This window comes from Amphiprion ocellaris, chromosome 19 (assembly GCF_022539595.1).
Source record: "Amphiprion ocellaris isolate individual 3 ecotype Okinawa chromosome 19, ASM2253959v1, whole genome shotgun sequence".
Lineage (NCBI taxonomy): Eukaryota > Metazoa > Chordata > Actinopteri > Pomacentridae > Amphiprion > Amphiprion ocellaris.
In genome coordinates, this window is record NC_072784.1 from 3,937,216 (window position 1) to 4,081,394 (window position 144,179).

The window sequence follows — 144,179 nt, forward strand, 5'->3', positions numbered from 1 at the left end:
ATACAGTCTCTTGTCAGTTGTCGATGTCATTTTCAGCCCAAAGACACTCACTGGTCCTGTTAAACCATATTATAAAGCACTGGTCATGGGAATAAATAATTTTAGCTTCAAGTGTCTACATCATGTACCTAGTTTGAATTAAACTGGAGACTTGTTCAGAAAAATTTACGATTTTATGATTGACCAAAAATAACTTCCATAGTTTGTGATTGCTGTAATAATATATTACTTTACTATAAATGAAGATGCTCATAAGGCCAGAAAAAACTGTAGTCATAACATGTTTTAAATCCAATGCCTCACATGATAAGTTTTGCCTTCAAGAATGAAGTTATGAAGAGTCGATACAAAATAAAATCACAGAAAAGGTCCAGTTTGAAATTCACACTTCTCTCCTTTCATAGTAATACAGTAAAATGTGATGGAGAAAATGAAAAACAAAGACACTTTTGTCATCAAGTGTTATAAATATTTGAAAATACTCTTAAAATATTGAAACTGTGTTTTTTTTTATAAGATAAAAATCTACTGAAATGAAATAAATCAGTTGTTCTTGATGCTGTAGTTCTTGTGTGACATTAGTATTAGCAACCAAGTAACCAAGTCAGCCGAGGTAAATCTAAAGATTTGTAAGTGAAACTAAGTTGTGAAGTGGATGGAGTGACTTTCACAATAAGTGTTTAAATGTTCAATACTTTAGAGTTACATTCTACCAAGAGATTTTTTTTAAAGGCGGTATGACAGTTTGGCCTTGGTAAGATGTAGTGTTCAGGGTGTTAATGAGGGATTTTAACTATTTCTATACTTATTTTTTACATGTTTAAATAAAGCACAACGCCAAAAAGTCATCATAACTCTTAAAAATGACTAAACAAGCTTCTGTAGTCATTCCAAATGGTCCTGGTAGTCTCTATGTTCTGTTCTGTTCTGTTCTGTTCTGTTCTGAGAGCATTCTCATACTCTAAACAGCTGCTGTAGTAGCTCTCTAGTCAGCTGCACGTTGTGGCTTAAACCATCACTAAGAAAGAGGCTAGATAATGTTTATTTTTTATATTTTAGAAAACCTGATTCATCATAATTAGCCGTCTTCACTTGTTTGTGTCATCTCCAGCCAAACTGTTCATTGAACAAGACATAGATGATGAATTTTAATGTTTAATGTGCCAGTTTATCCCAACACTAACACACACACTAAGCTGACACCTTTACGTCTCAGTGTATAAGAACATATGTTTGGATAAAATATTATAAAAAAAACCATTTTCCAGAATAATGCAATCAATTCATCACCACCACGACTGCCAGCTACGTATAGTCTGGACTCCAGCGTGGAAGCAGCTCTGATGGAGTAACAACAGAATGTGTAGATTAGAGGCAGGGTTTTTTGGCAGGACACTTGTTTTGGATTGTATTAGAGTTGTGAAGGTGTGTCTGATGATAACCTGGGAAAAAAAATGAAAAAAGGGACATAAAAGAAATATCCAGCCAAGTGATAGAGGCGCTGTTCAGATAAATATTTGCCCTGGAATTGCTTTGCTCGGCATGAAAGAAAAATGGTGTGTGAAGAGTTAAAAGCAGAGTGTTCGGGTAAACACAGGAGAGTAAAGCCAGCCTTTTCAATGAGATATTGTGAGACGCAGGATGAAGAGAGGACTATAGGACATGAGTGGAGAAGGGGAAACACTGAGGCCCATTTGTTACCTGTGTGGGTAAATGAGAGCCTCTTTTAGCCTCGTTAAACATGATGCACTGCCATTGGCACGCTGCTGATTAAAATCTGCCCTTCGGAGTTCGGGGAGTGGCTAGTTGGAGTTGCTCTCAAAGCCAATGGGCAGAAAGGTCACGGCTGGGTGACCCCCTGTAGCCAGGCTTTATTTATTTAGCCTTTTAACATCGTCGGCCGCTGGGACGCAGCGAGCAGCCGAGATCTTCATCCACAATGATGCACCGTCAGCTTCCAGCACATGATCCTCCCGCTGAAGGATCAATACTGCACCAGAGCTCTGGTTTAAGTTCTCCTACGGATTGTATTTGATGTGATTCTGCAGATGTAAACATGTTTGATACAAAAAGGAATATTATACTTGTGGTGTTTTTCACTCTTGAGCCAGCTGGAGCTCTATTCTCTGACCCATGGCAGGTACATTTGGTTAGCGTGAGAGCTGTGAAAACATAAAAAAAAACATCAATGGTTGACAGTAAAATGGTGATCTGGGTTGACGTGATGTGAACTCAAGACCTGGTGAATCCAACACAAATGTCTACAGGGTCTGCAAATGTGTCCACCCAAAAATCTGAGTCATTTGCTCCACACGTAGCTGAACAACTCGTGAAAAGTTTGAAATATTTAAAGCTGCACTAATTAATATTTGCTGACTGTTTGTCTCAAAGTACGTTCAAGTCTTTCTGTTTGTTTCTGTAGTTTTTTATTTTGGTCCAGACTAAATGAGGGAGTTAGAAGCAGAGTGGTCTAACCCACAAAAACTCCAAACTGAGTTTTATGTAATTTCTGTAATATTTTATGGTCTACAATATAATGGCAAAGTGGTCTAACCCACATCCAAATATAGTGTTACAATGATGGTTGGAATATTAGACCATTCTTGAAAACACAAAACTTTCAACCCATTTTTCTCAAAAACTACAGAAAGTGGGTTAGACCAGTCTGCTTCCAAACCCTTCAAATGTCAGAAATGTCTCAACAACTACTGCAAGCCAGTTTTAGACATAAAGCTTTATTGGAGTCCTCCATTACTAAACTCACATTATTTGTTTTTTTGATTGCTGCGAGAATGAAATGCACTATACACTGTGCTGGATGAAGTTTCCTACATAGTCCAGGATTACCTCTGCTGCTGGAACTGAAATGTCAGTTAAAAATATAAATCTTTAAGAAAATATGAATTCTATTCAAAATTACAAGCATTCTCAAGGAAACCCAGCTCAAGTCAACGACCATCTAAAGCCTAAAACCTGCCGATTGATTTGAAAGACATGTATCTGAGCCAGAAAGTGTGAAAACTGACTTTTCAATGGTCCTTGAACTCATCATGTGATGTGCTGTTCCATTAGAAAGATGACCAAATCTAAGTTTAAAATTGTGCTATTTCTTTTTCAAAATCCTTCCACAAAAGACAATTCAGAGTTCTCTCTATTTCTAGTCATGGTTGTTCTTTTTCCGTAGAGGTGCAGGACTTTAAATTACAGTGAAAAATGATCCCACAATGAGTAAAAATGTGCCCCCTATAGGGTTACACTATTGCATATCTCTGTATTCCACACAAATAAGAACAAGAATAGCACTAACAGAGCGCAGTATTCTGCCAAGGCTGCTCAGTCATTGTATGATTTTCAACAGCTGAAATGTGGCAGAAAACACGCACAATAGAATGTGACCATTTAATATAGATGCACCCACAAACAAAATGACCTTGCACTGAACACAGGCATGTGCTATGCATGTGTACATTATGTACGGATACCAAATTGTGTGACCTAAATATGTAGCGGGTAGCGGGAATTGATGGGACTCAGAAACACCCCCACAATATAATCAATTGTTCCGACAGATAAGTTCCGAAAAGTCCGCAACGGTCAATTTGTAGTAGGATCGCAATCATGTGATCGTCAGCAGGCAGCTGACGTAGTGTTCACTTGTTGTCATAGTTACAGTAACGCCGTGCCCCATCTCACAATGATACAGAAATATTGAACGAATCCGTGGATCCAGACTATAACCTGCATCACTGCTAAAATCTAATCACTTGGTCCTTGTCTCATTTCAGACCTTCCCTGAAAATTTCATCCAAATCCATTAGTCTGTTTTTGAGTAATGTAGCGAACAGACAGACAAATGTACGCCGATTGTCACATAACTCGGCCGTTTCTTGGCGGAGTAGTAACTCCTAAAAATATGAGTAATTTTAATGACCTGACTCAACTATTTAAAATAAACGTAAGCAAAGTATTCCCTAACAGTTTGAGGGTGCCTCTACTGTCCAATATCAAGTTCAAACTGAGTTTTTCTGAGCATTTCCTGAGAATTTAGGTGTATGGTCTGTTTGCCATCGTCATAAAGGAGTCTTAGTTACTTGACTGAGATTCAACTTCTCAACTAAGAAGACAGTAAGAAGGTAAAGCTCGTCCTGCTCTGTTGTTCATTTCATCAGGTGTAGAGGCTTCTCAGCTCACGAGACCTGGTTCAAGGTTGGAACGTGACTTTCTCCAGCTATCTAGATTCCCATTTCATGCAATACGTGGATCACTGCATGGGAGTTGTGGCCTCTCAGCAATGACATGGACAGAACTGTTTGTGCTGCGGACACAGAGCGGGACAGGAAGGTGTGAACGTCAGCTGTGTTTGGGTTAAACGGTGTTGCTTTGACATCGTGGACTTAAAAAAAAATGCTTTTGTTTCTCATAATTCAAGAGCTAAATGAATCCACAGCAAAAAAAAAAAAAAAAAAAAAAATCCAGTGTGAGATTTTACTCGAGCAAAAGATGCTGCATGCCTTCCTGCTCAATTCCGCTTTACTATTCAGATTAGTTTGATTTTGCTGCCAGCTCACAATATTTTTAAAATGTGTAAACTGGTCGTAGTCCAGAACTGACCTGCATACAGAAAAGAACAAGATGTCCAACTCTGTCTGTACAAAATTACCAGGGCTCACATCCTGCATATTCTTAAGTTTAATTTTCGTTGAAGCTTCTACTCTATTATCTTTTTGTGTTTTTAAAAAAAAATGTATTTGTGATGCATCACAAACAAGCAGAAAACAAGTTTCCCTGAAAACATAACTGAGAATACAGTGAAGTTGATGCTGGGTTGAGACATCACGTGCAACATGCTGCTGTATGAAAATAAATATGGAGACAACCAATGTTCCCTGTAATTTTTCGAGTCTGAGTGTGAGAGCAAACACACAAACTCCGCTGAGCGTCCCTTGGACCACTGTGAGCAACATCAGACGTGTGCACTGTGGTCACACCAGCATCACATCCATTCAAGTTACATGGGTTCATTAAAAGAATCAAATTTACAGCATTTACATTTCTGTTAAAACACTTTGTCAACAGGAGCCAGTTGAAGGCTGCAGTGATTTTAGTGACACTACAATGTATAAGAGTGAAGTTATTGAATATTTGTCTCTCTTTACTGTTGCAGTGGTTTTGCAAATTGCAGACGGACCCCTGTTCACTCCATAGACACCAATGTTATTCCTGTAGCTTGAAAGACAGCTACTTTTGATAAAACTGGGCTTGTAGCACATTGTCTGCCTTGCAACAATGGGGAAAGAGGCACCGTTTATGTTTTGACAACCTATATCTAATGAGTTATTGATGCTGGAAGTCCGAATCTGTGAATATCTTTCCAACTTTACTGAACTTGGGGCCACTACCACCTAAGGAGTGATATATTTAATTTTGAAAAAAGCATTTAGCCATACTTAAAGCTTTAAGTGCTTTATTACACAAAACTAAAAATTTTGTATTGTTTTATTATCACAGGTTCTGTCTGAAAAGAGGTGGCATCATTTTAAACAGTGAAATCAAACTAATAAAATGTAATGACCAACCAGTGAGCAATACTGGATTCTGCAAAAACATAAACAACTTTTTTAAAAAATCTAAATCTTAACACAGTTAATGTATTAACTTATTTTTGTGTGTATGCATGTATTTATTGATTTATTTAGTACTGTTAACATATCAGAGTTCTGAGTGAATTTTTCTTAAGATAGGCAAAGGCCATTTATTGATTACATAAAGGCTATTAAATGTTTATTAAAAACTAAAAAGCATTAAAAAAAAAACTTAGGCATTTATTGAGTCACTAAAATACTGCAGAGTACAGACCACATCAGCATGATTATAAGCATCCTCTGGTAAATGAACAACCAGATACTGATGTCTCTCACCATATGGACTTCAGGAGATGACTGGGGGATGATAAACTGTGACCTACTGGTTGGGTTCTCTCTGTTCTCATGTTTCTTACATGTTTGTCCCCTGACAGCCAGGTCCTAATGTTTTTTGAGCAACACACCATACTATGACGTTTTTACAATGATGGTTCTACTATGGAACCAGTTTGACATGTTCAGGTGTTCTTTGTGTGAAAACTCAGAGATTTCAGGTATCAGAAGGTGGTTTTCAACTTTCTTTGTTAACTTTCTGCTTCAACTTTAAACTAAATTTCCTTCACTAAGCCAGCCCTCTGGACTTCCAGGAAGCTGTGTTCCTATTGGCTGTCCAGGTGGCTGCTTGGTGTTATCAGGAACACCTGAGCAGCTCAGTGTCTTCCTGCTTTATTTAGCTGCAGACAAACATTTCCTCTGTTTCTCTTCACCACAGAACCGGGTTTGGCTTCGTTGCTATAGTTTGTTCTTTAGGCGTTGGCTTCCAGCTTCCAGCAGTAAAATCGTCTTTAATGTGTTTCTTGGTGTGTTTTAGGGCTTTGTACTGGATAGTTGTCTTGGTAAATGTGGTTCTTTAGCCACAGTTAGCACATGCTGCTAATGTGTGCAGTGATTAGTGGATTTGCTGCAGCTGAGTTGTGTCTTTATCTTGGCTGTAGTGAGTCTTCAGAGGTTTTTGGTCAGACACATTCTGTATTCTTGTTTGAGAACCAGCGTTGGTTGTCCAGAAGGTAAGAGTTCCTGTCCTGATTCTCTGTTCTCAGAGGTTCTCTGGTAGGCTGCAGGAGACTTTAGCGTTTGGGTTGTGCTAGTTAGGTTTTTGTATGGTTTCATTTGGACGACTATCTTGAGGCCCCTCCATGTGGTTTAGTGAGGTTTTCTGGAACAGTTCTACAAAGCAACCTGCAGCAGAAGAGACTTTGAGAGTTTTTAGGAAGTTCTGGAGACCAGACTTTAGAGCAGCAGAAACATTTATCAGCAGTTTGAGCAGGAGAAGGTGAGCTTCAGAGTAGAAATGAGAAGGAAACCTTCTTGACCCGTGTGGTGAGGTCCTGTACCAAGAGTTTGAGCAGGTTGTGAAGTCTGTAGTTCTTTGGTCTGAAAGCACAAGAAGAGTCGACTCATTAAAGGAGAAAACAGGAGATATTGTTGGTTCTTCTGTCACTCTGCAGTTTCCTTAGACTGAATATCAAGTTTATATTTTAAATGATTTACCATGTGAGCCCAAGAAGACTTCAATAAACTCCCTCCATCCCCTGGACACAACATATTTTATTACCATGCTGAATCTTTTTTGTTTGTTTGTTTTTGAGTTTTAATCATAGTTTTAGCATAGTTTATTCTCTTTGCTTGTTTAGTTTTTTCATCTGTGTGAAAGGTGCTAAACAAATAAAGCTGAATTGATAAACTGAATAATTGACTCATGATTGTGACAACAGAAGTATTTTCATTGTGATTTAAGGGTTTATTTCATTTTTAAGGTTGGGGTTAAAATCTTGACAGAAAAAAATATTAAGCAAATAAACTACAGTAAAAAAGCAATTAAATCAAAGGAAAAAAACATTTAATAAAACTTTTAAAAAGAAAATTAAACATTAAATACAATTAAATTATATTAGACAAAATATTTAATTAGATAATTAAATGGAAGATACAAAGCATGTAATTATGAAATTAAACAAAAACTTAAACAAAAATATTAAACATTAAAGATGAAATATTTTAGATAATTAAACATTTAAAAAATGCAATTAAACAAGAATATTACACATTTAGAAAAATACAAAACATTCAATTAGATTATTAAACCTTTAAAAGTCAAAACATTTAATTAAAAAATTAAATGTTTAATTAGAAAACTAATCTTCAAGACAATAAAACTTTAAAAAGGAATTAAACAGAAAATATAATGAAGCATTAAAAAAGAAAATTGAACATTAAAAGGTGGTAAAACATTTAAAAATAAAAACCTTAAAGATTTAATCGAAAAATTAAACATTGGGAAAGAAAAGGAAATTTTTCAAACAAGCCGATAAAACATTTGAAAAACACAACAATTAAACATTAAAAAGACAAAACATTTCAAAATCAGATCAGACATTAGAACAGAATAAAAGGTGAGAAAAGAGCAAAACTAAACATTTAAGAAGAATCAAACTAAAGACAAAACATTTGAAAAGATACCAGTTAGACTTTAGAAGTTCAAATTAAACAGAAGAGACAATAAAATGATCAAAAGAGCAAAAACTGATAAAGGCCTTAAAGTGTTTTCTAGTTTGAAATGAAAACATCAAGTTGTTTCTTCAAACATTTCCTCTTTCTATGTTCTTGGTTTGATCGTGGACAGATTTACTAAGAACTCATTTCAGAAAACTGCTTTCCAGATAAAGTCTAATAGTAGTTGAAGGCATCGATCAAACTAATGTTACCAGATCTCCACAAACTTTACTCTTCAGTGAAGAGAATCAAAGTTTGTTGAGGATTTCTAAAAAACCCACAGGTGAAGGTCTGAGAAGAACTCGGATGGATGGTCTAACTATGAAATCAAGACTCATGGTCACAAGTTTTAAGGCTTCTGTTAACCATAAAGTTCAAACTAACAGAGAAGTACTGAGAAACTTTTAAAACTTCACGCCTCAGACTGTCTGAAGGTTCAAACTAACAGAGAACTACTCAGGAACTTTTAAGATTTCAGTCCTCAGAGTGTCTAAAGGTTCAAACTAACAGAGAACTACTCAGGAATTTTTAAGATTTCAGTCCTCAGACTGTCTGAAGGTTCAAACTAACAGAGAAGTACTGAGAAACTTTCAAAACTTCAGCCCTGAGACTGTCTGAAGGTTCAAACTAACAGAGAACTACTCAGGAACTTAGAAGATATCAGTCCTTGGACTGTCTGAAAGTTCAATCTAACAGAGAACTACTGTGGGACTTAGAAAATTTCAGCCCTCAGACTGTGTGAAAGCTCAGGTCCTGAGGACTCGGGAGGTGTGGAGGCTTTGGAAAGTCTTGGAACTGAGGGTTCCACCCTCCAGCACAAAGGCTGAAGCCCAACCTCCTGAGAAAAACGGTCGAGTCGAGACTCGAGTTAAAAAAAAACTCGAAAATGATAAAAAAATAGATGATAAATGCGCAAAAAAAAGAAGAATTAGTATCTGAGCGAGTAGCTCAGGAGGTAAGAAGACGGACTACCAACTGGAAGGTCGCAGGTTCAAGACCTGCCACCGGCAATGTTCTTTCTTTGTCTTTGTCAGGATTTTGATGAAAATTTAAGAAGGGTCTGGTCTTGAACCAGCGACCTGCAGCTCCATAGGCAAATCCTTAACTCACTGAGCTACAGATCAGATAAAAAGAAATAAATTCGTCGTCCCTTTGGCATCGTAGTTTCTGAAGTGACCACATGGGTGGAGCCAAGGCGGAGTCTGGGTGGAGTCAGGGTGGAGAGTAGGCGGGGAGGTGGGTGGCGGCCTCCCCCCTCTACTCCCCCACCTCCCCCCACCACCCACCACACCTTCCCCCGCCCGACGAGTTCTTCGAGTCTCCACGAGTTCTTCGAGTCTCCACAGGTTTTCCCGAGTTTCTGGAGTTTCCACCAGGTCGGAGGCAGAACAAGTTGTCATGAAGAGGTGTTGAAGTCGGCCAGGATGGCCTGACTTTTTACAGCGACTCGAAGGAAGACCACTAGAAGAGCAGGTCTTTGACCACCATCCATAAAATCCATGGAGTTGACGCCAGAGAAATGAAGGGGGGTCAACTTTTATCAACCTCCATCCAGATGTTCAACTCGATATCTTTACTTTGACATTTTTAGCACCACAAACCTTTAGTATCACACTTTATTATCCTTCATTAGGACTTTCATGGAATCCACCAGCAGATTTAGTTTTTGTTGAGAAACTTTATTCTTGTCGTCATGGGACTGCAGTATTTAAAACTCTTCCTTCTATTTGACCTCATGTTTATTAGTTTTAGTGGAGAAAGTTTGAATTGTCAATTAGTCTCTTAAAAACTAAAAAATAAATTGGATTGGTCAAGAGGTTTAAATTTCTTACTTTGTCATATTTTAAATATGACAAAAAAAATATAATAATAAAGCATCTTGAGACAATTTGACCTGTAATTGGCATTATATAAATAAAACTGTATTAAAATTGTATGTATCTTGTAATGTTGGAGTAATTCAGCCATGTATGTTAGAAAACACAATTTCTTTGCCCATTAATCTGTCGTTTTCTCCAGTAATTTATTTCTTGTTTTGGTTTATAAAATGTCAAACCCAAATATATTCAGTTTACGGTCATACCAAAAAAAACAAAAAGATTTACATTCATGATGCAGGAATCAGGCAGTTTTTCACTTTTTGTCTTAGTTTAGTCAGAAAGATAGTTGATAATGTGTGAATTGTTGCAGCTTGTGAGCCGTAGAAGGTTTTAATCTTTAGGGCCGAGTGTCAAAAAACATTTAGAAACCAACATAAACAAAACACTTAAAGATTTGAACATCATTTGCATGACAATGTCAAATTAAAGGACATTTATTTCCAACGTAAATGTGTGAAATTCATCCTCTGGAGCTTTCTCTTCACATCGTCTTCCACCTGGACTGGTTTGGTCGGGAGCATGTGCAACAAACATTTGAAAAACTGCACTTTAACATCAATGAATGACACTGAAGTTTAATCTCTACATAAATGAGACTGAGTCTGGATGTGCTGCTCTGTCATTAACTCCTAAGTTTAGGGAAAGTTAAAACAAAAGAGGACAGTTCAGATCAGACTTAAGAATGAGCTTATTTTGAACAAACATCTCAGACTTTCTGAGCTTCAGCACCTCTAGCAAGATATTTTAACAACAAGCAACTCAAGAGATCCAGAAGTTGGAGAGAGTTAGCTTTAGCTGAGCCAAAGAACATGTGGGATGCTAACCTAGCAAACATTTCAGACTTTTCTCTGTGAATTCTGAGAAATAATTTCCTATTTAATGACAGAGCTACATATCTTAACTCAGTCTCATTAAAACAGACTCTAATTCAGTGTCATCCATCCATATTAAAGTGCAGTTACCCAAAATGTTTGTTGCATGAGCTCCAACAAAACCTGTCGAGGGAGAAGGCCACTTTGACAAACAGAAAGTGGAAGATTCCAAGCAGATTTATAGAAGGGGGAACCGGACTGTACTAAGTGTGGTCGAGTATAGAGGGGTGTTTTGTGGGTTTTTAAGGCTGATAATGATTATTAGTGAGACATTTGGGGTATATTCATTTGGATATTCATTTGCAGTAAATGAAAGTATTTAAAATCTTGGAGTTAAACTTAGAATAACACAAACTCTAACAGAAAACTTTGTTGATACGTTTTTGTTTTGTTTACAGATGTTAAGTTAAAGGAGTTTTATTCGTGACGTATAACCAATCAAATCACTCTAGAAGACAGAGCGACCACAAGTAGATAAAGGTTCAGAGCCAAAGTAGCGCCATTTGTAAATGTATTTATTACCATAAATCAGTAAAAAATAAAATACTGATAATCAGTAAATCAGTCAGCCCACAATTACTACAATTCTACAATGTATGTCTCTTTGCTTTGACTTGTTATTTGTACAATATACGATGTATATGATGGCGTTTTTTCATCCCAAAGGCTATACTATGATGTTTTCTAAGAGACATACGATGCTACTCTGTTTGTTCTGGCTCTGGGCCACTGCACTCCTCCTCTGTTGTTTTCTGGATTGTACTCAGCTGCATGACTTCGTCCACCAGGCCTCCGTTGACTCGTCCCGTCTGCCGTCTCTGGAGCTGAAGCTGGATTGGAACAGACCAAAGTACAGTCCAATCACGATGCCAGCTGCCTCTCAAAAGGCTCCTTCATCTGGCAGGTGGCAGCACTTCTTCTGAAGGGAAGCTGAGCTGGCCCAGCAGAACTTTGGAGATGTGTTCCAGTGGTTGGTGGATGTGTGGGGAGATAGAGAGGGACCTTTGAATTGTTCAGAAAGGAAAACAGGAAACCCATTGGTAGTTTTAGTTTAGGGTGCTACTGCGGTGTGTTTTTGGGTTTTAAGAGGTGAACAGGAAGAGGTTTTTTTCGTATTGATTATCTTTTACTTTGTTCCTGGTTGGAATGCCCATCAATGTCAACATGAAGTTCACTTTTAGTTCTGTTTATTTATTTTTATTTTACTAACACCCATTTGCTTTTAACCCCCTCACATGTTGTGTTGTTGTAAACTTACTCTTTCAAATAAATACTCCTCTAACCCTCTGGAAACCAGCGTTTGGACTGTTTTTGTGTTGCTCCTCACCTACTTCAGACAGCCAGGACAAAACAACGTTTTGTGGACTAAAGGCTTTTCTATGACGTTTTTAGAGCCACATGCTATACTATGGTGTTTGTTGGGCGACACGCTATACTATAGGCTTTTTTAATTGACATATTACTGTGATGTTTTTTTTGTTTTTGTTTTTTTAGCAACATATAAGAATTCGAACAGTTTTAAAAGTTACTATACTTTTACTTGGGCAATGAAATTATTATTCTATGGCATTTTTTAGATGACATATTATACTCTGATGTTTTCTTGAATTATTTACTATTTTGACAATATACTGCACTATGACATTTTTTGAACCACATATCATACATGACAATTTTAGGCAACATCCTATCACTTTGCGCTTTTTGAACCACATAATAATCTATGTTTTGTTTTTTTTTCTTGCCGACATGCTGTACTATGAACTACAGGCCATACTATGTTATTCTTGAGTAAAGCATACTATACTTTGACGTTTTCTGAACTACATCCCATACTATGGTGTTATACACAGAGTGCTTTGGTTACATGTTGATTTATGATCTAGATTTTTTTCTGTTTTGTTTTTTGACAGAATTACCACAGACCTGACCATGAACACCGTTGACACTCACCTGAGGGAGACGTTGCCTAAGATCTCAAGGCTGCTTGGTTGTGGTCTTTCTGGCATGTACTCTTCCAAGATGAGCTGGGAAGTTTAACACTGATGGAATGACACCAGGTCTAAGCCGACAAACTTCCAATTCCTCTTCAACCCATAGTCTCTGGGAAACCTACATGGAGTAAGAAAAGTAGACAGAGAAGTAAGTAAGTCTGTACACAACATATTAAAAAGAAATCATGCTAATAAATTAAGTACAAAGAACCGAATTCGCCAATATAGTGGAGACCAGAGCTATTTAATTTGATAAGTATAACCTTGTTTAGTAACATTTCAATTATTTGAGAGCAGTCCTAAAGGATTGCCTGTAATCCCAATCATAAAATGGGTTTGGAGGAAGAACATAGATGGTAATCTGGATATACATGAGTTAGGCTTTATAACTACTATTGGTAGTATTGGTGGTAGTAATAGTAATGGGACTACTACTAGTAGTGGTGGTAGTATATTACTGCTGCTGATAGTGGCACTGCTACTACAACTTGTAATACTATTGCAAATGCTGATACTACTTCTACGACTCTAACAGCTGTTTATACTACTACTGCTGCTTGTACTTTTAGTATTACTACTACTGCTTGTACAACTATACTACAGCTACTATTAATCGTCTGGTATTTGGTTGTCAAGCTGCTAGCTCGCCTTAGCATTTTGCTAGTGGCTAACTAGTTAGCTCTCATAGACTGGAAGCTCTCAACAAGATTTAATAATGAAAAAAGAGCCAAAAACTATTCTTACCTATGAAAAGTCATTCCAAGTTTCCTTGTCGCAATCGTACGACGTAGTGTGTAACTGTATGCAGCACAGTGAGCCGGCATACTTGTTGTTTCCGTTTTCACGCCGTCTACATCAACAGAATGCACTGAAACTTTGCTCCCACTAGCTTAGCCTCGCTGTAGCACGCAGCTCAAAGGGGCGTGTCTTATCTACTCATTCATATCTATGACAACAGCGGTGGCTGCACATCAGGACGTCTGTCAATGATGTTGATTAGCTGCGTAAATACCAATATATACAGTCTATGGTAAATACGTATGTGAATCGCATCATTGGCTGCAGCAGCCAGTCACCGGTCACTCACTGACTCACATTGAAAAATAGCACAGAATGAAATGTTAAGTGTTTATTTTATTTACAGTTTAGGTTGGATTTTTTTTTTTTTTGTGCGCAGCGCAGATTTTCTGTGCGCGGAGACCGTGTCAGCAGTGCACAATTGCGCACGCGCGCAGCTTAGAGGGAACAGTGCTTCCAACTGCAACATCTGATGTGTTTTCTTTGCCTGTCCACCCTCCTCCAGATTTTTAACTTCTCCATTGTGTGTGTGTGTGTGTGTGTGTGTGTGTGTGTGTGTGTGTGTGTGTGTGTGGGCTGTGTGCAGTGCTTGGATGCTGCTCTCTGCCTCCTCCACATATCCAGTGAGTTATGTAAGAACACTAAAGAGTAGCCCATATGGTACTGAAAGAGTATTTATAAATGCGTCTCTGTTAATGCAAACGCAGCTCACTACCCCGGAGCCGTGCTAACGTTAACGCTTGATGTATAAATGCTTTGTTTCAGAGCGTTCGGCTGCACCACCTCACCCCTCTTTCTGCGTTTCTCTCTCCTGGTGTTGTTAGACGGGAACAGCGGCTTTGAGACGGGATTCAATAAATGTCCAGGGAAGGAAACCGTAGATTCATGAGCCACTTAGCCGTATCTATTGCACTCAAAGAGAGTCCTGTCCTCTGCCTGGGAGTGTGTGTTCAGGGTTGTGTGCTTGTTGCCAGTATTCCAGTTTCTCTGGTGAAGTCTGTGCACGCATTCACACACAGCTGCATCATCACACAATTAACAAACAAGCAAAAAATTCAAGAAAAAAAATGCAACAACCTGCAGGAAAAAGATCATTTCCCCCTCTGAATGTAATACTCTCACAACTACATGAGATTTATCTGACTACATGTTGGGATCTAACTAACAAGGGATCTAAATAAAGGGGAAAGTACAGCTTAGCACTTAATTATCAGGCATCAAAACACTTCTACATGCTGAAACCGTCTTTATTTAAGGCTTGAAATTCACTTGATTAAACTGAAGTTGAAGTAGGGAGGGCTGTGTGAAGCTTCTACAAAAACACACTGCCCTCAAGTGGCTGGTCACAAAGCACACACTTCAAAAAGAGCCTTCAGAGAATTGTTATCGAGAGCAGTTCAGATTATTAAAGAAAATCCAGATTTTTTATTGTGTAAACATGTCCATATATTGATTTTTATATGCTCAAAGACACACAATGAGCAAAATCAGCAGCCAACACAATGACTGAGCTGAACCTTGAAACTACAGCGTACAGGTGACAGTCTCAATAAGACAGACTCAGAATTCTGGGGTTTCATGGTAACAAACCCCAAAAATGAAGCCTATGTCAACTACTTTCTTCCACAGAGTCTGTTTTTTTTTATTCCAGCATGCATGGCTGAATTACTCCAGTACTATAACTTGCCTCAGAGTAGTTTTACAGTGTTTGAGGAGAATCGTAGGCGAGCTGGTGTGCTCGAGCTACAGTAAGGAGGGAGGGATGGATGGCAAGATTTCATAGATCTATATATTCTACAGGAAGCAACCGAGGGGAGTTACATTTTAAGGCAGGGGTGTCAAATTTGTTTTAGTTCAGGGGCCACATATAGTCCACTTTGATCTCAAGTGTGCCGGACCATAAAATCAGAGCATAATAACCAATAAACAACCACAACTCCAAATTTTCTCCTTTTGTTATAATTTGTTATTTTCCATATAAAAAGAAAACAAAACAATTTTTGAATCAGCTCATTTTATTATTGTTTAGCTAATTAGAAGGTTATTAACCGAAACACAAAATGAAAAAAATGAGACAGAAAATGAAAAAACAAGACACAAAATGGCAAAACTGATACACAAAATGACAAAACTGATACACAAAATGACAAAATCAAGACACGAAACGACAAAATCGAGACACAAAATGACAAAAACGAGACACGAAACGACAAAATCGAGACACAATATGACAAAACCGAGACACAAAATGACAAAAACAAGACATGAAACGTCAAAACGGATACACAAAACGACAAAACTGATACACAAAATGACAAAACCGAGACACAAAATGACAAAAACGAGACACAAAATGACAAACAAACGAGACACGAAATGACAAAATCGAGACACAAAATGACAAAAACGAGACACAAAATGATAAAATCAAGACACCAAATGACAAAAACGAGACACAAAATGACAAAAAATTAGACACACAAAACGTGGAGCAGGTCATGTGATCTGGAATTAACACACTTCCTTGAGAGGTGTTTTTGTAATGGGGAAAATAGTTGAAAGTGATTTCTAGGACACAGATACAATTTGTAATTTTCCATATAGAATTTGATATATTGCCAAAAAAGAAATATCTGTCATGATTATCTCAACTTAATAAAAAGAACACAATCAAAAAAATTTCTGAATAAGCTCATTTTATTATTGTTTAGCTAATTAGAAGGTGGTTGTTAAATTGGGGTGGTTATGTAGTTGACATTTTAGTGATATCCAGTCATTTTTTATTAATAAGTGACTGTTTTCATAATAAATAATTATGGAATTTGTAAAGACATGATCATAATGAACATAAAAAACTTTAAAAAAAATTTTTTAATAAAAATGTATGCAGGATATATCCCATGGACTTCCAAAGTCCCTCAATTATATATTGACCTGGACAATTTTGGACAAGTTTTGAGTCATTTTGGGCAATTTCCTTGTCATTTTCAACAAGTTTTATGTCAGCTTGGATCTTTTCTCATCATTTTGGATAATTTTTGTGTCTTTGGGATAATTTTCAAGTCATTTAGGACAAATTTCATGTCATTCTGGACTAATTTTCAGTAATTATTGATCATTTTCAAGTCATTCTGTATGGGACAATATATAATTGCAGGATTTTTTGTAACATAGTTGACATTTCAGTGATATCCAGTCATTTTTTTTATTAATGTGATTGTTTCCATAATAAATAATTATGGGATTTCTAAAGACATGATCAGAATGAACATAAAGAAATTTGTTTTTTTTTTTTACATTTAATAAAAATGTATACAAGATATATCCCATGGACTTCAAAAGTCCCTCAGTTATATATTAACCAATCTACGATTTTTTTAAACGAGCATTTGAACGCATCTATGCACCGCCCTCTTTCGGTGTTCTGGCCTCTGATTGGTCGAGCCGCACGTCCGTCAAGCCCGACCATCGCAGCCAGAGTGAGGAGAACAGGTTGAAAGTGCTTCTGGAGGCTCGTACAATCATATACTGTTGGTTGCAGATTGTAACCGGACCTAACACGCAAGCTGGTAAGGAGTTCTTTGTTCTTTGTTTCATTTGGTATAATTTATTGCGTTTTTTTCCCTGCTAGCCGCACGGAAATATTTGCTTTCCGACGCATGAGAAATCAATTCGCGCAGTCAGGAGCTTTGCTGTGGTGAGATTATTTCCAGCTATCGCGTTAGTACTTGTGTGTGAACGTTGGCTAGCATACCGCTATCTGCCAAACATCTCGTTATAACGGCGTTATTCTTTAGATTTTATCAGTCAGACTGTGGTTATAGAACAGTTATTACAAGCACAGTTTCAGGACACGGTTTAACGTTTTTACACACTCGGTATCGGGTAATAAATCGCACTATAAGCGGCGAAATCCAGTTAGCTTAGCCGCATGAGGAAGCTAATGTGACTGTTGGTAGGATTTCTAGCATCTTTTAGAGGCTCGGTGTGGCTGATTTAAGGATAATGACCTCCTAAAACAACACTGAACGTTAAAATACATGCAGAATTTAATAATCTACGCAGATAGTGTGATTCGCACTCATTCTGGTTGCACATGGTTGCACATGGTAGTCCAGCCTTTTTGTTTGCTCTGTTATTGTTCTACTCCTATCAGCTGCACTCAGTGAAAGCTTTTCCTACCACAGACACAGTAAGATGCAGGATTTATATGCTCATATAAACACAGATACACTCATAGATTATTACAGAGAGATGCAATGTAACTACAACTCATCAGCATAATAACCAATAAATAACTACAACTGCAAATGTTTCCTTTGTTTTAGTGCAAAAAATCCAGTTTGAAAATGTTCACATTTAAGGAATTATCTTTTTACAAAACACTATGAACAAGCTGATATTTCTTAAGAAAAATAAATTCAATTTCAACAACATTATGCCTCAGTTTATCATTTCCACATTACAACTTCCAGATCACAGAGTGTCTACAAAGGAACACAACATTTAGTCACAGCTATCTGGAAATGAATGATAGAGTATTTTACAAAAATCAAATCAAAATGACAAAAGTATGACAAAAAACACAGGACAAAATATTACAAAAATGAGACACAAAATGACAAAAGCGAGAAACAAAATGACAAAAAAGACAAAAAATTAGAAAAAAGTTACAAAGTGACAAAAAGTAGACAAAAACGAGAAGAAATTACACAAATGACACAAACGAGACAAAAAATGCCAAAAAAGAAACAAAGCGACAAAAAATAGACAACACAAGTGAGACAAAAAACCCAGAAAACGACACAAATTAGAAACAAAACGGCAAAAACATGAGGCAAGCAACAAAAGTCAGACAAATAACAACAAAAAGACAAAATATTACAAAAATGAGACACAAAACGAGAAAAGCGAGAAGCAAAAAATGAGACAACACGAACAAAACAAAGAGACAAAAGGTTACAAAGTAACAAAAATACATGTGTATATATATGTGTATATAAAAAATAGAAAATTACATAAAAATATCTGCAACAGTGGGTTTTACAGGGTTAATTTGTCTTACTTTAACATCAGTGTGAAATGCGTCACCTGTGCTGTGAATATTGCACGTGCACACACGATATACGGTGCAGTCCTATTTATAAACCCATATTTCTTGTTTTAAATCAAGGAATTAAAGCTGCATTCGTGTGTCACATGATGGTGCTTTTATTTAGTCATTTAGTCTGAAAATGACGTCTTGAAGAGTTTAACCAAAATGTGTTTCCGGTTCCTCTTCTCCTTGACTTGTGACGGTTGACACGCTGATTTTTAAAGGAAGTAACCGCCGTTCCCTCCCTCACAGGAAGGGCTCAGTGCAGCGTGGGTGCCCAGGGATCCACTGCCTGAGTGTGGGGAGAGTAGCAGCCGAGACCCCAAAGACATGAACCACACTAAGGGTGGCCTGGTCATCTTCACCGCCAACTCGCATCCTTCGAGCCGCGAGCTGGGCAAGAGGATTGCAGAGTGAGTACGGCGAGCGTTTGCTGACGTTTGTGTACACAAGCGTGGAGAGCAGTAATACAGGCGGTTGTTTTAGAGTAAACAGTCGATGCGAGAGCTTGAGGAACAGGTCTGTCACCTCCATCATGTCAGACGTCAAGAAACAGCTTTAAAACTCTTCAGTGCATTTGTTCAGATGTTTTTCATTCAGGCTTTCTCACTGCTACATTTGGATGTGCTTTCTGTTTAAATTGCTGTGCTATTTGCAGTTTGGTGTTTACAATGCGACTAACCACTCCACTGCATGCATTCATGACACACAAAAAAAAGACACTTTACAAAAATATTCCCATTCTGAGTGACTATAGAGAATACTCCCCTAGTTAAAAGTCATAATCCTCCAGAATAAGCTGACAGAATTGAATCCACTGAATATTCACGTTGCTCCCAGGAGGTAGAGGCATTCTGTTTTTCTTTATTTGATCTTTCATCAAAAATAACAGCGTTGTTTGTGTGAGCTGACTATCGAAGCCTAAATCCGCTTTTTTTTTTAACATAATGTTTCTTTTCTTGCTCAAATAATTTTCCATGAATCTGCAGTAGAGTGCAGTAAGTTGCCTTGATAAATATACAACTTTTTGGAATGCAAATAAATTAAGTCTATGAAGGGAAATTATTTTAAAAGATTACTGCAACGAACACTGAAACAGCATAACTCCAGTTTAGGCAAATCATTTGAAGGGTGACCTTAAATTCTGATCTTGTTACGCTTCCTAAACATCTGGAACAACTAAGAAGAGCACAATAAGCAAAATATGCCTCTTTCCTGAGCCTCTGCAGAATATTTAATTAGAATTATGCATGTACAGTGGTAGCAGCTGTATATCTGACACAAATACTGCATTTGATGTCCTTTATTTTTTCTTAGTTTTCCATCAGTCACATTTAACCCTGCAACTGGGCAACATTGCGCTCCATATTTTGACTTTTTTTTAAGCACCAAGAGTCAAAAAATCAACTAAAAGCCAGTACTTTATCTCTCCTCTCCTTTGTAAAATATACCAAATCTAGTTTTCTAGCTTCAGGACGTTGCTCATATTTCATTATCTCGAGAAACAAACACTTACGAACTGCAAACCCTGCTTGAATTGCAACCCTGGTTTACACAAGGACATGGGAGTCTATGCATGTTTATAGAAGAAATAAAGGATTTGGCTTGGTGTATCACACTAAATTCCAGGTGTGCGTGACTAAATAAGACACAGTGCGTTAATACACGTCTAAACTAGTAGTTTATTTTTGTATCATTTTTCCTCTTTTCACTTTCACGTCAAACTTAATCTCTGTAACTTGTAGTAATAACAGTTTTTTCCCCATTATGCCAACTGTCTTCGTCATTTTCTGTTTCTCAGGCGGTTGGGGGTGGAACTTGGCAAGGTGCAGGTGTACCAGGAAGCTAACAGAGGTAAGATGACTTCTTAAAATATGTGGTGTCAGTTAACACATTGTACAAGATAAGTAAAGTTGGTCCAGCTTTAAAGACTAATCCTGCTAGTGTGCTACAGCTGATAAGCAACAGAAGTGGTGCAGAACCAAAGAAGTTTCATCCCGGGCTTCAGAGATAGCATACATACTTTTTTATTTTGGGTATAGATGGCAGGAAGATCAACATTCAGGACAAGTTAGAAGTTTTGCAGAGACAAAACTGATTTAAGAAACAACAGAAATGTATTTAATTTTTGTTGTGAATTGATCTGTCGATTATTTGGTCAATTAATCTATTTGTTATTTGGTGTATTGATGTCAGAAAATGGTGAAAAATGTTGATCAATTTTACCCAAAGCCCAAGATGACATCCACAAACCCAAAGGTATATTCAGTTTGCTGTCATACAAGAGGAAAGGCACCAGAAAATATTCAAATTTAAGAGGCTATATATATAGCAATATATCAGGCACTAAATTTGCATGATAAACATACAACTAGTTATATAAAACGCAACTGGGAGAAGGAACTTAACACGGAAATTATAGATGATGATTGGCTGAATATGTGGAGGATTCACCACATATCCACTAGCTCACGGATATGGAGGGAGTTCTCCTGGAAAACTGTCTTCTTTATTACACCAAAGATCAAAAATAAACAGTTAAATCGAGATCAGAAATGTTGGCGAGAGTGTGGAGAACTTGTAGGTCACTCACATGTTTTTTGGAAATGTCAGAAAATAACAGATAATGGGTCATAAGATCCCTCTGAGCTGCAGTGTGCTTTATCTTTGTAGTTTCTCTGAAGAGAGTGTGATGGGAAATAACAGATATTTAGTCAAAATTCTGCTAGTGGCATGGAAAAAAAGCCATAATGAGAAACTGGGAGAAAAATTACTGAGGAAATCTAAAACAACAAAAGTCAGACAAAAAAAGATGAAAAACAAGACAAAATATTACAAAAGTGAGAAATAAAATGACAAAAATGAGACAAAACGACAAAAATGAGACACAAAGCAACGAAAACGAGACAAATGACAAAAGTCAGACAATAGAAGACAAAAAACAACAAAAACAAGGCAAAATACTAAAAAAATGAGACAAAACGCTGAAAATGAGACACAAAACGACGAAAATGAGACACAAAACAACAAAAACATGGCACAAAATGACAAAACCACAAAAATTAGACACAGAACAACAAAAACATGAGGCAAACAACAGAAGTCAGACAATAAAAGACAACAACAAAAACAAGACAAAATATTATAAAAATGAGACTAAAAACGACAAAAATGAGATACAAAATGACAAAAGAACAATGAACAATCTAGTATTTTACTTTGTGATCAAAACAACTTGTCATGATCTAGAAATTATTTGAAATGTATAGTTTTACTAATTTACAACCTGCAGTTAATGTCTTCTCTGTAATTTTTCCACTTTGAGGGCCGGATTGGACCCTCTGGGAGGCCGGTTTTGGCCCGCAGGCCGCATGTTTGACACCCCTCATTTAGGGCTCAGCTTTTAGTAAAATATCCTTCATGATTTCTTCTAACTTGGGGATTCTAAGTGTTTTATTGGGAACATTTTAATGTGAGGTTTTATTTATTAAGTCTGATTGTCAGTTGTCGTTTGCTACATGAGGCAGGTGGTTGTTTGACAAGAGTAGACGGTATTCAGTGTGGGAGATTACAAGTGTTAAGCAAGGTTCAAGGACAGGCGAGAACAACAGTGAATGGAAAGAAATGGAGCGCTAGCAGACAAAGATGTTTATTTCACACGTCTATATTCAGGCGGTTACAGTTTGAGTTGTTCGTCTGTGGCTCAGCTTCTATGATTTTAGGTCGATGGCAGCAGCGTCTGTGTTCCTTCTGTATTTTTTCTGGACATGGGCTCTGCTTAGAAAGCATTTTGTTTTCTAATCTCTCTACTGTGGGAGGCACATTTTTGGAATGCTGGTATCTACGATTTCACACAGTGGGGGGGAGGGGTAATGAAGCTGACAGGCTTTGTTATGAGATACGAGTGTGTAGTTGCGCCCGCTGGATGTGTGTTTATGCGCTCCCTCTTCTCACATCCTGTTTTGTTTCCATAGAAACGCGGGTACAGATCCAGGAGTCGGTGCGAGGCAAAGATGTCTTTGTCATCCAGACAGTGTCCAAGTAAGAGAGAACTCACATTATTAAGTTTTAGTAGAGTTTTCCCTCGACACGCTCGCTCATATCACGTTTGTCTAATACCGCCGTCCTCCACTCTTCTTCTCCGTGTTTTGTCTTCATCAGGGATGTGAACACCACCATCATGGAGATGCTGATCATGGTGTATGCGTGCAGGACATCCTGTGCTAGAAGCATCACAGGCGTCCTCCCATACTTCCCCTACAGCAAGCAGTGTAAGATGAGGAAGAGGGGCTCCATCGTCTCCAAGCTGATCGCCTCCATGATGTGTAAAGCTGGTAAGTGGGTGTCAGCTGCCCAGGAAGAGGATAGAGGAGAAAGAAGTTGCTGATAATGTTTAACAACTGAGCATCTGACATACACTACTGTGTAAAAGTTTGGGGTAACTTAGAAATGTCCTTATTTTTGAAAGAAAGGGTTTTTTTTCAATGAGCGTTAAATGAATCAGAAATCCAGTGTAGACATTGTTAATGTGGTAAATGACTATTCTCGCTGGAAACGGCTGATTTTTAATGGAATACAGGAGGTCCTCGACCTACGCTGTTAAGTCGGAACTGGTTACGTGGAACTAGTTGATGAATACGTCGTCATGCGGTGCTATAAGATGGCTTTATTTCCATTCTCCGGTTGTACACCACCTTGGATTGTGCTACAATGACAAACTTTTTTCCCTTCATTGTGGCTCCCAAGTGTAAGTCAGACTCTTCTGATGCTTCAAAGAAAAGGAAAGCCGTCTCCATGAAGGTGAAATTAGGTAGAATAAAACGCTCAGAACAGGGCGAAACACCAACGAACATGGGTCAAGTTGTAAAAACAGGTCAACATATTGTAGCGACTCTCTGTGATGAATGAGTGACACTTTATCTGGTTCTATGGTGGTTTATTGAACCTTCACACAGGCTACTGTTGGCCATAGACAACGGCAGAATAACTAGAAAACCTGATAACTCCAGAATTAGCCTCCGCTCTCAGCTCTCTCTACTGCTGACTCTCAGCCAATCAGAGGTGAGCTAGTTAAATATGGCACATTCACTGACATTAGGTAAATCTGGAACTGAACAATAAACATGAAACCTCAACATCAACAACAATATCAGTCCGTTACAATATTCTGTTTTCTTCTTGTAAAATGATTCATACATGCATGAAAGTCGTTGGTACTCATGACTTTTCACAGAATTGATCGATATCATGATGCATGTAACGGCTTTGGAGTTCTGACTTAAGGCAAAAATCGACTTATGTCGATCCCTAGGAACGGAACTCTGATGTAAGTCGAGGACCCGCTGTATCTCCATAGGGGTACAGAGGAACATTTCCAGCAACCATCATTCCTGTGTTCTAATGCTACATTGTGTTAGCTAATGGTGCTGAAAGGCTAATTGATGATTAGAAACCCCTTATAAAAGTGTGAATAAGAGTCTCAGTTTTCATGGAAAACATGAAACTGCCTGGGTGACCCCAAACTTTTGAACGGTAGTGTACATACAGAGCAATATGTAAAATAGGTGTTTTCACAGCTAACATGAGTGTGTTTGTGTAGGCCTCACCCACCTCATCACGATGGACCTCCATCAGAAAGAGATTCAAGGCTTCTTCAACATCCCAGTGGACAATCTGAGGGCTTCGCCTTTTCTGCTGCAATACATACAGGAAGAGGTAAAAGATGAACACATACAACACATGTACATGATGTCCAGTTTGCTTTTCTTCCAACCTTTTTCCCTGCACCTCTACAAATCATTAAGTTGACTGTTTGTTCATCAGACACATGCAGTTCATGATGATAACAGTGGAAGTTCAGCACTTGAGCTTCTTCATCTATCTTCAGGGAACCTTTCTACCTGATTATTGTTCCTCACTACTTCATACTAAATACCACCTTTGTTGAAATTCAGATCAACTAAGATTCACAGAAAATGGCTAAAAAGCACAAACTCCCTGCCAGTGTTCCTAAAATGAGATTTTTTTTCCCCCCGCCATGAATCATTTCAAACCTTTTGTGTTTGACCAAAAGTAAACACAGACATCAGTAGAGTGGAACGGCCATTTTGCTGCCTGCATTAGAGGTTTCCTCCTGGGGATACTTGACTTTAAAGTCTTACAAAACATTGAATACAGTTTCCCAAAAAAGACCATAAAAACTATTTTAAAAGTCACCCAGAAACCATGTATGGTGCTGCAGGAAAATGCTTAGGGTGGGTTTTTTTGTGTGGCTTTTAGCATCAGACCTGGAGTGAGCTGCATCATTGGTGCCACAGTAGGAAGCTCATTGTCTCATAACGGACATGAACCACTAATTCTAACTAATTTAACCAATAAACTTGAGTTAATATCGGTCTTAAATATAAACCTAATGGCTACATACTTCCCATCACACCTTATCCTCTCTTTGCATGTCTTTTTTACCATTTGCTCCCTCTTCTTCTGCTGGTTTAATGGCACCAACTGTTTATATTTAGACACCCTAAAATATTCAACTGACTGCATTTTTATGTATTTTTTTTAACCTTTATTTTACCAGGAAGTTCCTTGAGATTAAAAATCTCTTTTCCGATTGAGACCTGGCCAAGACAGCACACCATATCAGAGAATGTAAAATGTTCACAGTATTTAAAAACAATTCATATATATATATATATATATATATATATATATATATATATATATATATATATATATATATATATATATATATATATATATATATATATATGTAGCCAAAGCCAAAAACCACAGCCGATGTCTGCAACAAAAAGATAGCAGCCAACAGCGCCAATGCCACTAATCTAAGCAAAAGAGACACAAGATGAACAGAAAAAGACGTTAATTCATTAAAAGTCCAAGAATTTCCCCATTCAGAAAAGATCCGCTAACATTAGCCTGAAGTCTGACACCATCCAGGAATACGACACTGAATGTACTGAACACGCTTTCCACCGAGAATAATACATATTGTAGTAAAGTTCTGGAGTTGGTTTCAACGACATGCTAACATTTTTAGAAGAAAACACTGTATTCCATTTACTTAACCTGGAGAGATCAGAAGCTGAACAACATCCCAAACTAAGATATGATTTGATGGTTGTTCAGGTGAGGGATTTAGCAAATGGTCAGTTATTTCATTTACACTTTTGTTGAACCTTCAGATCCCTGACTACAGAAATGCTGTGATTGTTGCCAAATCTCCAGCTTCTGCCAAAAGGTAGGATCTCTTCACTCACTGTATTTATGAAATGACTTCACTGAGCCGCTGAGCTGTAACTCATTATGGTCTAAGTAATGTGTTAATTATAAACCCAAGTTGTTGCTTTGGAGCATAGTTAGTTGTTCTGAACTTCCACTACCAGCGTTTTCCTCTGTGTCTGGGTGTTCAGGGCTCAGTCGTTTGCTGAGCGGTTACGTCTGGGTATAGCAGTGATCCACGGTGAAGCTCAGGACGCAGAGTCAGACCAGGTAGACGGTCGACATTCCCCTCCCACCGTCAAGACCACTGGAGCCATTCACCCCAGCATGGAGATACCATGTAATGCACACACACCAAGAAAGTGTTGCATGTACACTGATTTTTAAACAGCGTTGTTGAGGTGTTGCTTCTGAATAATATTAGTTTAAACACAGCAGGTCTCCCTCCGTCTGTCTGTTTGTGTTTCCAGTGTTGATCCCTAAAGAGAAGCCTCCCATCACGGTGGTTGGAGACGTAGGAGGACGCATCGCCATCATAGTGGTGAGTGAACAGAACGTAACTTTCAGCATGCAGCTCTTCATCTAAGCTAGTTGTGTTGCCTTGTGTAGAATAGAATAGAATAGAATATCCTTTTTTAGTCCCACAAGGGGAAATCTGCAATGTCACAGCAGCAAAGTGACAGTTACAAAAATCAAGGGCACATCTAGAAATTAAACACATAAGATATACACACTATAAATAAGACAAACTGAAGAACACAAGGATACTAACAGCACAGATTTAAGAATATTTACACAATGAATTCCACTTTGGTTTATTGCACATAACAGTTAGCTAATTGTCATTAAGTGTGTGTGGTCTGTTGGGAGCTGATTATAGAGTCTGACACCAGCAGGAAGGAAGGACCTGCAGTAACACTCCTTCACACACCTGGAGTGATCAGTCTGTCACTAAAGGAGCTGTCCAGTGTCCATGGAGTGGGAGACGACTTGTTTTTTTTACACACATTATTGATGACAAACATCGTCAGCATGAACCTCAGTTTTCTGTTTATTGACAAGACACCGAGTTTGTCAACATGCAGGCGCCACATGCACACAACAAACTGAGCGAGGAACAGGAGAGAAACGCTGAAAAAGAAATGCAACATCAGTCGTTCAGAAATATTTTATGTTTAGAAACGATGTTGACCCAGAACAGCTGCTCTGCCAGCGCCGCCTTATTCCTCACCACTACATGAGGCAGCATGACTTGATCCTGTGGAGGTGGAGGGAGACAGGAGGATGATGACAAAGCTGTTGTCTGTCATAGAGGACACCTCCCACCCCCTACAGGAAACAGTAGCAGCACTAGACAGCTCCTTCAGTGACAGACAGCTTCACCCACGGTTCTAAAGGACAGATACTGCAGATCCTTCCTTCCTGCTGCAGTCAGACTGTTTAATGAAGCTCCAGTAGTTCAGTTCACCCACAAACTAACTGCAATGACAATGTAAATAAGGACACTATGTGCATTTTTTTTCTGGAAACATTTATATTTCTTCTGTTAGGAGAAAGTACTTATTTATATCTGTGCATTGTGTGCTGCTGTTTTTCTTTTTACGGTTTCTACTGGTGTAACACTGAAAATTTCCCCGCTGCAGGATCAATAAAGGTTTTATCTATCTGTACAACACAAAACTCTTCATGATGTGCCATCTAAACAAAAAAACTTTCAGATTCCTTTGCCAGCGTTACTGTATGAGTAAGGGTGGTTTTTTCAACTTATTAATAAAATGTGTAATTTTTTGATTCAGGTGCACTTTTCTACCAAAATCACCACAATCATTCTGGAATCTTTAGTTCTTTCCAAATAGTTCTTCAAGTAATTTAGTGAAAATTCCTGCATTTTTTCTTACTACAGTACATAATGCAGAAAAACTAAATCTCACAATGTCAGTTTAAACTCCTAAAAGCTCAGTGATCAGTCGAGGGGCATTCAGTAACTCTCCATAAGCTGTCTGCGGTCGCTGGTTCCCACTAGAGGGCGCCATACTACTCTACCAGGCTGACAGCATGTCTTAAACTGGTCTGTTTGTCCTGCAGGACGACATCATCGATGACGTCGACAGTTTTGTGGCGGCAGCAGAGACGCTGAAGGAACGAGGAGCCTACAAGATCTTTGTCATGGCGACACACGGCATCCTGTCCTCCGAGGCCCCCCGGTTCATCGAGGAGTCGGCTATAGACGAGGTGCACTTACTTACTTACCTCAGCAGTGATGTCATTGTGTGGCGTTTCCTCTGCGTGACCTCCCCCCTCACGTTTCCTCCCAGGTGGTGGTGACCAACACGATCCCCCACGAGCTCCAGAAGCTTCAGTGTCCGAAGATCAAAACGGTGGACATCAGCATGATCCTGTCGGAGGCCATCAGACGCATCCACAACGGAGAGTCCATGTCGTATCTGTTCCGCAACATCGGCGTGGACGACTGAACGACACACACACACACACACACACACACACACATGAAAACCATTTGCCTTCTCAGACTCCAGGAACATAGACATGAATGATAGTGAAACACCTACTGTACCATTACATATGAATGCTAACCCCTAACATAGAACACACATAGATGTCTGAACACATTTCCACAGAGCATCCATAGCTGTGACTGAACACACACACACACACACACGCACACGCACACGCACACACACACACACACACACACACACACACACACACACGCACACGCACACACACTGCTCTGTGTCTGTAATGGACGTTAATGGACTACTGCCGAGCTCTCTAATGGCTGCCCTCTTGTTAAAACAAAACAGTACAAACCTCAGAACCTTCTTTAGTTACCTCTACATCTTGTCTACTTCTTTGTTTTTTTCTCTCCATAGATGTTGAATATGTGCATGTTTAGAAAATATTCATTAGCGCCGAATGTCTCTTTCTGATCTTGTTAGTGAAGCAGATTGTACTGATAGCGTGTCAGTGCCTTCTACAGGACAAAACAACACAAGCCTTCATCGCTCTCACCTCAGCTAACGTTACTAACTCATAACATATGCAGGTTTCCAGCTAATTAACTTGCGTCGAGTTTCCAAGTGCATGTTTCCATCCAGATTGGTTTTGTCTGTTTGTGTGGTTAGTTTAGACGTCGACCAGCTAGCCATGTCTGCGTGGTTGCCATTGCACTTCGATGCTAATCTGGTGTCAAATCTACTAACTGCGAAACTGGAAATATTTACAATCGGGTGTTAAATTTATTGGCAGTGCACCGATGAAATATAAATCATCCGTATAACATTACGTGCCATCATTTCAATACATGTTTGATATTTGTTCACGCCACAGAGAAGTACTGTCCCTCTGGATCTTATATTTAAAAAGTCTGTCTGTCAGAAATGGAAGGTTTGTTCTTAATAATGTGGAAAGGGGTAAACATATCCTCGACCTTTTAGATCACCGCGGACGAGAGCGATTAAGTTTGCTTGAATTATCGGAGTTTTAAACTGTGGCTCAAGCTGGAAAACTGAAACTTTTTCTGACAAGAAAAAAACTTGACTGAAGCAGGTCTTTGTCACTTTGCCAGATGTTCCAAAAATGTTTTGTATTTATTTTCAACACTTAATAAATATGATGTACGAAAGTAACGTGGCCCGTTTTGTGGTGGTTTGTTGCTTCACGATGGGATGTCTTGTCACTCCAGGCGTCATAACATGCTAACAATGCTAACAAGCCGTCCTTTGGTTCAGTTTTACCCAAAATAAATACAGATCATCAAACCTGCCTTTCATCATGTTTGGACTATTTCAACTCTCCTGTATAGACTCCTCAACAAGATTACTAGTAGTTTAGCTTCTCTTCATTGGCTACCAGGATATTTTAGAATAAATTTTCAGATGTTATAACTTAAGACCTCAGATCTGATGCTTACCTGGTTGCAACCTGAAGTCCTCTGTTGATGTGCTGTTAGTCATTCCACCATCGAGGCTGCAGGTTTCTTCTGTTAGGGCTCCACTCTCTGAGGAGAAAAGACTGCAAACTCTTTCACATTCCTCTGAAAAACATATTTCCTTAACTGTAGGTTCACAGTTTGTGGCCCGACCATCTTTTAAGCTGATAAGCCACTTAAAACCTGTTTGATACAAAGGCATTCTTATAAGGCTTTATTTTCTGTTAGACTTTTTCACTCAAAGTTTCAAACTGTTCTGAAATAGTTATTTTTGTTGTCAACTGCTTTTTTAATCTTGTCAAACCCTTTGTAGCTTTATATTTGAAGACTGCTCTATAAATAGAATTATAATTTCTATGATGCATGCATGTTATTACCATATTAATTTAGTACATTAACAGATCCCACTTGGTAATTAACACAAATTACAGCTGGTTGTTTTCATCACTATTATGTAAAAGTTTCCATTCTTTCTACATAAGTGATTCGAGTGACGTAACTTTATCTTTGCTTCTTTCCACAACTTTAAGGGGTTAATATAACATCAGGATAAAAAGTAGCTTTTCACTGCTCTTAGGTTAGACCATCTCCAAAACAGAAGGTGTTGTTGAGTGTTTGTGGTATAAACAGGTTAGTAGAAACCAAAAAGTGGCCAAAGAAAGACAACAGAATCATGGGAAAGCAAGAGTCACTGATGTGCCGAGGCTGGCCTGTGTGGTCTGATTCACAGAACTCAGTTCAGTTTCATTCATGTCGAACCATTTAGAGCCAATTCACAAGTCCTCTCAGGGCACAGTAGGAAAAAAAAACTCCCTTTCAACAGGAAGACATCTGTGGCAGAACCAGGCTGGGGGAAGGCAGATATCTGCCTCCACTGATCAACGTTTACTTCATGTGGACGGATGTGGGCATGTGTGTTGTTTACCTGGGGAAGAGATGGCAGCAGGACAGGAAGAAGCTGGCGAAGACGGAGTGATGCTCTAGTTCTGCTGGGAAACCTTGGGTCCTGCAAATCAATGTTCAACAGTGGTTAGAGGAACATGATTAAAAGCTCAAGGTGTTGACTTGGCCTTTGAATTTCCCAGAACTCAATCCAAAGCAGGATCTGTGGGATGAGCTGGAAAAACACAGACACTTCACCTCAAACCTCCAAGACTCAAAGGATCTGCTGCTAACATCCTGGTGTCTGATAGCAAAGGACACCTCAGAGTGTGCAGAGTCGAGGCCTCGATGGTCAGAGATGTTTGGCAGCATGAGGCGACCTACACAATATCTGGCAGGTGGTTTTAATCATAGATCTCCATTGAAGAGGATAGATTGAGGTCACTATGTCTCTCCTCTTCCTGCTCTAGTACTCTACAAATGAAGGGACAGTCAGGTCCGGGTAGGAAGTCAAACAGTAAAGTACAAACACATCTTCAAGGGCACAGACACACCCAACATCAGTGGAGTACCAAGTGACGTCAATAGTTCCTTGTTCAACATATTTCATGTTTATTTATTAATGCTGACAGACAGGTATTGATTCAGACAAACATGGTGGCATCAACTGGAGAACAGAACCAGGCAGAGAAGGAAATCTGTGTTTCAAACCCGAGACGCACTCAGAGGTCTGCTTCCACGCTGTCAGATTGTCCTGCTCACATTGTTTGGCACTGCTCTATCTATGGCCGTTCATTTAGCAAACCACATGACACCTGTGTCCAATTTCAGCAGTCGTTATTTGAAGAAGCCAAGAGTCCATATTTTTTTTTTTTTAAAAAGAAAGAAAAGGACGGACCTGCTTAAAAATGCAGTGAATTTTGGGGTTTGCGGCTAAATGAAACAATGTAAATGGAAAATCAATCGAACCACATTTCCTGTAGTGCTTTTGTTGGTGATATTTTTTTTAACCTTTTCCACTTTTTCTCCCCCAGTCTCTTAAAAGTTGCTGTTTAACACATGATGTGAGCACAAAGTTAATCCGTTCTACATAACAGGCATCTGTTCTACTGGTTCTGCAGGCTGCCTGGTGTTTAAAGGTTGGTTACCAATGGTTACCAGACAGTTGAAAAGTCAGAGTTAGTTTAAAATCTAAACACAAAAACAGCATCGTGGTGAAAGGCATCAACCTGTCTACAATCTCCAACAGCTCCTAAATACTGTAGTGCTACAATCTGTCAGTCTGTCAACACGGCAGTCTGTCTGGAACCACCGGCAAACACTCTTCAAACACTGACGGCAGCCCGATCTTTAATGCAGACATGAGCAAAGGGGGCAGACATGAGGGGCAACAAGTGACAGTCAGCTACAGGTAGCACACATCAGAAGGCTTCGTAGAGGCAAAAAGCAGCATGTTAACTTAGAAAAAAGGCAAACTGATCACTTAGTGTTTAGACAATAAACCCAAAGTGACCAGGGATTGATTTGGTGATACAACAACTTTTGTACAGCTTTTTTTTTTTTTGACATAGAGATGAAACTGTAATAAAAATACATAAGAAATAAAAATACTCAAGAGAGTTGCTTATGGCTGATTTTCATTCCTCTAAAAATGCTCTTGACCCTTGTTCCCATCTGATAAGACTACAGTTTAAACATACTGCAAGTTCTGAACAAACACTTGGAGTCCTTAAAAAAAAAAATCAATCAGCCTTACATGAAAACATCAACCGAGTTTTGGAGTCGCTCCTCCTCGTTCATCAGTTCCTCAAAGTCCTGTTTGTGACTAAATTCTCCAACATTAGTACACAAGCTTTGCTTCCACCTTACTGAAAATATCAGTGGATACACAAATACTACAAATGAATTCCAGTAGGTCCGAGGTCAAGTACAGTTGGAACACACTGTAGGGAGAAAACATGCCCACCTCAGGAAAACATGCTCCTACTGAGCAGTTAGTGAGCCTGGAGGTGCAACGTTTCATTTTTATGACACTGCTTTAACCACAAAGCTGTAATCTGTGGAGGTTATTTTGGGTTTGCAGGATTGTTTTCGCACCATTTGGTGCACAAAATGGGTCAAAAGTGACCCACTCCAATGGAAAATGGGTATCTCCTGACCCACACTGCGCATCAAAGGGTTAAAAATAATTCTAAAAAAATACGAATGTGAAGTCATGCTGTTGGCTCTGTGAGGTCCAGCAGTGCTTTGAGTTAAATGTTGATGTCGACATGATGATGTTCAGCAGGTTTACAGTTCACAGACTGTATATAAAAGATGGATGTAGCCATCAGGGCCTCAAACCTGCATTTTTTCTATCAGCCAGCAGGAGGCGACTCCTTTGGTTGTCAGTCTATGACAAAATGAGCCTTCTTCTCACTTGATTTTTTACCTCAGTCAAGACCTTCCTGATGAGTTTATGGACTCAGTCACTAGTTTTAGTTCTTCTTCACTACAGCATGATGTTCATTTTGTTAATTATGGTCCCATTTTGAGAAAAACGGAGAAGAAAGCAGAGTTTACTTTAGGGCAGGGCTAATTCCAAACTCAGGGCTTCAAATTGGTAGAATAAACCGACCAATATGTGAAGTCACTGTGGCCACTTCCATCTTTTATATACGGTCTATGAATTTAACATGTTAGCATGCTAACATTAGCTCATAAGAAAGCCAAAGTACTGAATAAATTAAAGGTGGAATATGCAATTCTAAATCAATGCACTTTTTGGAAAATTCGGTGAATATCTCCTCACTACTGCTAGGTGTACGTTCTGTGAAAAAAGAACGTGGCTAGGACCAAGCAACACTATTCCAGTGAGTCCTGTGCACATTTAGGTGCACATAATGAAGAAAGGAGGCACAACTAGCAAGAGGGATGTTAAATCTGGCACATGCTAACTATCTAAATATGCTAACTAGCTAAATATCAACAATCTTCCTCGCAGACTCCATTTTTGACATTTTTAACTGGAAGAAGTCAGTTTACTTCATCCTCTGGGCACCATGAATATCTTTACAAGTTTAGAGATATTTGAGTTCAGATCAAAGTGGTGGAACAACAGATTGACGTATCCATCCATAGATGGATCGCTAAGCATTGCTAAGCAAAAGTAACATGCACTGCATGACACCATTTTGTCTTTGGAAAATCTGATTATTATCCTGCACTTTAGGCAGCATGAAGCACAATGCTGGAGCTGATTTTGACGAGTTTCTCTGTAATTTAGAACCAGAGAACAAAGTCAGAATCAGGAAATGGTTCCATTTTTGTTGATTAGAACTTGAGTAGCCTAATTGGATTTTTGGATTGTACTGTACTCAAGTATTTTCAAGTAATGTGACCTAATCAGAGCTTGCCAGCAAGCTGCATTATCTCAATAAACACATTCACAAACTCATAATAAAAATAAAAATTATTCCCACGGTGAATGACAGCACCAAAATACATAACATCTGCCTTTTGAAAATTTTGGTCCAACACTGGCAACGGTTTAGCTGGTCTTTCTAAGCACCATTCTGCTACCATCTATATAAATACAGATTCATATCTGGAACATCACACAGTCCTCATTAACCACTGGGTACTTTTCACACCAAAATAGTGAAATATAGAATTTTATAAACATGCAGATTCTTCTGTAACCGCTGTGGGACATGTTTGATTCTCAGCCAATCTCTGTATTAGCTGATATGAAAACTATCAATGACAGTCCGAGTGACATTTCAAACACTTTTACCAAATATATTAGCTGAAGGTTTTAGCAACTGCTTGTAATTTATGGGGTTATCTGACCAAAGAGGAACAAAAAACAAAACCTTCTCAATGTGGCTGAACTGGACTCACCCTCAGTGGTTCCTGGACTCCTGAATATCTGACCTTTATTGACCATAGTAACGTTTTCATGTTCAACCAATATTTAGACCATGTCAGGCTTGAATCACTAACTTAATTCATTCTCTAAAGGCTTAACACTGGCACTGGGACCTTCTACTGTCCTCCTACTATGAGATGTGGAGTGTGTTTACATGCACACAGGTGTCTGAACATCACTGTAGCTCTTATCCCTGTTAAAGTGTCATTACACAAGCATTTCTTAGAGGCTACGCTATCCTGTAGCATTAATATGCTAACAAGAACGGACAAATACTGATAGAAATATCAACAGAAATAGAATTGACAAAGACTTTTTAGAATCCTTTCCGTTTTTGAGAAGTCAGTATGCTAAATTAGCGTACATCGATAGTTAACAGCTAGTATTAGTATCAATGTATGCTATGTTTAGTATGCAAATTTAGCAGACTCAATTAGTATACATCTATGCTAATTTGATATTTAGCATACTAAATTAGCATACATCGATAGCAAAAAGGCTAATACTAGGTTTAGCATACTGAATTAGAACATTCGTACTAGCTATTAGCTGCTATGTCTTATGTGACTTTACAAGCTAACAAGCTAACCTTTAGCTATACAGCATAACGTCTGCTATTCAATACAAAATGTTGAAACTGAAATACTAAATCTATCAATATAGTTTTCAATTTTTCAATTTTCTTGAAAATTATCTAACATTTTTTGTATAGTTTCAAATTAAAAGATTCTCATATTCAAACTGAAAATTCGAGCCTCCATTATTTACTAATGGTAAGTTTTTAAAAACACTGGAGGCCAACAGCTGGCATCGCACTGGCAAGTTTATTTTTCTAATGTCGAGTGTTTTGTTCGGTATATAATTCAACACTACAGCAGATTTAGATTAATACTTATTTTGAAGCATCCTTAAAGGAAATGTGCAATTCATTTCTGAAAAAACTAAACAAGAATTTTCCAATATACTATTATAGGATTTTGGCACTTTTTGGTCACTCACTGATTAATAACTCAACTGATCCGTTTATTCTCTGCCTCTAAGAGATGTTTGATGTCTCATTTTTGGAATTGATATTTTCAGTTTACAGGATACAGTATATTCAAGGTATTCAGCTTTTTGTGATCATCCATAAAAGAAGAAGGAAACTCTCCCTGCACCAACCTAAGAACACAGCACATGACTGAGCTGGCTAACAGGAGGCTGGTGTACATGTAAACCCACAGATACTGGAGTAAACACCAACAAATATACACCATTAGAAGCTCTAGAAGCACATATTTGACTATTCACACCCTGTTTGCCATTGATGTCGATAAAAAAGAGATGAAGGACTACTGAACCACTTCCTCCACAACTATTCTCTCTCTTAACTCTCCGATATCAGACCCACTTATTTGCTTAAGCCACTTAAACACTTTTAAATAAATGTATAGAATATATACAAACATCGCGCCGCCACGGCTCAGACCTGAAATTCACGCTTCTTTCCGTCGCTCAGCAGAGATTTAGGCTGGAAAAGGAGAAACCGAAGGCCGGGGCATTCTGGAAATTCACAGTTTTTTGATCAGAAATCTGTCGGCGAGCTCGTTTTAGAGTTTTTATTACTTAACTATCGGCAGGACGGCGGCTGCTTCCTTTTCAAAGTCTTGTTCCACTTCTCGATCCGAGTCTCTAAAAACGAGGCGGCCGCTACCTTTACTTCTAGTTCTTGATTCAAACGATCAACGCCAAGGAACAGAAAGCCTCTTCAAAGGATCCCTTCGAGTTCCAGCCCCAGAGAAAAACACACAATCTTTCTTGTATGTTTTGCATTGATTCCCTCTGTCGCTCTATAAAGCACTTTGTGACGAGCCTGGTTAATAAAAGCGCTTTTTTTTCAATTTTAAAAACAAATTAGATTCATTAATAGAACCTGGGAAGATACAGTTGAAGAGGAGGAAATCGATCACCCATGGATTGTTGGATTCCGTGTTGGTTGCCAAGCCGGTTGCCAGGAAGACACACGAGGAGGATTGTAGATATTACAGGAGGTGCATTCTGGGATTGGTTGTTGACTGACGGGGCACTACGTCACTGGCTGATGTCAGATGGGAGGTTGTTTCTGTCCTCGTCTTGTTGTTTTTTCTCCTGCGCTGCCTGTCCGTGCAGTGGATGGTTGGTTGGAATAAATACAGGCCCGGTCAGAATGAAGGCGGAGCTCCTCCTCTTCCAGTCACTGACAGGAGGTAGGAAGTAGCAGCAGTCTACGAGGGTTTGGGGGTCTTCAAGGCGTCCACTTTGGTCTCCAAGTCTGTAATCTGTGGAGGAAACATGGTGGAGAAATAGATTTAAAATATACTTTCGTTATTTCGTTATGAATCGATTTGTGTTTTTGTCATTTAAGCATTATCTTTTCAGGAGAATCTGCTGGGATAAGCTGTGTTTTCAGCTGAGCTGTCTACCAACTCAAACAAAAAAACTAAGTCTATACAGTGGACAACAGTGAATTTCTCAGAGGTCTGAGACTTTTGATTGCAGATATTCTGACAGTTATCAGTAACGATGGTGTTTTTCTTACTTTGAGAAGCAAAAATGTGCTTTGTAAAAGTTCTGTTTTGGGTTTCTATTTGTGAAAACTGTCAGTGGTGTGATTAAAGTGAGTGTTTTCTACCTTTTCCTGCAGGTTGTCTGTCTCCTCTTTGTGTGTTGCCTCGCTCTCTTCTTGAGCTCGACGCTGAGCCGTTTCCTTCTTCAGATATTCGATCTCCCTGTAATACAAACACACATATACAGTGTTGGCGTTTTGTCTCCCCTCCAGCCTTCATTCTGTCCCTCCCTTCCTTACTTCTGCTGGTATTCTTTGATGAGTCTCTTGGCTTTGCTGTATTTCCTCTCTAGGGTTTGGTACTGAGCCTGGGTTTCCTTCAGGTGTTCATCCACAGCCTGGAAACACAAACTCAGCGTCAGTAAATGAAAACAAACTGGTTTCAGGGAGATTAGGGGGAAAATGCTTCAACCAGTCACGTCTAACAGCTCCTTTCTTGTGTTTATTCGGTGTTCGTTCTCTTATAAATTACCTTACACAGCGACTGAGCCTCCATCCAGTAGCCCTCCAGTTTCTCCATCCTTTCTTTGCTGTCCCGGATGTTTTGCTCCAACTGAGCACGCTCCATCCGCCAACGCAACCTATCCTGCTCGGCGTGAGCCAGCTGGAGGTAAAGGGGGTCAGTGTGGGAGGGAGGAAGTGGAACGTAGGAGGCAGAGTGAGCATTAAGTCATCGCTGAGCCAGCAAAAGAACCGCTGTTATCCTGATTCTCTGCAGTACAACCTGGATGTTGCAGTGCTTTTTATTTTTTTATTTCTACGTGATAAGAAGGACTGAATATGAAATGAGCTCACCTTCCTCTTTAGCAGCTGGACCTCTGCCTGGGTTACTGCATGTTTAATCTGGAGCTAAAGACAGACAGAAATAAAGATCTGAAAATTATTTTCACTCATTTTAGAGAAGAAAACTGACATATTAGTCCATGGGCCAGACCAGATATTGGTACCATCTCAGGTGACCAAACCTAAGTGGTACTAAAATGTATGGTTTGAGTTAATATAAGTACATCAGGATGTGAGAGTCTTTCCACACGGGCAGCTTTATCACTTATTAGTGAAACTGTAACATTCACCATAACCGCTGTATGGCACGATTCATTTAAATCTCACCGTATGCAAAGATCAGATCTAATATGAGTCAACAATCAAATAAAACGGTTTGAGAAAAGGGTAATTTTTTTAATGATAAAACATCAGACCCATATGAATGCATTTCTTGTTTGTCTGTACTTTCTTTTCATGCTTATTTGTTTTTGTCATTTTGTGTCTTGTTTTTGTCAGACAATCTTGTTACCAGAGCAGCGAAATCTTTCTCAGTCTCAGGTTTGTTACAGTATTGTTCTGTGCTGTAAAGTTATTAATACAGATGATGATGTGTAGCATGTGGCGTTTCTTATTTTTTTGTAATGAAGAAAAATCCTATCGAATTCTGTCCCGTCGCGTTGATCGGACTTTTGTCTCAGACTCGTTCATTGTGTCCATTAAACGAGTGATAACATTTATTAAGCTGTGAGTCTGCAACAGTTATCATATCAAAATGCAAATTAGAGACATACAGCAAGCTAAAAATACCAAAAAGAACTGGTCACCTTGAGTGGGACCGATACTGTAAATTTTGGGTCCGGGCCCATGGACTAAATGGAAATAGATAGAATATGATTGCAACAAAAGGATCAATAGAAGTATTAATGTTCAACAGCTAAATGATCTAAACCACATATACCTCCTTGAATTTGTGGGCCAGCTTCTCGGGGTCCATCTCCACAGGAGACAACATGTCCTGGTTCTCTGCCAGGTCAAAAACCTCAACGGAGTTTGGAAACATTGGACTCATCTCCTCCTCCTCATCGGTTGCATATTCACCTGTCTGTGGGTCAACAGAGAAAACGTTATTTTATTTTTTTGTTAACCATCTAAACTCCAAACATGCTGGGAATTTAAGGTAAAATCATCAATATGACAATACTTATCAGAGCCAGAATCTGAAAGAATCACTGGATTTTTGCCTTTAAGACTCTGAACTACTCATCTGTGACGTGCCATTTGTCAGGAAACTCAAGGAAATCATTTAGAAATGTGCCATAAAGTTCGGCAGATTATCAGAAAACAAAACATTTTGTGATTCTCTTAACAAATAAGAATACCTACAGCGATGTGACAAAAATTCAGAGATTTAGTGATTGAACTGCAGGACGTGTTCACAAAGAACAGAAAGGAGACAAGAATTGAAACAAATCCAAAGTGTACATCATAAAATATGTACAGTATGTAGAATCATTATTTTGTTTTCTATTGGTAACATCTGTAGGCACTTGTAAAATAAATGGGGGTTTTATGATAAGATAAGAGCAAATCAACTTTATTCATCCCAGAGGAAACTGTTTTGTTAGAGTACAATACAATAAACAACAAACAATAAACAAAGGTTAGTGGAATATATACAATTACACAGAGGTTAGTAGCAAAATAGAAATAACAAAGAACACAAAGTACAAAAAGTGACGAAATGTTTGTGTGAAGTGTCTTAAGTGTGTAAAGTGTCTCGAAAAAAGTAAAGATAAAAATAAAAAATAAATAAAATAACACAAGTACAAAATGTAATCTGGAGACAAATAACAAGAAACAGATTAACCGAAAATAAACTGAAAGTAAGAGTAAACAGACATATTGCATGAGAAATATTGCACTTGAAAGATGTTTTAAATGTTGTAGATGTATTAAAAGATGTTTTGTAAAATAAAGTAATTTAACTTTTGTTTTTATTTTTTATGATTTTACAACTTTGTTATATTGCACAAAACAAAGCTAAGAAGATAAATAGTACTCTTATATCGTAGCAAAAGGCTGAAAACAAGCAGAAAAGCTAGTTTGGCTCTGCCGAAGAAAGATATTAATATTAGCATCTCTAATGCTAACTCTTTCATGTTACATTTTGCTTGTATAAACTGCTAAAAAAAAAGTGAATATGACACTTGCTTTTACAGAATTGTTGTAACAGCTTAGTTAGCTTTTGTTACCCTGACACACAGCTAAGCTATTGGCTGCTTTCTGTCTTTGTGCTAAGTTAAGCTAAGCTAAGCTAAGCTGGTGTTAGCTTCATATTTACAGCACAGAGTGGGATAAACAAAAAAACAAGACTTTAGTCCATGTTCCAGTTGCTGTGGTATCATTTAATTAGGAGGAGAGCGTGTCATGTAAAACACTATAAACAGCAGCTAGCTTAAGTATGGAGTTAGAAATGAAGTGAAAGCAGGGATCTTGGCAGATGCTGGACAGTTGGGCTCTGGAACTAAACGCAGCCACAGCATCTGCCATCTGCTAAAAGGTTCCACATAATCAATACCGGCCTGCTGATCATTTGTCTTCTTCTCTCCAGCATCACAAAGTAAATTAGCTTCACATTAGCTCATGTTCACCATGTCTTTTCAGGCCGACAGCAACTTTAAAGCTGACAAAAATACATTAATCAATATGTAGCGTTGCACTTAATATATCATTCCCTGACCTTCTACCGCATCTGCAGCTCTGCTCACACGTTTCTACTCAACGACAAGCTGGGTATCTGACTGCATTTATTATTAGGCTGCATCAAACCCAAGCACGTGTTGCTGTCTGTATTAATATGATGAGATGAACGCAGTTCTGAGGCTCTTCAGTCCCACCACACAGAGAGCTGTGAGTCAGCCAGCATTAACCAACGCTTCCAGTCCAGCCTGTGAGCTGTTAGAGGAATATTTCTGACATGTGGGCAGCTTGTCAGTCACAATTCTTAACTGAAAACCTGCATTACAAAGTCAGGTTGTTCAGAAAGATGTGGGTATTTACCAGGCTAATAAAAAGATGTTATGCAGCTGCATGATGGGAATTGTAGGATCAAGTAGGTGTACAATTTGACCCCCCACTAGGATTTTAAAGTCTGGATATCTTTGCCTGTGCTAGCACTGGGTTTTTCCTGCATAGAGGAATTTCAGGCAGTAGAAGTCAGAAGTTCAAAGTTTCCTGCCATTTGCGAGACATCAGTAAGAAAAATACTGTCAATTTGACAACAAAAATCTAGAGTGTTTTCAAGATATAAAAAAAAGAGATTGTGTCTTTGCATTGACGGCTACAAAGCTTTAGAATAATCGTCTTTCATCAATCAAAAGTTCCTCCTTCATGGATGTTTTCAGGAACAATCTCACGATGTCCATGTTTTTAAGGGCTTTTGGTTGGTCTCAGCATTTTAATATTTTAATTTTAGAATTTGATCATACAAGTTGTCCTGTCTTCTTTTGTTTTTAAGCATTTTAGATTAATTTTATTTTGTTTACAATACAATTTTAAGTTTTTATTTCTTTTTCTATCTTGTTTTAATGCGCACATTTTTTACGTTGCCTGTTTAATAACGTGTAACATTTTATTTAACTGCTGTAGTATTATAAAAACATGTTATATTGATAAACTTGATTTCAACTTTAAACTTGATGACCATAAATTTAATTCTAAATACATAAAAAAAAAATATACACTACTGTTCAAAAGGTTGGGGTCACTTAGAAATGTCCAACTTTAACTAATATAGAGCATCTTTAACTCATTTTAGAGCAACTTTAATTCATTGTAGAGCAACTTTAATTCATTTTAGAGAAACTTTAATTCATTTTAGACCAACTTTAACTAATAAAGAGCAACTTTAACTCATATGGAGGAACTTTAATTCATCTACACCACCGTTCAAAAGTTCAGGGTCACTTAGAAATGTCTTTATTTTTGAAAGAAAAGCAGTTTTTTCATTGAAGATAGCATTAAATGAATGATAAATCCAGTCTAGACATTGTTAATGTGATAAATGACTGTTCTAGCTGGAAACGGCTGATTTTTAATGGAATATCTACATAGATAATATCTATCATAAAATCTACTAACTGATGATTAGAAAACACTTGTGCACTTATGTTACCACATGAATAAAAGTGTGGTTTTCTTGGAAAACATGGAATTCTCTGGGTGACCTCAAACTTTTGAACGGTAGTGTATATTAATTGAATTAATTTGAAAAAAATGATATTTTCTGTCATTTCCATCTCAGTGTGTTGGATGGTCATTTATTTCTGACTGCAATTATTCCAATTTGCAAAAGTCAAATTGGAATAATTTAAAGACATTTTCTTTTATTTACAAGACAGACAAGCAATTTAAATGGTTACTGTTGTGATTCTGTTACACACTCCGACCACAAGGTGGAGAAGTTGGACTGATTTTAAATCATCAGGCCACGTGGTGACACACAGACGGACATTTTGTCACACACACACACACACACACACACACACACACACACACACACACACACAGAGATGCATGCACACACATACACACAACACAATTCCGTTGATTTCCTGCGGCTACCTAAGACTGACAAAGCGGCATCAGCTGAAGACACTCTGAGTTAATAAAGGGGATTTGAAAGAAACGGCTTCATAAATACAGACCGGAGAAGCTCAGAGGACATCTAACTGAGCAGCAGGCCGTCCTTCAATTCTGGTGTGGTTTGATTTACACAAAATGTTTTTAGAGTCTGCGTTTACCGACCACAAACAACCACTTGCTCATATTTTGAGACATTTCAAAAGGCAAAGCTGCTGCAGCGAGACAAATTCCTGTGTCCATTTGACATTCACTGCTTGTGCACGTACCTCTTCATCATCGTCCATGTACTGCTTGTATCTCTGCTCCATCATCTCTCGCTGCCATCTCTCCTGCTCTAGAGTCTGCTGGATCAGCTGGGCCACTTCACTCTGCTCCCCCGGCTTCTCCCGGCCAATCACAAACCTAAAAAACATTCAGAATTCATCATTTAAGTTGCTGAATTCAAAGTAAAAAAAACAAAAAACTGTAAAATATGCAATTTAGACCACAAATCTGCACAAAAAATAGTACCTATAATTAAAAATGTGTCAAAATTGATCAAAATATACATGAATACATGCTACTAAAGTTTAAATATGCAAGTTTAAGGCTGCATGTGTGTGAAACTGACTTGACTGTTCCTGTGGTGTTGCGGAGGACAGAGGCAGCAAAACTCTGAGTTACTCCAACCAGGCTGGTCCCGTCAACCTCCACGATCAGATCATTCACCTGGATCCTACAGACACCAGCACAAACAGAACATACTGTATGCAGAGAGATGTTTGACAACAGCAGAGGTCCAGCATTGAAGAGAGACACAGAGGTGCATTGTGGGAATAAGACTCCTCGTGTAGGACTCTTGAGAAGCTGCAGTTCATCTTCACGGTGAAACTTCTGATGTCTATGTTTTCAACATTTTTGGGAAATTTTTGAACATTTCTTGGTGGAAAAAATGAAATGTTAAAAAATATATTTCTTTAGAACATCCACAAAAAAAATCTACCAAAGTCCAGCGAATTTTGCTGGAAAAAAAAAGAAGTTGTGTCTAAAAGTTGCAGTTAGTCGTTGTTTTAACGCACTTGGAGTTAGCATTGGGGTCCAAGCAGTTGGATCTTAAACTACATAGGAAACGGACTGAAAGCATAGATTACAGAGCCGTTTGATGTAAAAGTTGGCGCTACCTCAGGCATTTCCTACAGTTCCTGTAGTAGAAAGCCAGCTATTGAAATAGAGCTAGCACTAGTGTTAGCAACCATGTTTTGCAGGAATCTCTACCAAGGAAAAGGCGACAACACCAAACAACGAGCTTGTTAAAGAGCCTTTTTGTTGTCAGGAACTAATGAAAAACCAAAACAAAGCCAAAAGTCCCCCATTCCTCAGTTAGTTTATGCTAAGCTAGCTGAAACCAGTCTCAGGTGATCATGGTACCTGCCGTCTCTCTGTGCAGCTCCGCCTTCAGTGACCGTCTTCACAAAGATCCCCAGTTTCTCCAGGCCCATATCAGCTCCTGCTCCCATACCGATGATGCTGATGCCCAAACCATCACTGTCTGAGAGACACGGGCAGAAACACAATCAGGACTGAAAATGACAACACCGATAAGCATCTTCAATCCATTCTTATTTAATATTTTGCAATTACAATCGATAATCGTATTACACAGTGACAGGAAACCCAATAAAACATTTATCCATATTCAGTGCTATTACACATTTGTCTGTATTGCAGCTATTATGCAGAGCTGAGAGCAGCCGTCATGCATGGTTGCTGGTTCAAATCCATTACCTCCAAAATTACTAGCTGCTAATTAGGCTAATCCACGCTAAGTTTAATCCCATAAGGGGATAATGGAGTTGTTAGCTGACAGACAGTGTATGTCCACTAGCGGCATCCTGTCAGTTATTGTGTACGTGTGTGTGTGTGTGTGTGTGTGTGTGTGTGTGTGTGTGTGTGTGTGTGGTTACATAAGAGGCTTGAATGAGTGATTCTCAGCGGTTGTAAAGACGTGCAAACCTTTCTCCAGCTCCACAGGAAACAGGTCCAGCTTCTCCACCCTCTTCTCCAGCTCATACTCTGCCGAGGCCGCCATGGGGTCGACGTCATCGTTACGTCGATCGTAGTCTTCGTTGGAGTAGGTGGTGAAGACCTGCACACAGGGCGAAGATCAGAGGTCAGATAGACTCCACATCTTTGGATTAGCTCTTAATTAACACAACAAATGGACTCAGAATGTTCCCTCGGGAATTTGAAGGCCTCAGAACTTCTTTCTGACTCTTGAATTTAACACTCGTGTCATCCTGCGGGTCAAATTGGCCCATTTTAAAGTTTGGAAATGTGGAGAAAAAAAAATATATTTTCACAGTGAAACTTCTGATGTCCACATTTTCAACATTTTGGGGAAATTTTTGAGCATTTTTTGGTGGAAAAAAAACAAATATAAAAAAAAATATTTCTTAAGAACATTCAGAAAAAAAAATCTACCAACATCAAGCGAAATTCACTGGATTTTGGTAGATTTTTTTGTGAATGTTCTGAAAGAAAAATCAGAAGTTTTACTGCTATATATGTAATCACTTTAGATATTTTTAGGATTATTTTTGGAAGATTTTTACTCATTTTTTTTAAAAATACAAGAATTTTCTTGCCTAATTTGGGAGATTTTTTATTTTATTCTTTATAAATCTTTTAAGGGAAACTTTTAAGGAATTATTGAAATTTTCTTCCTGAAGGTTTTGCAAATTTTCAGAAATTTGGTGAATTTTTTTTGCAGAAATTTTGGATTTGATTTTCAGACAAGGAAACAATATTTTATGGTGCCTGTAAATGAAAACAACAGGAAAGTTAAGATGCTGATGTGACACAGCATGTTCATGTAATATGTCCAAACATCTATTTCCTCAATGAAAGTGGAATCAATTAAAATTAGGGATGCCGATATTATCAGCCCGATATTGGCAAAAAAAATGTACTATCAGTCAATATCTGTATCGTTTTGGGGGGTTTTTTGCCTATCATGAAAACCGATAAAATAATGCCTGGATTTTGCCGGCATTTACTGGCACGCAAATGATGACATCATCAAACTGCATCGCGAAGCGTGACTGACACAATCTGTCAAAAATTAGTGCCTTAACAGAATATTTCAGTGTAACATTTCTGTAAACAAATACAAGTGTCTTCTTAAGCGACACTATTCTATTGTAATATTGTTGTAAACAAATGTGTCTTTCTTAAAAGAATCACTATTGTAGTGCAAAATTTCAGCAACAAAGCTATTTGTTCCTTTTTTAAACAGCGACACCATTTCTGTGTAACAGTGCGATCAAGTACAAATCTACTGCAAGGCATCTATCTACCTGCACATTTAGACAGAACATACCACAAAACTTAACAGCTTAAGCTTACGTTCAAATATCAAAATGATTTATCTTGAGAAATGATGTAGTTCAAAAAGCGCGTTTTTAAACATCACAAAGATTTCAGAACTTAAACACTGAGAATTCTACAAAACTGATCCACTTTCTGGACATGTCCATGTTACACAGGGATGTGCATGTTTTTCCTGAGAAAGAGCAGCTGCTCAGCATGTTCAGGAGTGAACATACTTCTCTGAACACTGATGATGTCGCCAGCGCTTGAATGTAAAATCCGAAATGTACCCACATTTTTGACTTGTAAGCTGCCGGTGCATCTTTCAACTTCTGTTTCTCGCTTTTTGCCGCCATGTTTTCTCCCTTTGAGCGCTCTATGGGTATCTTCTTCGCCTGGCGACTTCCGCCCACTTCACCGCCACTCCCGGGAGGAGCTCCCCTAGCGGACCACCAAGGAATTGCCCAATAAGCAATGAACATTGAAAGAGCCGTTTATAGCGGCCGTATGTTAAATAAAAGTATCGATCCTTGGCGGGAGCATATCGATCCTTGGCGGGAGCATATCGATAATCGATCGGGAGACAAAATATCGCAATATATCGCCATATCGAGATATTGTCACACTCCTAATGGTCATTCTTTAATTTGATTTGAAGCAAAACGGTGAGGAAGTCTTAACCTTTCTTTTGTATTTTTTTTTAATGTCATGTTTAATTCAAAGATATTGCATTTTGAAAAAAAAACTCAGCCATTGTGTATCAGCTGCATGCAGAATGTCTGGTATAATGTCCAGTAAAAATAAAATAAAATAATAATAAAAAAAAGGAATATTAGAATGCAACAATAGTTTGCTACTATCCGGAGCTGCCTGTTTATTAATAGGCTGAGGTCTAGTGGGTCATTCTGTCCTTTACACCTTTATGTGAGTCAGTTTTACAATCTTCCACCTGCTTGTCTGCACCTTTTCTTACTTCTCTTCAACTACCCTCAGACAGAAGCTTGTGTATACTGGAAACATGCTCTGATACTATTTGATAAAAATCTGCAACGTTCCTCTTTCCCTCCGTCACTGAGGCTTCCAGCACAATAACTAAACAACACTCTCTCTGTACCCTCTCCAGATATTTTTTCTTCATCCTTTCTCCTGCTCTCTGCAACACCCCTCCCCCCACTTTAAAAGGTCAGCAGCATCTGTCTCCCCGGTGACCATCTCCGTGGTCACGTGGCTTCGTTTCCACGGCAACCGCAGGCTTGCCCAGTGTGAGTTTGGCAATGCCACTGACTCCTCTCTCTCTGTCGCCGTCTGTTAGATATGCTAATGTGTGTGTGTGAGACAGACAGGCAGACAGACAGACAGACAGGCAGGCAGGCAGACAGGCAGGCAGACAGACAGGCAGACAGGCAGGCAGGCAGACAGGCAGGCAGACAGGCAGACAGGCAGGCAGGCAGACAGACAGAGCCAAAGGCCTTCATGTGTAGGAGTTTCTCGTCACAGTATTATTTACATTCCCCTGAGTGTGGGAGACCGAGGCACACACACAAATACACAACAAACAGGGTCAGAGGGCAGGATTGTTAAACTGCTTCCTGTTGTCACATTTCCTTCCTGTTAAGTAACTTTAAAGCTCTATGAAGTGTGTGTGTGTGTGTGTGTGTGTGTGTGTGTGTGTGTGTGTGTGTGTGTGTGTGTGTGTGTGTGTAACTTCAGAGCGTTCCCCTCAGACGTCATGAACTTTGCCCCGGACAACCAAACACAAAAACAAGCAGGAAAGTCAACACATGGAACAACAAACAACAACAAAGAATAATGTGATACGGCTGGTAGCTGCATGCTGATTGGCTAAGATGACCCTTCAGAACAACTATGGACAAGTTCAGAGAAAAAAATACAAACAAATATGAGAAAATATTAAAGAATATCTACAGGATAGTGTTAGTTTTAAATGTTTTATGGGTAACTAATGCCAGAAAGTGGTGTATGTACGTCCTGATATTGCATCAGATGTGTTGCCCTGAGGGTATTTGTGTGCGGTGATGTTGCCCACAGGCTAAACTCAACATATACATAACATAACCCAGACATTTTGTGATTTAATGAGTACAAAAATACTAGGGATGTATGATAATATTAGCTCACCGATATTATTGGCATGACATTGGCATAAAAATGTAATATCGGTCAATATCATTATCAGTTTTTTTGCCTATCATGAAAACCGCGGGAGAGTGTGAACTGTTGTTTGAGACAATTAAAAAAAATTTTTTTTTTTTTTAAAATGGAATTTTATCCATAATTTCAGTTGAAGTAGTTTCTTATTTTGCACAGACAATGTTTTTACATTTGGAAAAGGAGATATAGGATGTTACCTAAAATTAGTTATATAGCCCACATATATTGGTATCGGTTGATAGCGGAATCGGAAATTGAGAGTTGGACAATATCGGCATATTGGAGCCAATATCGGACATCCCTAAAAAAATACCATCAGTCATGTGAACGAAAACACCAACCATTTCCCCACAGGATCCGCAGATAGTTCTGCAACTGATGCCGTCAAAGGACTTTGTCTACAGTCAGAAAGAAGTTGCACAACTTCTTGACCTGCCAGGAAAAAAGCTCTGTTTGGACCAAAACTACAACAAACAGGCAAAGAGCAGATCTTTAGGAAAAAATGTGCTCTGGAAAGACAGATCAAAAATACAGTCATCTGACCACACTAAAAGCAGACCGGACAGACAGATGTTATGGTTTCTGGGCAGCTTGGAGTCACTGATTCAGTTCTGAATTCTGCATCTTATCAAAGAGTGCTTGAAGATAACGTAAGACCATCTGTCTTAAAGCCGAACAGGAAGTGGACCTTCCAACAAGATAAGCACACAGCAAATCCACCAAGGAATGGCTCAGAAAGAGGAAACGGAGCGTGATGGAATCGTAAAGTCAGAGCCCAGATTTGAATCCCAATGTTGTGGAGGATTTGAAACGGACCGTACGTGTGAGGAATTTTGCATGAAAGAGTGGTTGCAGCTTTCTGCCAGCTGATGGAGACTGATGGACAATCATGCAAAACGTCACAAGGAATTATTTCTGGTCAAAGTAGCCTCCAATGCCAAGGTTGCACTTACTTTTTCCACAGATTAGTACTACATTTATTGATATTTTTGTTCAATGAATGATTAAAAAAAAACTTCTTTTATTTGTGGCGTCATTCAAGTATATCACCTTTACCTGTAGAAACTGTTCAAAGTGGATCAAATCTGTCCAAATATGTTGAAAAAAATGAATAGTTTCGATGGCATGTATACAGTATTTTACTTTAAATTAAGTTACTCATCCATACTATGCACTGGTGAGATGAGATTAGGACATTACAAGTGAAGTCTAACGTCATTTACCATGTGAATTTCCTTTTCTTTATACAAGTTGCCTACACATGAGGGTATGCAAGTTAAATACGAAACATTGCTGTCAACATTAGCTTGGGAATGGCTAACAACAAAGGGTGTGCCAGTTTACTAGGGTCAAAGGTAACATCTTTATACCAACTAAACCTCAAGATATTTGGTTTATAATGAAATAAAACAGAAAAGCAGCAGTTCATCACTTCAGTCCCAAGACTCGCATCAAGGTTTTAACCTTTCATTACAACATTAATATGCATTAGCTCGATAGCACACAGCTTTGAATAAACAAAACATGAGCCAATATTAAAATAAGATATCTGAAACGTGGACAAATGAATATATTTATGAAGTTGGATCCAGTAAATGATAGAAATGACTTCAATGATTGATCAATTCTCTCTGGAAACAGTCCAAACCCAACAAACTTATTTCTCTGGACCGACGGTCTCAGCAGAGCCTGGCCAATCAAAGGCTGTGAGCCTACTACACTGGATTAAAGCCAAGCCACAGAGGATCCCTGCAGGAAGCAGGCTGGACCTTCAGCACAAGGCTGAGCTGCCTCTCTACTGTACATGTGGATTCTTAGTTTATTGCCACGGGCTGCGTCTCGACTCAAGGCCGTGTTAACTTACAACCAATCAAACATGCCAAACAAAACTCCGGACATCACATGAACAGCTGGAATGTGGAGCCTATAAAGTCCAAGTGTTGACTCTGCACACAGGCCGACTGCAGAGGTCCAGCAGCGAAAACCAAAACTGACACAGCATGGCTATGATCAATAAAGACAACTAAAGGCCATAAACAACAAACAAAAAACTATTCTACATTAAATATATGCTCCGAGGCTATAAAAAGAAGCAGGTTGACACATTGCTAATCCATGCTGGCTAAGTGGTGAATTAACTACTGAGTCACTGCAGTCCGGTGGACGTGAGGCAGGTAGATGGATCAGGACTGGGCGAGGCTGCTGCTATTCTAGTCTACATAAGTGTGGTATGACTCTGTAGTTCTGGATTGCACGTTACACACTGTAAATTAAATGAAGCAGTACTTAATTTTGGGGGTAAATTTACTCTCTTGAACAAGGTTAGATACTATTGTCAGCTACAGCTAGTTAGCTTGACATACAGATGGGAAAGTTACAGTTTGGCAATCAATATATAATTCAAATATTGATATATAATATGTAATTAAAATATTGAGTATTGCTTCAATATTACAGCTAGCTAGCATAGCTTTACATGCAGATTAGAAAGTTCCAGTGTGGCAATCAGTATATAATTAAAATATCTAATGCTGCAATCTTTGACATTAAAAAGGATACTAATTCTGGTTTCATTTAAAATGAGATGCTCTTTGCTAACCAAATGATCGTCTGTCTTATTTTTTCACTGCAACTCTGCATCAAGATTTAATGGTAAGCAATACTTCCAAGGTAACAGCAGCAGTTACAACCTAAATTTTGCAATCAACCTGTGGTTAGCATCGTTGCAACCACTGATGTACATCCCTCATAATGTCCTCCCACTTGCCAAACACCTGTTGCCCTCAAATATGGCCCCACCTGGTTTGACTATTATTTAAATCATATAGTATAAACTTTCAATCAAATCTGTGTTACACCTTCAGTCTTACTTCAGTCCAATCCATTACCACAATTTTTTTCCTTTCATTTTTGAATTTAGAGCCAAATAGACCTCGTTTACATAAAAGTACACAACGGCAAAAGATTTTATTTGAGGTTGGTTTATAAATTATTGTTCTGAAACCTTGGAATTTCACCATTGTCATCTTACTCTTCTGAAAGTGAACATGATGAGCAAGCGGCGGGCCTGATTGAGAACTTGTGGAAACTGTGCATGTCAGTGCAGCAGCAACCTGACAATCACAAGGTAGCCCTGCCCTAAAAAAAATGCACTGCTTTAGTGTCTATTTTATGTTAAATGGGACCATAATCTACAAAACGAACACCATGCTGTATTCAGAAAGTCTCCAAACTCGTGATTAAGACCAAAAACTCATTAGGAAAATGTTTCCTGAGGTAATAAATCAAGTGAGAAGGAGGCTCATTTTCTACCTTTATACAATAATTTTTTTGCCACCAGAGGAGTCGACCCCTGCTGGATGTTTGAAAGAATGCAGGCTTGAGACATTTCCATGCTGCCAAATATTCTCCAGTTCCAGTGTCTCAAATTGGAGGATTTGGGGCCTCTTTTCCTATCTTTTTATGTTTTGGTTTAGGACAATACATGATTTTTGCCATTTTCTAACATCTAACCAACCACATCGATCATAAAGCTGTGTCTCAGTGGATCCTCCCTCAGAGGTCTGTTTGTTTTCTCCTGCAGCTCAGCGTGTTTTTACAGCCTGTACTTTGCTAAGTGCTTTGTCAGTTTGAGGTCAGTCACAGTGGCCTCTAATTTGTGTTGTCTATTTAGGGCCAAATGCGGTTCAAATATGTCTAGATTTTACCACTTCTGTGCAATGTAATGTTTTTTATTGTTTGCATATGCCGTTGCTACATGAAGTAGTCGTGATTGAATTTTATTGTGTCAAATCTAACAGACATATGATGGACAGGTTTGAAATTTATGGCACACATTCCTGCAGATAGACACCAAGTCAAATGTGGTGACACGCTCGTTGTCTCTGAATATGTCACGGTGCTAATTCAGGGACCCCCTGAGATGCTGGAGCTGTCTAGGATTCAATTAAAGTTCTCAGCTCATGGGATCTGCTGTTTTAATCATCCTTACTAACTTGTGTTGAGATGAATCTGCAGCCTGTGAACCGGACCAAAAATCCCTGTCGGATACCGTTTAATACGCTCAACACAGGGGGTAGATGTGCTTTGATAAATGCTTGAAGGAGCGTCTGAAGTGAATGCCACCTGGATGAAGAAGAAGATGCGAGCGCAGGCCTAAATTAAGGCCTGACAGATGGATTACAAGAAAATTCAAGTTGAGTCATATCTGATAGAGACAAGTCTTCAGGCATTGGCGCTGCTCTGGGTTATAATTTGGCTGAGCCGGGGAGCAGCTGGCAGAGGAAACCTTCTCACTGATTATCTCTGGGCACTGACAGGATTTGTAGAAGGAGGAGTCCAGATCACAGGTCTTCAGGTGAAAACAGAATTCGGAGGCTAATTTTAACTAGTTCAAGGAAGTGGGCTGAATTTGCTTCATCACCGTGAAGTTTGAAACTGGCTGTGGACTTGGAGGGATTCAGTTTCAACTGGGATCACAAGTTTGGCCAAAGCACTCTAAATAGACGGAGTGTCTGCTATGTAAAGCCAGATTATCCTTAGTTGGGTGGCTCAACTGTTGTCAACAACACTTAAGGTCAAGAGTGCGACCATTTTGGCTGCAACTGCAACCAAAAGTTTTGTCAGGTGTTACTAAACACTTTCATTAGCTTCACAGCTGTCTATGTTTGTCACTGCCCAGGTAGATAAAATCACTCTGTTGATATTAGAATGCCTTCATTTACTATTTGTAAACTCATTTTTGACGGCATCCCTGTCTGAGCTGCTGCACTGCAGTGTCTGAGTGGAGACTAGAGGGTTCTCTGTGCACAACCGCCGAGCAGCATCTGGGTCAATATATAATTGAAGGATTTTTGAAGTCCATGGGATATATCTTGCATAAATTTTTATTAAAAGTAAAAAAAAAAAAAAAAAGAAAAAAAAAAAAAAAGTTTTTCATGTTCATTATGATCACGGCTTTACAAATTCCAGAATTATTTATTATGGAAACAATCACTTATTAATAAAAAATAACTGGATATCACTAAAATGTCAACTAAATAACCGTCTCAATTTAATACCAACCACCTTCTAATGAGCTAAACAATAATAAAATGAGCTCATTCAAAAATTTTGTTGATTGTGTTCTTTTTATTCAGTTGAGATAATCATGATAGACATTTCTTTTTGGCAATATATTAAATTTTAAATGGAAAATAACAAATTGTATCTGTGTCCGAGAAATCAGTTTCAGCTAAGTTCCCCATTACAAAAACACCTCTCAAGGAAGTGTGTTAATTCCAGATCACATGACCTGCTCCACATGATGTCATTTCCTCCTGAAGAAAAGACTGGCAAGACTCCAAGGCTTTCTGACTAATTTAATATAAAGTAGTGTGAGTCAAGTGTGGATTTATGGCATGTCAACAGGTTTACTACAATATCTTTATAAATAACTTTCAATTTTACTCAATTGTATATATAATATTTAGAAGATACTTTCTGTAAAAATGCTATGTGCTGTTTGTTTATAGGCGGCCATGATGATTTTAGGCCTGAAAACAGCAAAAATGTCAACTTTGTTAGAAAAAGTCCCGCAATTATATATTGACCAAACTCTTCACTGTTTGGTAAGGTTTAACCCCCAAAACTAGATGGCTAGATCGTAGAAAAATATCATTACTTGGGTGATTTCGATGTTTGAAGCTTCATTTTTCAGATTTCCACAGTACTGACTCCAAGTACAAGTACATTCATATTCATTCATCCATCTATGCATGTGAGGTGTTTGTGAACTTTGGTAAATTGTAGTGTTAGATAACAACCTTAGTTACACTCTGCCCTCTGATCTGCATACACATCAGTTCCGCTGTGCCACCTGCCACCACAAATAAACTCCCAACCCGTGGGAAACACTGTGATGCGATGAAACCAGCCAACATTATGCACTGAATTTATTGCAACAGGTGTAGCAAAAGCACGGATGGAAACAATGTTCTGAACTGAAACATTAAGAGAGCACGACGTCTCCAAGACTCCGGGAAACCTGTCCTGTGCTGTGACAGGTGGGTGGCTGGGAGAACAGAGCCCCTCCACTCAGTGTTTCAGGCAGTGACAAACCAAAGCATTTATATAATGTGTTGTGGGAACTGACAAAAAAAAAGACCACACTGTAATGTACTATTTGGCATGAAAAGACAAGGTGAAAAATTCTGGGCGCAACAGTGCAACCTTGAATCTATAAAAAATATATAAAAACTGAGCCCTGACAGCGAGTGACCAGCGAGTGAACCTTCAAGTGCTTCAAATAAATAAACAGCAGGTTCCAGATTTAATGGATTTCAATTAGTGATGGGACGGTGACCATGAGTGAGCAATGTGGCCGGAGCTCCTTTGGGGATTTGTGTGTTTTCTAGTGGCATTCTGAACAACAGTACGTTTGACATTTTGTCAAGGTCAGTGTTAAAGTGAGATCAAAACCCTTCAAAACATTTCCTGCTACATGACAGGAACAACACAATGAGGACTCCACTGATATAGCCCTGCGTGATTAAAACAGTACAGTAAGACCACATTCATTGACTTCTATTCCGGGAGCCCAGATGTCCTACCATGCACAACCTCACAACAAAATGCCACTTGAGTTTTTTTAACTTTTACGATGTCCTAAATGAGATTTTGAGTGGTAACAGTAAAATAATTCATTCCCAGTGTACTGTTTTACGCTACGTTTTACTTTACCCAAAAATGCAATATTTTCAACTAATTTTTTGGTTCCCTTTATACCGAAAATTGACATAGCTATTGTAGCCATTTCACTCATGGCAAACACGACATATAAAAGCCTGGAATCTCAAGTTTACAAAAATATAATCGTTCTTTTCTTTTCATTCCAATAGAAATAACACATGATAAAATGACAGTATGTCTCAGAGATCACTTGTTCACGGAAATTTTTAATATTAGCAAATCAAATTGTATTATATATATATTTATGTCAACTTTTTTATTGATATATAGTATATTCCTGACAGAATGTATTCTATATTGCATATCTGCACTATAATGTCATGTATTGCAATGTTTGGTTGCTTTAAGTATTGACCTACTGTATGATGTTTGGATTAATTTTTGATCACTTTTCATTCATTTGTTGTTCTCATTACTTTAAGCCTTTATGTTCTGGATAAGTTCAGGATGTTTCAAAAGCTTTTCAGTAAAGGATGAGGATCTTTCATGGGTGGAACCAGCAGATTTCAATAATTTTCAGATTTTACCCCAGGAGTGGCAGATACATTGTATACAGCAATGTAAAAAATCTTTGTTTGAACATTAACATTTTTGAAAAAGTTATATTTCAACTTTACATTTTGAGTACTAACAACTGGTATTAACACATGTAACAATAATATACTTCCGTGTTTATGTTCTTCTTTAATATATTTTCCGATACCAACAGAGTTGCACAGGTTATTCTGCTGATAGTAGAGCAAAAAATTAGTCATTAGCCACCTAAAATTATAATAAAAATAAAAAATCTTTTTATTTCATGCAATCTTCTTCATCAGCAAAAGGCTCTGCAGCACTGTTCATAAATTCACTAGACACCTGTAATCAGACTTGATGTGTAAAATCAGATGATTTTTCTTTGTCACTCAGTTCCCTTTCAGTCTGAACTGATTGCATCCTCAGACTCAGTAAAAATCCTGGCTTATTACTTCGATTTCCAGCTCACATAAATACACACGGCAGGTGTTTTTTTTAGCCAAACAAAGCTCTATTCTGTGATTCTTATCAAATGGCTTCCCCTGCTTGTGTGCGTCTGTGTGCTTTTTTCAAGGAAAACAAACACACCCAACCACATTCCAACTGCTTCTTTACAGACTCACAGAGGTAGCCTTGTACACCAGTCCACACACACACATCAGGTGTGAGTTCAGATCAACCTGCAGCAGCAACTTCTGCTGCTTTTCTACAGCCTGTGATAAATCATCAAGCAGCCTTTAATGTTACGTGCTGTTCACATGCATGTGCAACTTATCCAGACCTTTCAAATAAACGTCTAAATGGTTCTGTCATCAGCTGAGAGGAAATTATACAAAACAAGACTCTGTGGAGGCAGTCTGGACACTTGCTGAACGCAGGAGGAGGTCTGAGCTCTGCTGGCTGAGTTTCACTTCAAGAAGCAACTCATGATGTCAGAACAACAATTAGCAACCAGTTCTGAAACTCAGTAACAACACTGAACATGCCTGGACAGGAATATAAGGAAAGCTGTACTGCTGAAGTTAAGGTTTCTAGTGACTGAACCACTACATGTGGATCCTCACCTGAGGGAGTAATGCTTGGACTGTTCATGAAACTGAACTTTAACTTTTGGATGCATCAAAATGATACTATCAAACATTCTAACAATTTATATATTGCTTTTAAAGAAGTGTTAGCGGTTGATAACGATATAGTTTTATTGCTTAGGCCTAAGAAGAAAATCTAAATACAAAGTCTTATTGAGATGGGTAACTTTTAATTCAAAATAAACTGTAGAGAAACACTTTAAAATGCAATATATTTACAGTTCAGTGAAACAATCTGTATTCTCATGTGTGTTGTGGTGAAAATGCCAGCAGCTAAAGAGCTTAGCTTAGCATAAAGGATGGAAACAGCTAGCTTAGGGCTGTCCAAAGATACCATATCCATCTAACAGGACCTATGCGGTGAGACAGTACGCCAGGGGAATTTCAGAGGCTTGATTCAATGCACTTATTAATGAATCTGTTTCATAAATGTAACCGAACTGAAACAGTTCATGACTCCAGACAAATCCAGTCTGTTCCAGGTAGCCTACAGCTAACATCTGTACAGTCGGTACACGGCTAGCTTGGGGTAAATCAAAACAGATTGTATAAACTGTTTAGTGTTTAAATCTGCTCCAATGGCGCTTTTGTCTGAAATCTAAGCTTGTGATTAAATGCGTCTCTTTCCTCTCAGATTAAAGTCACCAAAAAATTAGGCATGCAAAATGGGCTTTATCTATAAATCTGAGAACAGCAGCACGTCACTGGAACAAAACTCTGCCATATCGAAGACAAAACAGACGGTGGCAGCAATGTGGCATATTATTGTTTTTGTCAAACTCAACCAGGAAGAGGAAGAAGAAGAAACAGCAGCAACAATGATTTGCTGCCTTCATAGCTCTATAAACTCTGAAAGCAGTTTCACTTCAGGTTGTTTAGTGAAAAAATCACTGCTAAGAACTTCAGTTTGCAGTGAAACAGTATCTTCATAACGTCAAAAAGCTGCAGAGGAAATGGAAACAGCCCACACACGCTAATTAACTTCAATCCCATTAAAATGTTCAAAATCTAAGTTTAAAATGTGACAGGCTACTGAATCCTGTTCACAGTGACAGAACACTCTGTAGAGATGAAACCGATAAGGAGATGGGGGAGGCAGCAGAACGCAGTGTGCCTTTGAAAAGCTGGTTTGAAAGCAGAAGCCAGCAATCATTGTCACTGAAATGTTTAACAACCACTTCTCGCACTTTATCTCTAATAAATCTCTGTTAAATGTTGAAATTTGACATTAAATGTTTTTAACTGCAAAACTAGGTGTTGACAGCAGGATGGTGGTTAGAAAAAGATCACATTTGTACAGTTGCCATGCTTTACCTGTGTGTTTCTATTAAACAAAAATATACAGTCATATACCTTGTTTTCTTCAATTTCTTGTTCATTTTAATTCCTGGTACAACTAAAGGTATATTTGTTTAGACAAATATAATGATAACAAAAATAGCTCATAAGAGTTTAATTTTTTCGCTACCTGTCTCTCACTCATGCCGGTTTCCAGCAGTGCCAAGATGTCTGCCTCTGTGGCTTCACATAATTCTTTAGTTTTAGGCATTATTTGAGAGCTGACAACTTCTGAGTTGTGCTACAGCTTGAATGTCAGCAGGAAACCAGTCTAGGACTTTGCATGTGCAGCGCTGCTTATGATGTGAAATGGCCTCTTATATACCCTGGAATACAATGAAGCTTAAACATGTCAAATAGGACATAAAGTATTATGGAATCAGCTGCATTTTTGTTGTGTTCATTGTATTCTTCAGGTTATATACCTTTAGTGGCACCAGGCATTGAAATGAACAAGAAATTGAAGAAAACAAGGGTGGTCTAATCATTTTTTCCATAACTGTATATATCTGAAGCTGAGTGAAGGTTGTTGCATCTCTTTACCACCTTTTGCCCGGCAGCGAACTGTAGCCGTCACCTTTGTAGTAAACAACACTGCCTCAGGCCACATCTCTACTTTTAGCTGCACTGTGGTGAAAGAGGTCAGCAGTTAAATGCTTCTAGGTCCAAGAAAATGAAAAGAATTTCTTTTTGACCTGACGCCTGGCCTGGAATAAAACACTTTCCTCCTTCAACCACCCGCATATGTGGACAAGACCGAGCAGGAAAAGTGATCCTCACCCTTGCTGTCCATTATGTGGTCTCTGTCCTTCCTAATAACATTAAATTCTGTCTCAACATGCAAGACTGCGCCCTTATTTCCTGTTCTTATCTCTCTTGTTACACGGTATATTATCGCCCTGTGGTGTGCTACTCGAATTCTCTGCCTCATTCAGGAAGTATGTTGTTGTCAATGCGACAGCTCTGTCACTGCACGTCCAGACTTGCTTCATAACGCACAGAGCTCAACCAGCTGACTGCTGTTGATCGAGGTTGTGGTAGAAACCAGCTCAGCTCTCCAGCAGAGAAAAGAGCTTGTGTTAAACGAAGATATACGCTCATGCGCAGTCAGTGTGAGCTGCAGTCAGCAGGAAATGGTGTGGCGAAATCAAAGGCAGAAAATCCCCTCAGCAGCCCGAGTGTGTGAGTGTAATGTTGAAGGAGGAAGAAGTGAATGAGTCTTTTCAATATTTCTCTCACTTTCTTAATTTCTCCTCTTTAAGTTTAGCGGGTTTATTGTACAGCAGAACACACTCAAGGTGCACTTACGAGGTGTTTTCTTCCTTTTTCATACATAATTTTTCCAGAAGCCAAGTGTCTTGTGTTCAAAATATTAATCAGACAACTACAGTCCAAAATACAGATCAACACAGAACAACCTGAGACCTAAAACTTGCTTGGATTTATGAGACAATATAAGCATTTATGGTTCTTTTGGCTCCCTTTTGGTCTCCACCAATTGATAAAATATCTGCTTTTTTACCAGCCAATTGCTCACATGTTGTCTTTGTGTGGTTGATGCTAAACAGGTCATAAGAGTACTTGTTAATTGAAAACAGCTACTTGGGGTTGCGAGGTTTGATGATAGCAATGGGACTAAACCAACACGTTAAAGCTGCAGGCCTGCTGGATGCTAAGATGCTCTGTAGAGATGATTTGAACTGTGGAGCTGAAAGATAATCAGACTTCATAAGAAATAATCATTTGATCAACTAATATTATACTGTAAAAGTATTGATTAGTGCAGCTTTGTGGAAAAGAAGAACTGTCGAGCCCTGAAGCTTGTTAAAATGTCAACGGCTTATTTGTTCAACATTCGTTCAAACAGCTGCTGATGTTCACCATCTCCAGCAGATGAACACTAATGTTTATGATGATGCTTAGTGCAGCCATCAAGTCAACTTCACTGATCACGTAAGGATAAATCTGACTGATTCTGGTAACTTCATGGTCTTTCCTCCTTGGCAACAATTAGCCCAAAATTTAGGACAAAAAAAGCAGCGTCTGTTCATTCACATTATTAATCTCTCAACCCCAAAACCCACTTCGAAAGACTAATTATCTTTAAAATTACACCATTTAGCTGAACCATCAAGTGTAAAAACAGAAAGAATATCTTTATTGTACACATCATGTTTGTAAATTCAACCCCCCAAAAAGTGTTTGCTGTAAACAGAATCTATAAAAAGCTAAAAACTCAGCATTTCTTGATTCAACCAAAAAGCCATTAATGACTCAGCTGTGACCAACACTGATATGACAAAAATCATGTGATGAAATGCAGCAATTTTTTCAGACATGATGACACCTGTGAGTCCTTAGAAAAATGTTGGGTGCGACTCTACTCTGATCTGTGGGTTTGATTTTTTTCTGAAAACCAAAATCTAAAAGTGGAAGAACAAACAACTCATAAGACAAAAAAAAAACTGACAGAAGGAGCTCTCATCAGCAGAAGCTAGAAGTCACAAAATTCAGAAACTGGTGATCATCCGAGGTCAGTGAATGAGTCTCAGAGATTGTAAAATAAAGACTCCTGTATCTGGAAGGTCCAGTCTCTGGTGGATCAGTCTTCCTGGACAGAACTACACCATGAAGACTAAAGAACACTCCAAGAAACTCTGAGAAAATGTTGTTGAAACGCATCAGTCAGGACGATACAAGAACATTTACAAGGTCTTAAATATGTCTTGGAGCCCAGTTAAATCCATCATTAAGAAATGGAAGGATAAATAAATCTGACAAGAGCAGGATGTCCTCAAAAACTGAGAGACTGAACAAGAAAGAGACTAGGGAGGCCACCAAGACACCTCTGAAGGAGTTACTAGAAAGAGACTACAATTCTACAGTTTCATTTAGCAGACACTTTTATCCAAAGTGACGCACATCTGAGAGTAAATACTAACCCTAACCCTTTTTCCATTGATACTCGTATTGATTTCAGTCTTTTCATATTTTGTAAAATAAATAAATAATCAAAGAAAATCTACTTTTTTCTTTATGATTTATGGCTTTATATTACTATTTATTATTCTTTCTGACTTTCATACACCGCACAAGGGCATTTTTGAGAGTTTTCTTTATTCTAGCCATGCATGTGCTGTTTCCAACTTCATATTACAGTGAAAAATGAGCCAACAGTGCGTATAAATGTGGCTTCAGGGGGGGTTAAGTAGTCATTACTTGTACATTGTTTCATATGTTAATGTGTAATAAACCGCAAAGATTGAAGGAACTACAGGAACAGAGCTTTGGCTAAACGATGACAACACAGAGGAAGTGTCTCAACGAGGAGTTCCTCTTATGAGCTCTGTGAGCTGGATCCAATGTAACTGGGAGTACTGACATCAGTTGGGAGGCTTCCAAAGCGACAAATCCAATTATGCTGTTCCACAACAAGTTGGGGACACGTCTTGTAATGTGTGAAATGGTGAGCATTTGAAAGGAGACATTTTAAAGGGTAATCCAACAAAAACTCACTCACCTTGATTGGCTCAGTGCTGAAACGAATTTTCCTACAAGGCGGCGGCGGCTCCTCTTCCTCGGGGAGTCCCGCGATTTCGGAGCAACTGGTCTCCGGCTGATACGCCTCCTCATCTTCTTCTTCATCGTCCTCGTCGTCCAGCTGGCTTCCCCCAGAGTCCTCCTCTCCAAGCCCGCTGTACGCGCTGATATCTACCAGATCCCCCTCCGAGTAATCCTCCTTCCTCGAGCCATCCTCGTCGTTCTCCTCCTCTTCCTCTTTGCCCCGTCCTTCAGAGTCTCCGTCTTTCTCATCGGAGGATGGAGAGGAAGATGGTGGCTCTTTCTCGCCGTTTTCCAGGGAGGCATGAACGTCGGCCTGCACTAACCTTCCTCCAGGATCAGATCCCCCGGTAGAGCCGTCCTGCTCTCCAGCCTCCAGCTCAGGAGCAGCTGCTGTACTGGAGCCCCTCGCTTCGGTCGCTGCCGGCTGAACGTCAGACTCCGGTTTGGCCTCTGATGAGGTAGAGGTGGAGGTGACGGTCACTGAGGATGATGAGGAGTAGGAGGAGTTGGAGAGCTGGTCTCCTGACTGTCCATTCCTGTCCTTCTCATCACCTGCCACCAGTCCACCTACGCCCCTCTGAAGAGAACCCGCCCCCTCTGATAGCTCTGCTGTCTCAGAGCTCACATCTCCTGCTGCTACCTCCTCATGGTCCTCCCTACCTGGAGGGGACACCTTCGTCTGGAAGAAAGAAACAAAGAGACGTCAGAGTCATTTAATAAGTTCATTGGTAGGGCCTAACAGATTTATCTGCTGGCTGATTAAATTGATTGATTACAGCCCTTTTAAAAATAACCATCATCGTCCAGAGTTTTGGTGATTAAACGCTGATATATTCTTAATTTCTCATAAAACAGTAAATGCTGTTAAGTGCCGGAGTTGCGCAGAATGATGTCCTTGCGCCGTTTGTCCAATACATGGAGCTCTGACTATATTCTATCCTCCCTGTCCACTATTGTAACTCCCTCTACGTCGGCATTGAGCTCCAGCTCGTCTCCTAACCAGGACAAAGAAACGTGAGCACATAACGCCGGTGCTTTCCTCACTTCACTGGCTTCCGGTTAGGTTCAGGATTGATTTTTAGATTCTTTTATTTGTTTTTAAGTCTTTGAATGGACTGGCCCCAGAATATTTATCTGACCTCGTTAAGGTGCATCAACCCTCCAGAGCCCTGAGGTCAGCTGACCAGATGGTCCTGGATGTTCCTCCATCTTTCATTAAAACCAGAGGAGATCGAGCCTTTGCTGCTGAGGAACACATCACCCCTCTCTGTGCAGTCTGCCAATAGCCTCTCCATTTTTAAAACTCGTCTTAAGACCCACTTGTTCACCCTGACCTTTGGCTGAGCAGAGTCACCTCTAATGGACCTTTTATCTGTTTTATTTTACTGTTTTACTGTTTTGCTCTTATTATTCTTGTATTGTTGATGATTTATTTTACTGTAAAGCACTTTGGTGGGCCATAGGCCTTTAAAAGTGCTGTATGAACAAATCTGACATTGACATTATTCAGTCCTCACCGCTGTCTTCTCAGGAACGTCCAGGAGTTAGCTACGACCAGGAAACATTACAGGAGTGAGCTGAGCGGACAGGTAAGTTTACAACGACGTCAACAGTGACTCAACCTGTCTCCAGTTTCAGTTTAACTGTCTTTGCCGTGTGTCATGACGAGCTTCGTCGCGTCGGTCACGCTTTTCATTTACATTGCATTGCTAAAGTTGTGCTAACCTAGCTTACATTACTCCCTTGTAGCAGTTATACCAATGTAGCATCGCGCTAACAGCTTAAAGAAATAAGTGTACAAAATATTTGAGAGTACAGAACAACTGTTCATCACTGCTGGCTGCGTGTTAAGGTGCATTTAAGGAGGAGTGATGTGATTCTATGTTTAAAAGGCAACTCTGTCAAAGATGACATGTTTTAACATCTGGGAAATGCGTCTCTGGTTTTTAAGTTTATATAATTTCCCAGAGATTTAATGCTTTGTTGCATGTTTTTGTACTTGAAAATTCCTCTCTGTTGTAAAACAAATGCTAAAGGACAAAGTATTGTAAAACAGTAAAATGTTCTGCCTGTAATTCATATCTTTGTTGTTGGAAGCGTTAAGGGACCAAAAAAGAAGCTATTGTATTCATTATATAGTTTTTAGATTAATCAGCCGATTAATCAGTTATCGGGATTTTTTTCTGCCACATATCGGAATCGGCATCGGCCTCAAAAAAATCCATATCGGTCAGGCCCTATTCATAGGTTTTGGTTTATGAACTTTCATTCGACTAACTTTCTTCTCACCTTCCTCTCAGCAGCCTCCGCTCTGGCTGGAGGTTTGGGCTTTGGCGCCAAGGCAGGAGCTGACCGTCGTTGGGGGAGGTAGAGGTTGTTTTGTAGTTCGCCTTTCTCGAACGCAGCACTGAGTTGGCTCACAGTGGGGCTGACGGCCTCACCGGGCCCGACCGAAGCTGCAGCAGAGGGAACAGCAGCGGGATGGGGAGCGGGGGGATCATCCAGCCGGTCCAGAGCTTCGGTGGATCCGTTAAAGCGAGCCACCACGTCTAGACGGCTGTCCTGAAAGCCCGACGCCCGCTCCTTCTTCAGCAGGATGCGGTTAGTGGCGGCTTGTTTCTCCTGCTGGAGGAGATGCAGACAGCCAGTCAGTCGGGCCGAGTGGGTAAAATAAAAATCTACATGAGTAAGTCGAACTACTGACCTGTAGAGTCCGCTGCTCAAAGATCCTCCTGGTCTCCTGGAGTTTGGAGAAGCCTCCCTCCCTGCCTGCTTTAGAGTCAAAGCGGTTCACCCTCTCTGACACGGTGGCGCCCATTTTCAGCAGAGCGCTGTGGTCGACGTTCTCATTGAGGCTCGATGCTCTCGGCAGGGACAGTTTTACTGCCTGGTCCTTACCTGCAAAAGACCAGAAAGTCAATTTAAAAAAAATAACTGGAATAAAAACAGAATTCTCATTTTAATGGGTTTTCAGGCTAATGCAGTTCATCCTCCTCGTCTGTATTGTATCAGTGTGGATGGTGTTGCCATTTTAATATCATCTTACAAGGTTTGTTTGAAACATAAAGGAGAGGAGAAATTTAAAAATGGAAGAAGGTCAAATTAAAAATTGAGCCTGCAATAATGGAGGAAGACAGTCAATATTTAGCCAGTTAGAATATTTAGTTAGATTTACCGTGAATCTCACATTCACCGCCTCCTTTCCCCTTCATCTGCCCTCCACTTTCTCCCCCGTCCTGCACAGGACGACTTAGAAAAGTGTTTTTGAATCAGCTCAGTCCACTTTGTTTCCCATTTACAGAGTAAGGGATGTGTGTGAACACTGGATGTTTTTTTCAGCACGAACAAAGAACAGAGAGCCGACAGATCTGCTTAGAATCACAAACTCCACCTTTAAGCTTTTGGTTTTATTTCAGATGTGTTTTGTTTGCTCTTATTGGTTGTCAGTTGGCCTGACTAGGGCAAAAATGGAGACAAAGCCATTACGTGTATCACAACATCAATCAGTTCTTTGGAAAAGTCATGAATACCAACGACTTTCACACGTGTGAATCATTTTACTAGGAGATAACAGAATATTGTAACGGACTGATGTTGCTGACGTTGAGGTTTCATGTTTATTGTTCAGTTCCAGATTTACCTAATGTCACTGAACGTGCCATGTTTAGTTAGCTCACCTCTGATTGGCTGAGAGTCAGCAGTAGAGAGAGCTGGGAACGGTGGCTAATTCTGGAGCTAAGTTATGGGGTTTTTCTAGTTATTCTGGCGTTGGCTACGGTCCACAGTAGCCTGTGTGAAGGTTCAATAAACCAGCAGAGAACCAGATAAAGTCTCACTCATTCATCACAGAGGGTCGCTACAATATATTGAACTGTTTTTACAACTTGACCCATGTACGTCGGTGTTTCGCCCTGTTCAGAGTGTTTTATTATATCTAATTTTCATGGAGACGGCTTTCCATTTCTTCAAAGCATCAGAAGAGTCTGACTTATATTTGGGAGCCATAATGAAGGGTAAAAAGTTAGCGAATGTAGCACAATCCAAGGTGGTGTACAACCAGCGACTGTCAACAAAGCCGTCTTATAGCACTGCGTGACGACATAATCATCCGCTCCGCTCACCAGCTAGTTCCACGTAACCAGTTCCACATAACGACAAAACACCGTAGGTTTTCTTACCAATCATTTTGGCTCCGTCCTCTTCATCACCAGGCGACTGCATCTGCATGAACATGTTCTTGATGCGGTGGACGTTGGATCCGTATTTCCTGCCCCTCCCCGTCGGGCGGGGCAGGGGGGCTGGTTTCGAGGCGGGTTCGGCGCCTCCGTTGGCAGCATTGTTGAGATGATCGGTGGCTTTCTTCAGCGCCGCCAGCCCGGCCTCGTAGGCGTTGCGGTGGGGCGAGGGGCTCCGCAGATTGGAGCTCCCGCTGCCCTCAGTGGAGGCCCCGTTGCCCCCCGTGGCTGACGGGGGCTCAGTCTTCATCATGTTTGGTAAGTCAGATGCCCCCTGGTGAAGAGTAGGTCAGCAGGGAGGAGGGGGGCAGCATCCTGGAGCTGTTTGACATTCACCTCCTGGATCAAACACAAACAGGCAGAGAAGTTCTTTATCAGACCAATAAAAATGGAAATTGTAGCGTTTGTAAAGCTAGTGACAGCAAATATTAAAGTGGAATCAACAAAAAGCCACATTCAGATTCAAATCAAAGATGTTTCTACTCTAGCTGGCCTTCAGTTTGTCACATGAAAGTAGGATTTCGCGCAATAATGCCAAAAATTAACTGATGCCAGCTTCTCAAATGTAAATATTTGCTAGTTTACACTGAATAGCTTTTGGTTTTGTACAGTGGAAGTATAAAGGTATACTGTAGTAAATGAATATGGAGATTTTTCGAACCAATCATACCTGCAGTAGAACAGATGTAATTAAGCACTCAAGCTCTGACAAAAATAATCAGGTGAAAATGAGCAGACCTACTGCTGAACATGACATCAAACAGCATCACAACTGCTTCACTGTGTAATTCATGACACCCCCACGGCGCTCTAGGAGCTGTCAAAATAATCCAATTAAAACGATGACGCGCTGCGACCCCACGTGTCCTCAGCGTCTTCCTGTTGTCGCTCTGAATGCCAAACTTACTTTGCAGCAGCGTCAGCGTATGAATACAGAAGATTCACGTAGTCCCCAGATATCAAAGTGTTTTCTCATGATCGCCATCTAATTAGCCGCTTGGCTGCGTTTGAATCTTGTGCCGTGAGATCTTTGCTACAGTGATGTTTCCATTGGGTTTGATTTCTAGTTCAGCCACAGCAATGAGAGCGAAGTTAATTATTCATTTGGCTCCCTGTATAAATAAAACAGGGTGAAAATAGACATGAGCTAACACAGAAATACAGTTTTTGGTCAACTAATGGAGAGGACCATTGATGGTTGACGACTATAGAAACATTTAGCTATAGCGGTCCCAATGAAAATAAAGTCTTTCAATAAAGTAATTAACTAAGAAAAACAACAGTATCTACAACTGCTCATGTCTTCCTGCTTTGGTGTGCATGTGTTAGTGACTGTAGCTTCATTAAGTTATTGCTCTGGGCGTGAATATAATAGTTAACAACATACTGAGACAGTACGGACAGAATCCTTCAGATAGAAGTAAAAAGCTGCTGTTTTTGCAAATAAATGAGTTGCAACATGATGAATTTTATGAACTGCTCATAAAACCGACCTCACATTTTATTGAGTTCTCAGTTAAAGTTCAAAGTATGTAAACATGCCACCGTGTGAACAGCGGTTGCATAATCTTAAGTGAGCATCAAAGTTGAGCGAGGCTAACAGTTTCTCTCAGATTCCAGTGTTTGTGCTAAGCTAAGCTAACCAGTATAAGAATTAAAGATTCATGTTTACCATAGAAATGTAAGAATGGTATCAATTTTCTTGTCTAACTTTGGCAAAAACAAAAAGGCGAATAAGAGTAGGGTAAAAAATGTCCAACTATTCCATTAATTTCGTTACTTCTCCTGGAAAAGCTGCAGTGAATCCTTAGCAGTGACAACCAAAACAACCAAACAAATAAAGAGCTCCATCTGCAGCAATCGGCATCAACAAAACAACATCCACCAGCTGATCTCTGGCAGGCAGAGCTCCACAGCAGAGAGGGCTACGTACCACATAACATCATGAATAAAACAAGGATGCAGCTATCCACCACTTCAAAAATGACACGAAAAATAAAAAGGTTCTGCGAGTCAGATGATTACCTAATCTAACGTTGACAGAGCCAGAGACATGTCTCATTTGTCCAACAGACTCTGTGGGATCCGTGTGAATCTTCACAGCTGAGGTGTGAAGATGCTGTCATTGAAGTTGCATTGTCACGACAATATGACAAGCACTTCCATTACTTCAGCAACGCAGAACAATCTGCAGTCCGACAGCCTTTGTATGTAATTTGCCTCTTTTGAGTCTACATGATTCTTTGTTAGCTCATTTACAACACAAAAGTCAGATTTTCCACAGATTCAGAGCCTCAGATGATGCCCACACAGAGCAGCATGGGGTGATGTCATTGTTAATTAAGGGTGTGTTTGGTTTGGCTGAAACTTAGAGGTCACCACAAGTTGCCCCAAAAAACAGCGAGATCTGTGGTCGCGTTTCTGGTGAAAATTCAGCAGAGCAGTTTATAAAAAAAAAACAAAAACAAAAAAAAAAACTTCATTATAAGCAAACCAAAAGGACTCCAGCAATTAAATAAAGATGAGAGACTCACGGTTCAGATCGAGCTTCAAAAACACTGAAGCCTACATTTCCCAGAATGCAATTCTCCCTTAGACCCTCCCTATCGATTCTGTACAAATAACAGGAACTAGAGAGAGTCAGGGGTTTTTGCTTGAAAAATTACAACTGATTATCAAAGTAGTTGCAGATTAATGCTCTGCAGCTTCACTAATCATTTCTGCTTTCATTTATTTTCATTTTAATCTCAACCCTGTAAAACCCACTGTTGCAGAAATATATCAGTTTTATTTTTTCAATATTATTTTCTATTTTATATATATATATATATATATATATATATATATATATATATATATATATATATATATACACACATTTTATATTTTATTTGTTTTTGTTAATTTTCTTCTACATTTACTTTTATATATATTTTTTCCTTTTTGTTTTTTGCTCATTTTCTTCCTTATTTTAGTTTATATATTAATATAATTACTTTATTTTTTCCTAATGTTTTTATATTTGTGTTTATACATATATTTTGTTTATCTTATGCTTTTGCAATTTTTTTCTATATGTTTTTTATATACATATATATTCTTTTTGGGCTTTTTTTGCTCACTTTCTTCTATTTTTGGCTTTATATATTATCATTATCATCATTATTACTATTATTATTTTTTTGGTTTATTTTATTGCAATTTTTTTCTATATTTGGGTGTGTGTATATATATATATATTTTTTTTTTTGTTTGTTTGTTTGTTTGTTTGTTTGTTTTTGTTTATTTTTTTCCCCTATATTTGGGTCTCACAGGGTTAATTTTAATTTTATTCTCAGCTGCTACTAAGGTTTGACCCATAAAAACTCACCTCATGCTCAGCCGCTGCTAGTCCAAACACTTTGCAACAACATGCAGCGACATGCAGTGAAAAGTGAATAAAACAAGTTGGATAATGTTGCTGTTTATCTGAAAGCTGACATCTTTTGTCATGGCAACGCTGGCGAACCCGACGTTGACGGGGATGTTGTGTTCTACAGAATGAAACTGTTGTTAGGGAGATAAAACTTGTGAAACAAACTAAACTATGACAGAGGTCGGTTAATTGATTCACAGCACGACAGAAAATAAATTTGCAACTTTTTAGACGATTAAATTATCAATTTTTAAAGTAAGAATGCCAAAAATGTGCAACTTTGATGACTCGCAAATGAAAATAAGCTGAATAACCTTGGATTCTGGACACCTATGAGGAGAAACAACAGTTTTTCTTTACTGTTTAGTGCAAGGGTGTCAAACATGCGCCCACGGGCCTAATCCGTTTTGTGCTTTTTTTTGTCTCGTTTGTGTTGTTAGTCTATTTTTTGTCATTTTCTTTCTTGCTTTGTCATTTTTTGTCATTTGTCCATTTTTTTTGTCCAAGTTCTTGTCTCTTTTTTTGTTTTGTTTCCTGTTGTTTGTCTCATTTTTTGTCATTTTGTTTCTCATTTTGTCTCATTTGTGTAATATTTTGTCTTGTTTTTGTTGGGGGGGGTTTGTCATTTTGATCATAAAGCAAAATACTAGATCATTGACTTCAGATAACTGTACTATACTAAATGTTGTGTTCCTTTGTAGACACTCTGTGATCTGTAAGTTGTAATGTTGTAAAAGACAATCCCTTAAATGTGGACATTTTCAGAATGTACTTTTTTGCACTAAAACAAAGGGAAAATGTGGAGTTGTGGTTATTTATAAGCTATTCTGTGATTTTACTGGTCACTTGAGATCAAATTGGGCTGAGTGTGGCCCCTGAACTAAAATGAGTTTGACACCCCTGATTTAGTGTCATTTTAGTGTCAAAAATTGATCTGCAGGTTAATTGACAATGAATTGGATAATAGGAAAGGCTTTTTCCAGAGCTGTCTGCTTCCACACTGACTCCAGATGGCACTGCTGACCACGGGGGACAAACACACACAAACACACACACTGCAACCACAGTCTTGTGACACCATCTTGCCAAATAGTAGATTCTCACATAGCGATCATGTGAAGCCAAGTGAGCAAAACCCAGCGTAAAGAAAGCAACCTTGTCTAAAGAAACACACACACACACACACACACACACACACACACACACACACACACACACACACACACACACACACACACACACACACACACACACAGAGCTATTACAGCTACAGGCCTCTTTCCTGTTATTGTTAAGATGAAGCAGTGGCTTCTGGTCTCTCTGATGACACAAACCTCCAGAATGCACCACACAGGCGTGGAGCTAAACCTTGACAACATCTCAGCGTGACATGGGTGGGCTTTTCCGTGTCTTCTGCAGCGGTGGCGCTACCAGCGGAGAAGAAGTGACTAAATACAGCTCGTCTTTCTAAGAACGCTTCATCTGCCGAGCCCTGCTCCCTTGTGGTTTGGGGCCGCTTCCTGTCATTCAGTCTGGATTCTCACTCCCAAAACTACTGCGCTTTTGGTTTTTCCTGCTCCGGGACATTTTCATAGTTGATTCGGACCTGTAAGATTTGCTCTCAGTCCTGAATACTGCTGTCCCTCTGAGCTGTCTAATCTCCATTTCAGTGTACTGTATTTACCCAAACCTTCCAAATAGAGCTCCCATCCTCCTCCTACGAGCGTTACACTCACACACACACACCGTTTCACTCGGGTCAATACGATCTAAAATAACAAACAATGCAGCACAAACCACCGCCTGCCTGCACCAATCATCCTCAGCATATGGAGGCAAATGACTATTGACTTCTAATCTATTTATGGGAGGTCCCTGAACGCCTCCTCCCTTCACTAAATACAGGCTACACCACAAACACACACAGAGAGGCAGGCAGAGTGTTTGCTTGGTTCATATGGCAAAAATGACCTTGTGTGATGATCCAGTGTAACATAGAGGACTGGAGCTGTGTGTGTGTGTGTGAGTGTATGTGTGTGTGTGTGTGTGTGTGTGTGTGTGTGTGTGTGTGTGTGTGTGTGTGTGTTCAATATGGTCAACACAATCTGTGAGACAGACACTGCAGTCACTGGTGTGGATGTTTTGGAGCTGGCATGGTGATGTGCTGCCCGTTCAGACATGAGTAATAAGTCGTCCATGGCTGCACAGCATCTCTGTATCCCTGCATGTCTACGTGCGTCACACAGTTTTTTAACAGAAGGCACATTATATTAAAACACAATGAGTCCGTCTATTCACACCACAATCCCTGCATCTGTAGAGGAGACTCCCAGGCCTGGCCTAGTGCAAAGGTTCATTCTGGCAGAGCTGCTATTGGCTAGCTAGAGAGAGGCTTTGTTGGCACATCCGACATATGCTGCACGCTCCGGACTCCCATCCGAAAACTGTCTGTTTATCAACGGTGCTGCTTTTCTATGAAGTACTTGGCGTCACTCAAAAAGATTTGACACTTAACGAGACTCATTTCTTATCACTAATTAATTCGGCGTTCGTGTAATATCCAGAGGAGCTTTGCCAACAGGTAAATGACAACTATCATTTGTGCGTAGCGCGTTGTCCCCGCACTCTTCTTCCACCGGAGCGGAAAGCGACCCGCGCTGTTACTCACACTTGATGATTGGATTACATTTTAAATTAAGCGAGCTTTAATGAATCACCCATGCGCCGAATCCGACTAAAGACTTCCAGGAATTCATAGAAACCCCAGCTGCTTTAATCGGAGGTGGTCACCCCTGCTGGCAACGACGCTGAGCTAAATTTAGAGATTTTCGCAAAGGAGTTCGGCGTGACGCTTTTCTGTGGAGGACAAAAAAAGTGACCGCGGCGCGTTTTCTTTCGCTTAAATCCAGCAAACACTCCGATTTCAGCAGCACAGAGTTGTGAGTGCGGGGTGTTGGTGGGTGTCACTGGCCGGGGTTGGAACCCGGAGGCAGGCGGCTACCAGGCCCTGCTGGCCGGGCTGTCTGCTGCGCTGCGTCGCTTCCTTCCTTCCTGCAGCCTCTCCTCTCCCACACACTGATTTGAACGCAGGTAAATTTAAACAACAAAAAAAATCCCGTGCAAGACCGAGAGGTTCTCTGCTTATCCCCGGCAGTCATACCTGATCTTCCAGTTTGTTGAAGCAGCCCGGTGCCCGTTAGGATCCGTGCTGGAGCGGGTACATTGTCCTCCTGCTGCTGATTCCTCCGAACAGACTGACTGCCTGCCTCCCCTCTGCTCCTCCTCCCTCCTCCTCCTCCCCCCTCACATCATCTGTTTTCCTCCATCTCTCTCTCTCTCTCTCTCCTCTGCGTCCTTTGCTTCATCCTCCCCTCCCTTACCTCTATTCCCCCCCTTCTATATCTGCCCCTTTATTCTCTCCATCCTCCTTTTTTCACACCTTCATCCTCTATTCCTTCCTCCTCTGCCTTTCTACCATCAGGTGTATCAGAATTTATTCTCCTAAGTGGTTGAAATCACATTTTACGTCTCATAAATCCACTAACTGGCTGCCTCATGTCATATAATAAAGCCTAATTATGGGATTTAACCAATAAATAACCCCAGCTGGCCTCAAATACCCACAATCCTTTTCACTGACACCTCTGGTTGGCTGTTTTGGTGGCTGGTTGACTTCTATAAGCTGCTTTTTTTGCAGAAATGACACCTCAGTTTAAGAGGCTTGTAGTTACAGTTAGAGTTAGAGCGACCTCTGCTGGAACAGTCTGGATCTACAGCTGCAATGGAAAGTTATTCCACTTTAACCCTCGTGTCGTCCTGCGGGTCAAAACTGACCCGTTTTAAAGTTTAAAAATGTGGGAAAAAAATATATATTTTCACAGTGAAACTTCTGATGTCCACATTTTCAACATTTTTGGGAAATCTCTGAATATTTGTTGGTGGAAAAAAAGAAACGTAAAAAATGTTTCTTAAGAACATTCACATAAATTTCGCTGGATTTTCGTTGATTTTTTTCTGAATGTTCTTAGGAAAAATATTAAAAGTTTTACTGATATATATGTAATCACTTTAGATACTTTTAGGATTGTTTGGAAGATTTTTACTCATTTTTTGAAAATATTTACAAGAATTTTCTTGCCAAATTTGGGGATTTTTTTTTTTTTAAAAATAAAGGGAAACTTTTAAGGATTTATTGGAGTTTTCTTCCCGAAGGTTTTTGCAAATGTTCAGAAATTTGTGGAGTTTTTTTGCTGATTTTTTGGATTTTTTTCAGACAAGGAAACAATATTTTTTGGTGCCCGTAAATGAGGACAACAGGAGGGTAAAATAAAACCAAGGCTGCAGGGTTTTAGGTTTTTAAACTCAAACTTACTGGTATAAATAAACCTTTTAAGTTTCAAATGCTATTTTAATGGTTTGGCTTTATTGATCCTCTGCTTCTTTTCAAATCCGGACTCAAAACTCATCTGTTCAAGACTATTTATTCTCTCTAACTGCCTCTTTCTTTATGTTTTTTTTTTTTTTTATTAATCTTTTTGTACGGTTTTTATCTGTTGTGTTGTATTTGTTGTTCCCGTAACGTGACTTTGGGTGTCAAGAAAGGCACTTACAAATAAAATGTATTATTTTTATTATCCTTATTATTATTATTGACATAATAATGCTGCATCAACTTAATATTTTGTGTGCTTTCAACTCAGATTTCTACATTAGTTGATTTCAAGCTAAATTCAAGTTAAGATAACTGAATAAAACTGGCTGGATAACTTGCTTTGTTTTACAGCTTGAGGTCAGGGATTGTAAGTCGCCTCTCAGACCTCACTATCCTCTTTTAAATTTCTTATTAAGACTCACTTTAATCACATGCTTTGTTTTCTCTGATGTACATTATCGGTCAAATGTTTTAGAACGTCCCAATTTTTCCAGTGTTTTTCTATTGAATTTGAAGTAGCTCGAGTCCAATAATAGCTTGAAATGGTACAAAGGTAAGCGGTGAACTGCCAGAGGTTAAAAAAAAACAGGTAAGGTTTTGCAAAACTGAAAAATAATGTACATTTTAGAATTACACAAAAAGGCCTTTTTTTAGGGAACAAGAAATGGGTTAACAACTTAAAGCTGTTGTGCAGCAACGGAGGTCGATCAAGCCTTGAAAGTTGATGCTACCAAATCCTACAGGAGTCTCAACTTTTCTTGATTACTGTATTTTATTTTGCCATTGGAAGGCAAGATTTGGCCTAGAAATGGGCTTAAGCAATCTCACTCAACTACTGCACACATCCTAGCTCTTAGAAGAATTGTTGAGATACTAAACCACAAGAAAGAAGCAATACTGGTTTTCATTGATTTCAAGAAGGCTTTCAACTCAATTGACAGAAACAAAAATTTCCAAATTCTACTGGCATATGAAATCCCTCCTCCTATTGCTGAAGCAATAAAACACAGAAGTGAAGGACACCCCTCATCCTGAAGAGCAGGCGCTATGTCTAGACCCAGTGGATGTCCTCCAGACTCTGAGGAGAATCCCAGTAAAGCTGCAGGCCCAGACCAGATACCAGGCTGTGTAGTCAAAGGATGTGCAGAACATCTAACACATGTCCTCACAGATATATTCAACATCTCGCTATGTCAAGCTGTTGTGCCATCATGCTACAAAACCTCAGCAATCATTCAAGCACAGAAAAAACCCATAGTCACAAACAATGAATGACCCTGTAGCTTTAACACCCATAATAATGAAGTGTTTTGAGAGGCTCGCCTCTGTCCTGCCCCCTTTGGCTTGTATTTATTTGTTTTGAGTTGTTTTAAAGGTTCATTATTATTATTATTATTATTATTATCATTATTATTATTATTGTCTATTCGATTTTTATGTCATTATTTTATTGTTCTTTTTTTATCTTTTACCTTTAATTTATTTACATATCTATTTTATTTATTTACTATTATTATCACCTATTAGATATTTCAACATAATTCTTTTATTGCTCATTTTATTCTCTTTTATCCTTTATTTTTTAGAGGTCTTTTTAATTTTTTTTATTATGATTATTATTTTTGTTGCCATTATTATTATTAGATTTTTATATAATTAATTTATTATTCATTTTATTCTCTTTTACATTTATTTATTTATTTGTTATTTTCCATTTAACACTGGAGCAACTTAATTTCTTAAATTTGCAAACTTTAAAATGAGTGTTCATAATTAAGTCTTAAGTCTCTAAGACTTAAAAATCTTTTTAAATAACATGGAAAAAACAATTAAAAACTTGCCTTTGTGCTGCCAGTTGCTATGTGACTAACAACATTTAATTAATAATTGACAATACCTTTCTACCAGTATTCTGCTCCAAGAAGAATATATCTCAACTCCACCTGCTTCAACTTTCAGCTGCATGAAGGAAAACACACATTTTACCACTTTAAACGTCTCTGCTGCCTGTCTGCTGGAGAATTGATTTGGTTTAAGTGTCTTGGTCTATTTATCGGATTTCTTTTGATCCTATTAACCCTCCAGAGGCCTCAGGTCTTCTGCTAGTGGCCTTTCAATTACACCAGAAGTCAAAACAAAAACCCACATCGAGGTGCCCTTTCGCTCTTTTGGCTCACGTCTGTGGAACAGAAGACCTGAACCAAGCAGAGAAGGCTGATATTTTCAAAAGTAAATTCAGAACCTGCCGTTTTTGTTTTTTTTTTAATTAAAAACAATTAAATAAATTAATAAAACTAACTATACCTTTGTCTTCTATACAAACCAAGTGCAATTAATTTGTGTAAATATTCTTAAATTTGTGCTCTTAGTATCATCGTGTTCCACTGTTTTCCTTATTTATACTGTAAATATGTGTATACTTCACCTCTTTAATTTATAGTTGCGTTTTCTTGCTTTTCTTACTGTCACTTTGCTGCTGTGATGTTACAATTTCCCCTTGCGGGACGAATCAAGGGTATTCTATTCTGTTTTATTCCGCTCTAGTCTACTCTATTCATTCTTTTTAAAGCTACTCTCTTTTCACCAGAAGAGGGCGCCACATACTTAGATATAAACAGAACACTGGGTTAAGAGGCCAAAAGGAGGCTAAAATGACATTCTAAGAGTAATAATAACACTAGAAACAGCAATGTCATTAATGTTTGCTTAAAAATGGATGGAAATAGCATATTTTGAGAAGATACTTTGGCATATGTGGCATGATGCTGCATTTAAACGCTGTTATTTTTCTATAAGTGAAGCAGAAAATAACAGAAACATGAAAGTAAAAGTATATCAGAAAGTACATTTTATATATATATATATATATATATATATTAAAAACACACATATATTAATAATTGGTTGACACCAATTGGTAGGTTAATAATTAGTAACATAGTAGGATGGGCTTTGTGGAACTTTGGTTTATCTGTTCATCTGGTTTCCTTTTCACAATACATTCAGTGTATTTGTTCTTTTTTTTGTGCACTTTTGAAAAGTCATATTTACAGATTCTCTCTTTCCACCGCCATACTAGAGATCTCTGAAAGAGATAAAATTTTTACAATATTAAGATTTCTCTATCAGTATTTCTTCTCATAAACAAACCTGCGCAATATTGTTATTTCCATCTGGAGTACTTCTGACAATCTGAACTGGTACTTATGTCAATTTTTGGTTTATTTTGTATTTTTCTGCTGATACTTCTTAAATATTTGCACGATCCCCTTTGCTGCTGGAACAATTCAAATTTCCCTACTGTGGCATTAATAACGGCTTATCTTATTCTATCATATCATAACAGACAAAACACAAAGTTAAAGAGAAACTGCACTTAATATTGTTATCGTGAATTATTCTAGCTACAATAATCCTCCAACAGGAATCTGATCCTGTCACAGCCCCAATAAAGATAAATGTTATTGAATAAAGTGTTTCTTGACCTTGGCCTATGACGTTATTCCATATTTATGGTGTTAAAACTGCCATCAGGAACTGTACCTGCACTCATTTTCACAGCGGTGTGATGTGATGTGATGGATGCAGGATGACGTGCACGCTGAGGAAGCTGAGCGGGCCCTTCATCAACACGCATGGGGCCGATGGGTGTAGCTCTGCAGCCTGGAAACAGAAGGTGCAAGTGAATAGATGCCCACATGTGCTGACAGAGAGAGGGAGCTGTAAATAGAAAAAGAGAGGGGGGAAAAAAGCAGGCCTGAATGCAGTAATGCAGCCATGAATAAGAGATGCTTTGAATGCAGCTTTGTTGATGCACGCACACACACACACACACACACACACACACACACACACACACACACACACACACACACACACACACACACACACACACACACACACACACACACACACACACACACACACACACACACACACACACACACACACACACACACACACACACACACACAACTCAGCGTTCCATTAGAGGAAACCCAGGCCATTAGGAGCTTTATCTTCTTTGTGTGGGACATCACTGACAAGACTCCATCCCCCTCCAGCACACACTCAAAAACAAACTTTTAGCGAGGCATGCAGCCGCCGTCCGTCCCTCTGATGCAGATGTCTGTGTTTTAACCGCCATCTGAACAGCAGAGCGGCCTCTCTGGTCCAAGAGGTTTTCAAAAGGCCGTCTCTCCTTTCGTGCTGATAAGACGTCTCAAACAGCTGACAAAATATCTCTGCCAGGCTGTCCGAACGTGCACCCACACAACGTTTCATTGTGTCACACAGGTTCAGGCTTCATTCACAAAACTCTCGTCTCCTTCTGTGCAGTTAGCCGGGCCTGTGATGGCTGACAGCGTGCTCTGTCTTCCTCCTCCTCACACATCAAACATGCATCGAATGTGACATGGAAATGTTTTACTGGGTCGGACTGTCTCCCGTCTACACAACGCTGTCTCATTTTATACTAACAACAAGCTGCACACACTGTGGTTCCGTCTCACTTGACAGCTGTTTATCCTCAGGAGGCTGACATGTCGGGCTTTAAATGGATGACAGTGTTTGTACCTGAAGGAAGCCACTTTTAATTAAAGCTGCAAGCAGCGCAGGTCGGGTCCTCACATCCTTGCTGGTCAGCGAAGCCAAGCATGTCCACCAGGTGTAATTTCAATCTATGGCCTTGTTAACTATTAAAACTGTCCACCAGGTGGCGCTATCATTGTAAATGTATATCGGCCAATGGATTTCATCAAGGCTGGAGTCTATCACACGTAAAGTTTCAGGCAGATTGGAGCATGTACAAGCCAGTTACACAGTATTTCTTATAGGGCTGGTCTGAAAAGCAATTTCTGGGCTACGGATATTCAGGCCCTATTAATGACGAATACCCGAATATTAGCATGGATATCGCCATCTTCACATTTTGTCTGCTGTTTACAAACACGGGCGACTTTCACGAAACATTTTGATAACTTCTGATCACCCATGCCTGGAGTGCATCCTGGCCAAATTTCAGCTCTGTCAGAGTTACCCTGTTGAGTTTATAGCTTTTGAAAATGTGCAAAAATTTATCCAAAATCGTCTAAAATATGACACATAATTCAAAATGGCGGACTTCCTGTTGGGTTTTGGGTATTTGTGCAAGAGGCTTTTTTATGCATCCTGACCCCCTGTACATGTCTGTTTGTAAGAAAAAAAATAGACTTTTCATGTTAATTTGGACATCTGCTGAATTTTAGCGAAAGGTTAAAGGTTCTAATTGTGAACTAACACCTACTGGACTTGAGTATAGATCTGGTACCGTGGATTAAATGTGTTACAGGACGACTAGTTTTGTGTGTCCCTTAAGAAACTGGGGCGCAAACTGACCCACTGGTTGAAAAGTCCTAAGAAAGCTCAGGCAAACTTGCAGGTTCTTCAGGCTCGGTTCTCTGAAATGTACACAGAAAAAAAGAACCTTTTCTAGTTCTACAAAGAACATTTCAGCAGGAGGTTGGTTCTTTAAAAAAGACAGGTTCTTTCTGACACCATAAATGGAATTACAAAAAAATGTTTGGTTCAGTAAAGAACCCATTTATAATGAGTCTCTACTAGGGATGTCCGATAATGTCAGCCCACTGATACTATCAGACTGATATTGGCATAAAAATGTAATATCGGTCAATATCGGTATTGTTTTTTTGTTTTTTGTTTTTTCCTATCATGAAAACCATTAAATAATGCCTGGATTTCACCAGCATTTACTCACAGAGAGAGGGAGAGTGTGAACTGTTTTTTGAAACAATTTTTTTTTTTATGGGATTTTTTTCCATAATTTAAGTTAAAGTAGTTTTCTTATTTTGCACAGACAATGTGTACATTTGGAAAACCTTGTTGCATCCAATGGGGCATCAAAATAAAATAAGGCATGATGTGTTAATTCCACCACAGGAGATATGTGATGTTACCTAAAATTAGTTAAATAGCCCACATATATCGGTATCAGTTGATACCAGAATGAAAAATTGAGAGTTGGACAATATCGGCATATCGGTTATTGGTAAAAAAGCCAATATCGGACATCCCTAGTCTCTAGTTTCTAATATTTTGAAACTAATAAATGAGTCTTTGAGAGTTGAAATTTTAATTATTATGGGTAGGTTGATAAATAGGTAATAAATTTAATGGCCCTTTATTAGCAATACGTTGAATCAGTTACATCAATTACAGACAAGGATAAAAGGATCAAAAACATGGGCTTTAGAGTAACACAAAGTAAAAAGGACAGTGACTTTTATGCACACATTCCTGCTGCAGGGTCACTCAGTTTCTATAAAGGGCAAATATACAAATTCCTTTCATTCGGAACATAAAAAATGAAAAGTAGAATCTAGGTCTTCAACAGCAACCAGCACTTAAAAACAAGCAAAGCCAAATGTACAGCGCATACACACCCAACAACGGATCCAGCTAAAAATAAAAGCTCTGAACTAACCGAACGGGAGTCTAAAATTAAACAGACGCTTATCTTTCCACACAAATGTGTCACTCTGTCAGCGAGCGCACATGCAAACAAACAAACAAAAAATGCACACAATCCACAAAGCACACACGCAAACACACATATGTGCACACTTGACCTGGATAGAGACAACAGGGCAGCAATTCTCCCCATTGACTGGGTCCATTAGAGGCCAAAGTGCAGCTGAGCCACATGCTGTACAGCCACAAAGAGACACGGTGGATTACAGAGACACCCTGGCACACAATAGACCACGGTATGGTGGCTGGTGGGGGATGAGCAGGGCAAGATGATGGGAGCAGCAGGAGGCAGAGAGGGCCAGAGGATGGGCAAAACAGACATTTAATCTGTTTTCATGAAGGTTCCATTTGGATGCTGTAAACACATCAACAGCCGCCTGCTCCATGAGACTCAGTTAATTGAGCTGATTGGAATATTTGAATTAACCCTCCTGTTGTCCTCATTTAGGGGCACCAAAAAATATTGTTTCCTTGTCTGAAAAAAATCCAAAAATTCAGCAAAAAAGAATCTGAAAATTTGCAAAATCTTCAAGAAGAAAATTCCAATAATTCCTTAAAAGTTTCCCCAAAAAGTTTTATTTTAAAAAATCCCACAAATGTGGCAAGAAAAATCTTGCAAATATTTACAAAAAAATGAGTAAAAATCTTCCCAAAAAATCCTAAAAATATCTAAAGTGATTACATATATATCAGTAAAACTTCTAATATTTTCTCTAAGAACATTCACATCAAAATTTTGTGTGAATATTCTTAAAGAAACATTTTTAACATTTCTTTTTTCCACCAAAAAATGTTCAAAAATTTCCCAAAAATGTTGAAAATGTGGACATCAGAAGTTTCACTGTGAAAATATTTTTTTTCCCACATTTTCAAACTTTAAAACAGGTCAATTTTGACCCGCAGGACGACACGAAGGTTAAAGAAACAACAGATAAAGCCTCTGTGCTTTTTAGAATTTTGTAGGAGATCTGAGTTGAGGTCGGGGGAGTTGGAGTGGAGGCAAGATGAGAAAGTCTTTGAGCTGGAATGGAAAACTCCCTGGTGGAAGCTTTTAGAAACAGAACCAGAAACACACATGTTCTCTTCCAGCCTCGCCCCGATCCAAATGAATTCTCTCTTTCCCACCTGGCCTCACGTCTATCTTTCTCACGTCTATCTGTCCTGGTCAGTTAGTCTGTTTTGTTTTTGCAGCCATGTAAAGCCGAGGTTTCTGATGCGAGCTTCCATCTGAGACATGCGTCATGAATTAATAATCAGTGCTGAGTAAGACCCTGTCTCTAAGTGCTGCTGCTGCACACATCACTGCTCACATCTGTGTGTGTTTTCCAGCTTTAAACGAGCTCCACCTCTTTGCACGCGAGTGGAAGAAGTTCAACATTAACCAATGAAAACTGGCAGGTAACTCGATCAGAGACAAATGTGAAAGCGCAGACATTAATGCCCAAAGAAGACTGAATTGCTCTGAATAAAATGAGTTGAAGAAAGGTCTTTTTTTTTTTTTTTTTTTAACAAAGAGTAGAGGGTATTTTTATGGAATAATGATTTGTCACATTTGAAGTAAATGCAACAATAACAACAAAACTCCTAAAAGACACTGCAGTGACTATTTACACCTGGAGAGTGTGATTTTAAAGTGCTTCTCTATTGCATATTACATTTTGGGAGGGAATTTCTTGCAGAGAATCACAATTCAAGAACAATACCACTTTCATGGATGCCCAGATAGCTCTACTGGTTGAACAGGTGACCCATAAACAGGGGCTACTTTCCCTGATGCAGTGGCCTGGGTTCGATTCCAGCTCACAGCCTTTTACTGCAGGTCTTCCCCTATTCTTCTCCCTACTTTCCTGTCTGTCTCTCAACTTAACTGGTCAAAAATGGCCCCCCCAAAAAACTGTTAAATAAATAAATAAATACCACTTTCCTGTCTGTATGTGAAGCTGCAATCAATAGTTTGTTAGCTTAGCTTAGCATAAGAACCTAAAACAAGGGGAAACGGCTCGTCTGGGTCTGTCCAAATTTAACGAAACCCATTTACCAGCACCTCTGAAGCTTACTAATTAAATCCTCAAGCCCCGGGCTGTTTTCTTTTTAATTTCTTTCCTGAAGAAACACCCATATTCAATCAGTAACACCTCCAGAACTGTGAGACAATACGTCTCTGCGTCCCATCACCAGGCCAGAGTGAGATCTGAATAATGATAAAAACTATCCACTCCTCATTCATCGCTTTGCAGCAGAAAGCTGGTCATGAATGGACATTCCGGGCTCCAGTTGCCTAGGTAACATGTAGTGTATTTCCTGCTCTGAATATTTCAGAGTAAAACCGCCTTGCCTACGCTTCAAAAGTGACAGTTCACCCACGTTTCATTTATTTTAGGTTACACCTCATATGCTTTATAGATCAAAGGCGTAGCTTTTTCAGAAATTGGATCTGATGTTTGAGTTGCAATTTGGGTTTGTATGTAACTATGGCAATATCCTGTCCTTTTCTAGGATTAACTCTGAATGAACATGGATGGCTGCCTTTATTTTATATGATACTGGTACATGGAAGAAATGACTAACCTGTATTTTATGTTTTCGTGTCATTATGAGCCTGTATCGTTCTCAGAAAATTACCTTTGAATTTGGAATAAGTGCCCGCACAGCGCAACAGAACGAAATTGATTAAAAATGTAATTAGAAAAAAAAAAGTGCAAAAGCATTTGAAAATTCAGCTTAATAATGGAAATAGTCTTTGCAATAGTGTTTTTGGCATATGATCAATTCTGGTAGCAGTCTGTTATATTGGGATTTTTTTTAAATAAAACTTTTAGGGGAAACTTTTAAGGAATTGTTGGAATTTTCTTCCTGAAGGTTTTGCAAATTTTCAGAAATTTGGGGAATTTTTTTGCTGAATTTTTGGATTTTTTTCAGACAAGGAAACAGTATTTTTTGGTGCCCATAAATGAGGACAACAGGAGGGTTAACCACATTTTCTTTGACATCATGAGGACGACTGGCTGTGTGCATCATTTACCTGGGAAGGATATATAAGCAGGATGCACCATGGGTGGAGGCAGTGTGATGCTCTGGACAATCTTCTGCTTTGGGTCCTGCATCGCTGTTTTCATCCTGTGATGGAAATAATACTGTTACCATTTGATACATGGAATTTGTTCCACTAAATATTGAAGATAAGCAAGGTGCAAAGTCTTCTTGCAGTGCTGATAAATGCACTTAAGAGCAATGTAAACAAAAGATAATTGTACTCATACATTAGTTTCACTTCTGTTGCTTTGATATATTTGTCATGATTAAATATGTGTAAATTCCAAAATCATCTCTGGATGTGTGTTTCTGTGTGTTTGATTTAAAGGCTATGACCAGCAGTGAGTTTGAACCTTCTCTAATGGAGCATCAGTAATCTGCTGAAGGACGTCTAATCCCAACACACACATTCAGAGGAGCATGGTATGCAATCTCAGAGCAGCATGTGCATTTACACAAAGAGCTGTAATCTAATCTAATCTAATCCGGACCCTCTTTACCGGCTGGGAGCGTTCATCAAATATGTCACACCATAAATGACATCAGATTAATAGGAAACGGGTGAAAGAGTGGATACATCCTGGATTACAAACAGCCCGTCAAATGCCTGATATCAGAAGGTGTTTCTAGAGTTTTCCGTGTGGAGACAGGTTTTTACACCGCCTATGTACCTGTTCAGTTCTGTTTAGCAAGGAAAAAACATAACAAATGGCAACACAGGACAGAACTAAGAGGCTACAGACATTTCAGCAGCTTAGAAAGGCTGTACTTAAGCAAAAATGTGCTCATAGCTGAATGCTAAAATCAGCATTCGATCACGTGTGATAAATTTTAGGCATCATGACTGCATGCAACGTGAAAATACAGATCAGATTTGCACATTTGTGAACCTACATGTGCTGGGTTGTTTGTCTCTCTGTGTTAGTGCTGTGATGAACTGGGTGGACAGTGCCTTTAGCCCTAAGTCAGCTGGGATAGGCTCCATTCCAAACTGCAACCACAGACAGTATAAGACATAAGGACTTGGACGTCACAGATTGGTTTGTGGACTACCATTTTGAAACCTTGAGTTTGGAATATGGCTGTCGGTGTCCTGATTACTGACATGATATGCAAGGGGTGAACTTGCAAACACCGTGAGCACCTATACTGTGGCAACTTGTCATTTGGAAGGTAGCCACACCCTAAAACATACCCTACTATGCCGTCTATTCTACTCTAAATTGCACCATAATTTACTAAAGGAACATCATACTGTATTTAAGGAGACTTGAAACTAGCAATTGAGACCATAAATGTATTAGAAAAACGTTAACTGTGGTATCAAATCAAGACGAAGGTAGGGTAATTTTCTTGTACAGTCGTATAAAATTGGAGTTTTTTTAAGCCAATAGAGTCGTCCCCTGCTGGCTGTAAGAAAGAATGCAGGTTAACACCAAAAAAAAAACGTACGATACAACAGCATCTGCAAAATGTCTGATCCAACCAGACACCTGCCGTTCGCCAGGATGCTACAAATAAAACCTCTGAAACCTTGAACCTGTAGCTCAACAACCGAACCTAATCCCAAACTAGCAACTAGAATAAAACCGGCTTCTGCTGCCGAACCGTAAATTTTCATCACAATAACTACCACAGCCTCCAAAATAATTGGTCTTCCCACACCAAACCTCACAGAATTAAACAACAGGACCATTACACGAATTGCAAACATAATAGAACAGGACATACCTCACCCGCCTCCTCTCAGGACGTAGATACAGAACTCTGAGATGCCAAGCCTGATGCCATCTGTTATAGCAACCCTTAACAAAAGGCCAAGGTGATCTGACCAGAGTGAAAACTACACTTAAATGTTGCAGAATGTGTTTTTGTTTTCTTTTTGTACTGTCCTGTTAATGTAAATCAAGCGGAATGGTGCTGTGGAAAAGAATTTCCCCACGGGGACAATAAAGTCTAAACCTAAAGCACTTCTGCATAGGATTCATTTTTCAGATGTGCATGCTACGTCTCTTATATATACAGTCTATTCTTCGATGTAAAACAAACAGATTTAAGCTTGATGTAGCTAAAGTAAGGAAAATTGATCATCTTACTACAATTCAATGTTCTGCCAGGAAACCCTGCGTCCTGGTATTCGTGTAGATGCTACTTGGACATGTACCGTTCTCCTAAACATTGATGCAGACCTAAGACCCGATGCCAGCAGGATAGTGGACCCTGCCCACTACAAAAACTGACTGAGCCTCCAAAGTCTCCAGATTCCCATCCGATCTAGCATCTGTGGGATGCACCCGAATGAGCCCAATTCCAGAGACCTTATTCTGCAACCCACAGGACCCAAAGGATCTTCTGCCAACCACAGGACAACCCCAGAGGTCCCATATCCATGCCCTAATGGTGTGAAGCTTTTATACTAAATCAGTTAGGTGGTTATAATGTTGAGGCTGATTGAGCAATCTCTACAAAGTAGATTAGCTGCACACAAAAAGACACCAGTAGTAGACTTGCACGACAGTTAGTTATGGAGCAGTTATGTTTGGCTGCCCCTCAAAACCTTTAGCTCATGCAAAGGCAATTCAACATATTTTTAATACTTGAACCACAACAGAATAATGCATCCAGAAGCACCTGATCCCAAACTATTAAAATGGATTCCTTCACAGATTGTCAAAATAAAAAAAAGTGATATTTCCTTTGGGTTGAACTCTGACCAGTGAAATCTTAACACAGGAGTTTTGACTTGGCCAATAATCAACCAACTGCCGAAAATATTTCAGTTGCTGAAAGTATGAATTTGTGAATTCAGTATTTTAACGTAACCCTCCAGGCTGTTTCCTTTCTGCTCACATGCGGTGAATGGAAGTGCACGGCCCGGAGCAGCAGCAGCGGAGCTCTTTAGTTGACCTTCTGCCTTCTGCTCTTGGGAATCAATAGAGTGTCAAGAGGAAAAAAAACTACTCTTCAAGGTTTTTCTAGGACAGTGAGACAGCCAATTTCCTGGTCATTTCACACCTCCCGTGTAAGTGGTTGATCACCTCTGCTCCCAGCATGCACTTTGGCTCCGGCAGCTCAGTGGCAGCAGGTACAGGAAATCATCTTTCGTCCAGTGGAAATGGATTTTCTTCTTTCCGAGGGGACTTTAAAGAGTGGCGGACCGTGACCCTGAGAGGTGAAGGGGACTAATTCCATCTAGCCGGCATCCTGGTATCACCACTCCCCGAGACGCTCACAGCTCTTAATGGAGCCTGTAAAGTGAATCTGTTCAAGTCAGGGGAGGGCTTATTTCCCTCCTGGATTTACTCAGTGCAGCATAAATGAAAAATTACATGGAAGCTCAGTTCATGCCGGAAAAATGTCACCTAAAGCAAAGAAAACCACATCTGTTTAGCTTTAAAAAAAGACTAAACCACTACTGGACTACAATAATGATGCAATTAGTTGAGACTAAAGTGCAGCCTGATGGCTGACAAGCTGAAAGCTCCTGACACTGTTCACTAGGTTGAAAACTGGGGGAGGAACTGCTGAATCCCTCAGTGGGAGAAGGAACTGATGGAGTGAAACCAGATCAGTGTCTTGGGATGACATCTTGCATGGCTGGGTGTGAATTTGAGCATGATGGAGCAGCGGTGGCGGGGATGGGGGCTGCCACCAGGCTCTTTCCTGTCATAAAAAATACAGAAATGTGAGTAAACTAGGTCATTCGTTTTGTTTTGTTTTTTTTAACACTAGTCTTAGTTTATCCTAGTGCCAGGTGGTGCGAATGTTTGTTGCGTCGGTGTACCCGCATCTAGATTTCTAAAAGTTTGAAGCTTCACACCAGACTAATAAGAGTTTTAAAACTATTCATGCCGTAATCCATTTGTATCATTTTTGGTAATATTCACAGAGTGAGGAGGTGGGAGGAGGCTTATCTGTAGAACGTACCTGCACAGACATGTCTAACTCAATGATATATCCAAAGAAAAACACACAATTTGGACATGATGTTCCCATTGAATGGCCTGCTATCTGTATGCATCATTCTCATATATATAAGATATAAGTGCTGGACAAAATAGAGCTTTGTAACATGTGGTAAACATAGCAAGAGTGTGTATTTTACCCTAAACCGAAAAAATAATTGTGGTGTCTTACAAATATGAGGCTTTAGTTAAAAAATAAAATTATATTTATGGTCCAAGATGTAAAAGTCCGCTGAGTTCTGTCTCCTCCAGCCTCCAAATGGGGACTTTTGTTCTTCTTTTTAAGCAATAAAACACAGCTGCCATTAACTGGGATGATAAGAGGCTATGGAGACAACAGAAGATGGATGAGGAACATCTGGAATGACCTGCTTCGTTTGCTGCCTCCACGACCTGACTCAGGATAAGTGGAAGGAAATGGATGGATGGACAGACGGACGGACGGATCTTAACCTGATTTTAGTAGTTTCATCTCCTTAGTTGTTTTCTTTGCTTGATGCAGGCCAATAATTTGACCCTTCTGAGACAGATTAACATCCTTTCCATGACCACAGGATATGTCTTCCAACATGGTTGTTTCAGAAATGAGGAGCTCCTCACTGCATCATCTAGAGTTAAACAAGTTGTTGCAGCTGAAACATATTCATCACTGCAGTAATTATCCAATGGAAGGCTCTTAAATATCGTGGAGTAGAAGAAGAAAGTAGCGTAACTTGAAAATTCTGAAGTAAAATAGAAATGTGTAAAGATAGTACTTTTACAAAGTACTTGAGAACATGTATTTGGTTACATTTCAATACTGGAGTTAGACTGACATCAGTTTTGTGTTTGTAATAAAAAGGTGACGCTACAACCAGCAGCCGGTTCACTGGCCAACAACCTAATTGTTGCAGTGCATGAGTAACACAAATCAACTACCAACATCTCTAAAGATCACTAATTAACACACTTTCTTAATTTGTTTGAAAAAAAGCAGAAGTGTAAAAAGGACAGTTCACAGTTTTCCTGGAGATTTTGTGCCAAACTACTTCTTGACTGGGAGCAGTTGCCAGGCAACCAGCAGAGACTCAGTGCTGACTGTAGTTTTACACTCTGATTTTAGTGCAGATTGAACAAACAACATGTAACGTGTTAAACAGTGAGCTGTAAAGGTGCTTTCAGGAGACTTCTGGGAGAACCGGTGCTGTTGATCCTCTCATCCAGCTCCGTCTTCCTGTACGACTTGTCATCGTATCAATCTGAGCATTAAGCAGCCTTTCAGCAGACACCATCATCTCAGTCTGAGACTCCACATTTGAGCCTCGACTCCCGTCTCATGTTACAAGACATCCGCTGACAGATGGTGCCAACGTCCTCACATCTGCTGATTCAGCGCAGACCGCATTTTTGTTCGATGGCCAGTTCTGGCGCAACTCTGAGGCTGAAAGTCAATTACCGTGGCGTGATGTTATCATAGCGGGAACAGAGAGCGGCCCAGGAGAGCAGTCTGGGTCGGACTTTTATCTGAAGAGCAGATAGCCGGCAGTGGATATCAGCTCCAACTGCTGCTCAACTCTGAATGTAAAATCTGAACACAGGATACATGAAGCTGCCACTGAAGCCTCACTTCTGACTGATTTTCACCTTCAGGACAAAATATTTGACTAAAAATATGCACAGTAATCACATCATGGCATTTTCTAATTGTAATTTTAAAGAACTAATAGACAGATATCTTAGACTTGTAATTCAAAGTGACCTCTACTGTATAATTTTTCGCGCCACCTGGATGTACCTCCTAAAAAATACTCCATTAATATCAGTACTTCACCACTCAGACCTGATTTTAACCTTGCAGCTGTTTGTACCTCTTATATGGCACTCAATAACTCCAGCTAAATACTGACCTCTTTAATTTTTTTATTACAATTAGCGCACTTTACTTTATTAATACAGAGAAAATAGCTGTAAATATCTAACATTCAACCTAAACAGTGTTTAAAATAATTTGCTATTCGCCAATCAACTGCCATTTCTAAGGAGTATTGCTATGTTAAGGCTCGATGCAACACAATTTTGAATGTTTTCAAACATTTTTACATATTTGTAGCACTAAAACACCTGCACACAATATAGAAATATGAAATAATGAATTGATTGGTGTAAAAGTGGATTACAGCTAGTCACATTTGTATATTTTCACTATTTAAATGATCTTTAAAGCAACAAAAGATGTGCTATTGTGTGCTATTATCTAAGGTGCACAAATAAATTCCATATATTATGCTAAAATGCCTTGGATTTGATATTTCTTTACGGAAGTCAAGGCTCTCATTCAACACTTTTTTAAAACATCAAAACATGTTTTTGTGATTTATGTATATCTACATGCTTACAGCACTTCAAATGACATTCAAACAATGGTTAGTCTAGATGGCTGTGTATCTTTTCATGGTTTTAGATGTGTAATCAAAAGAAAAGTTAGAACTTTCTGCAGGTTGAACTGTTTCCTTTATTCATCCATGGCAGCTATGCGTTATTATTTTCACTGCTGATCTAGTAGTTTTTTCTTTCCTGCTTATTACAAATTGTTGCTGTTGTGATTGAAAACTTGAAAATGTTCTTTTCACTATACAGGATTTACTTCTGCAGTAAACATCAGTTTTCATACACAATTTCAGTGAACACTTAAACTGACATTGTCACCAATGTCGTGAAGGTAAACAGGCACTGATGTAGAACACAGCTGATTCTTGCAATTTATCATGGGTGCTCAGTGGTTAAATTGGGATTTGTTAGGAAGAGGGAGAGAAGTCAGGTTCACAGATTATACTGCTGAAAGTAGAAACAGGGATGATTCTTTATTAAGAGGACCTTCCGAAGAAAATTACACTCTGTGTTCAGTGAATGTGGATTGTTTAGAGCAACAATTTTTAAAACGTCTTTTATTTTAGAAGGATATGTCTCAAATGAAATCAATACAGCAAATGCCCAGATATAAATTTGCTAATGTTTAAAATTATTTATTTACTTTCTCTACATTTTGCTGGCTTGAATGCAGCATCATTTAAAATAATTTGGAAAAAAAAAACACATATATTGGATTTCTACAATTTGATGCAAAAAAATTAAAAAATACACTTATCAGCCACAACATTATGATGAGTGCAGGAGCTTTAAGTTCTTTTGTTCAGACATAAGGATAAAAATCAACAACTTCATTTTCACCTTATGTCTGCACAAAATAACTTAAAACTCTGGCATTAGTAAGAAGACATGACGAACGTTTTTGAGCAATTATGACCACTATTACATTAGTTTTGAGTTCTTTTGTTCAGACATAAGGTAAATAGATAGATGTTGATTACCTTCTTGACAGTTTCGGCAAAAGCTCTCGCCTTCATCAGAAGCGTCTCACTGACAGCATGTGACGTGTCAGCCGGCAGATTTTGACAGCCGGCATTTGCGGTTTTTGATTTCACGGTGAAAACTGTGAATTTGTGCACAGCAGCTCAGCTGTTTGCCTTTAGAGAAGCATTGAGGTTAATATGGCTACGCTGGATGACAGTAACCTGTCAGAAGATGTGAATAATTAATGAAGTGACTGCTGCTGTGTCACCTGTGTTTAATGGCTCAAAGCCTGTGAATCCTGCTGCTGTGATGCTACAGCTGTTTAATAAAGTCAAAGTAATGAAGGCGACATTAAGTTCAGTGTGAGACAGACACTGAAAGCAGATTGAGCTCCGACAGGGTGTGACTTCAGATATCAGGAGGTGATTCGTCCCAGTTTAACCCTGAATACACTTTAACTGACATTTTAATGCCCTAATGCCGTTCCACTGAATCTATCTTCACTTGATGCTTATATTCTGACACTTTAACTTCAAGGATTACACCTAATCGGACACTTCATTCATTCTCCACGCAGTTACACTTTAATTGGCACTTGGATTCCACTCATGCTGAGGTGTTTTTCTCATAAAACGACACATGTCCACCCTGTGAGTTTCAGCCTGTTTCTGCAAATATCTCTGTCCACAGCAAAACGCCAAATTGGGTAACTGTCCAGCTGGGCATGTGTGAAGAACACACAGGGAAGCCAGCAAACCAGTGAAGAAGAAACTAAATACTGCTTCACTGCTGTGGTTGCTCCTTTTCATTTTGAGCGCATCGCTTATTGCAAGCAACAATTTCATCAACAGAAAGTTTGCCCTTATGGCTTTTTCACAAAACAACCAGAAGACCAACATTCTTTGAGATTTACCAACGTGTACACAGTTGTCAAAGCACTGGTGGTGTTTTATTCTTCTTTGTCTTCCTGGCTTAGGTCAAGAAAACAGCAACAAGTTTTTTAGGAGACAAAAATGCTGTTTTAGTCTGGATATTGAACCAATCTATCCAGTTTGTTTTACTCCACCAAGGAATGCGGCGGAGTTATGTGACGATCGGCGTACGTTTGTCTGTCTGTCCGTCTGTTATTCCATCTGTGTGCAACATGACTCAAAAACGGACAAATGGATTTGGATGAAATTTTCAGGGAAGGTCAGAAATGACACAACAACCAACTGATTAGATTTTGGCAGTGATGCAGCTTATAGTCTGGATCCACGGATTTGTCAATCTAGATAGATTTCTGTATTATAGCGATATAGTGGCACGGCGTCACTGTAACTATGACAACAAGTGAACGCTACTTTATGCCTGCTGACGATCACATGATTGCGATCCTACTACAAATCCACCACTGTGGACTAGGGGTGGAGGAAATTTCTGATTCTTGATGCATTGCGATTTGGACGTGGACGAATCTGAATCGATTCACAAACGTCCAAATTTCGATTATTTAAATCTGATAATGAAAGTAATGCAGAAAGCTCTAAATAATGCATAATAGTGCTTTTCTTGTTTAGCATTTTACTTGAACTTGTGCAACAACTTCCCTTAGTGTTTCCATTTACTCTCACACTTCATTCAGTGATTACAGTTAAGGTGAAGCTTTAACTCCTTTCAATACTTTCATTTTAACTACAGGTTTACAGGTTTGTCTTTTGTCTGCTGCCCATGTATTTTAACGCTTTCAAATGCGTCAACCTTGAATTTCCAGTGGAGAGCATGAAATGTAGTCTTCTCTAATTTTAGGCTTTTCCATTCCCTATTAATATGTTAAATCCAGCAAACTGCATCTATCATCCATTCTTCTGTGCAGGTTGTTCAATCGAGCATTTTCCTTCTCAATGGACCACCTGACCAGATGGAAATGAAGGACCAGTGTGCTGCTGGACTGATGAATTGTGCATGTGCATGTGTTTGCATTGTGATTTTTATAGAAAACGTAGGTCACTGTGCTCCATGCAGATATGGAGAGTGATTTATATGGTATTTTAATGATCCTTTAAAGGTTTCACCCTCCAAAAAAGCAGTGTAAACCATTTTATGTTGTAATTATGACCCGGTTGGCTTTGTGCTGGCATTAGGAAAGTGTGTTTTTATTTCTGATCTTTGAGTTAAAGCAAGTGAAGTTTCCGATATTGTGGCACGGCGCTTTAGTAGTGATAGCAAGAACAGCGTGCAGATATCTTTGCTAAAGTGAATCAGTGATGAATCACCCTCATGCATGAATCATACATCAATAATAGCCTCATTTCACACATGATCCATTATGATAAAGACACAGAAATAGAAATGCAAGGCAAAAATAGAGTCAGTCGGCTTCATGGGGGCGTTGCTTTACTTCATTCTGCCCAGTAAGTTCTCTGAAAACGAAGGTAAATCAAGAAAATATTGGCGCCTACAGAAAGTTGTCTGCACTGATTTATTAAAAAGTACGTTTCAGTCACAAGGACCTTTCTTAAGACTTATCAATCATGACGTGACAGTGATTAAATACAGATCATAATACTCTATTTAACTACATAGACTCAAATCATACTACACCTCCAATCCTTACGAAGATACCCCCTTAAATCAGCAGCATATAAGATATAAATCTGTAGTACAAATGCCTGATGAAGTCAAAAGCCAAAGAACATATAAACCAACATGAAGAACAAAAAAACCCAACAAAATATCCATCTGCACCTGGGCAATAATCGCACATCACAGATCGACTATAAAATCAGACACAGACGGTGTTCAAGGGCATCATCTTGGAGCAAATTAGAAAAAACAAGTACAGCAGGGAGTGTGTGGTGTGTCTCTCTGTGGTTGTTTTGCGTCTTTGTGGTTGATTTATGTCTCTTTGTGGTCATTTTGTGTGTGTCTGTGTGATGTGTTTTGGGTATTCGTTTTACATGTCTTTGTGGTTATTTTGTATCTCTCTGTGGTTGTTTTGCATTTCTTGGTGTCCAATCTACAATGTAAATTGTCAAGAAAATAAAGAAAAAACATTAAATGTGTCCAAACTTTTTGACTGGTAGTGTATATACATTATGATATGCATTGAGAACAAAACAAGGCGAGAATGAAGCGTTCCCTTCAATTTTTTAAGCAGTGCGTATACAATTGGGTAGAATTTAGCTATTAAACTGCAGAAACAAGCTGCAGCTCTTCTCTGCTCACGTACAGCTTTTCTTAAATGTCACATACAACAAACCCAGATATGCGTTTTTTTTTCCCCTCTCTGAGTGGAAACCTAAATCTGCCCACTGTGGATGGAGCTATAAGTGGCCATATTAGGGCAGAAATCCAGAATCTCGCAATGAGGGCAAAAAAAAAAAAAAAAAAAGAGAGGGTCCACACACACACACACACACACACACACACACACACACACACACACACACACACACACACACACACACACACACACACAGTTGGAAGTCTTTCCTTACATGACTGTACCTGCTCGCCTGGACAATTCTCTGAACGCACACACACACTCACTCTCTCTCTAACACACACACACACACGCAGGCGCACACGCACGCACGCACACGCACGGTCGCTCATATAGGAGGATCCCAGCGGAGCAGCGGCCAGTGAACGGCGGAGCGCGCACCGGACCAGTTCTTTAACTTGTCCTCCCTCCTCCCTCTCGGTTCATTCAGCAGCAGCAGCAGCAGCCAACCGGACTACCGGCTACCGGGCAACGAGAGACTCCACCAGCTCCAGCAGACAGCCTCAGACTGATCGTCATCGTCTGTTTTTTTCACTCCGGAGACTGCGGATTTTATCCTTGATCTTTACCGGTGGATACCGAGAGTCCGCGCCGCCTCCCCGCGAAGAACCGTAAAGTGAGCTGTGATTTTTTTTGTTTTTTTTTTCCAGCCAGGAAATTAAAATCCGGTGTGTCGGTTCCAGCGGCGTCCCTCCGGTTTAACTGCACACCGGTCAGACTTGGAGAAAGAGCAACAGTCTCCACCGGCGCATCAATCAGTGAGGTAAGGGACGGAGCATTATACAATCACCGGTGCGTCTTTATTCCGCTGCTCCAGGAGATTCTGGAGCCAGAAGTCATTTCGCATAAAACATGGAGGTCAAATTGACCTCGGAATGATCATCTACTGTAATTTATCGAGGCTCTCCGCGCAGCTCTGTCATCACTAGTTTATTTTAGCTCCACTCCACAAAGTGCAACAATCCGGCTGGACCATTTCATACTTTGAGCCCCCCTCCTGGTACCAGGCCACACGGAACCCACGAATGTTACATAAAACTTAGATTTCTCCTCTGCACTTCCTCCTCCTCTAGCCTCTTCTGACCCTGTTAGGAGACACAATTCTTGTAGTTTGTGACGGAAAAGTATTTTTTTCTAATCCAGTAATGCTCTGTACATTGTTCTGTGTAATAAATAAACAGCAAACTAATGAATATGAACATTCGAGTATGAAATATGAATAAACAGCTACTCTTTGTTGCTCCAAATATCACAGATCCATGCATAGATTATGAGAAAATCGCCCCCTGAACACAAACATGTAACCGACTCCCAACCACACCTAGATACAGCCAGACCCAAAGGTGATCTTTTAGTGCTTATTTTTTCTTTTACCGTCGTCATTTAGTGTTTCCTTGTGGTGGTTTTTGCAAGTCTTTTGCATCACTTTGTTTGAGGGTATTTTCCATCAAAATATTTGATTTGAGTTTCTTTGTGGTTGCTTTACGTCTCTTTGTGGATATTTTGTGTCTCTTAGTGGTTGTTTTGTGTCTCTGTGGTCATTTTGCATCCCTTTGAGGTTGTTTTGCATCCCTTTGTGGTTGATTTATGTCTCTTTGTGGTTGTTTTGCATGTCTTGGTGGTCATTTTGCAGCGGTTTTGCATCCTTTTATAGTCTCTTTCTGGTCAGTTGTGGTTTAGTTGTTTGTATTTGTGTTGTATCTCCCTGTAATTGTTTTACATCTCTTTGCAGTTGTTTGACTCTTTTGGTGCTAATTTTGTGTCTTATCATAGCTTGTTAGTGTGATTCAGCTCCTTATGATGGTTTTCCATCCCTTTTGTAGTCATTTTTCCATCCAGCGGTATTTGTTTTGGGTCTCATTATGACTGTTGTGGATCATCTCTTTGTTGTCATTCTGCATATCTTGGTATTGGTGTTGCGTCTCTTAATGGCTGTTTTGTGACCCTGTGGGATCGTTTGCATCTCTTTGTGGTTATTCAGTATCTACGACAGTTGTTTTTCCTCCCACTATAGCAGCTTTGTGTCTTTGTAGTTCTTTGGGGCTGTTCTGCATTTCTTTGTGCTCATCTGTTGTCAGGGAGGGTTGGGTTGTGCCACCTCTGGCTGCTTCTCTGGTTCCACCCCTGCTCCTGAATCTGTTTCCACCCCGTTGGTATCTCACATACTCACATCCACAGACATACGGGCAAACATGAATTCCATCCAGTCCAGTTCTGTATCGATCAGATTCCATTGATTGGATATTTCTCCCCATGCGGACAGGGCCGCTGTGGTGCGATATGAGCTGGACTGGTCCCAGCCACTTCAGAGCTCATTGATGTGCCGAACAGACCAGCCGGTTGTAAAAGCTCAAACATCATCTGTCAGCATCTGGCATTTATTATCCTCAGCAGCATCTCCTCCTCCGTTTAACGACAAGGAGCTGCTTCTTTCTTTCTTAGTCTCCACTCTCAGCTGGTCAGAGGAGCTCTGCCTGTTCCTTTCTATTTTTAGCCTCTATTTACAATGCAGTAGCTATAGAGGCAAGAAGAGTCTCTCACTCTGTTTCCAATCATCTGTCTCTCTGCCTCTTATTTATCCTCCTCTGTCGTATTTTCTCGCTTGAAGTCCTCACCTCTTTCTCTCACCTTTTCTGTCCCTTGAGTTTCCTGGTTTAACCTTCAACCGTGATCATAGGAGTCATAGAGAGGCATCGGTTGCAGTCCACCACACACTGCCACCTGCACACACACACACACACACACACACACACACACATACATGCACACATGCAGCACATGTGAGGCTGTGAAGATAGCAGAGGAGACGGGGGGGGAAAGGTTAATCTCTGGATGCTTTTGACCCAAATCACTATGCGACCTACATATCCTTCCCTAACTCCACCACCCCACTTTCCCCCTCCACACACCCACCCAAACATGTCTTTTGACAAGCGCCACACACAAACAAACACGTGACAGCCTTGTTGATGCCGAGCCATACTACTGTGAACACCAAGTTTCTGAGGTCCAGTGAGTTATTACCTGCTCGTGACCAAATGCACCAAAGCTGCTGAGGAAAAAAGTTTGACAAGAGGTTCTTAGAAAATACTTTTTAAGAAAGAAATGTAATCTTGAGGCAAACCTGACTTCCCTTCTAGGCAAGTTTCCCCGTTTAGACTTACAGCTCCATATATGCCAGTAATCACTGTGTAGACACCCACACTTAAAACAATGGCGATATATCGATGCTCTGAGCTCTAGTCAGCTGTAAAACTGAGACCACTACTATGTAACCTTGAACTGAGTTCATGTTGGTCTCCTCCATTCATCTACAGCCTCAGAAGTCAACAAAAATGATCAAGCCACAACCATTAGTCCACATTACAATCCATTACACACACCCTAAGATAAATTAAATGAGTGTTACGTTGGTGTATCTTCACTTCACTTGAATCCATTCCAATGAATCATGGAAATAGATGTGCAAAGAATGGAGAAAAACAAAAGCAAAGGAGAAGCAGAGGAGAGAAACAAAAGTACCTATAAATTTACTAGAAACGTAAATAATATTGTGTTTGTTGGAAAATTTGGTTTTGGAATCACCCGCTGACGCTGAACTGCACTCATGTTTCTAACGTGGTGTTGGAGGCCACTCTGTCTGTTTTTAAATGTGGGAGGGACAATAGTTTACTATTATGTTTTTGAATGTTAACCTAAGGACTACAAAGAGCTAATGAAAAATTACCCCAAAGAGACACAAAACAAGTCACATGACGCACAAATGCAAAATCGCAACACGTCAAGTGATCAAAACATATTCAAAACAACCAAAAAAAACTATTACAAGAAATGTAAGACCACTACAAAGACATGCAAAATGATTCCAGAAACACTCAGAACAATGAGATGCAAAAGAAGAAACGCACAAGCACACAAAATTCATCTGAAAAACACACAAAATGACTTCAAAGACATGCAAAACAAAAAACTGCTCTAAAAGAAATGTATGATCACTGTAAAGACATACAGAATGACTTCAAAGAGCCAATAAAAATGACAAAAAACACACACAAAACAACCACAAAGAGACTCAAACTGACTACAAATGATGCTCCTGCTTTTAACTGCAGTGTCTTTTACTTACGACGCACTTGACGCATCAGTGCCCAGGGGCACATTGTCTCATTATCCATCCATGGGCACAGGCCAAGCTATACTTTCCACATCTGTGTATCAGTGAGAGAGAGGTGGAGTGATGTAAATTTGTCATCTGCTCTTAGGTGAACTGCATCAAATACATGAAGCACTTTGTCGTCAATGCATTCACCTAGTTTATTCCACTCATCTAGATCCATTTTGTGGTGCTTAACAAAGATGTTTTCCAATAACTGCATCCTCCAGCTCCTCCTCCTGGAGACCTGCCAGCTTCCCTTTGCTTTCAGTTGTATATCATGTCTGTACAGCTGATGTGCGTGTTGACCTACACTTAAACTGACTCCATGTTCTCCTGTACTAACCTTAAGTGGCAGGCTCCCTCTTGCCTCTCGTGATGCTAAAGGTTACAGGCATATTTGGTGTTGAGCCTTTTTTGAACAGACTCGGCTTCAGTTGGGAGAGAATTTTCTCATATTGCAACAAAGCAGTTATCATCCCTGGCAAGGATTTCCTCATTTTCAAATTCAGATAGCCTGAGAGAGTTGTGAACAAGGTCCCAGGATAGTTGAGTTCCCTCTGTTGGTACGAGAACTCATTACGAACCCGAAGGTGAACTGCTTGCGTCAGACTCGGAGGTGCTGACTCTCATCCCGACCGCTTCACGCTCGAGTGCATTCGGCCTTGTTCATGCAGGAGGTCACGGTCCGATGAAGCCGGCAGTACTACTCAATCAGCAAAAAAACACTTTTAACTGTGACAATTAACTAACAGTAACAGTGGGGTTTGGCCGTTGGGTATAAATCTGATTCTGTGGCCTGATACACTTCAGACCACTTGCGTATTTCCACAGTGTCACTCGCCAGAATCTTCACATCAACACAGCAGTCAAACGCCAGCAGGCGTACACATCCTCACCACATCCTGTGTGAACAAGACGCAGAGCTTTTTAGACTTTCTCCTCATGGCAGATGGTGGAATGCCAGAGGGAAAAAAGACTTCCGACATGTTTATCCTCTTTAGTACAGCGAGAGAACCTTTGAGGAAGCCGTGGTCTTGGGACAGAAAGCAGACGGGGGTGATGAGTGGTTTATAGTGTTTTTATCAAGAGATCGCAATAAATTTGTCACTGATATATTGCCGTTTTAATACACTTCACAGGCACCTTTAGATGTGACTGCTGGTTTAGACAATATGTGGTACTTTGGATGGTTTTATCAGCAACCACCATAATTGGACATGACTAGCTCCTGGCTTTGCTACAAAGAAAGAGAGGAAGAGAGACACTGCTAATGTGCAGAGTAATGGATTAACTGTTTCAAATTTGTGAAAATGGACAGGGAGCACTTAGTGAGGAGGCATCTGTGGAAGACAGCAGGAGACAGACGGAAAACAGATATTAGAGAGCAATGAAAGGAAGACAGTGAGAATGCAGCAGGGGAGAGCAGCCGCAACAAAAACCTCCCGATTCAAACCTCACGGTGTAAAACAGCAGTAATCCACATGGCAGGACAATAGCAGGGTCTCTCCATTATTTACATTGGGTGGTGTCAAAGGTTCTCTAAAGCAGAACTGCAAAAGATAAACAGACATATTTATTCATTCAGCAAATCCCATTTAGAGTAATTTGAGAAAGAGAGGCAGACAGGACAATGGAAAAGGTAAACTGTGGGACAAACATAAAAGATAAAACAAATGTAAAGATGAGTGAGAGGAAAAAAGTAGGGATAGTACTGTTAATAACATTTTTGATGTTTGCTACAGCCTAATGTCATTACAGTTAGTAGTAGAAGAAATTTCTGGTGTCCCTGTTGAGTATGTTTATGGAATCTGATTTTATAACATAGTAACCCACTAGCTTTAAGATCCTTTGGCATCAAAACCACTCTGTTACCTCATTATCATAAGGTGCTCCAAGATGGTGGCCAGTTAATTTCGATTAATGTTGCTCACTATGCAGATTAACAAAAAGTCTCTCAGGGTTCCAACTTCTGACCATGAATGTTTCGGACACTTTTGGAAGCACACAACATCTGGGTCAATATATAATTGCAGGACTTTTTGTAACATAGTTGACAGGTATCATAGTTGACATTTTTGCTGTTTTCAGGCCTAAAATCAACATGGCCACCTATAACCAAACACCAATTCAATTGAAATTGAAAGTTATTTAAAAAGATATTGCAGGTATTGTATTCTAGTTGTCATTTATTCTTCTAATCTGCAACACCAAGGACATTTTGAAGGACATAATGTATTACCACCTACACTACAGGGTGGGCAATTTGATCTTTTGTTGTGAACAATCTTGGCTCTGCCTTAACTCATACAGATCCTATCATTGATTGTGCTTTATGTATGAAAGTATCTCCACCTTTTCCAGTCCAACTGCTGCAAGCCAGCTCATCCTGTCTGTTTCCAGACCTGCTGGCTGCTCTCGTGTTGGTCCTCCATGTCATTCAGCTGCCTTTCCAGTTTGTCTTTTGTCCCATGGGTGGACTCCAGCTTCACAGTCTTAGATTGCAGCTGGCGACGGTCGTCCTTGTTCTGCTCTCCAAGAGATCGCTGGAGGGCCTCACCAACCAGAACCTGCAGCAGGTGGAGAACTGGTTCATGTGCTGTTACCCCAAACTCACAGAGGGCAAAGACACTACAATGTCCTCCCGAGATATGATTGCTAATAATCATCACCACTTGGAGTCCAAAACGGTGATGTTGAGATGCAAGAGATGCAAATGACCACTTCTCATCAGAACAGTGAGATTCAAAATGAGAGCAAAAAACAGGATGCAGAAAGACTTGTGAGAGACAGGTTTTGTATCCAGGCAACCATATGCACACCTGTCCATGCAATCATAAGTTCAGCTACATCTGTGATTCAGGTCATGGATGGAATTTTGCTCAACAAGATTCTCACGTGATGTTTTGGACAGATCACCCACTCATACTGCATTATGTTTGTCTAAACTATGTAATACTATGTAGAAAATTTGAGAAGATCAAAAACTGCAAAATGATGCTAAATTTATCAGTGCAATAGTCATGGACACTGCCTTTTCTACACTTTAGTATCTGCTCCTGAAAAACAGAATCTACTCAGAACAACAAAAGCAGGAGATTAAGAGCTTTCAGTAGTTACGTTTAGGAACTCACAGCTCTTTATCGGTTAAGGTTAGCAGCTGATCGAAGCATGAAACAAGGTACTATATGAACATTTGAACATAACCTTATTTTTCCCCTCACCTTAAAGCACTTGAAAATTGTGATGCATCAAATGAGAATATGAAAAATAACTGGAAGATTCAGTAACATGTCATGAAAGAGATAAACAGGAAGTCCTCGACTTACGTTGGAGTTCTGTTTGTACGGATTGACATAAGTCAATTTTTGCCTTAAGTCGGAATTCTGGTGAAAATGTGAACAAAGCCGTTACGTGCATCACGATATTGGTCAGTTCTTTGGAAAAGTCATGAATACCAATGACTTTCATGCATGTATGAATCATTTTAGTTAGTGAATGTGGCACAATCCATGGTGGTGTACAACCGTTTCGCTCGGCAACTAGTTCCACGTAACCAGTTCCGACGTAACAACGTAACGACGTAGGTCGAGGACATTTTAAACTGAGGACCTCTTGTATCACCCAAATTTGTACACTTCCTTGTGTTGACAGAGCTGTGCAACAAGTTTCACCTCTTTTTTTAGCTGTCCAGTTCTAAGCTTTAATGTCAGAGCAGCCTACTGTACATGGATGAACAGCACCAAACAGCAAACAGCCAGTTAGCAACTATATAGTAGAGGAGCCTTTAGTAGTTTAAGAGACAAATACAAACTTGATAGCTACTAATGTGATATAACGCCTAAAGACAGTGGACAAATCTTCATGTCCCAATCAAAAAGTCAAATTCATTCACATCTCAGCCAATTATCAACACAAATATTTAACTGATGAGGCAAATTAAATGTTAATTTGTCAAAAATCAATAGGTATTCTGGCGAGTATGCAGTGATTTTTAGCTGTATTCAGTGTCCCACCACCCACCACATTTACCTCCTAAATAGAATCTACAGCAAAATGTTGTGCATCCCTGTCTGAGTGAGGACGAGACAGTGAATTAGTGGAGGAAAAATTAAAAAAAAGACGGAAGGCAAACAGAGACACGAGGAGACAGGGAGAAATGGAGACAGACAGAAGCTGAAAAATAGATGGATAGAGCAGCCCTGCAGATGTGAAAGTGGAAAAGAAGCAGAGAGTGAAAACAGGGATGAAGACGATGGTGAGTGATAGAGTTAGAAAGAGGAAAAGCATCCAATCGCTCTGTCGTCCCTGGAGGATGCTGCTGAAACCTGATCCCAGCCAGGAACTGGCCATCACTCCACCTCTCTGTCTGTCTAATATTGGTAAGACACACACACATTGTCCTGCAATATTGCACCTGGTGTTTTCCTCATCCTCACAAAGGGACACACATGCACAAACCTCACTGACTCACTGATTATAAATTTCTCTTTGTCTTTCATACACAAACCTGTCTCTGTCTGGCCTTCTTCTCTCGTCTCTCCTCTTCAATCGCATTTTATGACGTAGTAAAGGTAGTCATATCGGACCAAGATGTTCAAATAAAAAACATTTATGCAGCTGAAATCAGCCATGCAGCCCTCAGGCTCTTAGATGTTCAGCCAGATGATTGATTAGTTCCGTTCCACCATCCGTTGCGAAAAGAAAAAATCATTAACTGCCAATTATCACTTAAGTTTGCTGAAATATTCATGGCCTGGTGTGTAAAAATTATTTTTCTTTTCACCCAAAGGCATAAATTAGTAGTATGAATTGTTTTATAAGATACTCTTAGTGCAATATTTTCTAAGACAGTGTGCATATAAGTTGTTGGGGATAATTGGGTATTCTGGGAGACATTTACTTTTTTACCAAGTAATAGATGAGAAGTTCGATGCCATTCTCATGACTGTAAATCAATCTGAAACTACTCAGCAGCAGGTTAGCTTAGCTTAGCATAAATGCTAGTGGAGCTGTTGGCCTGGCTCTGTTCTACAACAACAAAATCTCACTAATGACCAAACTGATTGACAATTTGTTTAAAGAAAACTACAACTAAAACCAATACACCATTTTCACACTTCAGCTCATGATATGAAGCTATATCTAGCAGCAGATTAGCTTAGCTTAGCTTAGCATAAATACCTGTAGAACTGTTGGCCTGGCTCTGTTCTAGAAGAACAAAATGTCATAAATTACCACATTTATTCACAATTTGTTATAAGAAGTGACAACAACACATCATTTTTACATTTCAGGTCATGTTATGAAGCCATATCCAACAGCAGGTTAGCTTAGCTTAGCATAAATGCCAGTGGAAACTGTTTGCCTGGCTCTCTCCTGAGGCAATAAAATATCACTAATTAACACAAAAATTCACAATTTGGTTAAGAATGTAAAAATAATACATCCCTTTTACTCTTTGGGTTATCATATGAAGCTACAGTCAGTAGTTGGCTAACCTTGCTTAGCATAAAGGTTGCTAGACACTGTTTACCTGGCTCAAAAACAATCTGTTAATTAACACTATAATTCACAATTTAAAAAAAGAAATTACAAGTAAACACATCAACAACACATCATTTAACATTAGAGATTATCCTATGAAGCTATAGCCAGCAGCAGGTTAGCTTAACTTCACATAAAGACTAGAAACAGGATTCACAACTAGCCATAGCAGCTTTAAAACAGCATAATAAAATGTTGTTCAGTTAGCTGGAAGTGTTGGTAGGTGGATTATGCTACATTTAGAAATGGCTATAGCTGTCTCCAATGTTTATGGTAAGTGAAGCTAACCGGCAGCAGATTTGCTGTACAGTTGTGGGAGTGGTATTGATCTGCTCATATTCCCCTCGGCAGGAAGGCAAATAAGTGCATCTCCCAAAATGCGGAGTAGCTGCACATTAGCCAACTTAAAGTACAAACCGATGCCTCAACAGACAGAAAAGCTCAGGTAGGATCATCGCTGCTGATGGTAATAGCGGGAGCTTTTAATAGGCTGCAGCAGCATAAAGTTCAACATAAAGTATGTCTTCATCAGAGCAGAGGTAGTCGTACTGAAGTCCAAACCTGTTCCAGGTTTGAAATATGTCTCCGCCAATATTTCATCCTGTCAAGTCAACTTAGTGTATAGTTTACCTACATATAAGGTAAACAGCTGAATGAAAGTGCATTACTCCTTAGACCCGGGGTGTCAAACATGCGGCCCGTGAGCCAAAACCAGCCCGCCAGAGGATCCAGTCCGTTGTAAAATGTAAAAATTACAGAGAAGACATTAACTGCAATTTGTAAAACTATAAATTTAAAGAAATTCTAGACCATGACAAGTTGTTTTGATAGTAAAGTGTAGTACTATATTGCTCATTATTCTGTTGTCATTTTGCGTCTCATTTTTGTCATATTTTGTCTTATTTTTGGGTTTTTTTGTCCTTTTTTGTCTGAGTTTTGTCATTTGTCTCATGTTTTTGTCGTTCTGTGTTTAATTTTTGTCTCGCTTGTGTTTTTTGTCTATTTTTTGGTTGCTTTGTAACTTTTTGTCTAATTTTCTTTTTTGTTATGTTTCGTGTTGTCTCATTTTTGTCATATTTTGTCTTGTTTTTCTGTCCTTTTTGTCAAATTTTTGTTGCTTGTCTTATGTTTTTGTCGTTTTGTGTTTAATTTTTGTCTCACTTGTGTTGTTTTGTCTATTATCTGGTTGCTATGTAACTTTTTTGTCTCTTTTTTTGCTTTGTTTTGTGTCATTTGTCTCATTTTTGTCATTTTGTGTCTCATTTTTGTAATATTTTGTCTTGTTTTTGTTGTTTTTTTGTCTGACTTTTGTCATTTCGATCACATAGCAAAATACCATATTATTCAGTTCCAGATACCTGTGACCATATGTTTAGTGCCTTTAGAAATTTCATTTTGTCCTTAATGTTTTGCAAAAAGAAAGTTTATTAACTTGACCATTTTCAGAATGTACTTTTTGCACTAAAACAATGGGAAATATTTAGAGTTGTGGTTATTTATGGGTTATTATGCTGTGATTTTACTGGTCCGGCCCACTTCAGATCAAATTAGGCTGAATGTGGCCCCTCCACTAAAATGAGTTTTACACCCCTGCCTTGGATCAATAAAAGACCAGTAAAATATCTGTCATTGAGACAGACGTATATCATAAATGAACCAGACTTTAATGTTTGTAAAAATGTGAATGAGGAAAGTGACTTAGTGCTGTGTAAATTAGTTCAAATTGGAAAAAAAGTTTTAAGCTATATGCTATTAGAAGTGTACAGTCCAAAGCTATACAATACAATAATAAACCATAAATTGATGCAGAGATGGCATAAAATGCTGGAGAAAATTTCACCAAAATGCAGGAAACTAACTAAACTTCCCAAGAGAGGATGCACAGATAATCTGCTTGATGTCCTCTCGATGTTCAAACTAAATCTACACCCATGAATAGGATGGATAAATTCTGGATTTGTGTGTAACACGCAGCCACTGCCAAGCTTTCTGAAGAGCATTTTTTTATTGTATGAGTAAAAATAGCAAGTAGAGAGCTTGACAGCCATTTAAAGATAAAAGACATCACAACAAACATCTGCAGTGGTTTATATACCGTCGCTGATTAGCATCCGGAGTTTCCAAGCTGTGCAGTGGAGTAGTTGTTGAATCCAGAGCTGCTATTTCCTGCCTTAAAATGCCCCCTCACTCACTAAACTGTCATAAAGGACAATTGCATAATATCAAGCATTATTCAATCCCCCTTAAAAATACCATTGTTGTTTCTGTGTTCAAGCACCTTCAACAAGATCGATTCTGAGTGCAGACCAGACAAGCACTCGGCTCACCCGAATCCTCAAATGACTCACAGCACACACGCACACATGTACGGGTACACAAGTACACAAGTACACACACAAGAGGGGCAGAGTATTACTGCGAGAGTATAGTGGACACAAAGCGTGGGCGGGGAGTGAGAGGGAGAGCAGGAGGGAGGAACAGACAAAGAAAAAGACGCAGCGGAAGAGAGTTGTTGTGGAGAGTTGACCGCTGGCGTGTTTGGTTTTTATAGCCGCAAAATCCTGTAATAGAAATTAAAGTCATATGATAAGTTATTTGTAAATGTGGCATGAGATACAGGTGTAAACTAGACACAAAATACACACTCTAAGTCCTGATTATTCATTACACATTTTGGGCAATATCTTGAGTACTGCACTGGAGCAAAGATACGGTTATCCCATACCTGTCAGTAACGGAATTTGAAAATAACAGAAATTTTCCCATGCCCAGCTCCCTTCCCGTCCAAATGCCCCTTACATTTCCACAAGTGTGCACACAGCTAATCCTGAAATCATCACGATGCAACTGCTTCTTTTAAAATACCACTGCACAATTTACTAGTGCAGCGCCAGAGAAGGTCCTGACCTCCCTGGGGCCCAAAGCAAAAATTCTACTGAGAAACCCTCCTACCTGACCCAAGAGCCATGCCAACCATTTTCCATTACCACATAGTCACACCTGACACCCCAGTCCTCCCACTACAATCCTTTAAAACTGTTTGCTCCATCTGTCGGTCCAAGAATAAGCAAACTGTTAGCAAACAGAATAAGGTTTTAACAAACAATATTTATTGTACTTAATACTTTCCTTAGGATCCTATAACATAAATAGAAATTGTAGACAGCATGAAGTGTAGAAACTCTTAACTTTGGCTCTGTTGCCTGGTAATGAGTCCAGTCCTTTAATTGATGATTTCATGAACTGCATCAGGCCCATTCAAAGTGCCTCCACCAGATTTCCTTTCATACATTTTTCAAAATAAATTACCATTTGTACTGTGGCTTGGCTAAACTACTTAATGGTTACTGGGAGATGTGCGGTCATGCTGCCCAGTTTTCAACATTTAATCAAGACTCAGTGTCAACCAATTGTTTTCCATTAGTTCAGAGTAGTAAATAAACTTGAGAACAGTGTCACTGTTAAAGGTTCGAAGTTGCTGGAAGAAAGCTCAACTTTCATTTCATATGAAGGCATGTTCCTGCGCCACACATTTATCTTTTCCAAGCTGGACTTCATAGACACAGTTGTTGTATTTCACATTCAGTTTAGTGAGATTGAACACAAGCAAAAGGTGCACTGTTCAGTATGGTTTAGACTAAAAAGAGATGCACTCAAAGCTGGCACATCAAACCAGTAGAGAAGAAAAGTTCTGCAGTTCACTCCCACGATGTTTGTTCCCTCTCTTTTCACGATGAGGATTGTTCCACTTCATCCTCTCACTGCAGCAATACCTACTTTGACATTAGGAGGAGGCAGAGTACTGTAAAACAACACTTAAGTACCTTAAACCTGCATACTGTCCATCAGCCAGCGGGGGGCGACTGCAAAAAGAAATTTGATTGTATAGAGGTCAATGAGATGTTACTCTACTTCTCACTTGAACGGCTACCTTAGTAAACATTTTCCTAATGAGCTTTTGGTCCTAATTGCTACTTTCAGGTCTCCTTTAACTCAGCATGTTGTTCATTTTGTAAATAATGCTCCAATTTCGATGAAAACAGGCAATAAAGAGGGGTATGTGATTGACAAGTCGCTACTGTATAGCTGTAGATAGTGTTATATAGCGCCAATTCACAACATGTCATCTCATAGCATTTCACATAGTAAGATGAAGATCTTGCGAATTTAAAACAGAAAACCCAACGATCCAAAGTAGCCTTCAGATACTCAATTAGCAAGCAGTTTGCAACGATGGGAAGGAACCAAAAAAAAAATCCCAAAAAACAGAGCCTTTAACTGGGAGAGGAAACAAAAAAAGCTCTGACAGAACCAGGCTCAGGGAAGGTGGCCGTCTGCCTCGACCAGTTGGGGTGAGTGTCATCTTAGTCTCCAACTTAGTGTCAAAACATTAAGAATAAAAATTCTACACTGGAAACTTCAAAAAAACAGTCCATATGTCCATCTGTTATATACAGTCAAAGGGCAATTGCCTGCAACTTAAATGGTGAGCACATGAGCAGCACTATGTCCTGCTTTAACGGAGGGAAACCCAGTAAATAGGTCTGGTGGTTAGGTCTACAGAATGTCCTGTCGACCTATTTTTTAGAGAGAGGTTAAAAATAATGAGATTTACAAGACAATTTTTAAACAGGAGGACAGGAGGGTAAAATATAAAGGAATCCCAATTTAAAAACAGTATTGACAGTTACTGAGTGAAGCAGATAACACTGTTATGTCAAAACTGAAAAAATATACCCTGCAACAACACCGGCTATACCTGGTAATAATTCACAGAACTTGGTAGTTTTTATATTTTGGACAGCACAATGCTAGCCGTTTCCTATGCTTCCAGTTTTTATGCTAAGCTAGGCTAAGCTCGTCTCAATTCAAACTCCATACTTAATCCAGACTTAATCTTCTTGTCTAACTCTTGGAAACAGTGTAAAGAAGTAGGAAAGGGTAAGTGCAGTTATGAGTGCTCTCAGATAATAACAATATTTTGAGAAACCTCTCTAGGGCTCAGCTCCCTTTTAATGTGACATTTATACAGTCCAGGAGTGCCAGCGATGACAGTGGCTTTGACCTGGTTAGTCTCTTTCTCCTTCTTGCCCAAGGTTGAAGTGTACAAAGCTTCAACCATATCCTCATAAAACCTCATACTGTCATCTACGCTGCCTCAGTTAATAATCCTGCAACATTTTCATAAAGTCCATAAACATTTAGTGACATTAAATTCAGATTAAAAAAGCAAAAGCACCCAAATGGCTAATTGCTAAATGTCTATTCCAGGGGTGTGACATTCATTTTAGTTCAGGTTCCACATTCAGCCCAATTTGATCTCAAGTGGGCTGGACCAGTAAAATCACAGCATAATAACCTATAAATAACCACAACTCCTAATGGTTCCTTTGTTTTAGTGCAAAAATGTTCACATTTAAGGAATTACCTTTTTACAAAACTCAACTAAATTATGAACCACCTGAAATTTCTGAAGGAAAAATGAAATTTCAACCACATTTAGCCTCATAATTTACACATTACAAAGGAACACAACATTTAGTCACATCTGGAACTGAATGATATAGTATTTTACTTTAAAAAAAAAGACAAAAAAACAATAAAAACAAGACAGAGTATTACAAAAATGAGACACAAAATGTCAAAAGTGAGAAACAAAATGACAATAAATCAGACATACGACACGAAACAAAACAAAAAAAGAGACAAAAAATTTGACAAAAGTTACTGAGCGACGAAAAATTGGACACAAAAATAACAGAGGTGAGAAACAAAATGACAAAAACGCTATACAAAACAACAAATAAAGCAAACACAAAATGACAAAAATAAGACAAAAAACAAAAGCGAGACAGAAAGGAAATACAAAACGACAAAAACGTGAGATAAATTACAAAAGTCAGACATAAAAACGACATGAAACAACAAAAACGAGACAAAATATTACTAGAATGAGACACAATGACCAAAAAAACAATGAACAATCTAGTATTTTACTTTATGATCAAAACAATTTGTAATTGTCTAGAAATTATTTTAAATTTATAGTTTTACTAATTTACAATCTGCAGTTAATGTCTTCTCTAGAATTTTTACACTTTGAGGGCCGGATTGGACCCTCTGGAGGGCCGCTTTTGGCCCACGGGCCACATCTTTGACCACCCTGGTCTATTCTTTCCTCTTTTTCAGCTGTAGTCTCGGACCAACAAACAGATCTCTAAAAGATTCCACATTATGATGACATACGATACTCAACCTTCAACTCTGATTACAGCTAATACCTGATGCTATGACAGAATGTGCTACTATTTGTATCCATGGGTGAGATTTAGTCTTTAGCTAACTGCATTTTCTCCTACCGTGGATGAAATAGATATGACCTGTCAAAGTGTATTAATCTCTAAAGGTTGTGTGAAGGAAATACTGATCGTGTAATGTTGTATGGATGTCTCAGATTTTATAGTTTTAGAAACGTGGTGCAAGATTTGTTAGGACATGCTGGCGCCTGGAATCTGTGAGGATATTTCCTAATTAAGAGGGTGTCAAGAAGCTTAAATGTAATTATGCAATTCAAGTAGAATCCTTACAACATCTCCTACATTTGCAGAACAATAGGAGTGAGAATGACTAAAGTTATTTTTGTTGTTCTGTGGTATCTTGGTGAAATTTTACATTAGTTTCAGTCTGTCCCAACTAGTATGAAAGGACGAGTTACAGGATCCTCTCTTTCTCCTTTGGTCCCTCAGTGATGAGTTGTCCTCACATGAGATTTGTTTCAGTCTCACCAAAGTTTCCCTTTGATGTAAAGATGTGGATGGCTGCTGTGAGATAGCAGTGAAAAAACATTTTTAAAAAGAGTTGGGACTTCAGCCAGTTACGTAAGTTTAGAGGGCTGTTATTTTCCTGTGTTCTACAGCACGTTTCTAAAAAAGTAAGGACAATTTGAAGAGTGTAAATGAAAATACAAATGTGCAAATTATCTCAACTCCATATTTACTTTAAAATAGTACAAAGATAACACATCAAATGCTGAAACTGACTGACTGGATGGTTCTTTTGGAAAAATATGTGCTCATTTTGAATTTGATGCGAGTGACACATTTCAAAAAAGCTGGGAAAGGGCCAGCAAGAAAATAATAATGGTTCCCAACTGTTTTGTCTGATGTACCCAGACAGCCTTGTCACATTGATTGAAGTGCCCTTCATCAACACCACTCCTCATGTGTTGAGCTGATTCGAAAATGGATGTCATTTAAATACTCCCTCCAATGAAAATGTGTCTAAATGGCATTTCTGTATTTGCTAGAAGTAAAATTATATTATGAGTGAAAGAGTTGGTCAACATCATGGCTCATTGTAGTGATAAGTCTCAACAACACAGATTCAGACTTCCAAAGTTTAATTTGTAACAAACCTATTGTACTAATCCAGTCACTTTGCAGGGTGAGACTTTCTTTAGAATCACTTTCCAGTTCAAATATGTTCTTCTGAAGTACCCCAATATTACAGTTGCCATTGTGTAGCATTGAGTAGTTTTTACAGATGTACCCACAAACAACATGACCTTGCGCTGAGCACAGGCGTGTTATGCATGTGTACATGATGTATGGATACCGAATCACGTGACCTAAATATGTAGCAGGCGGCGGGAATTGATGGGACTCGGAAACACCCCCACAATTTAATCAATTGTTACTTTATCATTTCCGACGGATAAGTCCTGATAAGTCCACAATGCTCGATTTGTAGTAGGATCGCAATCATGTGATCGTCAGCAGGCAGCTGACATAGCGTTCGCTTGTTGTCATGGTTACAGTGACGCCGTGCCCCTATCTCACAATGATACAGAAATCTTTAAAAATTCGGTGATCCAGACTATAAGCCACATCACTGCCAAAATCTAATGAGGTGGTCCTTGTGTCATTTCTGACCTTCCCTGAAAATTTCATCCAAATCCGTTATTTTGTTTTTGAGTAATGTTGTGCACAGACACACAAACAGACGGACAAACATATGCCGATCATCACATAACTCCACTGTTCCTTGGCGGAGTAATAAAATGGCCTTTGTCATTATAATAATATATTAACACAATCATACTGTCAGTTTTTCAGTTACTTTAAGAGGCAGAAACCTGACAAATATTTACCATTTTAGTTAAACACATTATCAATTTATTCATAACTTCTAGCAGCTTAAACTGTGAATCCAATATCTTTTCTGTTTATCTGTTACTTTAAGGTTTCAGTCATATTATTACATTTGTCAGCATTTTTTCATTACAGCTAACTGCTTGAACTTTTAATCAGGTAGATCATTTTAATTAATTAACTGTAGCTTAGAGATTCTCTCTCTTGCTGACCAGATTGTACATTCTACCAACTGCAACGAGTAGTGTTCTGGTGCCACAGCTGATTCAATGTGTACATAGACATTTCTTAGTCATAATTTATTAAGGTGGTGGGATATGAAGGTGAGGCTAAGGTCTAAACACTGATCTCATAGATTGAAGTTTTGTGTTGGGACAGCAGACAGCTGAGGAGAGGTAACTAGGACACAGCACAAGTACACGCCGTCCTTTTTCTTCTTTTTGGGTCCTGAAGCCAAACATTTTCTCCTTTCCTTCCCGAGAGATATTGAATATCAACTCTACTCTAACCTGCTTTCATTAATCTTGATATGAAATTATCGAAGTGCAGGTGGCAGTAAATAAGAAATGAGCCAGAATTTGCATAATGCTCGTGATTAAATTTGGCATATTCATGAAAGCTGTGGAAACGGAAACATGGAGCCCAAAGGACACAAAAGAAGGCCACTGAGGGCATCCTGTGGAGTTAAGAGCGTCCACCATTTATGGCACCACTTGGTTGTACTCTATGAATTTAACAGCCTCTATTCTCCTTCCTGTAGGTGGAATCGCTAAGCTGCAGTTATAAATCAGATGTACTTTGTGGTGTTCTTGCTGCAGGGCACAGATGTATTGAGTGCATCTGCCTGCTATTTAACAGTGTACTCTATAAATATAACTCTGGCCTCCTCCCACTGTGTACAGGTAGAAAAGCCCTACATCAAGCTGCAGCCATGGATGAGATGGACCTGCCCCAGATGAAGAAGGAGGTGGAGAGCCTCAAGTACCAGCTGGCCTTCAAAAGAGAGAAGTCCTCCAAAACAGTGACCGAGTGAGTAGTTAGTCCACTCTGTGCAGCGTTCAAGACCCTGAAATCAACTGAGCACATAAATAGCCCTGACCCTCTGGGACTAAAATTGAAATAGTTTTTTTTGTAAAGTACACTGAGCTCAATGTTTAGAGCACTTTCGACATGACAAATATGAAGCTACAGCCAGCAATGATTAGCATTAGCTTAGCATAAAGACTGGAAACAGGAAACAACTGTAAAGCAGAGGTGTCAAACTCATTTTAGTTCAGGAGCCACATTCAGCCCAATTTGATCTCAAGTGGGCTGGACCAGTAAAGTCACAGCATAATAACCTATAAATAACAACAACTCCACATTTTTCCCTTGTTACAGTGCAAAAAAGTACATTCTGAAAATGTTCACATTTAAGGAATTATCTTTTTGTAAAACATCATGAACAACCTGAAATATCTCAAGAAAAATAAATTCAATTTCAGCAACATTATGCCTCACTTTATCATTTTACACATTACAACTTCCAGATCACAGTGTTTCTACAAAGGAACAACACATTTACTCACAGCTATCTGGAACTGAACGATCTAGTATTTTACTTTATCATCAAAATAACAGAAGTCACACAAAAAAGACCCAAAAAAAGCAACAAAAACAATACAAAATGTTACAAAAATCTGCCGCAAAATGACAAAAACGAAACACAAAATGACAAAAAATTAGACAAATGACACAAAACAAAAGACAAAAAATTAAACAAAAAATGGAGAAACGACAAAAACGAGACAAAAAAACTACACAGATGACACAAACAAGTCCAAAAATGACAAAAGCGAGAAACAAAACAAAAAACGTAGACTAACACAAGCGAGATAAAAAAAAACACAAATTACAAAAACGATACAAAACACTGAATAAAGCAAAACACAAAATGACAAAAATTAGATAGGAAACAAAAGCGAGAAAAAAAGGAAAGACAAAACAACAAAAACGAGAACCAAAACGACAAAAACATGCGACGAACGACAAAAGTCAGACACGAAAACAAGACAAAATATTACAAAAATGAGACACAAAATGACAAAAGAACAATGAACAATCTAGTATTTTACTTTATGATGAAGACAACTTGTCATGTTCGAGAAATTATTTTAAATTTGTGGTCGTCCTGCGGGACAGATTGGGCCCTCTGGAGGGTCGGTTTTGGCCCACGGGCCGCATGTTTGACACCCCTGCTGTACAGGGACGAAAACACAACAACAGTGTGTAATAGTTAATATAAATGTGCTTTTTTTGTAGCTATAGAGGCTAGCTGTTACTTCTTGTGTTTGAACTAAGCTAAATGGTGCTTCAGAATAAAAGCATGTGGTGTCTAATTATCTTATTAGTATTTTCTTATCTTTATTTTATAGTTTTTAACAATGATGTGTTTGTCCCACTTCTCAAAAATAATGGCTTTAATTATTATACAAATCCAAAGTTGGTCAGTGTGGCACACATTTGATGTTTGAGTGTGTAAATGTGTTTCATGCATCAACTGACATACTTGCATAGCACATAAAGCACCATTACATATTCATAACATGGTATATTCAGGAGCTTTCCTGCCGTACATTGCAGAGCTACACAGCATGTGTCACCTTCTCAGAACAATTTAAATGCAGATGAACTACAACTACATACAATGACATACATTGGACAAAACAATTTCGTCTCAAGGTCCCCTCGTTCACTCGTTCTGGTGCTTTTTAGTGCATCTCGCTGTCTTCACGAGCAGATGGGGTTTGACCAGAAGGCATGGAACTATTTCAAATATTTTTAGGGCATTTCATTTATAGTAGCTTGACGGAGAAAACTTGATCATTCATTCTTGACTTCAGAAGCAGGAAGCAAAATTTAAACATCATTATTAAATCTCATCTTCTAAAAACAGCTGAGTGCACCAGAAGCAGTCAGTAAGAGGGTTTGAATTGAGACTATTTAATCAGCTGTTGTTTCTAATGTGACTCAAGTATTCAGTGTTTGTTTCAAAATTCAGGAAATATCCACTGTTATACACTGTGATAAATACTAGCAATCGACCAATTATTGTCCTGGCCAGATCTGATGTTCAGCATTTTTCCAATTATTTGTAATGTGGTTATACATGACCTGTCCAAAAACAAAAGTCGCCACCTGGATTTAACTAAGCAGAAATAAAAGCTGTGACATTGCAGAAGCTTATCGAAATGATGCCACAGCAAATGAGTGTCGTACTCAAAGCTAAAGGCAGTCCAACAAAATATGAGAGGGTGCGACTTTTTATTTTTTGGCCGGGTAGTATCCCACCCACAACGCGATCTGATTGGTTACATCTCACCAGGAACAGGTGATCAACACGAAAGGATTAATGTTAATGGGACTCTTTCAATTAAACGTATGTAAAACATAATTAAGCAAAGGCATCTTAACAAGGTCTGTCTGTGTTATTCTAAACTATGACACCAATAAAAACAATGACTAAATAAACAGGATTTTTTTGATGTGACAACATTAATCATTCCACAACAAGAATAAAGCAGTGATATGACACTGACTAATACCGTCTTGAAGGCTACAGTCGCAGTCATAATGCACATCTGAGCATGAAGCAAAGCTGCAGCCATCATTTAGCTCTGTACAGCACTCTCTTTATCTGTCTGCTGCTCTCACTGCAGTGCCAGTAGATTAAACGCCACTCAAGGAAACTCAAAAGAAACACTTCATCAGCTACAGCAGACTTTTGACGGCTGCTGTTTTTAATGTAGAAAACTAAAGTAATCTGGGTCAATGTTTTGAAACCCCTCTGAATACAAAAAACTGTTTAAGAAATAGGAGAAGCAGTGAAGGGAAGAGCGCGCTGTCTTACTCAAAAGCTGAGGTACTGTTCTTGGGTAATTAACTGAATTTAAAGCGAGACACTGCAACCTCTCAGAGTGAATAACATTCTCCCTTTAACAAATGATGTATTCACTACCCAAGAAATAAAGCACATTTGGGCTTATTTCAGTCCTCTGTGGAGTTACAACCAACATAACACCAACAACAAAATCACCCTTAATTACGAAACAAATGTTCAGGAACATAAAACTGGAATTTTAAATTACATTTCAAAATTACGCGTTATTTGCACAATTAACGCATTATTTTTTCTGTAGTTAATTAATTGAAATTAACACGTTACAGTCCCAGCTCTAGTTAGAAGAAGTATAAACAATATCAAATATAGAGATAGAACAATCTGCTAAATAAAGTCCAAGTCCACAGTAATGCCAGCAAACTCAACATCCTGTATAACATAAATTAAGCTTGTGCTTTTCTTTCCTTGTATGGAAAAAGTGAAAACTGGACAGAGAATGGATTATGGTAATAATCATCCTCTGGAATTTAAAACATGCCTCTCTCAGTCTCTGTGTCTCTTTCTCTCCATAAAGTTTGGTGAAGTGGATAGAGGACGGCGTCCCAGAGGATCCCTTCCTGAACCCGGAGCTGATGAAGAACAACCCGTGGGTGGAGAAAGGAAAATGCATCCTTCTCTAGAAGAAAAACATCCACCCTGCCACGATCGTTCAACTTCAACACACACCCTCCAGATGACCCCTGACCCTCCCCGGCCTCCAAAAGCACTGGCAGGATGGCGCCTCCTAACCTCTCACCTTGAATGTACAACAGCTGATATCCCCCAACCTCTCCTGAACACACACACACACCACAGCAAGGGCACAGAAACACACACTGATGGAGACACACACTTCACAATCCAAACTTTGGATTTTTCCACAACTGCCACACACTCACTGCAAGTTTATTCCTGCCACGGCAATGCATCATTATTATGATACGATGACAACGATCAATACTTGTACTACATGTCTTTATATGAATATACGACGACTTATTTATGCAGCTGCCAGTCACGAGCTTTTCTCTCTGCTGTTTTTCTTTTCTTCCATGAGTTAATGAGCTGTGGTAAACTGTAGAGTCACATTCTCACTGCCAGGCTGACTGGAGATCTGCGGGAGGAATTTTGTCCAGTAGTGAGACTGATTAAACTAAATTTTGTTTAAATTAAAAATAATCAATTTTTCTGAGTCTGTGTTTGACAAGCTAACTACATAAAGTTGTTAATATTTGATTGAACTAAATACTTCTACTCATAAGAGCCTATAATGATTTATAAGCAAATACAGAAAACTTTCAGTATAGATATTTGGACTGGAACGTGAGAACCCTTTAACGGGAGTTTGCTTTCTTTAAGTAGGAAAAGTGTTGAAATAGTTTTTTCTGAACGAATTTAATGCTTGTTACTAGTGCTGGGCGATATGGAAAAAATCATCCCGATATGGATTATTTTATATCACGATAACGATATATATCACGATATACCACAATAAAGTATGTTTTCAGTTCTCTGAAAAGTTTGACAAAAATGTCATTGCTTACTTTTCTCCATGAAACTTCAACCTGTTGCTGGGGCTGGACCCGAATATCCGAATATTCGGTCCCCATGGTGGTATGTGGATATTAATTTTGAGATCCAAATATTTTTTTTTTGTTTATATAGATTAAAAATGAGCAAAAGAAATAAAATAAAATTTAAAAAATTAACACGCAATTTTTTTTTTTTTTTGCTCATTTTTTTCTATATTTGGTTCTTACAGGGTTAAGCCAGGATTATGCTCCCTTGCAGATGTGTACATTATTTATACTTATATCAAATTGTATTACTTTCTACTTTGCTTGGAAAATCCATTTGATATAACGCACATTACTGCAGAGCATGCATTCTACTGTCCTTATTGCATAGTGACCACGCTGCCCCCTCTGCAGACATTTATGTGTGTCCATGTGGGGACTCTCGTGGACAAAATGTACATCGCTAGTGTATTTGTGAATGCCAGAAGTATAACACTGAACTTAGATTAAAAATCAAGATTACAAAACGTCTTGCTTGTCCTGAGCTACACAAGATGAGAAACTGTCTAAAGGTATCAGTATGAGCATCAGATATCAACGGAAGCTTCACAAAATCCCTCCCTCAGACCACATGTACTGCTGGTGACATAAACCAAACCCTTTACATGTAAGAAACAACATGCATGAACCCACCAAGCTTTCACAGCTACTATGTGACTTCTACAGTTTTCACACGCGGTTTTAAATTGCTCGTCAAGCATGGTTATCACATCGAGATCTGCAGCCAGTTGTTGTTCTGCTTCAGTGTCATTAGGCAGCTCTGTTTGTGTTGTCAGAGCAGAATGAAACTCTGGGCCTCTGGAGGGGTTTGAGTACTGCTCCTTCTCCCCCTTAGCTACAGCCCCCTAAAGATCACACACAAACGTTACACGCAGCCGACATGGAAACCAACACAGAGAACCGTGCGCACAAACATTATCTCTCACCACACATGTACAGACGGACCCCTTTAACTTATTAACTTATTTATTTATTTATTGATGAGACCTCTCCCTCACCTTAGTTTTTGTTTCCCATGTCTGCACTCCCTCTTCCTCATACCCTGAACTAAAACAAAAAAGAATAATTAAAAAAAACAAAAAAACAACAACTTCTACACCTTGCCAGATCACCATCTACTACTGCCTTGTACACAGTTTCCTTAAAACGAGAATGTAAATACGCGGCATGAGGTTCAAACATCACCACTGACCTCAGAACTGGCCTGTGGGTGTGCGTGCATGTGACTGTAACTGTGTGTTTATGTGTGTGCGCATATTTTCGACATAAATTTGGACATCGGGCTCCCATGCGGTTTGCACACGCAGCTGCATCACACACACACAGGCAGGCCTGAGGGCGAGCAGATCAACGACACACAAACACACACTGCTTAGTGAGAATGTGTATGAGGGGAGGAGTGGCAAGGATGTGGGATTCTCTACAAGGACTCAGGACAGGGAAGCCTCAAAATCATCTCAGTGCTGGAATGAATCTCACTCTATGTTCAGCACAAGCTACTCAGTGTTTAGATGACATTAGCCCTATTATCTGGAACTGTTATATTTTATTTTCCCCTTTTTTTAAAGTCAATTTTAACAATTATCCTGTCCACGAAGAGCTAATTAACATGATCTTAGTGTAAAAGATGCCTGAGAGGGAAAGATTAAATAGATAAAATGTGTTTGGGGAATATCTGGAGTGAAATAATAACCTGTAATCTAAATCACTGAATTTGGGATGAGCATACATCCATCAGCCACAATAATAAAACCACCTGCCGATATTGTATACGCCCCCATTGTGCCTCCAAAACAGCTCTGACCCATTGGGGCATGGACACAGGATCCTTTGGGTGCTGTGTGGGGTTTTGGTCACCGTACCATGAGTGGAGTATATCAAAAGTAACATCCACATGAAAGCCAGGACCCCAGGTTTTTCAGAAGAACATTGTGTTGTAAAGATATTCAGTTTACCAGCTGGTGATTTTGATGTTTTGGCTGACTGGCGTATACGCAGCATGAATCCTCAACAATGTTCCTAACTAGCTCACACACTGGCATCGGAGAATTGCTTTCAAATATAGCCCACTTACTAGATTTTATGTAACACTCCAGAGTAATTTGATAATAAATGTATGAAGTGAGACTTCCACAGGACAAAGAACTGAAGCTCTTAGCGTCACGTTACAAGCTTTTGGAGAGTCCCTCTAAATTCTCTGTTAACTTAAAAAGCATCAAATGTTGTCCATTACTAAACTGAAAAGTACACGAGAAGATTTCTGAGTCTGCCTGTCCCTTGTCTGTTTTCTGTCCAGCTACTGTAACTTTACTTGTTTGGTTTGTTTTTATATAATCTGAACGTAGGTATGTATGTACGTTATTACTATTACGATGACAGCATAAAACCTTGTCTAAATATCTAGCAACATATTCCTTGTGAGAGTGCTTTGGAGTTAATATTATGCATCAGATCAAAAGTCCTAGTGTAAAGATGACAACGAGCAATAAATTATAGATCATTTTTTATTGAATGTTTTACAAAAACATTTACTGAATAAAGTAGAAGATTTTTAGACAGCTTGGTTGTCCCGGGTGTTTTTTTATGTGCTGTCTGTGTACATGTGGAAAACGAGAAGTCGGACATCAAGAAAAAATAGCAGGGTCAAAATATAATTGAGGGACTTTTTGTAACATAGTTCACATTTGTGCTGTTTTCAGGCCTAAAATCAACATGGCAACCTATAACCAAACACCAGCTATCATATAAAGACACAAAATGATGAAAAACACACAAAATAATGACAAAAAAATGCAAAATGATGACAAAAACATCTAAAAGTATCACGAACAGACTGAAAACAGCCACAAAAAGGCACAAAATGACCACAAAACGGACTAAAAATGATCAAAAAAGAAACAAAATGACTACAGAGAAACAAGATGAGCAGGTCATATGATCTGGAATTAACACACTTCCTTAAGAGGTGTTTTTGTAATGGGGAACTTAGTTGAAAGTGATTTCTAGGACACAGATACAATTTGTTATTTTCCATATAAAATTTGATACATTGGCAAAAAAGAAATATCTGTCATGATTATCTCAATTTTATAAAAAGAACACAACTGTTTATGAATAAGCTCATTTTATTATTGTTTAGCTAATTAGAAGATGGTTTTTATAAAATTCTTACGGTTATTTAGTTGATATTTTAGTGATATCCAGTCATTTTTTATTAAGTGATTGTCTCCATAATAAATAATTATGGAGTTTGTAAAGATATGATCATAATGAACATAAAAAACACTGTTTTTTTTTTTTTTACTTTTAATAAAAATCTATGCAAGATATGTCCCATGGACTTCAACAGTCCCTCAATTATATATCGACGTAGCAACAGCAGTATTGTCATTTTATTTACAACAAACCTCTATCAGATAAATGCAGCAGCACAGGGTGTAAAGTTAACGTGCATAAATAAAGCACTTAAATATACCTTTCTCAAACCACTAACACAGATCCCTGACTGAAAATAATATCAGCAGGACAGATTTGCCACTTCCTACTCACTGGTGAAAAAAAAAACTCTCTTTTCCCAAAATGACAATGGCTAACATGAGCACTATGTCGCAGTGAATAATGAAGTGAAATAAAACAGCAAGTAGGTCTGCTTATCAGATTGTTTTTTTTTTCTTTCAAAGTAGAACAGATTGGAACTTTTGCAAAGATTACAATACACTGTATTCACATTCATTAACATATTTCACTAGGGTCGCGGGGGGTGCTGGAGTCTATCCCAGCTGACTCAGGTGAAGGCAGGGGACACCCTAGACAGGTCACCAGTCTGTCACAGGGCTACATACAGAGACAAACAATCACTCTCACATTCACACCTACGGGCAATTTAGAATGATCAATTAACCTCAGCATATTTTTGGACTGTGGGAGGAAGCTGGAGTACCCAGAGAGAACCCACGCATGCACAGGGAGAACATGCAAACTCCATGCAGAAAGATCACGGGAAAGCCGGGACGCGAACCAGGGACCTTCTTGCTGCAAGGCGAAAGTGCTAACCACTACGCCACTGTGCAGCCCTCAAAGTTTCATTGATATCTGCAATTCTACTATGCAACTAACTAAAATTATAGACTTGGAACAGAGCGTTATTCCACAATATGAGGTGTCTCTAGCCTTGTGTCTTTAGATTGATGTTGAAAAATAATCAAAAGGAATGATTTGAATCCCAAGTGTTGTAATTACTGGTACATAAAGGTGTCAATCACATCAACTACATCATACAACTCCCTTCATAATGCAGACATCATAATAAGCTACATAATAAAATACAATAGATATGTAAAACTTTGTGGAGAAAGTGAGAAAGACTGAAAGACTAGAGGCAGGTAGAAAATATTCAGAGAGTCCTATAGAAGAAGACTACACTTGAGGGTAGGACACAAAGCTACAAGCTCTTCCTCCTCCTTCCCCTCCACTGCTTCTTCAATTCATGAATAATAGAAAACAGGAGATATAGGAGGACTCACTTTTTTCCACCCTGTCAGTGCCTTTTGGTGTCTCACTTTCTCTTTCCCCATCTGTCTATTTCTGTCCATGGCTACTACTTTTTTTTTTCTCTCTTAGTCTCCGTCCCATCCCTCTCATGTCTCTTATTCATCCATACTGTGCTCTAGGGCAAATTTCTACAGCAACATAATCTACTATGTAAAGTTGAAGATATCTAGAAAAGCAGAACTGCGTGGAATTACAGCATCTAACCAACTATACATTTAGGTATAGCTCTCTCTTCAGAAAAATTGAAAGGAACCCTATGCTACTTCTTCTTGATAAAAAAAAATGGCAGTCAATAAAACACACCCTTGATTGGTTAAATACAGGCAGGTTTTGCCTCAGTTGGTAGAACCAGAAGCTAAGCTAATGGTCACCCTCTGCTGTGGCTCCAGCTATAGGATGATATGTTGTTGCTGTCAGACATGTCTGTGCTTTGGTCAGTGCTGGCTGAGTAAAATAAAACCGTACTGAGGCAACACACCAACTGTTCGTATCACACCTTACTGCTGCAAACTTTACTGTAAAATAATGCAAACTGTGCTGTAACGCAACACGACTATTGTTTTAGGTAAAACTTTTAAGTTGCTAACATTTTTTTCAGTTGTGTTGTGTTGTGTTGACATAATAATGTTGGTAATTTAATTTTAATTGGTAACTTAATATTGTGTGTAATTTAATCTCACATTAGTTGATTTAAAACTAAATCAAGTTGTTGAAACTCGAAGGAAATTTGCTCAATAACTTAATTTGTCTTCACCTTTAGTTCAAAGTAGAGGTGTGTGGATTGATCCATATATCAATAATATCGATACTAGCGTTGGTACTGATATTAAACAATAACAGTGTAATAAGATGGATACTTTAGTTTCAGTTTCTCTCCTATATGCCAATTACAAAGACTAGCGCCGTCTGAGCAGCATTTACCGCAGTCTGCACTGTGATGCCTTTTTACAACCCCATCTTCATTCCAGATATGGACGACTACATACAGCAACTAACCTTTGTTCAAAACCTATCAACTACTGAAAAAGTAAGTCTGGAGTACCGGTATCAGAATCAGTATCTGCAATAGTGGCCGGGGAGCTGTATGTACATACAAAGGTGAAAAGTGGTTCATTTGCGTATGGTTGCTAATCAGTAACAGAGGGTAATACAACAAAGAACAAAAGGTAATTGAATCAAGTGATCTGGCACACAACTGCAAACAGCAAAGGTGTGACAACAAGAGGCACGGGGAGGGTCTGATGGACAGTAACAAATAAAAGATAAAAGAATTGTGGATAACCGTGGGAAATGGAATGAAGGAGTGACACGTAGCACTAGAAGGTAGGGGTTTTACATATTTTGGCTTCTACAACTTCGACGGCAGAATCAAACCGGACAAGAGCCACGTTATATGTAAGCACTGCTGCATGCACTGGAGGCCAGATACACCATCCCACCATCCTGATGCTATTTCACCAACACGGCCATCCCAACACTCTACAATATGCATAAAATAAATATCGAATTGTAGGCCCTGAATTGTAATCATTATCAAATTGTGAGGTGCCCAAAGATTCCCACCACTACTAGAAGGTATCTCTAGCAAAAGGTGTGCTATTTTCTTCATCACATTGTTTCGTTTTGTTGCTATGTTTTAGCGTGACTGATTAAAAAAAGAAAAAAAAAACATTTGAAGGCGAGACTGAAATTACTGCTATTTTAATCAAGTGATCCAATCAGCTTTAAAACTTCTCAAAATTGTGTTTTGTGGGATTTTATGGGTTGCAATTGAGAATATTGGATTTTAGAAAACAAAAAGCAGTCAAAAAGCACATTTGGGCAACAGAGAAACATCTCAATTTAGATATTTTTAGTTAGATATGTTTGAAATACCTGGAAACGAGGATGGTGGGACGGCTGACTTGTGCTCAGGGTGTGTCTGTCTGCTTTTTATGGGTCAGCTCCCCTCAATCCCTTCAACACACACATGCACTCACTAATGCACTCAATCCCCCTCACCCTCACTGCTAAATCCTCACCCCCATTGTCCCTTTCCCCCTGAAATCCTCAAACCGTCGTCCTTCTCCTACACACACACACACACACACACACACACACACACACACGAACCAGCTCTCTCCTCAGTCCTGTTCCCCAGTCTGTCTGCAGGCAGGGCTAATGCACTGGTTAATGGCCCTCTAACCCCTTATTCACTCTCAGATTACCCTCTCACACACGTACACACTAACCAGCGCATCTCCACATGCACGTGCGCATTCATGTGCAGTCTTAACTACACACTGGTTAATGTGGGCATGTGTTCATACTGTACACTTACATACAACCCACACACACTCATGCACAAACACAAAACAGCCACTAATGGCCTGTCAGTGCTTAACATGTACATTCACCAGTGGATTAGGATTAACAATCCACCTGCAACACACACACACACAGACACACACACACACAGACACACAGACACACAGACACACACACACACACACACACACACACACACACACACACACACACACACACACACACACACACACACACACACACACACACACACGGTGTATACAAAGAGAACCAGAAGCAATCTCTAATGCACATTCTGCTGCTGGTGGTAATCTCTCTCTCTCTCACACACACACACACACACACACACACACACACATACACACCAGTACAACTGCTCTCTGTGCTGCTGAAGTCACCACATGCCATCTAATCTTAGAGCTTTAATCCACAGTTTCAAGGACCTTCTCTCTCGCTCCCCAACTCTGTAATAAATTCCTTCTTCTCCCGTGTAGCTACTCTATGGTTTTTTAATGAGTGTTTGTAATGTCTTGTTAGCATTTGCTTCTAATGCACTGTTTGTGTAGCGCTTTGTGATGTTCAGTCTTATTCTTGTTGCTGTATTATATACAATACTAAGCACAGTTTCGGCACTCTTATTTATTCAACAGTTTTAGTGGATTTCTGCTTTGTACAACAACACTGAAGATATCAAAACTGTGAAATAACACGTATCAGATGATGCCATAGGTAAAAGAACATTAAACAAATCAAAATATGTTTTACATTTTCTACAACGTTGCCACCTTTTCCTTCAGTCTGCGATGCGACTCCTCCCAAACAGTCTCAGCTGGGTTTAGTTTGATGACGGTGGAGGTTGGGTCGTCTGGTGCAGCTCCATCACTCGGCTCTTTGGTCAAACAGAGCTTGGAAGTGAGTTTTGGATCGTTGTTCTGTTAAAGACAAATGATTATCCAAGAATGTTTTGATAGCCATGCTGGTTAATTGTTGCCTTGAACCAGCAAACAGTCCCATATGTGGCTCTTCTTCCATATACAGAATCACAACCAGATACCATCTGTTCATCTTCTGAATCTCACCAGAACCCCATGGCTGGAACCAAAAATCTCAAATCTGGACTTATCAGACCTTTGTTCTTCTGGATCCACACAGTTCTCTTCTTCTTCATGGTGTCCTTCAGTAGTTCCTTTGCAGTAGTTCCACCATGAAGGTCTGATTCTCAGTTTTCTCTTAATAGTTGATGTTGAGAGCGTCTACTGCTTAAACACTTTGAAGTCTGGATGTAAGCTCTAATTGATGATTTCTGACGGTCTAGTCAACTTCTCCTCTGCAGCAGAGTGAACTCTTAGTTTCCTGTTCCCTGGTTGGTACCTTTAAAGACTTTTCAACTGACAGAGAACTGCTTTGGTCCTCATTTAGCAGCAGTTCCACTCAAGACCCACAGAAACAAAAGCCTTGTAGTGAACCAATACATTCTGACTGCAGCATTAACTCAAGTTCAGTAGCTGGCAGATTTCACAAATCTCAGTTTTTAACTTCTGTTAGAATCTCATATGTCCAATATTGACCTTAAAAGTTGTGTTTTGAGTTTTGTACACACCCACTCATGCTGTCATGATTTCTGTTTGGATCAGATAAGCATCAGGGGCTCAGAGGAAATCCATATTTTAAGTTCTGAACCAACATATTTATGGAATTCAAATGAGAAACGAACTGGTTCTCTGTCAGTCAAACAGCCAAACATAACAGCCATTTTCATCACACTGTTTGATGTTTTTTTCACTTGAAAAATCTTTCAAAGTTTTTGAAATGCTCTGGGCTGACTGACCTTTTTGTTTTAGCTGAGCACTTCTTACCATTTTATGGATTAATACAGTAGATAAACAGTTGTTTGTTGTATACAAACACCACCTCGGGACATGGCCTCCAATCCACTAAGAAGACAAGAAATCCCACAAGTTAACTTCTGACGAGGCTCACTTGTTAACTGGAAACCATTACATATGAAGCAGGTTAAGAAACTGCCAACAGTGTGCAAATCTGGTGGCAGCTACTTTAAAAAAATGTAATATATTAAACATATGTTGCTTTAATATATTGTTTGCTACATTATTTTAGAGGCACTATTGCAATTACATGGCATTATTCCCTACACTATTACTGCATGTGTGCACCTGACCGGTAACAACAGCATCATAACTGATGAAACACGATAAAGCGATCACCGAGGTGCACCACAGAACACTGCAGGAGGTCCTTCATCCCTGAGGCAATCAGACTTCACAATTCCTCCAACTTCTGCAGAAGGGATACACAATGGACAAACTTTTCCATGCGCAATATAACCGGACTCTTTCCTAGTAGACTCAAGTGAAATACATCGGTGCAATAGATCTGTTTACTCTACGTCAGTTCTTTTTGTTAATCTTTCTAGTTCTTAGTATTAGTATACAGTCACTTTACACATTTAAGACACTATACACACTTAAAACATTTTACACACTTAAGACTCTTGACACACTGTGACACTTAACACAAACACTTTTGAAACTTACAATTTGTACTTTATATTATTTGTTATTTCTATTTTACTACTAACTTCTGTGTAATTGTGTATAATCCACTAACCTTTGTTTATTGTACTCTGGCAAAATAATTTCCTCCAGGATGAATAAAGTAGATCTTATCTTATCTTAAATATAAAAACATTTTATGCTAATATTAAAGAACAAAATCTCTATTTTAGCTACTAAATACCAAAAACAGCTTGAATTTTGGATGGACATTCATATGGTGTCCGCTAAACAATGTTTTGCAAATGTAGGCAATTCCTAAAGCACACTTAACGTTATGTTCTGTTAATGTCTGTACTGAAATTATTCATTGAACACACTTCCACAAACCAATGTGTGTTCTCTTTAATGAATAAATAAACTAACACACTACAGCACTCACACATGCACATATTCTCACATACATTAGCACCATGTCTGATATGTTCACATTGGTTCTGTGACTCTTTTCTCACACTGATGAAGCTACATGATATCATAAAGTGAACACACTTTCCTCAGTCTGTTTACAGGTGTTGGGTTGTACTGCTGCATACGTGAAAAATGTTGTACAAAGAGGCTCCAGAGGGAAACGTGTGAAATCTGAGCATCGCTGGGGCTACAAGTTTGAAAATGAAAAATATCTCGAGGTGTGGAGTCAGAAAGCAGACAGCTTACCAGACCTCTGTGGCCTGATCCTCATCTCTGCTTGAGGCTAGCAGCTCCAGGATGAACAAACCACTCAGATATAGTTCAGCTGCACTGGTGGCAATGTAAGCACCAGGTTTTGACAAGAAAATGTTACTTATATATCTTACAATGTAATCTGTTTCAGTCTTAACATCTCTCTTAGTTTGCTTCAAGTTATAAGGAAAATGCAATGCTGTCATACAGTAGCTTTGGTAAAATGATCCACTCAGTTATCTTTTCTATTTTCACTGGAACTGCCTCACAGCACACTCAGGCAGCTTTGAAGGCAACCTCGTGTGTCATAGCTCTACAGAAGCAAGTCAGAGAGATCTGTTTGTTTTTCCTCTCCCGTGGAGGCTATTTTGAGCATTCAAAAACATTCTGGCTCTCCTTCGCTGTTCTAACTCCCGTAACTCAAAATGCTTGCTGTCTCTTTCCGTCTCAGGTTTCTCAAAAGATACGACCCAAGTGTGTCACTATCTGCCTGGTCTTACAGATTACTGAGCTGATCCGCTGGTCAAAGCACTGGATTCCCTCGTCTTTGGGTTACCATCAACACTCATTATCACAGCGAGGGTTAATCCACCAGAGCTACAGTTCAGACTTTCTCATAGCACTCTGTCAAAAAACTCCAGTGCTTGTACAATCTGTGCCAGCTCTGGTCAGCTTTTAATGGCAGGAACTGCATGCAGCAGAAATATTTGACTCTTTGCTTTCCTTCCAGCTGCTGTCAGGTGAAAAAGTGTCACTGTTACCACGGGTGATTTTAAGAATAAAACAATGGCAGGGAGGACACACGTAGTTTGTATGATTTCTTAAGTATGTGGTTTGGGTAGTTAAACTTTACTATGGATCAAATGACAATTTGAGGACTATGAGACAAGATGAAAGGTGTTAAAGAGTGACAGACCTACAGAAAATTATCACCTGTGTCTGCAGATCCCTTTGAGTTTGTAGAGCTTTAGTGAGGATTTCATCTCATTGTTTGGCTGCTTGGTCCACAACGTTAATGCTCCAGTTCTTTTTTACTACTCTCATAAAGTGGTGTGATTTTCATCTGGACCAGATGGCACTTTTCAGAGCCTCATAATCCCTGGTTGGATTTGAAGAAGACCAAGTTGTTTGCTAACATGGTCAAATCAACTTTAAAGTGAGATGATGATATGTCAGTGTTGTGTTCACGAGTCACGACTTGCCCACATATGGAATAAGGAAAAAAACATCTGTAGGTTTTTGGAGATTAATTTGCTTGCTGAAAGTTGACAAAAAATTCTGTGTTTACATGGTCATAACTAAATGCAATAACAGTTGTAACACCTGCAAGAGAAGCCTGGCTGGAGGACTAATCTAAAATAAAATGAGTACAAAGGCGACTTATGACAATTTAACAAATGTTGTCACTGACACCAAATACTATTGGAACCAGTACCTGCTACTGCTATGTATAGGGTTAAGTAAATAGCAGAAGAGGATCAGATTCAGAAGAGTTAAAGAACGACAGGAGCCAAGACAGAGGACAATCACAGTGTAACAGAAACACAGGACAGAATTTTAGATAACTGTATATACTGAACTGTAATTTAAAATAGACAGACAAGATTCAGGTAATGACATATCCATCCATCCATTATCTATACACCGCTTATTCCTCACTAGGGTCGCGGGGGGTGCTGGAGCCTATCCCAGCTGACTCGGGCGAAGGCAGGGGACACCCTGGACAGGTCGCCAGTCTGTCGCAGGGCTACATATATAGACAAACAATCACTCACACATTCACACCTACGGGCAATTTAGAGTAATCAATTAACCTCAGCATATTTTTGGACTGTGGGAGGAAGCCGGAGTACCCGGAGAAAACCCACGCATGCACAGGGAGAACATGCAAACTCCATGCAGAAAGATCCCGGGAAAGCCGGGACGCGAACCAGGGATCTTCTCGCTGCAAGGCGAAAGTGCTAACCACTACGCCACTGTGCAGCCCCGTAATGACATATATCAATATAAAAAGGAAAACAATCTAAATTGTTTAAAGAAACAAATGAAAGAAAACTCCTAAGGATTTTTCAAAGTATTTGTAAGGATCACTATTCTCTCAATTTCACTCCACAGTAAAGTTCATATGAGAGATAAGTAGACTATTTGTCTCCAGAGCTGTATGTGTGTGTACAGTTCAGTCCTACCACACTCAATGTAGATGGTGGAAAGCGTTCCTCAGGTCACAGCAGTCCTACTACCAAAAACAGGTTCAGCATCTTGTAGGCTGGGCTCGCCATCCAGTACTGGAAACTGTCTCTCTGGAAGTTCTGAAATCATATCTCAGTCTCTGCAATCTTCCTGGATGGTTCTGAGATCTCAGCTTGTCTGAAGAACACTCCAACTCAAAAACGTGACCTATAAATAAGATCAACAGAAAATTACCTGTGTTAATTCTATGAGCATTTCTGGCAAAGGACAGAGCTTATGAAATCAGCTTAATTCAAATGTCTGTTGTACAGCATAAGCGGACTAACAGGACGTCTTTGGTTCATAATCATCTAAGTATCATAATGCTTAAAGCAAAAGTTCACTCACTTGAGGCTTGGCAACATTATGGAACACAAAACAAGTGATTCAGCTTTAACTGTAAAACACCAGTGTAAACAGTAGAATTTACTAGCAAAGTATTTTGTTCATTTCTTTATTGATAGGGACAGTGCACATTAATGAACGTCTATTCAGACAGCAGTGGACATAAATGTGCTGAACAATAGCAACAATGCTAATTTACATCCGCAAGTACACCTTTACAGGAAAGTAATTCACACTAATAGTTCTAAAAGCGCATCAAAATGAAACAATAAAGTGTGTGTAAGGTACAGAAACGTGACTGGACATTTCTGTTAATTACATATAATTAATATTTCTTCAATTCTCGCTAATACTTGTAGCATATTCCGTTTGGATTTCACATAGCACTGATTAGCATTGAAGTTAGCGGACGTTTTAGCAGGAGTCAACTGGGTTTAATATGGCGGATATTAGCATAATGGCTAGCGGACTCTCAAGCCACAGTTTCCTACATGTCCGACGCTACAAACTGACTGGACTCACCAGTGCATCGAACTGGGACATTGGGTGGACAATAGCAACAGGTGCCAGTGCTTTTACTATGATAAATTGTCCTCCTTCTGTAGCCTCTGTCAGCTACGCCTGCCTTTTGACCTTAACTGACGTAACTAACCAATGAACAGTCAGGATGGCGGGCTGAAGCCTCTGATTGGCCAACGTGAACGCGAACTGCTTTGCTCTATTGGCTCGTTGCCACGCTCATCACACCAATATTGTTCGTAAGATCTGAGACGACCTTGCTTTCTATTACTGTGTAATTTGTTTTAAATGCGTAGATGTGGGGTTTGTGCGATACAATCACGTGTAACAGTGTTAAAGGATCATGAGCGATTGTGATAATGGGATATGTGCAATAGTGTTAAAAGGAACATGTATAGGGTAACTATCTGTAATGTAGACAGGGATATGTGCAATAGCGATTAAGAGAAATGTGCAATGTCGTGTGCAATAGTGACAATGGGAAATGTGCAATACAATTATATGTAATATAGTCAGAGGGATATATGTAGTGCAATCTTATGTTATAGTGACAGAGGGATAAGTGTACTATAGCAATGTGCAACAATGATAGGGATATGTGCAGTAGCAATAAAGAGATATTTGCAATATAATCATGTGTAAATGTTAATTACTGCTTGGTAGTTTGCCTTGGTCCCCCAGTTTTTGTCTGTTTTGTGCACTTATTATCTTGTTATCACTTGTCGCTTGTTTTTCTTTTTTGTATGTCTTTGTTGAGTTATGGTACGATGTTATTTGTAATTTCTTTATTTTTGATCTGCCAGTGGGACTCGAGACGGAAATTAGCCAAAATTCTCTCGTATTTACATGGAAATGTACATTAATACTAACTGTTCCATTCTTAAAAAATAAAATAAACATAAAATAATCACACGTGTAAAAAAACATTCAATAAGATTTACGTTTGCTTTAATACAGATATTTATTAATTGACTTTATTTTTGTTCATCTAGCAACTCTGGATTCCAATATGATAACATAAAATGGTAATATATAAAACAGATTATGTTACCCTGCATCTTACAACAATAATGCCTGGCGTAAAACATGCATTTATGATAGCAGATTTTTTTAAACTTAAAATTAACCTGAAAAATATAGTTATTTGATACTCGTGATCATAAACTCAAGATGTCCTGTTAGTTCACTTCAAAACATTGGAAGTAAAATATCAGGCTCAGATAATCACAGCTTAAGAAAGCTGAAAATACGACAGCCTTTTAGCAACGTGGAGAGCTCCATACGTAGATGTCAGGTTAAAAGTTAAATATATAAATATAATATTGCAAGCTCCATCAACACCACAGCCATTAACGCAGCATTAAACCAGGCTCAGCTCTTCAAGATCAATAATAACCCACTCGTTCAGTTCATGTCCGCATAAACCAGCCGGATCAACTATGAGGTCAGGTCAATGGTGGGGGGAACGACCACAATGTGCTTTTGAGGAGGGGGTGGTGTAAGCCGTAGATGCCTGTGATCTGAGAGCTGGCGGCCAGACAACAGTCCTTAGACACCATGTGTCGTCAGAAAATAAAACCATTAAAACCAAATATTAAATGAGCATTGTTGTCGGAAGATAATAAAAGTTTAGGAGCACTTTTAATGAATTAACAGCAATCAAAATCAGAATGTAATGCAGCCTGAACTGTATTCCTGCAATCAAAACTGTACAAATCAAATAAGAAAAAACACAAGTGAGACAAAAAGGAAACACAAAACGACAAAAACGAGAAACAAAATGACAAAAACATGAGATGAACGACCTCAGACAAAAAACAAGACAAAATATTACAAAAATGAGACACAAAATGACAAAACAACAATGAGCAATCCAGTATCTTACTTTATGATTAAAACAACTTGCCATGGTCTAGGAACTATGTTAAATTTATAGTTTTACAAATTTACAATTTGCAGCTAATATCTGTTCTGTAATTTTTATACTTTACAAAGTCATCTGCAGGCCAGATTGGAACCACTGGAGGGCCGGTTTAGGCCTGTGGGCCGCATGTTTCACACCCCTGCTATAGTATTTGAAGCCATGAAATAAACAGTTGACACATTTATCCTGTTTGTAGTCAACATTGGACCTTGGATATTGGAAGGTTTCCCATTATATAACAGGAATAATAGCAGGCACCTGCATATTAAAACTACATTAACTCCTCTTAGGTAGATTTAGCTGGTCTGCCAGGAGTGGGGAAAAAATCTGATCTCTTCTAGTGGATTTAACATCCTACTTAAGTGGAAGCATATTATGAGCAAACTGTACTTAAAGTATAAAAAGTAAAACTATTTCTTATCTAGTGTCAGATTATTTATATCCCGTTATATTGGACAGTTTGCATGTTATATTGTTGGGTTGTAAATCTATAGAAATGTTTTATTGATTTATACGTGTTTAACAAATTTACAAAGTAAATAAAGCTGGTTGGTAAACGCAGAAGACTATAAAGTGCAACATGCTCCTTGAAACAAAGTGGAAACGCTCAAGTAAAGCACCCAAAACCTGCCTGTTCTTTGGTAAATGCACTTTCAACCTCTGCCTTAAGCACAAGATCATGGCCTTTGTGAAAATAGAAAACGGTGGGTTGATGTATTGAAGAATTGCCAAACTTCTGAGGAAAATCCATCACATAAGCTTTTTTTTTTTTTTTTTTTTTTTTTAATAAAGTTGACCCAGGTAAAAATGCTGTTGCTGAGCCAGGATAATCCTTCAAAATTTCCACAAGCATTCCTTATCTGCCTTTGACCAAGTATGATCATCTCTGTACTACAGAAGACAGGACGGAGGAACCACAGCATTCTGTGCAACAATACCGGTTGTGTAGTTTGTAAATGCAGTATTGTGTAGCAGTGGTAAAAGCAGGCCACACCAGATGCTACAATGGCATTTGGATGATGGTTTTTTTCAGGCATTTCTTTGTGCAGAAAATAATACCAGGTCAGTTGAAGCTTTTCTGCTTCTTTTGTCTTTGCTGGTTGAGCCTCATTTTCACTGGTTTTATTTATCTTTCCACTGAAGATGTCAATTTAGACAGACAACCTGCAAACATGATGTAAAAATTCTATGTAAGGATACTTATTTTACTGCTGCAGTGCTACAAGAATTGTTTTTGATCATCCAGCACTCTCATTCTTGCTTGGCTCGACTGTAACAGATGTTCATTTATATGTAAAAGTCCCACATTCAACAGTTTTCATAGTATCATTTAAAAAATGTAATCAAGGAATTTGAATCAACTATTCAACCTTAGTTCAGTGAACAACAGGCAGCTAGGGTACATTTCTAAGTTGAACTAAGTTAAAATTATTTACAATGCAGCAAATCTAAGTTCAACATTCACTTTTTTATTTTATTTTTTATGTTTTGGTCTCTACTAATAACCTAAATGCTAACCTACTGTATTTACACTGGCTTCAATTATTTTTTCTAATACAGAAGAAACGTTATTTATATCATTATTTCATTTGTGATTTTTGAAACTTGTCAAAATAAAACGTGTTGAGTAACCTCTGAGAAGCCGATCTTAATTCGTGTCTTTGGTTATAGATAGTATTTGGTAATATAACAGTGTTCTATCCATACAGAGGAGGCATACTTTAAATGTATTGAAATTATAAGGCATCTTTGAGTAAACTTCGAGTATCATTTGAGTATCTCATTGACGGGCCGAGTGTCCTGGTTTTCGGTCATCAAAATATCACCTTAGGTATATTTGAACTTTTTCAGTCAAAAAAACCAAACAAAAAACAGCTGCCTGCTGTGCCTGGAAATGAGACTGATGGAGTGTTTAGAACAACCAACTTACTTTACTTATGTAGAACCAAAACCCTGAACAACAAGCTCAGAGCAGAAATCCTGAGTTACAATATGCTTACAATATACACGAAACTTAAAAACTGGACAGAAATGTGTCATTTTATTCTTAAGAAAGTAAGAAAAACTCCCTCTTCGATATTGATTTAACCCCTGTAAACTCAAAATTGTTTCAGACTTAGATATTCAAAAGTTTTCTCAATGAAATGATGTGGCTTAGATGTAACCCCACCCATCCTTCTGCCATTCGCTGCAGCTTAAGCACACCAGCTCACCTAGGACTCTACTCAAACACTGTGAAACTGCTCTACACTATACTATGGCAAGCTGTAATTCTATTGGAATCATTCAGCTATACACATTCTACAGATTCTGAGGAAGAAAAAAATGACAAGAATTGGTTCTTTAGGTTTGTTATGTGTGAAATCCAGACTGTCATGGGTACATCGAAGTCCGCCATGATGTCGACTGCTTATTTCACTCACAATGTTTGTTCCAGCATGTAAAAAAAACACTATATGGACATGTAAACAAAGTAAGAAAATGGATTTCTGTTGCCCAAATAACCCAAAGTGCACTTGTGAGGGCCTTCTCTCTTTTTTGCTGCACATTTATGCCCATTTTTCAGTGGAGGGAAGTGAAGGATGAAGTCATCCCAGTGCCGCTGTGAGGCTCATTTATGTGTTTGCAACAACAGTAACAGAAGATAGATGTTAAGATGAGACACTATTAATAACTTGGCTACCACAGCACCACAAAGCTGTCACAGAAACCCTGCTTTATTGTGTCCATGGCTGTATATGGAGAAGGTATCCAGGATGGGCTTCATTAAGATGTATGCACTGATCCTTGTACCATCTGCTCCTCATCTCTTTGCCTTAGAAGGAAAAGCCCAAACTCTGGTCATCTCTCATCTATCTCACGTCCTGTCTACGTCCATTTCATGTCTCTATCTCCATCCCTCTCTTTCTGCTTCACTTTGTCGCAATCCCTCGTCTTCCTCTGCCTGTTTGACTTCTCCCATGTATAAATTAAAAGATATGGCTCTTAAATGTCTTTCCTGTCTTTTCCCTCCTCCTCCTCTCGCTTGCCTCCGTGTGTCGGGAGATATGGGTCACACAGGGGGCAAACTTCATTTCCGTAAATGAGGACAGAAAAAGAAATCCTGACACACTAGTTAGTTAACGACACACTGCCCCTCTCTCACCCCGACACGCACACACACACTGGAGCAGCAAGCCGAGACCTGTTTGTAGAGCTAATTAGCATTGACTTGCTCCGTGTGAGTGTATATGTGCTCGAGTGTGTGCATAGCTGGGATAGGGTTGTGCTCTGTGGCCCAGTTTTGGCTGAATAAGGGAGAATACTGCAGGCCTGATAAAGAGGCAGGGGTTAGAAGGGACAGATATAGATAGAAGTGAGAAAAAGGAGAGGGAGGGAGGGAGGGAGGGAAGAGACAGAAATGCTGGAGTTGTTAACAACTAAAGCACCCCAGTCCCCCGTGAGTTTCCAGTGTGTGTGATCATTATATGTGTGTGTGTGTGTGTGTGTGTGTGTGTGTGTGTGTGTGTGCTTTTGCGCCCGAAGTCTGTGTTTATTCCTCTGTGGTGTCATTACCGGTTGTCCCGCTCTCGAGGGAGTCCATGTTTATCCAGGATGGTCTCTGAGCTGTCACTGCGGGAGTCACGGTCACCATGGCAACCAGCAGATGCAAGTGAGCCTGAATGGATGTCACCTCCAAACGCAGCCCGTTCAGCATATTAGACAGATCAGTCAGCTGACGGAGCGGTGAATTCCAAAACCCTGAGTCAAACTAAATTATTTGCCAGCAGGAATCAATGAAGAAAAAAAAAAGTTCTTCAAGGAAATGCCAAGTAAAAGTTTAATGCTGCAGTATTCAGGATTACTTTCATTCCTTGACTAGTTTACACATCTCTGCATCTTTTACACTGGCAATGTAATGCTTGATTAGAACTTTGAAACTTGAAACATTTTACCTGGAATTAAATTATCTGTGTGTGATCGCTACAAGTGCCACTTTATTCTGCCACTCATATGGCCAAAACACATTTCTAAGATACTTCTCTTTAAATCCAGTCATTTCTAATCATCCAAAACATATTTAAGCCACATCATGTACAACTCATTCACATAAACAATAATTAACATTAACTTATGAACTCATCTGACACAGTGTTCTTACAGAAAATGCAACAACTGAAGACAAGTGCAAAACCACAAGGCGGCTGCCATTCATGCACTACAGCAGGACAAGCATCATACAAGCCTATTCTATTTTCACATTCAGCTAGTAACAAGGCAACAAAAGGTAGAACAGGTGCTTCAGCATTACATCACGTTCTGTTAGTGTTACTTTGTAAATCCTTTATCTCATAGTATTCATAGAACAACACAACATTTCCATACATTGTCACGTCGTGTTCACTTAAAACTAACGGCTAACTCAGACACACATCGCGGTCACTGTAAGCTAACGGCTAACTCGGAAAATACATTCGGCACAAACTATGTTCAAACTCTGTGCTCAGACACTTATTTTGTACACCAGTAAAGCCGGATGTGTAAACAAACTCTCAGTGGAATATAGGCTTAGATTTCAGTGATTTAACATCACGTTTTACATACCTGTGGAACAGTAAGGAACAGACACAATTATTTACGTGTGACCGCTACAAACGCCATTTTATTCCGCCACTAATCTGACAGTACTTCAGTGGTGTTTCCTTTACTGGTCCTGGCACTTGGGTGACACCTACTGTCACAAAAGGGTTATGACAGCGACATTTTGACATACTAATCTGATTGAAAAACGATCAATAAAATAGCTCTACAACAATGTATTACTGTGTTTTGTTTTGTTTTTTTAAGGGGGATGTCAGTTTTTCTATGTTACTTTTAATAGAGGCTTTTTCCCATCCTCTACATGTCCATTTAATACAGATGTTCCCACAGACAAAATGACTTTACGCTGAGCACAGGCGCGTGTTACGTATGTGCATGTTATGTACGATACTGAATTGCGTGACCTAAATATGTAGCAGGCTGCGGGAATTGATGGGACTCAGAAACACCCCCACAATTTAATCAATTGTTCCTTGTATCATTTCCAATGGATATGTCCTGATAAGTCTGCAACGGTTGATTTGTAGTAGGATCACAATCATGTGATCGTCAGCAGGCAGCTGACAGCACCACAATGAATTTTAAATGAAACAATTTAGATACATTTGAAGTGCAGACTTTCAGCTTTAATTCTCAAATGAAAGCTGAGGGTCTGCACTTTATGTCCATGTTCAACATATAACTATAACTGGAATATGTTTCATTAAATAAGTAAAGGACACAAAACTTGTGTCAGTGTCCAAATATATATGGACCTGACTGCATGTACATTTACAAAGGATTATCTGGTAAGTTTATTATATTTCATCGTCTCCTAAAAATGTCATATTTAGAAGTTGTGTTCCAGTTCATGACACTAAAGTGTCTTCCTGTTTATATAGTTGATTGTTTACAAGTTCACATTATTATTAGCAAAGACATTCGTTAAGTTTTACTGGTGTAATCTGAAAAAAAAAACCAAAACTTGAGACTAGCTAGTGGTGAAAGAATGTAGGATGCATGTAGACTTAGCAAAGGTTTTTGCACAAAAAAGAGGTCACCAATTTTTGCACAAAAGAGCAGAAGAATTGTAAATATACAGTAAATGCTATTAATGGAGCTTTTACAATTATGCTGTGTTTCTACCGAGAAAGCTTGTTTTCCATATTCCACTCTTGAAGGGACTTTTGAAGCAGAACAAATCTTAAATTCTAGGCAACGGATTTAATTCAGATGTTGTGCAAAGGAAATACATCATTACCAGTAAACATGCAAACAAGCATTGCTGCACTTTGACAGCTGAAAGTCGCACATTTTACTGTTTCTGACTGCATTGTGCTACCGGGGGGGAGATTTTTCAAATGCTATTATTAGTTGGAGTTTTACATAAAACTACAAGCATGGCATTAAATGCCAAATAAAAATAACAAGATAAACACAGTATGATTAGCTACAGATCGTGAGTGTGAGCCTGTGCTTGTGTGTGGAGTGCGTGTGTGTGTGTGTGTGTGTGTGTGTGTGTGTGTGTGTGTGCGTGTGTGTGGAGTGTGGGCCTTCTGGGTCTCAAAAGTCTCATATTAGCAAGAATCCCTGTGGGCTGTGTGCATGACTCACACATTGTACTGGTGACAGCAGCAGCTCACACACACACACACACACACACACACACACACACACACACACACACACACACACACACACACACACACACACACACACACACACACACACACACACACACACACACACACACACACACAGCAGTGTGACATATCGTGGCTCTGCAGATGATAGCGTGCTGTGGGGGTGTACCTGTAGAAGAATAGAAGGATTTCTCTCAGAGGACAGAGCGACAACAGAAAAGAGGAGGAGGAGTGACACAGCCGGTAGTTCCTCTGCCAGCTACACCCCAATTAAAAATTATTTTAAACACACATCATGGCTTTCTCTTTTCAAACTTGTTTTTGTGTACGTGTGTCTGTTTTTGAGGTGATTCAATATATCTGTGTGGTGTGGACTTATGAAGTCCATGGGATATATCTTGCATACATTTTTATTAAAAGTAAAAAAAAAAAAAAAATTTATGTTCATTATGATCATGTCTTCACAAATTACATAATTATGTATTATGGAAACAATCATTTATTCACAAAAAAATGACTGGATATCACTTACGTGCTTACTAATATACTATATGAAGGTTCTGTATCTGAGTGTCTGCTGTAGAACTCACTATCTGGAAATAATCACATTTTTCAATGGAAAACAGCCAGAAGATGCATAGGTAATGATGTTTAACCATCTGCTTAATATTGTCGTAATGTTTTTTGAGCAACACACCATACTATGACATTTTTACAATGATGGTTCTACTATGGAACCAGTTTGACATGTTCAGGCGTTCTTTGTGTGAAAACTCAGAGATTTCAGGGATCAGAAGGTGGTTTTCAACTTTCTTTATTAACTTTCTGCTTCAACTTTAAATTAAATTTCCTTCACTAAGCCAGCCCTCTGGACTTCCAGTAAGCTGTGTTCCTATTGGCTGTCCAGGTGGCTGTGTTCCTATTGGCTGTCCAGGTGGCTGCTTGGTGTTATCAGGAACACCTGAGCAGCTCAGTGTCTTCCTGCTTTATTTAGCTGCAGACAAACATTTCCTCTGCTTCTCTCCACCACTGAACTGGGTTTGGCTCCGTTGGTTTTGTTTATTCTTTAGGCGTTGGCTTGCAGCTTCCAGCAGTAAAATCGTCTTTAATGTGTTTCTTGGTGTGTTTCAGGGCTTTGTACTGGATAGTTGTCTTGGTAAATGAGGTTCTTTAGCCACAGTTAGCACATGGTGCTAATGTGTGCAGTGATTAGTGGATTTGGTGCAGCTGAGTTGTGTCTTTATCTTGGCTGTAGTGAGTCTTCAGAGGTTTTTGGTCAGACACAGTCTGTATTCTTGTTTGAGAACCAATGTTGGTTGTCCAGAAGGTAAGAGTTCCTGTCCTGATTCTCTGTTCTCAGAGGTTCTCTGGTAGGTTGCAGGAGACTTTAGCGTTTGAGTTGTGCAAGTTTGGTTTTTGTATGGTTTCATTTGGACGACTATCTTGAGGCCCCTCCATGTGGTTTAGTGAGGTTTTCTGCAACAGTTCTACAAAGCAACCTGCAGCAGAAGAGACTTTGAGAGTTTTTAGGAAGTTCTGGAGACCAGACTTTAGAGCAGCAGAAACATTTGTCAGCAGTTTGAGCAGGAGAAGGTGAGCTTCAGAGTAGAAATGAGACGGAAACCTTCTTGACCCGTGTGGTGAGGTCCTGTACCAAGAGTTTGAGCAGGTTGTGAAGAGTCTGTAGTTCTTTGGTCTGAGTCGACTCATTAAAGGAGAAAACGGGAGATATTGTTGGTTCTTCTGTCGCTCTGCAGTTTACAGTTTCCTTAGACTGCATATCAAGTTTATATTTTAAATGATTTACCATGTGAGTCCAAGAAGACTTCAATAAACTCCCTCCATCCCCTGGACACAACATATTTTATTATGATGTTAAATCTTTATATATATATATATATATATATATTTATATATATATATATATATATATATATATATATATATATATATATATATATTTATATATATATATATATATATATATATATATATATATATATATATATATATATATATATATATATATATATATGTGTGTGTGTTTTTGAGTTTTAATCCTAGTTTTAGCATAGTTTTTTTTTTCTCTTTGCTTGTTTAGTTTTGTCATCTGTGTCAAAAGTGCTAAACAAATAAAGTTGAATTGATAAACTGAATAATTGACAAACTCATGATTGTGACAACAGAAGTATTTTCATTGTGATTTAAGGGTTTGTTTTATTTTAAGGTTGGGGTTAAAATCTTGACAGAAAAAAAGATTAAAGAAATAAACTACATTTAAAAAAAACAATTAAATCAAAGGAAAAAAACATTTAATACAATAAAACTTAAAAAAAGAAAATTACATATCAAATACAATTAAATTATATTAAACAGACAAAATATTTAATTAGATAATTAAACAGCAGATACAAAACATGTAATTATGAAATTAAATAAAAATTTATTAAACAAAATATTAAACATTAAAGAGGAAATATTTTAGATAAACATTTAAAAAAATACAATTAAACAAGGAGAATATTAAACATTTTTTTAAAAAATACAAAACATATAATTAGATTATTAAACCTTTAAAAAGACAAAACATTTAATTAAAAAAATAAATGTTTAATTAGAAAATTAAATCTTCAAGACAATAAAACTTTAAATAGGAATTAAACAGAAAATACAATGAAGCATTTAAAAAGAAAATTTAACATTAAAAGGTGGTAAAACAATTAAAAAGAAAACCTTAAAGATTTAATTGAAAAATTAAACATTGGGAAAGAAAAGGAAATTTTTCAAACAAGCCGATAAAACATTTGAAAAAACAAACATTAAAAAGACAAAACATTTGGAAATCAAATCAGACATTAGAAAAGAATAAAAGGTGAGAAAAGAGCAAAACTAAACATTTAAGAATCAAACTAAAGACAAAACATTTGAAAAGACACCAGTTAGACTTTAGAAGATCAAATTAAACAGAAGAGACAATAAAACGATCAAAAAGAGCAAAAACAGATAAAAGTCAAAGTGTTTTCTTCAAACATTTCCTCTTTCTATGTTCTTGGTTTGATTGTGGACAGATTTACTAAGAACTCATTTAAGAAAACTGCTTTCCAGATAAAGTCTACTAGTAGTTGAAGGCATCGATCAAACTAATGTTACCTTCTGATGTACACAAACTTTACTGTTCAGTGAAGAGAATCAAAGTTTGTTGAGGATTTCTAAAAAACCCACAGGTGAAGGTCCGAGAAGAACTCAAATGGATGGTCTAAATGTGAAATCAAGACTCATGGTCACAAGTTTTAAGGCTTCTGTTAACAAGAAAGTTCAAACTAACAGAGAAGTACTGAGAAACTTTTAAGATTTCAGTCCTCAGACTGTCTAAAGGTTCAAACTAACAGAGAACTACTCAAGAACTTTTAGGTTTTCAGTCCTCAGACTGTCTAAAGGTTCAAACTAACAGAGAAGTACTGAGAAACTTTCAAAATTTCAGCCCTCAGACTGTCTGAAGGTTGAAACTAACAGAGAACTACTCAGGAACTTAGGAGATATCAGTCCTTGGACTGTCTGAAGGTTCAAACTAACAGAGAACTACTGTGGGACTTAGAAAATTTCAGCCCTCAGACTGTGTGAAAGCTCAGGTCCTGAGGACTCGGGAGGTGTGGAGGCTTTGGAAAGTCTTGGAACTGAGGGTTCCACCCTCCAGCACAAAGGCTGAAGTCCAACCTCCTGAGAAAAACGGTCGAGTCGAGACTCGAGTTAAAAAAAAACTCGAAAATGACAAAAAATAGATGATAAATGCGCAAAAAAAAGGAGAATTAGTATCTGAGCGAGTAGCTCAGGGGAAAAGAAGACGGACTACCAACTGGAAGGTCGCAGGTTCAAGACCTGCCACCGGCAATGTTCTTTCTTTGTCTTTGTCAGGATTTTGATGAAAATTTAAGAAGTGTCTGGTCTTGAACCAGCGACCTGCAGCTCCATAGGCAAATCCTTAACTCACTGAGCTACAGATCAGATACAAAGAAATAAATTCGTCGTCCCTTTGACATCGTAGTTCCTGAAGTGGCCACGTGGGTGGAGCCAAGGCGGAGTCTGGGTGGAGTCAGGGCGGAGAGTAGGCGGGGAGGTGGGTGGCGGCCTCCCCCCTCTACTCCCCCACCTCCCCCCACCACCCACCACACCTTCCCCCGCCCAACGAGTTCTTCGAGTCTCCACGAGTTCTTCGAGTCTCCACAGGTTTTCCCGAGTTTCTGGAGTTTCCACCAGGTCTGAGGCAGAACAAGTTGTCATGAAGAGGTGTTGAAGTCGGCCAGGATGGACTGACTTTTTACAGCGACTAGAAGGAAGACGACTAGAAGAGCAGGTCTTTAACCACCATCCATAAAATCCATGGAGTTGCTCCAGAGAACTGAAGGGAGGTCAACTTTTATCAACTTCCATCCAGATGTTCAACTTCATATCTTTACTTGGAGATTTTTAGCACCACAAACCTTTAGTATCACACTTTATCATCATTTATTAGGACTTTAATGGAATCCACCACCAGATTTACTTTTTGTTGACAAACTTTATTCTTGTCGTCGTGGGACTGCAGTATTTAAAACTCTTCCTTCTATTTGACCTCATGTTTATTAGTTTTAGTGGAGAAAGTTATTTTAATTGTCCATTAGTCTCTTGAAAAGCAAATATTAAATTGGATTAGTCAAGAGATTTTAATTTCTTACTTTGTCATATTTTAGATATGACAAAAAAAATATAAAAATAAAGCGTCTTGAGACAATTTGACCTGTAATCGGCGTTACATAAATAAAATTGAATTAAAATTGTATGTATCTTGTAATGTTGGAGTAGTTCAGCCATATATGTTGGAAAATACATTTTCTTTGTCCATTAATCTGTTGATTGTTTTCTCCAGTAATTCATTTCTTGTTTTGGTTTATAAAATGTCAAGCCCAAATATATTCAGTTTACGGTCATAAAAACCGAAAAGATTTACATTCATGATGCAAGAATCAGGCAGTTTTTCACTTTTTATCTTAGTCAGAAAGATAGTTGATAATGTGTGAATTGTTGCAGCTTGTGAGCCGTAAAAGGTTTTAATCTTTGGGGCCGAGTGTCAAAAAACATTTAGAAACCAACATCAACAAAACACTCAACAAAGATTTGAACATCATTAAAGGGAAATCCAACTTTTGCATGACAATATCTCATTATAGGACATTTATTTCCAACGTAAATGTGTGATATTCATCCTCTGGAGCTTTCTCTTCACATCGTCTTCCACCTGGACTGATTTGGTCGGGAGCATGTGCAACAAACATTTGAAAAACTGCACTTTAACATCAATGAATGACACTGAAGTTTAATCTCTACATAAATGAGACTGAGTCTGGATGTGCTGCTCTGTCATTAACTCCTAAGTTTAGGTTAAGTTCAAACAAAAGAGGACAGTTCAGATCAGACTTGAGAATGAGCTTATTTTGAACAAACATCTCAGACTTTCTGAGCTTCAGCACCTCTAGCAAGATATTTTAACAACAAGCAACTCAAGAGATCCAGAAGTTGGAGAGAGTTAGCTTTAGCTGAGCCAAAGAACATGTGGGACGCTAACCTAGCAAACATTTCAGACTTTTCTCTGTGAATTCTGAGAAATAATTTCATATTTAATGACAGAGCTACACATCTTAACTCAGTCTCATTAAAACAGAGTCTAATTCAGTGTCATCCATCCATATTAAAGTGCAGTTACCCAAAATGTTTGTTGCATGAGCTCCAACAAAACCTGTCCAGGTAGAAGGCCACTTTGACAAACAGGAAGTG

At 38.9% G+C, this 144,179-nt stretch overlaps 3 protein-coding genes and 2 long non-coding RNA genes across 7 annotated transcripts; 2 read left to right on the plus strand and 3 right to left on the minus strand.

Moving 5' to 3' along the window:
• Nucleotides 1-11,385: 11,385 nt before the first annotated feature.
• On the minus strand, nt 11,386-14,646 carry LOC129347551 (uncharacterized). Of its 2 annotated transcripts, none has more exons than XR_008599695.1 (3): nt 14,468-14,646; nt 12,841-12,999; nt 11,386-11,889 (listed from the first exon to the last, which is right to left on the minus strand). It is a non-coding gene; the product is annotated as an uncharacterized LOC129347551 (long non-coding RNA). The 2 variants fall into 2 exon arrangements; XR_008599694.1 differs by lacking the exon at nt 14,468-14,646 and adding an exon at nt 13,626-13,804.
• Nucleotides 14,647-17,124: 2,478 nt separating this feature from the next.
• On the plus strand, nt 17,125-29,666 carry prpsap2 (phosphoribosyl pyrophosphate synthetase-associated protein 2). The gene is made up of 11 exons (XM_023270136.3): nt 17,125-17,248; nt 19,027-19,187; nt 20,576-20,628; nt 22,749-22,815; nt 22,936-23,108; nt 24,374-24,489; nt 25,980-26,035; nt 26,208-26,356; nt 26,487-26,557; nt 28,102-28,248; nt 28,332-29,666. The coding sequence occupies exons 2-11, from the start codon at nt 19,105-19,107 to the stop codon at nt 28,488-28,490; spliced, it is 1,074 nt and encodes a 357-aa protein (XP_023125904.1). The 5' UTR covers nt 17,125-17,248; nt 19,027-19,104; the 3' UTR covers nt 28,491-29,666.
• Nucleotides 29,667-31,438: 1,772 nt separating this feature from the next.
• On the minus strand, nt 31,439-72,473 carry LOC111568466 (neurabin-2-like). 2 transcript variants are annotated; one of them, XM_023270135.3, is made up of 15 exons: nt 72,319-72,473; nt 65,687-66,082; nt 64,213-64,406; nt 63,798-64,130; nt 61,465-62,187; nt 44,746-44,878; nt 44,161-44,281; nt 43,364-43,468; nt 43,020-43,155; nt 39,068-39,211; nt 38,140-38,193; nt 37,817-37,948; nt 37,585-37,682; nt 37,411-37,507; nt 31,439-37,057 (listed from the first exon to the last, which is right to left on the minus strand). In XM_023270135.3, exons 2-15 carry the CDS (start codon nt 65,994-65,996, stop codon nt 37,004-37,006), a joined length of 2,634 nt encoding a protein of 877 aa, XP_023125903.1. In that variant the 5' UTR covers nt 65,997-66,082; nt 72,319-72,473; the 3' UTR covers nt 31,439-37,003. The 2 variants fall into 2 exon arrangements, with proteins under 2 accessions (XP_023125903.1, XP_023125902.1); XM_023270134.3 differs by having other exon boundaries at nt 63,798-64,133.
• A 21,535-nt stretch (nt 72,474-94,008) lies between these two features.
• Nucleotides 94,009-119,616, plus strand: gng13b (guanine nucleotide binding protein (G protein), gamma 13b). The gene is made up of 3 exons (XM_023270146.3): nt 94,009-94,474; nt 112,464-112,590; nt 116,016-119,616. The coding sequence occupies exons 2-3, from the start codon at nt 112,493-112,495 to the stop codon at nt 116,119-116,121; spliced, it is 204 nt and encodes a 67-aa protein (XP_023125914.1). The 5' UTR covers nt 94,009-94,474; nt 112,464-112,492; the 3' UTR covers nt 116,122-119,616.
• LOC111568479 (uncharacterized) lies at nt 118,836-136,820 on the minus strand. Its single transcript, XR_002746124.3, has 3 exons — nt 136,753-136,820; nt 135,724-135,919; nt 118,836-129,548 (listed from the first exon to the last, which is right to left on the minus strand). It is a non-coding gene; the product is annotated as an uncharacterized LOC111568479 (long non-coding RNA).
• Nucleotides 136,821-144,179: the final 7,359 nt, after the last annotated feature.

Bases quoted from the DNA above. Each gene is read 5' to 3' on its own strand.
- prpsap2 (XM_023270136.3), top strand. From the start codon at position 19,105: ATGAACCACACTAAGGGTGGCCTGGTCATCTTCACCGCCAACTCGCAT. The intron at 19,188-20,575 runs GTGAGTACGGCG...TCTGTTTCTCAG, and splicing joins CTGGGCAAGAGGATTGCAGA to GCGGTTGGGGGTGGAACTTG. The intron at 26,036-26,207 runs GTAGGATCTCTT...CTGGGTGTTCAG, and splicing joins TCTCCAGCTTCTGCCAAAAG to GGCTCAGTCGTTTGCTGAGC.
- LOC111568466 (XM_023270134.3), bottom strand. From the start codon at position 65,996: ATGATGAAGACTGAGCCCCCGTCAGCCACGGGGGGCAACGGGGCCTCC. The intron at 37,949-38,139 runs GTGAGCTCATTT...CTTTACCTCCAG, and splicing joins TCCAGCTGCTAAAGAGGAAG to CTGGCTCACGCCGAGCAGGA. The intron at 37,683-37,816 runs GTAATTTATAAG...TTGTGTTTCCAG, and splicing joins AGGCTCAGTCGCTGTGTAAG to GCTGTGGATGAACACCTGAA.
- gng13b (XM_023270146.3), top strand. From the start codon at position 112,493: ATGGATGAGATGGACCTGCCCCAGATGAAGAAGGAGGTGGAGAGCCTC. The intron at 112,591-116,015 runs GTGAGTAGTTAG...CTCTCCATAAAG, and splicing joins TCCTCCAAAACAGTGACCGA to TTTGGTGAAGTGGATAGAGG.